Raw genomic sequence first — 135,651 nt, 5'->3', positions numbered from 1 at the left:
TCCTGGCTTTCATCGTTTCATTGTCCAGCTTTCATCGTTTCCATAAATTTAGGAGTCGTGTTTCAAGTTCCTAGTACACTTTCTGGGATGTTGAGGGAAAAGTGAAAATGAAAGTCACTCAGTCCTATTCGACTGTTTGTGACCCCATGGACTGTAGTCTGCCAGGGTTCTCTGTCCATGGGATTTTCCAGACAAGAATACTGGAGTAGGTTGCCCTTCCCTTCTTCAGGGGATTTTCCCAACCCAGAGATCGAACCTGAGTCTCCCACCTTGGAGGCAGATTCTCTGAGCCACCAGGATGTTGACTGAAAATAAATGAATGTATGGGTTCATTCACAATCCTGAACCACACAGGGTCTCACTCCATGGGGAGCCAGGACAAGCTAGCCTGGCGAAGCCACCCCCTCTTCAGAAGCTTCCAGAATCCTATTCCCACTCCCTGGGAGAACACCCTGTCACATGCACATGGGCACACACAGCACACACACATACACCCAGACATACACATACACACGGCATGCGCACACAGAGACACACACACACAGAGAGACACACATAGAGACACACACACACACAGTGCTGGGGTGTGGGCCGCTAGGGCCCTCACATGCTCTGCCTACTATAGGTGCTCAATCCCTGCAGACCTGATCAGAAGTCCCTGCAGGGCTGATGCCACATGAAGGGTGTGGTCAGTGCCCTGCAATGAGCTCTGGGCAAGTGCCCAGCAGAGCTGAATGAGTCAAAGGTCAACCTTGCTCTGCACCTGGACCAGGTGACATGGAGAGGGGGTGACCTCAGCAAAACGGTGTTTTTGTAACACACGCTGATCTACCCAACTGGACTCTGGGAGGGAGCGTGTGTGTTGACAAGTAAAAGGAAAGCAAAATAGCAGCAGGTTGAAGTCCAGAGGTCAGGTGGGAGGGCAGCTGGTGTCTTCCAGCAGCGAGGGCATGGCCCCTGAGAAAGGTGTGTGGGGTCCCTTGAGCCTACGTCAGGCCCACCAAACCACCCTCTGCTCTCAATCTCTCATATTTTGTCTACTTGCCAGGGGAACACCCCAGAGAGCCTGTCTCGCCAGCCTGCCCACCGTGCCAGCCTCCCCAGCCTAACCTCTGTGCTTTTCACAACACTATATATCCCTATGTCCTAAAAATTAGTTCTTCCCTGGTAGCTCAGCTGGTAAAGAATCCGCCTGCAATGCAGGAGACCCCCGTTTGATTCCTGGGTTGGGAAGATCCCCTGGAGAAGGGATGGGCTCCCCATATTCTTGGGCTCCTCTGGTGGCTCAGATGGTAAAGAATCTGCCTGCAGTGCGAGAGACCTGGGTTTGATCCCTGGGTCTAGAAGATCCCCTGGAGGAGGGCATGGCAACCCACTTCAGTATTCTTGTCTGGAGAATCCCATGGATGCAAGAGCCTGGTGGATTACAGTCCATGGGGTCACAAAGAGTCAGACACGACAGAGCGACTAACACTTTCACTTTTCACACACCCCTGTGTCCTAGAAATTATTTGACACTGACTCATTTTTTAAACAGTAGTATCTGTTTTAGCTTCACCTTAAATGCCCATTTGTAGTCACTAGATGTGCTATTTATAGGAATGTTCTCACGGATACTGAAATGACCAGAAGACTATGAAAGCAGGAAGTGTCACAGACTCTCTACCACCACTTGAGTCCTCCTGGGGGAGTGTGGCCTGTGCACTGGGACCCCTGGCCATCTTCTGTCATGTTGTCCAAGGCTGCTGAAGCTGTGGGCTCCCAGACGGTCCCTGGTTAGGACTTCTTGCCGCTCTTCCTGCTGCCCCCAAACCTCCAGTCTTCCCTGAGCCTTCCCCAGGCCATGGCGGGGCTCTGCCCTCACACACACGAGCCTCTTAGTCTAATTACATGCTCTCCCTGAAGATCTCCTCACAGGGAAAGGCTCTGGAGGGTTCCAGAATCTGGACAAGGAAATGCCAGGGTCCCTTCCCACCAGTCTCTGCCCTCAAACTCAAGTGGGCCTAGCTCCTCATTGTCAGACAATACAGCCTAAGAGCTGGGAAGAACTCCAGGTTACGGCTGATCCTTGAAACCATAGACCAGTCTCAACTAAACCAAATCTGTACGATGGAGACACAGACATTTCCACCCTATAGAGTGCAGAAGGGCTGTCTGCAAAGAGCTGTACTGGGGATGGAGGAGCTGGACTGAGGGTGGAGGGGCTGGTCTGGGCTGGAGGAGCTGGACTGGGGATGGGAGGAGCTCCCCATATCCTCAGGCACCTTTGCCGCCCTTATCAGTCTGGGGTTCCACTGTTGTCTTAGTTTTAAATATAGGTATATTTTATGTAATATTTACCACATATTTACATTTCAAAGTGATTCATTATCTGAAATTCAGATGGGTTTTTAAGTTTGGCATTTCCACCCCTCTTCCTGAGTCTCTCCTCTTATATCTGATGCTACAAAGGACAGAAAAATGGGAGAGAAAGAGGCCAGGGCACAACAGGGGAAGAGAGGGGTGAGAAGGCAGAGGTTTGGGGGTGGTACAGAAAGATTGCATGCATGGGGCAAGACCTGGAGGGGGCCTGAGGCTTCTGGAGTTGGGAAAAGTGAGGCAACAATTCATCCTTCTCTCAGATCACTGTCACAGCTGCTGGTCTCTACATATATTAAGCTGGGGCACACAGCTGGGATTTGTGCTGTCACTGGGGACCTGATCGCATTTGGGAGTCAGTGGAACACCTTGGAAAGTGCATGTCATTGCCAGCACTTTGTCCTGCCACAGGACCTTGAGGAAACTGAGGCAGCAGGTATGTGGACTCGAGGTTTATCAGCTGACCAGGCGGAAGGGATTCTCGGTCAGCAGGGATCTCCATTTCTGTAGCAACTAGGAGAACCTGGACAAGGTTTCCCACGCAAAGGCTCAATGGTAACTTGTATGTACCTGGATAGTTACATGGGAAGGTGAGCACCCTGCTGTCCAGGCAGGCCTTTCACCAATAGTGTGGAGGGAGGCGACCAACCACCTTCAGAAGACAGCTGAAACAGAGCCCCAACCCTGGCTCAGAGGGAAGAGATGCCCCAGTCCGGGGAGCCTTTGCTGTGTCCTCTCCCTGCTGCTATGGCCAGGATGGAGGGTCCCTGCTGCTGCTGCTATTGCTAAGTCACTTCAGTCGTGACCGACTCTGTGCGACCCTGTAGACCTGGGCCCACCAGGCTCCCCCGTGCCTGGGATTCTCCAAGCAAGAACACTGGACTGGGTTGCCATTTCCTTCTCCAATGCATGAAAGTGAAAAGTGAAAGTGAAGTCTCTCAGTCATGTCCGAATCTGTGCGACCCCGTGGACTGCAGCCCACCAGCCTCCTCCATCCATGGGATTTTCCAGGCAAGATTACTGGAGTGGGTTGCCATTGCCTTCTCTGGAGGGATCCCTACTGGGCAGTCATAAGTTCCTCCAGGCCTGGGGGCTGAGTCTCTAAACCGTTGTGGCTCACACTGGCCATCAGTACCTACCATCCCATCAGCTGGGCTACTTCTCACTCTCTTTCACAAGGCACTTCCTCTGAGAACCCTCCCCCTTCTTGCACCTGCTGCTTGCAACCTCCAGGGGCGGGTGGGGGCCTGTTCCTCCCCATCACCTTCACTATTTAGTCCCAGGGGATGAGGGCCTCCCAGGGGCTCTGGCTCCCTAGGCACTGGGAATGGAAATTGGCTTTCGAATTGCAGATCTTTCACCAGTAGGGGGTGGTGAATTGAATTTAGAGATTGCGGCTACAGCTTAACCAAAAATGAATGGAGAGCATAGAAAGAGGCAGTGGACTGCCCCCTCCAGGTTTCTTTCTCTTTTAATGAGTTTTTGTGAGTGGTTGGGCTGAGTGTGCACGTGTGCCCCTTAGGAGTGCACACAAGTGCGTATGTGCATGAAAGTGAGTGTGTGTGCACAAGTATGAGAGTTGCAGTGCTGGCCTGGACGTGAAAGTGTTTCACGCCAGACATGGTCCAGGGCAGCAGGAATTTGTGTGTATGGGTGGACATCCGGGAGCTGGAGATGCCAACTCTCTGCCCTTCCACACAGGGGCAGAGTGAAGTCTGGAGCTGCTCCGCAGAGACACAGTTCCCTACCAGGTTGGGAAGCCTTTGTCCTTTTCCCTCATTTAGCCTAGGTGCAGAGCTCAGAGCGCGGAGCCTGGGCGCTCAGTGCTCCATCTCCATCAACCCAGCCCATATTTGAGGGCGATCCTACACCAGAAGCCCCGGCCACCTCCCCTCCATTCTCACCTCCGACCAGGTAACTGGCTCCTCCACGCCTGTAGCTGCAGCCTGTCTGTGCGCAGATCTGAGCGGCTGTATTAAACCCCAATGATGATTCCAGGGTGGAGCCAGGAAAGGAAGAGGCGGGAAGGATTCAGAATACGTGCACCTGAGGTCTGATACTCAGGTCCTGTATTCAGGAAGGAAACCTCAAGTTATGGGAAGTCACTCGAGTTTCCCGTAAATGCAGAGACATTACTTTGCCAAGAAAGGTCCGCCTAGTCAAGGCTATGGTTTTTCCAGTAGTCATGTATGGATGTGAGAGTTGGACTATAAAGAAAGCTGAGTGCAAAAGAATTGATGCTTTTGAACTGTGGTGTTGGAGAAGACTCTTGAAAGTCCCTTGGACTGCAAGGAGATCCAACCAGTCCATCCTAAAGGAGATCAATCCTGGGTGTTCATCGGAGGGACTGATGTGGAAGCTGAAACTCCAATACTTTGGCCACCTGATGTGGAGAGCTGACTCCTTTAAAAGACCTTGATGCTGGGAATGATTGAGGGCAGGAGGAGAAGGGGACGACAGAGGATGAGATGCTTGGATGGCATCACCGACACAGTGAACATGGGTTTGGGTGGACTCCTGGACTTGGTGATGGACAGGTAGGCCTGGCGTACTGTGGTTCAGGGGGTCACAAAGAGTCGGACACGGCTGAGCAACTGAACTGAACTGAACTGAACTTGAGTTTCAGGAACTGCCCTGAGTTTAGGGGAAAAGATGATTTTCTTGATAGTGAATTCCTTATTCTATTTTTATTAGACACAGGGCATTCGATGATCATTCTAAAGAAAACGGCAGGTGGCAGTTTTTCAGGAGAGCCAGTTCCTGGAGTTCTCCACTTTCAAGCTTCATCTGAACGGATCAGATTGTTCAGGATTGAACAACCGGATTGAATTGTGTGATCTCAATTCGTCAACTAACGATTGGACCCAGGCCACAGCAGTGAAAGTGCAAAATCCATACCATTAGAATACCAGGGAATGACTGTGCTTTAGAGATTTTTAAGTTTCAAAATGTAAGACTAAAATTCTTGACCCATTAATATTTCTCTTTCTGATGGAGGCACCGGAAGCATGATGTTTGGTTTCTGAAATGGCTGCATTGATCCAATATCCGGTTATTTTGTCCCAAGCTGCCCCAGCCTTCAGTACTCTTCAGAATTGTCTTCACACTTTATTTTTTGAAAGAATCACATTTTCAGTATTAATCCTTCCTCAACCAACACCCAGATATGCCTTTCCCTTCATTTGAATATTCTTTTATTTTCTTCAAAATAGTATAACATTTTACTTATGGAAGTGCTTATTTACTGGGGTGCTTGTTGCTGCTTCAGGGAAGGTGAGGTAGGTCTGGCTCTGGCCCTGCCCCCGACGTGCATTGAGTAACTGGGTCCTCAGGGTGTAACTCCTGAAGTGGCCCCTCAGAGTCAGGGAGGAGGCGGGCTCCACCAGTCTGGCTGAGCCACATGGCCACCACAGCTCCCTGCAGGGTCCCTGATGCTTCTGGGCTGCCCAGACCCTGGTGCCCAGGCCACCGCTGATTGGACGCTCTCCTCTCCTCTCTGGGGAGGAGCCCTGTCAGTGTACCTTGAGGTCACCTTGCTGATGGGGCAACAGGAATGGAGATTCAGTGGCCACAGTAGCCAGGGGGAGGCAGCTCTGCCTGGAAGGGGAAGGGCTCACTAGGTGATTTAAACATGAGAACACTGTTTCCCCCTGATCATGACAACGTGCTCATTGCCTAGCATTTACAAAAGCTGTTGTGGTTGGGTTGTTAAGTTGTGTCTGACTCTGTGACCCCATGGAAAGCAGCATACCAGGCTCCCCATCCTTCACTGTCTCCCAGAGTTTGCTCAGATTTGTGTCCATTGAGTCAGTGATGCTGTCCAACCAGCACATCCTCTGCTGCCTCCTGCTTTTGACTTCCATCTTTCCCAGCATCAGGGTCTTTTCCAGTGAGTCAGCTCTTCGCATCCAGGGGCCGATGTATTGGAGCTTCAGCTCAGCATTAGTCCTTCCAGTAAATATTCAGGGTTGATTTCCTTTAGGATTGGCTGGTGGATCTCCTTGCTGTCCAAGGGACCCTCAAGAGTCGTCTCCAGCACCACCATTCAAAAGCACTCAGCCTTTTTATGGTCCAACTCTCATATCTGTCCATGACTACTGAAAACACCATAGCTTTAACTATATGGAACTTTGTCAGCAAAGTGATATCTCTGCTTTTTAACATGCTGTCTAGGTTGGGCATAGCTTTCCTTCCTTCCAAAAGAATCAAATGTCTTTTAATTTCATGACTGCAGTCACCATGCACAGTGATTCTGGAGTCCAAGATCAGAAAATCTGCCTCTGCTTCCATTTTTCCCCTTTCTTTGCCATGAAGAGATGGGTTCAGCTGCTATGATCTTAGTTTTATGGAGTTTTAAGCCAGCTTTTCCACTCTCCTCTTTCAGCCTCATCAGGAGGCCCTTTAGTTCCTCTTCACTTTCTGCCATTTAGAGTGGTATCACCTGCATCTATGAGGTTGTTGGTATTTCTCCCAGTGGTCTTGATTCCAGCTTGTGCTTCATCCAGCCCTGCAATTCGCATAATGTACTCTGCATAGAAGTGAAGTGAGAGGTAAACGGAAAGTAAGTCTCCTGATATGATGTCCCTAGAGGGATCCCCTGGTGTGCTCACAAGCGCTGCAGCTTACATACAGGTTGTACAGTGCAGCGAGGGGGTTGGGGACCCCATCCCTCCATGGCCCTGAGTGAGCCACCGCCTGCCCGCTTTCCTCAGTTAAACACCATCCTGCTACTGTCTCCCTGCCCCCGCACAGGCTTACCACCTGCGCTTCCCGCTGGTCCCCAAACAGCAAGTTCCCCCTTGTTCTAGTGCCTCTGAGCTGAGAGTGGCTGTCCTGCCCCCGGTGGGGCCCAGTCGGGTGTTCACCTTGGAAGGCAAGTCCTGTGCAAGCGTGACGAGCTCCCCGGCATCTGCTGGGGCGTGGCAGGCAAGTCACCGGTGGGGCTGCAGGCGCAGGAGCTGGGGATTCCAGACGTGAGTCCTGAGTCAACTCAGACCTTCCTGGGGGACTGGCCTAGCTACTCTGGGCCCAGAGGGAGCACCCTCGGAAACTGCCAGGGTGGCAGATGACTTGGGGTGTTCAAACTGCTCCCCACAGAATCCTCACCTGGAAGGTGAGAGGCATCCCTGGCACGGGAACTTTGCTGGGCAGGATAAGCCCATTCTTCTGTTGATTGGTTGATTTTGTGTTGTTCTTTATTAATTTGTTTAAAGTACTCTGTTCTAACAATGTGAATTCTTTCCCAAATCAACTCTTGTTTACTCAACAAATGTTTGTGCAGGGCTGAGTGGGAACCAGTGCCAGGAAGGGTGAGGCTTATGCCCCAATCCCAGGAAATCCCTGGACCAGCAGGCCCAGGAGGGACAAGCAGTTACAAAAACATAGGCAAAAGTTAGAGCCCTTCAAAGAGGCTTCCCTTCATCCCACTGAGCCTGAGAGTGGCCCACATGTCCCGGCTTCTGGATCTCTCTTGCCCCAGTCACCCCGCATGACCCCCAGAGAAGGTGGTGGAGGAACCTTCACACACAGAGTCTGCTCTCTCCTTTTGCCCCAATCCTGAGAAATCCCTGGACCAGCAGGCCCAGGAGGGACATGCAGTTATGAAACATACATAAAAGTTAGAGCCCTTCAAAGGGGCTTCCCTTCATCCCACTGAGCGTGAAAGTGGCCCAGATGTCCTGGCTTCTGGATCTCTCTTGCCCCAGTCACCCTGTGTGACCCCCAGAGAAGGTGAAGGAGGAACCTTCACACAGAGTCTGCTCTCTCCTTTCAACTTTCTGCCTCCATTCCAGGAATTCCCCAAGAATCAGGACCCTTCTCTGGGAACACTCTAACCCCAGACCAATGAGAGGACAGGCCAGGGGCCGGGTTGCGGCTCCTTCTGATCCCGGGAGACGCCCTCCCTCCGCGGGAGTTTCCGAGAGGCATCTCAGAAAGAGCGCTGCGGACAGAGGGAGACTCCTCAGCTGTTCCTGGGGGAGGCAGGAGCTGGGAAAGCCCTTCTTCAGGGGCTGCTTGAAATGGTCGTCGAGGGGGAGGGCCCCTGGGGTCTGTCATGTGGCAGAGAGGGGCCCTGCTCCTGGAAGTGCCGCTGAGCTGGAGGAGCCAGTGCTCCTGGGACCACGTGAGGGTCTGCGGGGAAGCAGAGGATCTGGTTGGGGCCCTCCTGTGACAGTAGCTGCATCAGTCACAGGCTCCATACACAGCTCCTGTGTGTGGACGTGTCTGGTGTGGACTGAGGGGCTGTGGTGAAGCCTGGCACGTCTGAGAGTACTGTCGGGGCATCAGCAGAACCAGGCAGCCTAAACCCCCAACTGTGCAGACAGCATCCTCGCAGTTTCCCTTTGAATGCACACCTGTCTGCATGCTAAGGTGTTTCAGTGGCATCTGACTCTTTGGGACCCACTGGAGTGCAGCCCACCAGGCTCCTCTGTCCATGGGATTTCCCAGGCAAGAATTCTGAAGTGGGTTGCCATGCGATCCTCCAGGAGATCTTCCCAATTTGGGGATTAAGCCTGCGTGTGCTTATAGCTCCTGAATTGGCAGGCAGGTTCTAGTGCCACCTGGGAAGCCCCTTCCTTTTGAATCCATAGAAACATATACTTCCAGAAAAGCTAGACGAACATAAAATGTCATCAGGAAGTAAGTCTGAGTCTGGGAACTACAGGTTTTTACAGTTTCTTCAACTTTTTTTCCTCCAGAATTTCTACAACGATCCTGTGCTCAAGTAATCAGAGAATACTGTGTTCTTTAAGGAAAAACAATTTTTATTAGGTTAGAGAGAGCGGGGTTGAGGGAGGAGGACAGTAGGATGACCCCCCTTGACTATCTCAGGCTTCCCCAAGGCCCCAGGGCCGTGGGTGGAAGGGCTGGGGCCAGGCTGAAATGCCCACGGGCTCTAAGTGCAAAACCATGGGTCCTTTGAAGGCCATAACCTCCCTCTTCTGACCCATCCCTGGCTTTTCTCAGGGGAGGGGCTGTGGGACCCTGGCACCACTATGGTGCCTTTCCTGGGTGGAAGGTCAACCCAAGACCATCTGGAGAAGAGAGGGAGCTCCCAGGGGCTCCTGGATGGTCACCAAGGCCGAGGGGCCATCCATGAGTGACTCAGCTGAGGGTTGCAGCCTGCTGGGCTTGACCCTGCACACAAAGAGCAGCAAAGAGTGTCTTGCTCACTCTGCAAAGGTTGATCCTCTGTAGTCGTTGACCCACAGTGCACTTCTGTGCTCAGACAGGAATTAGCGATGTTAACGGACTCTGTGTATCTGGACAAGCAGCCCCTCAGATGATTAGATGCGTGACTCAGGAAGAATTTCAGTGACCCCAGCTGCTTGCGTTTTCCCAAAGAAAAGCATCTTCACCCTTAACTTGAGATATATCTGTTCTTAGTGGCAAGCAGTAGAGCCACCTTTTCCCAGATGTATCTTCACCATCTGTGCATGTGTGCCAAGTCATTTCAGTCGTGTCCGACTCTGCAACCCTATGGCCTGTAGCCATGGGATTCCCCAGGCAAGAATACTGGGGTGGGTTGCCATGCCCTCCTCCAGAGGATCTTGCTAACCCAGAGGTGGAACCCAGGTCTCTTGCGGCTCCTGCACTGGGGGGCGGGTCTCTACCTCTAGGGCCACCAGGACAGTCCACCTGTACTCCTGGCCAGAAGCCCCACGAACTGGCCTCTCCCCTCTCTTGGGACTGATTCTCTCACTCCATCATAGCTCTCTCACTGTGTGGTTTTCTTTTAGTCAACTGCATCCCCCCAAAACACTCCCCCAATGCCACCCTGTTCAGAGGCTCCCTCAGCCTTGAGTAGCTGTCAGAAGGTTCAAGGATCTTCCCACCCTCCTGGCCTGAGAAGATTGGCCCTCAGCTTCAGGACACTAGAGGAGCAAAGATGCCCCTCCTGTCCTCCCACTCCTCACCCCAACCCTGGACAGTTCTTTCTTCCTCTGCATGTTCATTTGAACTCTGACCTCCCCTTCTGGCCCAGCATCCTGAACCAGGGCTAGAATATACGGGCCAGAGGCCACCAGGTCTGAGAGTGACTGAGGGTCAAAGTTTAAAATTGAGTGTTTTCCGTGGGAGGTTGAGGTCAGGTGCCCTGGGGACAGGTCCAGGTGCCCAGGCCTCAGCTGGTCAGCACACACCTGAGGGCTCAGGTCCCCACCTTCCGGAATGTGCCAGAGTCAGCCTGAGGGGGAGGTCCACAGGCTGAGAGCAGAGCCCAGCCAGCTGCTCAGGCTTCATGGGAACCCCAGGGGACTGTCCACACTGAGGCTGGGCCTCCTGGGGTAAGGGTGAGGGAGGGAGAGAGTGAGCAGTTCCCTTCTTCGAGGGATCAGCAAACAAGGGTGTTTTGTTCTGCGAGGTCCCTGCTTTCCAGTGGGGTGAAAGCCAGCCATTCCGAACACAGTGGGTTCTCCGTGAAGGCTACTCAACAGCGATGGGTGTTCCTGGGATGGAGGAATACGTGTTTACAGAGCCGGCCCCCCAGGCCCTCCCCACTTTGGAGGTGGCTGCTGCAGTTTTATTTGCTGAGTTGTAGCCAACTCTTTTCCCATCCCATGGACTATAGCGCATCAGGCTCCTCTGTCCCCGAGATTTCCCAGGCAAGAATACTGGAGTGTGTTGCCATTCCCTTCTCCAGGGGTCTTCCCCACCCAGGGACCAAACTTGCCTCTCCTGCTGGGTAGACAGATTCTTTACCTCTGAGTTACCTGGGAAGCTTTTGGAGGCAGACTGCTTAATAAAGGAGGTGACTATGGTTTTTGGAGAACTCATTTTATTGCTTCATAAAATATGCAAACTGTTCACAAAACTTAGTTTGTTGCCATTTGGCACAAAATCTTGGGACCTGACTGGTGGCATGTGAATGGAGGCCCCACACTCCTTCACTCCATCGTTTTTGCACATGGAGTATCGGCCACCCATTTTCCATTTTGCTGTTGGATTTTCACTGGCTCAGCTAATAAAGGGTTCCAAAAAGGATTCAGAGGCTAAAAGAATGTAGGGATTGTTTACTACTAAAGGAACAGATGGGATTCCCTGGTAGTTCAGATGGTAAAGAATCTGCCTGCAATGTAGGAGACTCAGTTTCCATCCCTGGGTTGGGAAGAACCCCTGGAAGAAGGAAAGGCAACCCACTCCAGTATTCTTGCCTGGAGAACTCCATGTGCAGAGAAGCCTGGAGGGTGACAGTCCATGGGGTCACTAAGAATTGACCATGACTGAGCGACTCACACACACACTAACGGCACATGGACCTGGAACCAATGAAGCGGCCTTGGGCCTGGAATACTCATCAATCCTGCTCAACTCTGGCTTGCATTCTGCTGGGCGGAGGGGAGGTGGGTGGGGAAGGCACTTGTCAGGAGTGGGAGGTCATCCTGTCTCAGAAACCAGACTAGGGACTAGGCAGAGGCCTTGACAGAACGGCCAGCCCGCGGAGCAGCCCAGCCTCCTGCCTCCGTGTGCCCGTGAGGGCTATCCTGCCAGAAAGCTGGGATGATGGGAGGCAGGTGAGGAGGCCTGGCAGGGTGGGTGGTGCTGAGTTGAGCTCCTCCCTCACTGTTCACAACGGGTCCAGGTTTCCTGGTAGAGCCGAGCCTCTGCAGCGTCTGCACAGAACAGCTGAGTCAGCCAGACAGCCTCTCCCTGCCGACCCCTGGGCTCACAATGCTGCCCTGACCTATGCCCACTGTTCCGGGAACTGGTGCTGGTCTGACAGGCTGTCCATGGCCTCGCCCCTAAAATCAGAAGAATCTGGAAATGTGGGCACCTGCTCGAGGACGCAGGTGCTGGGTGTTCAGGCTGTGAGCCCAGACGGGGACCAGGCTCACTGCAGGAGGCCTCTGCCACCCAGACAGGCCTTCTCAGGATCCGTTCAGTCACTCAGCCATGTCTAACTCTTTGGGAGCCCATGGACTGCAGCATTCCAGGCTTCCCTGTCCATCACCAAATCCCAGACCTTGTTCAAATTCATCTCCATCGAGTCAGTGATGCCATCCAACTGTCTCATCCTCTATTATCCCTTTCTCCTCTTGCCTTCAATCTTTCCCAGCATCAGAGTCTTTTGCAAAGAACTGACTCTTCGCTCAAGGGGCCAAAGTGTTGGAGCTTCAACTTCAGCATCAGTCCTTCCAATGAATATTCAGGACTGATTTCCTTTAGGATGGACTGGTTGGACCTCCTTGCAGTTCAAGGGACTCTCAAGAGTCTTCTCCAACATCACAGCTCAAAAGCATCAATTCTTCAGTATTCAGCTTTCTTTATGATCCAACTCTCACATCCATACATGACTGCTAGAAAAACCATAGCTTTGACTAGATGGACCTTTGTTGCCAAGGTAATGTCTCTGCTTTTTCATATTCTGTCTAGGTTGGTCATAGCTTTTCTTTCAAGGAGCCACTATCTTTTTTTTTTTTTTTTTGAGCCACTATCTTTTAATTTCACGGCTGCAGACACCATCGATAGTGATTATACATCCCAAGAAAATAACGTCTGTCATTGTTTCCATTGTTTCCCCATCTATTTGCCATGAGTGATGGGACAAGTGACTGCAGCCTGGAAATTAAAAGATGTTTACTCCTTGGAAGAAAAGTTATGACTAACCTAGATAGCAAATTAAAAAGCAGAGATATTACTTGCCAACAAAGATCCATCTAGTCAAGGCTATGGTTTTTCCAGTAGTCATGTATAGATGTGAGAGTTGGACTATAAAGAAAGCTGAGCAGCAAGGAATTAATGCTTTTGAACTCTGGTGTTGGAGAAGACTCTTGAGAGTCCCTTGGACTGCAAGGAGATCCAACCAGTCCATCCTAAAGGAAACCAGTCCTGAATATTCGTTTGAAGGACTGACGTGGAAGCTGAAAGTCCAACACTTTGGCCACCTGATGCGAAGAGCTGACTCATTTGAATAACCCAGGTGCTGGGAAACATTGAAGGCAGGAGAAGGGGATGACAGACGATGAGATGGTTGGATGGCATCACAGACTCAAATGACATGAGTTTGAGTAAACTCCGGGAGTTGTTGATGGACAGGAAGTCCTGGAATGCTGCAGTCCATGGGGTTGCAAAGAGTCGGCCACGACTGAGTGACTGAACTGAACTGAACTGATGGGACCAGATGCCATGATCTTAGTCTTTTGAATGTCGTGTTTTAAGCCAGCTTTTTCACTCTCTCCTTTCACTTTCATCAAGAGGCTCTTTAGTTCCCGTTCCCTTTCTGCCATAAGGGTGGTGTCATCTGCATATGTGAGATTATTGATGTTAATCTTGGCAATCTTGATTCTGGCTTGTACTTCAACCAGCTCAGCATTTTGCACAATGTACTCTGCATATAAGTTATATAAGCAGGGTGACAACATACAGCCTTGATGTACATCTTTCCCAATAAGGAACCCGTCCGTTGTTTCCTGTCTGGCTCTAACTGGACAAGCCTTCTAGGCAGCTGCTGTCGGGCGGAAAGGGGGTGGAATCCGATTCTGAACAGGGCCCTTTGTTGGCAGGTCTGAGTCAGCATGCCTGGGGGCCTGGTCTGAGGGTCTGCTCAGGGTGAGGGAGCCTCGTGTGCTGGTGATCCCCTGTGCACACATGCACCTGCCCTGGTCTCCCCTTGGCTGCCCGTGCCCTCTGTTGGAAGAGTGGCCTCCTGGTGATGGTCTGCGGTGGGGGATCGGTGGATACAGGGCCTCCACCCACACCCTGGGAGCCTGTGCACGGGGCCTGTGCCACACGGTCATTCAGGGCTCCAGGCAGCCAGCGGCCCCTCCACCTGGTGACACCGTCGCCATCAGCCACTTGGGCCTGCCCTGGCTATGTGTGTCGCGGTCATGTTGCAGGGCAGGTCACGGAGGATAGGGAGCGCCCTGGGTCACTTTTGCCCCGTGTTTCCTTCCAACCCAGATCTACACCTTTTTCTCAAAACAGACTTCGACACAGCGTGCACGTATCTTTTTCTTTTTGCCTTTTGTTTAATCTTTACTTAGACAGCTTTGAGACTCTGCAGAGCGACTTGACCTTGGAGCTCAGTGTGGCTGGAGCCCCTCAAGCCACAGGAGTTGCCCCCAAGAACCCGGTGCGGTCCTGCTGGGCTCACCGTGCACTTCCGATAGCCCACCTGCCCCATGACGGACTTAACCACAGCCAGGTGCTCTCACAAACACGGGCTCACGTATGCTCACATGGTGCAAGCCATGGAGCCAACGGGGCTGGGAGCGATCTCTGCTGTCCTGGAGTCAGACAATGAATAAAGCTCCAAGACAGGTTCAGAGTTAAAACTGTCAGGAGAACTTTAGAGTTTAATTTTAGAATTAAGCATGCTGAAGAGGAGAGGGCAGTCCACCACTCATAAACACACAGGAGACCACATCAGATCTCAGGACCATGCTGGTGTAATTGACCCTGTCTCCTGCCTGTGTGTCTCTGGAGCACCTGGTCACATGTGGCTTTGGTTCCACAGGTCTGGCCAGCTGCAATGCTATTTGCTGCTCACCAGCCCTGGCTGATCCTGGACCACACGGGGGGAGGTGTCCAGAAACCATGCCACATGCTGGCCCACACCTCACAAACCTGGTGGCCACAGATTTGTCTCAGGTGGGTCAACCCCGCTCCACAGGCAGGCCCTGTGGCCAGCCCACCCAGGGGCAAAACCTTCCCCTGTGGCTGGAGCCCAGAGGGAGAGGGGCCCCAGCTTCAGGGGCTGATCATGGCCAGAGCTCTCTCTGTCCCCCTGCAGGACACGAGTCAGGGAGATCACGGCACAGCGCTGGGCGGATCAAGACCAGAGACGCCCAAAGGACTTGCGCTTTTCTTTCATTAGCGCTAAAGCCTCTGACATTCTGATTCCTGTTTCCTTTGAGAGGCTTCAGGTTAACCTGTCCTCATGGTGGAAAAGTGGGACTTGGGTTTCTATTTCAGTTCTGAGTCCCAGTGGTTGGAAGGATGGAAGATACTGGAGCCTCAGGACACACAAAAGGAAACCAGAGCTGAAGGAACGGGCCCCCACTTGCTGGCCAGGGAAAAGGGGTCGTCAGGGCCAAGGCCCCTTCATAAGGCCTCCTATGATTCCTCGGGCTGGCTGCTACCACCGTCCTGCCCTGGCCATCAGCCACAACCTTTCTTCATCTCTCTCTCCTCCTCCAACTCACACCCCTGCCCCAACATCTGATGCGCTTTCCCTGCCAGGCTTTATTTTGAGACATTCCTTTGCCTAGTTTCCTTAGGGGAGCCTGGAAAGCACACCTGTCCCCATGGGCGAGGGCATGACGGACCTGTAAGTCGCTTAGCCGCCCTGCAGAGGGCGACAACTGCGCAGGTGTGGTTTCCAGAGACAGGGAGGCTTTAGGATGAGGGTCTAAAAAAATCCACCGCGATCCACCGTGATACACTGGGATCATGATACATTGGAAAGTCAAGATCACAGGGAAGAAATGTGGAGCTTGGCAACCTATTGCAAAAGCAGCAAGTTCCTCCTCCTCCTTCAAACACAAGTGACCAGAATCAGGGCAGCAGCTAGCCGGGCCCCTTTTTACCATTTCCACCCTGTCTCTCCTGTTACCTCCAGCAGTGGCTTGGAAGCCAAGCCTGGGGGAAGGGGGGGCAGCAATGGCTTTAATCAGTGAATGATTCTATTACCTTCTGCATGACATTCCTGGCCCTCTCGGTTATGGTTTCCTAACAGCTGGGCAATGTGCTTCCTTGTCTGCATTCTTCATTTGCCTGCAGCTTAGATTGGAGACCATGTACATGGTTTAGTAGCTTCTTTCTTAGCGGTTTTCCTAATTATGAGACTGTTGCAAAAGGGGAAACATCTTCTAAGATCCACAAATCCTGTTTCCCCAAGCCATCGATATAAATGACTTTTAATCTTCGATTACTGAGAGACTGGCATTTAAATTGACAGAGAATTCCTACGTCGTCTGGGTCTGAGTATGTGAGTACATTTTAGCCCAAATGTCCTAAGAGTCCAACATCTAGAGTCTTGCTTTCCAAAAAGCAGCAGAATTTGCAGCTTTAACCAAAGGCAGTGCGTGGGGTGGCCGGCACAAGGCACGTTTCCTCCTTGCCAGGCAGGCCCCATCCCACCGCAGGGACAGCGTGTCACTCTGCCCCATTACTCGGCCTGTTCAAAAGGCTTGGATGTGAAGAGATTGTGTTTTAGGGTGTGACCTCCACACACCAGGCCCGATTCCCCAGCCCACTCCCAAGTCACTGCTATGGTGACCTCCTTTCTACTGCAGCATAGACGAGCCGGGGTACTGACGACTGTGCTTCTAGAAGCTGGAGTGTTCCGAGGACTTGCTCCTACAATTTCTCTTTCTGCAGAATCAGGAAGGAATGAAAAGGAATTGCCGCCAAATCCCAAGAAGCAAAGTCCACCCAAAGAGCACACACCAGCCACTGCCTCTACTGAGGTGTTTGAGAAACCACCTTTAAGAATCTCCAGCATCATGATTAGGGCACATACACCTTCTTAGCCCCTTCATGGATCACAGCCCTGTGGTGGTGAAGGGGCTTGCGTTACTCAGTGAAGCTGTGAGTCATGCCACAGGGAGCCACCCAAGAGAGACAGGACACAGCGAAGGGTCTGACAAAATTGGTCCAGAGGAGGAGGAAATGGTAACTCCTCCCAGTATTCTTGCCATGAGGACCCCATGAACGGTATGCAAAGGCAAAAAGATATGATAGTGATGAGTGCCCCTCCCCACCCCATCCCCATCAGAAGGTGTCCAATATGACATGGGCAAGAGCAGGACGAGCAGAGGGCAATTACTAAGAGCTCCAGAAGGAATGAAGACACTGGGCCAAAGTGGAAACGACGCTCAGTTGTGGATGTGTCTGGTGGCGGCCGGAAAGCTGGGGCAGAGAGTGTCATTTTCAGGGCAAGAGGCCCAGGGTGTGGACCGGTCAACGCCAGACCCTGAACAGGCTGCAGAGGTTTCTCCACAAGAGAGTGACCTTTGGCTTAGGATTCAGGGCCTTGGATTCTGACAGGGCACCTTCTGTTTCTCCAGGTCTCAGGGGGCCTGAGCCAGGCTAGAGTCCAGCTGAGGGGCCACACCAGCTGTGGGGGCCCTGAGCTCCACCAGTCTGGCATGAACTCGGCTGGTTTGAAGTTTCTCGGCACTGGCCTCGCACTGTTTTGGGGTTGGATGCCTTGTGGTAAGCATACACGTGTCATATGCGGCCTGGTGCAGGATGAAACCCAGACAAGCATGACTGTTCCTAGAGTCTTAGTACAAAGATGAGCTCCAGGACCCAAATTGGAAACCACCCCCCCTCCTACCGCGCCACATTATCACTTTTCCCGGCATTGCAGGGAGTGTTCGTGGGCACCAGTGCTGCCAGGACAGTCTGATGAGATTGCAGAGAATCTCAGTTGTCATAGAGAGAGGCAGAACAGTCCTCAAGGATGCTGCCGCATCACATCTGGCTGGGTGACCTCGGAGCCACCCCCTCCCCTCACCATTTTGCTGAAAGTTTTACTTTTGTTTTTGGTTCGAAGGATTCATTAACAAAAGAAACACTTGTCACACAATAAACAATTTCAATATTTACTAGATTATTTGGCTTAATTTCAATATTCAGCCATTAAAAGAAGAGAAATAGAAACAATAGAGAAAAGTAACAGCAGATACATCACTACATGGGGCCGACCAACATCCAGACTTAGACAGAGCTGGGAAGTCCCTCGACCACAGCCATATGGAGTCCCAACTGGGAAAAGGTCCACATCACGCAGGTGAGACTTCAAATTGCACTTTTGGAGGCTCCCGCTTATAATCCCAGGATGCCAGTGGATATCATCATCTGTGGGTATACAAAAATGCAGCTCTGGTTTTCTTTAACTTTTACAATGTTGTTTGTTTCACGTTGTGAGTCACGAGATTTTCTGGACCCCAGGGAGTTGGCCAGAACTCCAGGGGCTCAAGAAAATCCAAGCCCCATTCCCTTTCTTATCCAAAGTGCCGCTTGACTTGCTGGTAACAATTTGTGTGTTTGCAAGTAGGCACATAGTCCCGGCAAGAACAGAAGTCAGTCAGAGGCCTTCTCTCCAGCCGCTGAAACTTGAACAAGACTTCCTCCATTTTAATTTCCCAACACCGCCCCTTGCCCCTTGGCTGTCAAACCCAGCTCAGTGACATAACACCACCACCCCAACACCCCACTCACAGGCTTCTGCATGGCCTGAGTTTCCATCTGCAGGGGAAGGCTGGATGGGCCACCCCTTTGCCCTTCTTGATGCTTCTCTGTGTCTCTGCTTCACCCAGACTGTGGACATAGGCTACAGACCGGGTGAGAATGTTACCGCTGTGTGTTTATTATTTGCACAGTAGTTCATGTTCATTTTAGAAGCCTTGGAAAACGCAGATAAGCAGAAAATCCTTCCCCTAAATGGCCTTGGCCAACATCTGGTTCTCAGTCCTCTAGGTTTGTGGTTCCTGCCTTGGGGTCCAGCCCTCTGCACCTCAGGGTCCTGGGGTTATTAGTCAAGTCTCCTATTGACTTTAATTCAATAGACCTGCCCGAGGCAGGAGGGACCTAGGAACAAAGGTACCTGCTCCAAGGCCCTGCGAACAGACCCAACACAAGGGGCGCATGCAGGCACACTCAGACACTGCACACCCGCACTCACACACATGGCCAGCTCACACTCACAGCAGGTCTGTGGGGCTGGGGTGGCAGCAGAGCTGCACTGGGGATGGCTTCCACATGCCCCCAACCCCCCAGACAGGGCTCTGCCGGGAGAGAGCAAGGGACCCTGAGGGTGCAGCACCCTGACTCCGCAGACCAGAGAACAGAGGCCAGACAGCTCAGAGTCGGGAGTGCTGGGACGTTTTCAAGGACAGGCTCTTAGTTTCCGTTCTGATAAGAGCCAGGACGGCATGGGGCTGGGGCTCCTTTCTGGAGGCTGCGGTTTGGGGTGGGGACACACAGGCCATGCAGCCTGAAGTCACCACCAGGGGGCGCCATCGGGAAACAGTGAGTCAGCACCAGAGGAGCAGGCCTAGGAGCAGAAGCTGCCTTCCCAGGGCTGCGCCCCAGAGTCGTTGGGATCCCCAGGAACCTGAGGGGCCTGCACAGGCCAGTGGGGCAGGGCAAGGGCTCCTGGAAGCCCCCAGTTTCCATAATCCTTCACCACCCAAAGACTTATGGGTGTGATTCAGTCTTGTGTTCATGTGCTGGTTTTGTCTAGTTGTGGGTCTTTAAACAAAAGTGCAACGCACAGCAGGAACTGGGCAGCTGAGCAGGGTCCTCGCCATATCTATGCTCCTGCTTCCAGGCGAGGTCCTCATTCGGCTAGGGGTGGGCATATTCTTCCCACATGGAGCTGGGAGCTGAGGCATTAGGTAAGGCAGGGGGCGTGTCTATGCCTCTGTTGGGCAGTTTGTGTGCCTGTCAATGTCCCCTCAGGGCACAGCCCCCTGATATCCCCTCACAGAGTCCTCTCACGGTTCCCCTCAAGTTCCTCACATGGCTGTTCCCTTGATATTCTCCTCATGGCATCTCCTCAGGAGGTTCCCTCCTGGCTTTCCCGGATGACGTTTCTTTCCTTGCAGGGTCTCCTCCTTATTACCCCTCGTGGCGTCCCCTGAGCCTGTTCCCCTCGTAGTGTGCCCAGTGGTTTCCCCCATGGCGTCTCCTCACGAGGTTCCCTTCACGGCTGCCCTCATGGTGTCCTCTCGTGACATCCCCGGATGGCGATTCCCTCTTGGTGTCCCCTTGCGGCCTCCTCTCACGCTTCTCCCTTCGGAGTGTCTCCTCTTTGGGTCCCCTCATGATGGCCTTCGGGACGTGCCCTCATGGCGTCCCGCGCCGTGTGCAGCAGCGGGGTGGGTGGCGGTGACGAGAGCCGCCCTCGTGCGTCCCGCGGATCCTCCAGCGCAGGCGGGTCCGCAGCCCCCGGGCAGGGCCGTCACGGAGCGGAAGCGGAGCGCGTGCGACCTGCGCCTGCGGCCCGGGGCTGGCCCTCCCGGCTCATTCTCCGAACAAGCTTGGGTTTTCTCTGACCTCAAAACAAATAAACTAAACTGAAATAAATCTTAGAGATGGTTATTAACTGACAAATGTGTTATTCATCGAGCGCCTCAGCCAATCACTCAGATGAGAGACGGTGACGAGCCCGGTCTCCACGAGGGCAGGCGGCCAGGCACTGAGGCCGCATTGCTATGGTTTGCCCAGAACGTTTAATCCTCAGCATTTTGTCCTAGCCTCCTAGAAAGTGTGTTTTGAAGGAGATGCTATTTTTACAGAGTGGTGAGAGAAAAAAGAAAGTCTACCAGCAGCGTCCCAGGTTTGCGCCTGTGGTGTCTGGCGTGTTTGAGTGAAGGTCTGGGGCTGACGGGCTCCATGTCCGCGGGGCCGCCTCTCCATTTCACAGGTGGGGCCAGGGTGGGCGGCTTCTCCGAATCAGCATCACTCAGGCCTTTAGGATCAGAGACTTTCCTTAATCCGTGCACCCCAGAAGCGTAAATCCTAAGTCCCCTCGGTGGCCTGGTAGGCAGGGGTGGGTAGCTGGGCCCAGGTCACAGGGCTCAGGCCCCCTCTGTGCCTCACGGGAACCAGGGGAGCCCCAGCCTGGCTCACAGGGCAGCATCCGTCCCTGCAGGTGGGGGCAGGGGGACACGGGAGACCTGAAACCAGGGTGGAAAGTGCGCCTCCCCCAGCCCCTGCGCACTGGGGAGGCAGCAGGCACCAGTCAGAGGGAATCTGAGCAGAGGCGTGCTGCTGCCTTCCCTCCTTGGGAACCTTCCGGCAGGGGAGCCTGTGGCCCCAACTCCAAAGGCACCCCGACTTCCACATGTCTCTAGGCAGCAGGGCGGGGAGCGCTGACAGGGCCACGCCCAGGGGCACACTGGGCTGGTGGCAGAGTTAACGGCCTGTGCCGGGGTCCACCCCTGGGGGATCCAGGATGATTCGAAGGTGGGGACGGAGTCGGCGTCCTAGGAAAAAACTTTTTAAATATAGATATAGAAAGAGATCTAGAGACGGATACTTAGTAGGAAAATTAGTGGAGAAAAGGAGGCTGAATAACTTGGTTTACATGGAATACCAATCACCACCTACGTAGGCCACAGGCGTCTTTCCATTCTCCCGAAGGAGAGGAGGCACTGAGGCCTCCCAGGTCCCATCTAAGAAGTCCAGGCAAAATTAGCAGGCTTGGTGAGTACCCGCATTCCAGATGGAAATTCAGCCAGAAAATTGGGGAGCAAGAAAGAAGCAACATGGGGGAATCAGTCTTTCCAGAAACTGATCCCATTTTTTTATTTTTGGGTTTGCTTATATACCTTCTGTTACACATCGGGATGAATACCGAGTCACGCCGGGGTCAGCAGTCCTGACCTTTATCAAAATCAGGTGCTTCACATAAATGTATAAAAAAGGTCTTAGGGGTTTTACATCATCTTCTGGCCATGAGACCTGCTGACATTTTACGACCCTTTCTGATAACCAAAAAACTTATTTTTTCCAAGGGTGTTTTTTCTTAAACCAGGAGCCACCCTCCAAATAAAGTTGCCTTCCTATAGGGTGAGGGTGTAGTGAGTTACAATCAAGAAAAGAATTTATTTAACCCAAGGTTAACATGATTAATCTTAAAGGTTAATACTTATTTCTCCTATATGCTAGTTATATTCATTATAAGAGCAGGGAATATGGAGATTTAGCAGCAAACATCAACCCAACAAATGAAAATCCTTTCACCAATGTTCCCCTTAAGATCTATTTAGTCTTAAGATAGTGATAAAGTTACATTTTTACATAGCAAGGACACAGTGATTTATAACAAAGTACAGTGATCTATTACAAAAGAGAAAATTCATTAACTCAAAAAGTCTAGTATTGCTAACCTTAAAAACTACTATATTTCCTTTTCTATATTCCAAATACATTGATTAATAAATTCCCAGGTGCTTAAGGATATGGAGGCCTGGTGGCAATCATTGACTCAACAATGAGAAAAGCCCTGTGCTAATCAAGACTCTCAAAATACTCCAAACTCTGTGCTGTTTATTGTTGAGAGGTAGTAAACAATCATGTGTGTAGTGGCAGGAGTATGGATAATCCTGTCACACAAGCTAGTCTGTCAGCAGAGAGGTTTGACCTGAGACACCCTTGTCACACCCAGGGCAGGGAATTAGCAGCAATTATTGGCACAACAAATGAAAAAAACCCTTCACCAATATAACTCCTAACCAACCCACTATATGACAATTTCCAACTTCCCAAAGGAATTTGCTTTTAGTAAGTCTAAAACATCTCGTGCCTCTCATGGTTGGGAGGCTGTAAACAATCACATGTGGCTAGACGAATCTGTACAGGTGGGCTAGATAACCTTCAGAGGAGTCCATAAGTTGAAACACTCTTGTCACGCCCAGGAATTTTTATTGACTTGGAGGTGCACATTTACTTCTTCTCCGAGAGAACCGGTGGGAAACAGCCCCCCATAAAGTCAGAGGTGTAGGCAAGAGCATGAGACAGTAGACAGACTCTGGTTTTGGGGGTAGATGCTCGGGAACAGGGGGTTTCCTGAGGCTTGATCACGCCTTTGCGTATGCCAAGCCTCCTTCCTCATGACCTTTGCCATGGGCGGAGTTCATCACGATGGCTCCCGGCAGGCCTGACTTTTGCTGGAAGAGACAAGACTGAGCTTTCTGCCAGTGGTGGGAGCAGGGAGCCATCGATTGCAAACAACTCTCAGTGAGAGTGCTGACAGGCGCCCAGTCCCTTCGCCCCCTCACTAGCCACCCGCACCCAGCCTGCAGTGACCCTGCCTGCCTGAGGCACCCATGAGACAAGGGGCGCGAACCCACAGCCATTGTCTTCCTACATGGGAAGATGGGCACACTCACCATGAACTTGAGGGCAGGAGGTCTGAAACCAGAACCTTTGCAAGAATAGGTGGCTTTCAGCCATGATGGGGAGATGGACATTTTGATATATCTGTTTTCAGCTGCTAGCTGCCCACATAAACTTTATGAAAGAAAGTAAACAATATTACTACATTCCATGGAATTAAATACAGTAAACCCAGCTGGTTTGTGTGGCCATGGGATGTGGCTGGGAACCCCAAACACTGGAGGAGGATCAGCCAGATGCAAAGGCATTTTCGAGGGTCACTCTGTGGCTTCCCTGGAGGCTCAGATGGTAAAGAATCCACCCTCAATGCAGGAGACCCGGATTCGATCCCTGAGTTGGGAAGTTCCCCTGGAAATTGGAAAAGGGAATGGCTACCCACTCTAGTATTCTTGCCTGGAAAATCGCATGGACAGAAGAGCCTGGCAGGTTACAGTCATAAGGTTGCAAAGAGTCGGATAGGACAGAGCACACACACACACCTTTGCTTACATCTTTCCCACACAGGGTCACCCTAGCTTTCCTAACCATCACTAATCTAGAAGCTATAGATTCTTAGCCATCCTGGACAACTGTGCCTCATGAAGTAGGAGTTGCTAGGATTGATTTGTCCCTGAGAGGGACAAGACAAGGAGAAGCAACAAAGATTTTCTGCAGAAGAGCTCTGAACCACACCTTGTTGCAAACTTGATGACTTTATTTCCTTTAAACTGACACACAAAGAGACAGAAACTAAATAGCCAAACCATATAAAATAGCCAATCTTTGAAACAAGGTCTCTCACACTGCAGAGTCCTCAGTGCCGATAACCGGGTCCTGTGGAGCCCACTGAGTAAAGATAAGCACATATCCCTGTGGTCCCGACTCTACCACCGTGTTCCCAACTCTATCACCGTTTTCCCAGGAGTTACACTTCAGACATCCCTCCCCAGGGTAGGGCTGTTACATAGATCGATTGCCTGTTCCCTTCTTCACACATCACACAGCATCCTTTCACCCAGCACATCCCGAATAGCTCAGATTCCTAACTCCGTGACATCTGACAGAGAACTTCCCTCCCAGTTATAGGTATTTGTGTCCCTTTTTCCTGATGCTGCAGTGGGCCCCATTTCTCAGTCTCTGGCCCACTCACCATTGTTTCTTTCCAGGCCCAAGACCTCATTCATTGTTAATGGCTACTGGGGCTGTTGTAGAGAGGTCAGTCCTTCCCAGCTTCTGGTGTCCTAGGGAAGCCAGGACAATGGTGACCACATGGACCTCAGTCCCTCAGTTCTGGGACCCTGGGTTGAGGGGCTGGAAATGTGGCAGCTCTCCCAGGGCCAAGGCTCCCACAGCAGCCAGGTTCTCCCCAGGCATTCTGGGCCCACTGGTGCTGGAATCCCCTCCTTGGGTGGAGGACTGTGGCCTAGAGGCTGAGTCCCCCTCCGCTGCCTCCCTCATGGCCCAGGGTGAAAAAGAGAGGATGGTGAGTCCCCTCTTAAGCAGGACCGAGTCCGCAGGTAAAAGATCTACATTCTGCTCCAAAGACGAGGATTCCAGAATGCTTAGCTTCCAGTGGTGCAGGTCTTGCATCTGGGGTACATCTTGGAGTCTCACCACCCACCACTCATCAGGCTCCAGCAGCAGTTTCCAACACTGGCCTGGGGTCCTCCAGGCCCTTCTTGGCTTCATCTTCTGGAGGTAGATGACATCACAGCAGCTCACCAGGGAGAGGACCTGCAGGTCCAGTAACCAGGCCTTAGTCTCAGCAGGGTCCGTGTTTTGGGTGGTGCCCAGCTCCAGTACCATGGGCTCCCCCAGGGGCAGGTCCACTTTGAAAAACCCCCGCCATGGAGGAAGGGGGCTTGGCCAGTGGGAGCAGGTAGGGAGTCCCTCAAGTCTCCAGGGAAGGTCCTGGGTCCAGTCAGCATCTTCAGCACCCAGGCCCAAAGGTACCGCATCCTGAGGCTGCAGCTCGGTGGGCACAGTGTGATTGTGCAAGCCCACATCTTCTGACTCCACAGGGCCTGATGCCAGGGTGCCTGACCCCCAGCCCACAGCCCCGCCCTGTGCAGGCTGCCCTTGGCCCTGCCCCCAGCTTGGCCCCATCCCCGGGGATGACCCCTGCTCAGACCACACCTCGGAATCGTCCATCAGCTCAGAGTCCCAGTCTTCATCTTCCCAGTCTTCTGACTCCAGCATCCGTTTAAAGTCCAGAAAGGCAACCTTGAAACAAGCGAAGCAGAGCTTTATCTGGCTGCCATGTTGAAGCTGGTACAACCAGGACACATAGAGGTAGGACAGGCCCTCCGCCACATACCGCTTGCTGACTGGAGGGCACATGGCCAAGCGGCCTGCCTCCTGAGAGAGAGACAGCAGGAGCAGGGGTGGCTGTGATCTTAGGGGGTCTGGCCCACAGGTGGGGGCACAGTAAGGTGCAAGGGGCAGGGAGGAGGGGCAAGAGAACAGGGAGGAGAAAGATGAGGATCACCAGGAGAAGAATTTGGGATGGCGGTGGATGAACTGGGTCAAAATAGAGGTTGGAAGGGAAGAAACTCTGGAATTAACTTCAGCTGATGCAAGCGTTCTGTCCTCTGGGAGCTGCAAAGAAAAGCAGTGAGGTTAGGGGCCCCCTCTAACCTCAGGGGAGGTTAGGGCAGGCAGGTGGGAGCAGGTGCCCTGCAGGGAGGAGCAGGGCACAGGGGCCCTTGGGCTGACACCCAGCCCTTTTACCCTGTCTCTGCTCAGTTTAGCTGACCTGGGGCCTGTGGAACACACAGCCTCCTCTCACTGCGCCCCCCATCCCCCCATCTCAGGAATCCTGTTGCCCCAGCAGCCTCACCTGGGGGAAACTAAGGGAACCTGACAGAACCTGACTTACCCTGAGACAACCTGAGAGAATCTGTCAGAACCTGAAGGAACTTACCAGAATCTAACCAAATGGTTAACCTGACTTAACCAGATGGAGCGTAAAAGAACCACCGGCACCTGAGCTGGCCCGTCTGGCCCGGGGCCACACTGGAAGCTGGGGCTTTTCAGCCTCCAAGCCCCACACTCTGCCAGCCTGTAGGCCCCAGACACACTTCTTATTCCAAAGGGCTCTCACCCTCCCTGGTGGCTCCCTCCTGTGGGTAACCCTGAGGGGAAAGGAGGGATCAGAGCCAGCCTGAGCATTTAAAGGGCCATTCCCCATGGTGCTCTGGGCTCATTTGCCTATTTCCCATGAGCCTCAGCCCACCAGGAAATAAAACTGCTGAGTCATCCTCCCTCCCCACCCCCATCCCAGAAGTCTCCACAGCCTCCAGGGAGGGCAGTCTTATTCCCCTAACCCTGTCCCCAAGGTGATTGTGTCTGTGATGTTCTCTCCTAGAGGGTGAGAAGACTATCCCATCACTCTCAATCCACAGGTTTCTGAAATTGTGCAGGTGAGCGTCTCCCTCATGGTCACTGTCCCATCCCGGGTCCTGGGCGACCTGCTTGGTCAAGGGCCCTGTCCTTCAGTGGTGGAAATGGATTCCTCCTTGGTTAATTTTTTTTTTTAAATGAATATCAGAAACTGATTGCCAATAATTTACGTTTTAAGCACTGAGAAATGGAATATTTTCTGGCATATCAATAAACAAGAATGTCACTGCCATCAGTGGGTTGCAGCCCTCTGATATGAGCCAGTGAACCCTGAGGGAACTCAGGAAGGAGAATACCTGCCATCTAGACTGTAGCCAGCTCCCTACCAGTGAGCCCTGAGGAAAGAAAGCTCAGGGTGTGAAAACAGAGGAAACTGGCCCCACAGAGCTGAGGTGCATATCAAAGGAATGATTTCAGGGAGCCCATACGTTTGCATCTTCCCATATACAGAAACAGGCTAAATTCCTTAATTTGGGTTATCTGGTTTTCTTTAATTTACAAAAAAACTTTTGATATCCAGGCTCCCTGTCCTTTGTTGCAAAACTTCTACATAACCTGCTCCCCCACCTCTGCCTCCTTGGAACAAACAGTTCTCTCACACTTGTTTCAGATGCTACCTCCTGGGCTTAAGTCCTAAAAATTTCTGCTGAATGAAACATAACTTTCAACCTTCAGGTTGCATTCAATCGACGACAACGCATTTCTGTCTCTTTAGCTCTTCTCAAAGCTGAACACCAAAATAAAGTGTTCTTTAAACAAACACTTCTTTTGAAAATACATTTTAACCACGTTTTACACTTTGGTGGTTCATGGCTTCATTTTGTTCAAAGTCTTTAGTTATGATGAAATGTGTCCATCTGTTTTCAAGAAAATATTTTCTTGGTCTTTGTAAAGAACATCTTCAGTTCTCCAAGACCACAATGTTGGTTTTTTGTATCTTCATATTAATGCTTTCACATTTTTTAATTTCCTTTGCTTCTTAATTTTTAACTTAATTTAAATGTAAGTTGTTTTTTTAAGAAAAAAATTATAATACAAGAGAATACATACAGATATCCCCCACATTGCAAAAGTTCTCTTGATGCCACTTCTTTTTTATGAAAAGTGAAAGTGAAAATTGCTCAGTCGTGTCCAACTCTTTGCGACCCCATGGTCCAATCCCAAAGAAAGGCAATGCCAAAGAATGCTCAAACTACCACACAATTGCACTCATCTCACATGCTAGTAAAGTAATGCTCAAAAGTCTCCAAGCCAGGCTTCAGCAATACCTGAACCGTGAACTTCCAGATATTCAAGCTGGTTTTAGAAAAGGCAGAGGAACCAGAGATCAAATTGCCAACATCCGCTGGATCATGAAAAAAGGAAGAGAGTTCCAGAAAAACATCTATTTCTGCTTCACTGAGTATGCCAAAGCCTTTGACTGTTTGGATCACAATAAACTGTGGAAAATTCTGAAAGAGATGGGAATACCAGATCACCTGACCTGCCTCTTGAGAAACCTATATGCAGGTCAGGAAGCAACAGTTAGAACTGGACATGGAACAACAGACTGGTTCCAAATAGGAAAAGGAGCACATCAAGGCTGTATATTGTCATCCTGCTTATTTAACTTATACGCAGAGTACATCATGAGAAACGCTGGGCTGGAAGAAGCACAAGCTGGAATCAAGATTGCTGGGAGAAATATCAATAACCTCAGATATGCTGACACCACCCTTATGGCAGAAAGTGAAGAGGAACTAAAAAGCCTCTTGATGAAAGTGAAAGAGGAGAGTGAAAAAGTTGGCTTAAAGCTCAACATTCAGAAAACAAAGATCATGGCATCTGGTCCCATCACTTCATGGGAAATAAATGGGGAAACAGTGGAAACAATGTCAGACTTTATTTTTGGGGGCTCCAAAATCACTGCAGATGGTGATTGCAGCCATAAAATTAAAAGACACTTGCTCCTTGGAAGGAAATTATGATCAACCTAGACAGCATATTGAAAAGCAGAGACATTACTTTGCCAACAGAGGTCCATCTAGTCAAGGCTATGGTTTTTCCATTGGTCACATATGGATGTGAGAGTTGGACTGTGAAGAAAGCTGAGCGCTGAAGAATTGATGCTTTTGAACTGTGGTGTTGGAGAAGACTCTTGAGAGTCCCTTGGACTGCAAGGAGATCCAAGCAGTCCATTCTAAAGGAGATCAGTCCTGGGTGTTCTTTGGAGGGAATGACGCTGAAGCTGAAACTCCAGTACTTTGGCCACCTCATGCGGAGTTGACTCATTGGAAAAGACTCTAATGCTGGGAGGGATTGGGGGCAGGAGGAGAAGGGGACAACAGAGGATGAGATGGCTGGGTGGCATCACCAACTCGATGGACATGAGTTTGAGTGAACTCTGGGAGTTGGTGATGGACAGGGAGGCCTGGGGTGCTGCGATTCATGGGGTCGCAAAGAGTCGGACACGACTGAGCAACTGAACTGACTGAACTAGACTGTACAGTCCATGGCATTCTCCAGGCCAGAATACTGGAGTGGGACCCATTCCCTTCTCCAGGGGATCTTCCCAAGCCAGCGATCGAACCCAGGTCTCCCACATTGCAACCAGATTTTTTACCAGCTGAGCCACAAAGTCCTACGTTAAAATCCATTTCTGAAATCCCAGGTTGTTTCAGCTTATGAAAGGTTTCATAGGTAGGCTTTGCTTGAATAATGGGGGAAATCTGAGAATGGCTTTTAAAATAATTTGCTAAATTAATCACGTCATCTAGCCCTTCCTTCCAGACTTCCAACTGGTACATCCAGCTGCATCTGCATCATCTCCCCAAGGACGTCTGACGACTGTCCCCAAGTGAACGAGTTTTCATCTAGGCCCCTGGTCAAAACACCTGGGTCTGCCAGAAGACCCCCCCACCTCTGGAATTAGATGACAATAAAATTCCTTGGATCAGTTGTTTCCCAATTTTGCTGCATGTTAAAATTGTCTTGGGACCTTGAGAAATCCCACATCATAGCATGTGGCAGACACCCTGAGGTGACCCCCTATGGCAGTCATGACCTCCTCCTGACTGGAGGGGAAAATGTGAGTTGCTTCTAACCAAGGAAGTGGCAAGGTAATGGATGTCATCCACTTGATTACATTATTTTATAAATACATACATACTGCATATATTATATATGACATGTTATTTTCTATACATACGTATACTACCAGATATTTCTATCTTTATACATATACATATCACCTACATGTACACATGTGCAGACTCTTGCTTTGTCTCCCACGTACTTGAGGAAGGAAAGCTCCATGCTGTGAACTGTGGCTGGAGGCTGGAGGTCTGGGGCCCCTGACTCTCATCTGCTGGGCAGGGACCATGAGGTATAGGTGGCTACTTCAGGTGGTTTGGAAGAGCTGCGGACTTAGAGGCTGGGAACATTCTGTGACCTATGGGGACACCCCCTCTATGCCTGGGACACTCAGGGTGAGTTTTCACTTGTCTGCTGAGCCCACCGAGCCATCACTTCCCCAGCACTAGTCTGTCCTCTCTACACACCTTTATCTTTTCCTCCTTCTCAGCCACCCAGCAAAGAAGGCAATGGCGATCCACTCCAGTGTTTTTGCCTGGAGAATCACAGGGACGGGGGAGCCTGGTGGGCTGCTGTCTATGTGGTCGCACAGAGTTGGACACGACTGAAGCGACTTAGCAGCAGCAGCAGCAGCAGCCACCCGGAGTAGATGATTAACTTTAACTCAGGTCTCTGACATAGAGAAGAAACTCAGAACACAAAACTCAATCATCAGGGGAATCATTCTCCTATCCCCTTCTCAATGCCCTTGGTTGTCAGGCTTCAACTCCACATGGGACATCTTTATGGCAGAGTCTGTGCCCCCAACCCCTTACTTGATTCCACCTGCCCTTTCCAGCAGATGGACAGTGCTGAAGCCTGGGGGACTATGCCCCCACAGTAAGGAGGCCAAGGGCGGGCATCTGAACCCTGGCCTGTTGGAACTTCCTCTCGAGCACCCAGGCCCCTTCTGCCATCTGATGCTAGGGCTCACAATAGAGGGGTCTACCCTCACCCACGAGTTCTCATGGACTCCAGCATTCAAGGTGACAGCCTTGGCTCCTGGACCCTGGGTCTGAGCGGGGATGGCTACTTACCTGGCTTCCTGGCTGTGTGTGTGTGTCACACAGGGGAGAGCAAAGGCACTTAGACACTCAGTGGGCAGCACCCCCCCATCTTCCCATTCCCCTTCCCCTCCCAGCAACTCTAGATCAGAATAGAGGATTAGAGGACAGTCATCTCTCTTCCTGTGAATCTGGTGATTGGTTTTTCATTGATCTATTTACACATCTGTTCAACAGGCACTAACAACCCCTGACCCATGCCCAGTGCTCACCCCCCCAGGATGCCCAATTATCAGAAGAGGGGCCAGAACAAAGGGTCAGCATGGTGCCAGGACAACAGGAACAAGGCTCTGCAGCAGCTTCACACACTGGGGGCTGGCATGGCTTCTGGAGCAGTTCCCAAGCTGGGAGGGATGGCAACTCATTCTCAGTGTCATGGGGACGGGGGCACAAGCTTCCCAACATCTGCACACCCTTCAAAATGCTCAAGAGAGTCCACGGGAGGAATGATCTAGAATTTAGGACACCCTGGGGAGCCTCAAACCCAGGGATTCTCCTCTCAGGTCTCATCAGAAACCAAAGGCAGTGGCTGAGGGTGAAGACAATTATGAACACGAGAGACACAGAAGGAAATGATCCGGCATTACAGAAAGACCACAACTCATTTCCACAAAATGTCAACAAAGATACTGATGTTTACAGGAATAAGTTTAAAACTGCAAAACTGGATGTCCATTTTGGAACAATGTGAGGAGTGATAATCGGGAAACAAGATCAGTATCCATCGGTAGGAATGCTTGTGATGTGGCCACACCACAGAACATGAACAGCCACAGACAACAAGCTTCAAAGAAGATATGCTGTGAAGTGACAAGAAAAGATAGGTTGTAAATTATGTACATAGTATTGCTTTGATTTTTTAAAAGAAAAAATCTGTGGCTATCTGTACAAGTGTCAGATATGATGTGTGCAAGTGGATTCTTGCCTATCTACACATGTAAGTGTCACAAGCCTGGGAGACTCCGTGCCGTGGACACCCATGTTGAGTATCACATATCTTTGAGCATGTTCAGTTCAGTTCAGTCAGTCGTGTCTGACTCTCTGAGACCCCATGGATTGCAGCACGCCAGGCTCCCTGTCCATCTCCAACTCCCAGAGTTTACTCAAACTCATGTCCACTGAGTCAGTGATGCCATCCAACCATCTCATCCTCTGTCATTCCCTTCTCCTCCTGCCTTCGATCTTTCTCAGCATCAGGATCTTTTCAAATAAGTCAGTTCTTTGCATCAGGTGGCCAAAGTATTAGAGTGAATATTTCCAATGAATATTGGAATTACTCCAATGAATATTCCAATGAATATTCCAATGAATATTCAGGACTGATTTCCTTTAGGATGGACTGCTTGGATCTCCATGCAGTCCAAGGGACTCTCAAGAGTCTTCTCCAACACCACAGTTCAAAAGAATCAATTCTTCACCACTCAGCTTTCTTTATAGTCCAACTCTCGCATCCATACATGACTACTGGAAAAACCATAACCTTGACTACACAAAGTAATGTCTCTGCTTTTTAATATGCCATCTAGATTGGTCATAACTTTTCTTCCAAGGAGTAAGCATCTTTTAATTTCATGATGCAGTCACCATCTGCAGTGATTTTGGAACTCCAAGAAATAAAGTCTCTCACTGTTTCCCCATCTATTTGTATGAAGTGCTGGGACCAGATGCCATGATCTTATCTTTCTGAATATTGAGCGTTAAGCCAACTTTTTCACTCTCCTTTTTCACTTTCATCAAGAGGCTCTTTAGTTCTTCCCTTTCTGCCATAAGGGTGGTGTCATCTGCATATCTGAGGTTACTGATATTTCTCCTGGCAATCTTGATTCCAGCTTGTGCTTCCTCCAGCCCAGTGTTTCTCATGATGTACTCTGAATACAAGTTAAATAAGCAGGGTAACAATATACAGCGTTGATGTACTCCTTTCCTGATTTGGAACCAGTCTGTTGCTCCATGTCCACTTCTAACTGCTTCCTGATCTGCATACAGATTTCTCAAGAGGCAGGTCAGATGGTCTGGTATTCCCATCTTTTTCAGAATTTTCCACAGTTTATTGTGGTCCACACAGTCAAAGGCTTTGGCATAGTCAATAAACCAGAAGTAGATATTTTTCTGGAACTCTCTTGCTTTTTCGATGATCCAACCGATGTTGGCAATTTGATCTCTGGTTCCTCTGCCTTTTCTAAATCCTGCTTGAACATCTGGAAGTTCACAGTTTACATACTGTTGAAGCCTGGCTTGGAGAATTTTGAGCATTACTTTACTAGCATGTGAGATGAGTGCAATTGTGTGGTAGTTTGAGCATTCTTTGGCATTGCCTTTCTTTGGGATTGAAATGAAAACTGACCTTTTCCAGTCCTGTGGTGACTGCTGAGTTTTCCAAATTTTCTGGCATATTGATTGCAGCACTTTCACAGCATCATCTTTTAGGATTTGAAATAGCTCAACTGGAATTCTGTCACCTCCATTAGCTTTGTTCATAAGGCCCTAAGGCCCACTTGACTTCACATTCCAGAATGTCTGGCTTTAGGTGAGTGATCACACCATCGTGATTATCTGGGTTGTGAAGATATACCCATTCAAATGGGTATATCTTTCCTTTTCTCCTTTGCCTTTCACTTCTCTTCTGTTCACAGCTATTTGTAAGGCCTCCTCAGACAACCATTTTGCCTTTCTGCATTTCTTTTCTTTGGGGGTGGTCTTGATCCCTGCCTCCTGTATAATGTCACAGACCTCCAGCCATAGTTCTTCAGGCACTCTGTCTATCAGATCTAATCCCTTGAGCATGTAAAGAACGGAAACACCAATATCAGTGTGATTACCTCTGGGTGCGGTATTGTGAGTTATTGAATTTTCTTCATTGATTCCCATATTTGCCTAATTCTCTAGAATAAGTATGTGCTATGACTGTACCTCTGGAAGCCACTGAAAGCCCTTGGAAGTGTTTCAAGGGTGGTGGTAAGGTCTAGACCAGCCCCTTCTGGTTGGAGTCCTGAGCATGGCTCTTTTCACTGCCTGCCTCTCCCAGGCACCCTCCAGTGCCTGCCTGTCAGGCTGCCATGGACTGTGAACCCTCACACTTCCAGACTCCATTGAGGGATTGGCACTCGGTGAATGGACAAGACAGTAGGGTGAACACTGTCCCCAAAGGGCCATGACAGGGCTGGGTTCTCCTTCCCAGGGGCCTTTCATTGCCCAGAGCCCCTGAAGGTATGACTCTAGAGCCTCTGGAACCATCCTTAGGTTCTTTCATGTCAACCCTTGTGTCCGAAGTTCCACAGTAGCCACAGCCACCAAATCCATTCAGACTCTGTGCGGCTGTGTACACATCCATCAGCTATGCTGTTGACACAGTTACCTCCAGGCATCGGAGGCTCCAGTAGTTGCGGTCACCATAAGAGCCAGATTCAGGGTGAACATCCCCCCAGCAAGTGATCATCATGTCCTCCCCATGTTCCCACAAGCAGCGATCAGCCCAGCCCAGCCCTGGTCATGCACTGCTGGGAGGCACGTATCCCCTTGACACTGTCCTTGACACAGCTGTCTCCACTTCAGGGAGAGATTTGATAATGGGGCGTCTCGATGTCCCCTACTCCAGAGCCCCTCAGAACCATCCAGGGAGAAACACGTTCATCCTGTGAGTTTGCAGTGGCTACCAAATCATCACCACTCAGCAGCTTGAAACCACCTAATTTCTTCTCTTGAGTCTGTAAGTCTGGCATCTGCAATGGACCCAGGGCTGGCTCTTTCTGGAGGCTTGCAGGGAGAACCCCTCCCTCCCTGTTCCAGCTTCCAAAAGAGCCACATCCCTTGGCTTGCAGCCCCTTCCTCTGTCTCCAGGTCAGCAGTATAGCATCATCTCCTGTGATCTCTGCTTCCATCCTCACACCTTCACTCTCTGACTCTGCCTTCTGTCCCCCATCTTGTAAGGATGTTGGTGATGCCATTGGTCCCAGGTTATCCCTCCATACCATCTCAAGGCTCCTAACTTAATCAAACCTGCAAAGCCTCCAGTGTGTGTAGTGACATAGTCATAGGTCCTGGGATTAGTGGACATCTTTGGGGACATTGTCCAGCCATCTGCTGACCCATCCTATACTCTCACTGATTCCTGTCCAGCTCTGAAATTCTGGAAAGATCTTATCTCTCAGGACACATGGGAAGTGCCCTGACTTTCAGGAGCTGACTTCTTCCACAGGACCAAACTGGACACTCACATGTGTCCGAAGTGGGGGTTCAAGGCCACCCTCTGTTCCAAGTTCTGTGACAACTTGTCGCAAGCATCTTCCTAAGGGGCTGAGAAAAGCTAGGCTCTCGGAGCACACACCTCCTTTCCCTTTTGCTTTGGCCCTTCTCATGCCCCACACCTGACAGAACAATCTTGTTGTTCAGTCGCTAAGTCATGTCTGGCTCTTTGAGACCCCATGGACTGCATCACGCCAGGCTTCCCTGTCTCTCACTGTCTCTCAGAGTTTGCCTGGAAGATAGAAAAATCTGAAACGATGATAAAATCTCCCTTCAGTGTCAGATATGAAGAGGGTTCTACTGCCCAGAAGTTCCCCAAATGACATCTCTGCCCAAACCATCCATGTTTCTAAAGGGCATCCCGACAACCCTTGAGAAGAGAAGGAATTCATCCGATTATAGTCAGTTGGGGCCACAAGACCCAAAAGGCGCATTTGCTGTGAGAAGCAGTAGTAGAAAAGAAAATGAAGAATTAAACAGATTCCCTGCCTCTTCCTGGCCAGGGGCGCAAGTTGAGCCTCAAGTCTCCAACGCTCATTCCCCTCCTGCACACATCCTCTTCCTAGTTGGGATCTTGGGATCATAACGTCAACTCCTGTGGTGGCCCCACTGTGTCTGAGGCGCCCCTTTCCTGGAAACTCTGCAGCCCAAGTTCCTGCTATAAGACATGGCCTATTAGCATCATACAACAAAATCATTTACCTCATTCTGGTAAACCCTGGTGGCTCAGATGGTAAAGAATCCCCCTGCAGTGCAGGAGACTCAGGTTCGATCCCTGGGTGCTACCCACTCCAGAATTCTTGCCTGGAAAAGTTCATGGACAGAACCTGGTGGGCTACAGTCCATGGGGTCACAAAGAGTTGGACACGACTAAAGGACCAACACTTGCACTTTTTTCCAGGCCCATATCTGAGTCTGGCAGGTTTGTATGGAGGGCTGGGCATGTCTCTCCACACATGAAGGTCCAGCTGCAGTGACATAGTGCGACTGGATTCTAGAGCCCATTGGGACCCCTCCCACTGGGACTGACAGCCCACCTGCCCACCTGTGGGACAGTACATGCTGAGGTCCTGTCCTGGGCTGGGAAACTCAAGGGTTAAAAGGAAAGGACAGGTCATATGGATAGTTCCATGTTTAGTTTTGAAAGGAACCTCCATACGATTCTCCACAGTGACTTATCAGTTTACATTTCCACCAACAGTGCAAGAGGGTTCCCTTTTCTCCACACCCTCTCCAGCATTTACTATTTGTAGATTTTTTGATGACGGCCATTCTGACCAGGGTGAGGTGATACCTCATTGCAGTTTTGATTTGCTACTGAGGAACCTATTTCCAAGGCAGGAATAGAGACACGCACATAGACAGTACACATGAGGACACAGGGAGGGGAGGGAAGGGTGGGATGAACCGGGAGATTAGGGTTGACATCTACACACTATCGTGTATGAAATAGACAGCTAGGGGAACGTATAAAGCACAGAAGCTCAGCTCAGTGCTCTGTGATGATCTAGATTAGAGGGATGGGGAGAGGGGGAGGGGAGTCCAGAAGGGAGGGGAAGTATGTACGCAGATAACTGATTCACTTCATTGTACAGCAGAAACTAACACAACATTATAAAGCATATTCCAATTTTTAAATTTTTTTTAATGAAAACAAACAAAAGGGCTATTTCTCGCTCTGCATGCTCCATTTTAATGAGATATGCATGTGTGCTAAGTTTCTTCATTCATGTCCAACTCTTTGCAACCCCATGGACTGCAGCCCACCAGGCTTCTCTGTCCATGGGATTCTCCAGGCAAGAATACTGGAGTGGATTGACATTTCCTCCTTCAGGGGATCTTGCCGACCCAGGGATCAAACCCATATCTCTTTTGTCCCTGCATTGGCAGGCGTGTTCTTTACCACCAGTGCCACCTGTGAAGCTCTTTGGTGGAAGGGGCCAACAATTATCTCCTCAGCAGAGAAACACCTTAATTTCAGATAGTAAAAATCCAGGTCTATGTTAAGGAGAGTGTGACCACACACGGGGCGTGTCCCTGCAGTGTGTAGCACAAGAAGGGGCAAAATGTATAAGGAGGCACAATCTGCATTATATTAGCCCCCAGGAAGACCCTGAAGCTTGTGCTGCCCGGAGACCGAAAAAGGCACAAGGCCTACTTGAGGGGACGGTGTCCTTTGAGGTCAAACCTCTAATTGGAAGCAGCTACAGGCAGAAACGGAGAAGACAATGGCACCCCACTCCAGAACTCTTGCCTGGAAAATCCCATGGATGGAGGGCCTGGTGGGCTACAGTCCATGGGGTCGCTAAGAGTCGGACACGACTGAGCGACTTCACTTTTACTTTTCACTTTCATGCATTAGAGAAGGAAATGGCAACCCACTCCAGTGTTCTTGCCTGGAGAATCCCAGGGACGGGGGAACCTGGTGGGCTGCCGTCTATGAGGTCGCACAAAATCGGACACGACTGAAGCGACTTAGCAGCAGCAGCAGAGGCAGAAAGGATCATGGGGCCATGACTGTGTGTGAAACAGGCCAACAAAGACCAGTGAGGACAGAAGGGGGACAGACGCAGCTGAACTCTTTAATTACATTAACCTCTAATGGTAAGAGGGAAACAAATGAAAATGACTCTTATGCCTAGGTGCATACAATATGAAAATGAAAATCCAAGACTCTTGATATTTCTTCAGATTTGTCACAGCATTCAAAGTTCAATGTTCCTATAGAAGCATGTGCCTCTAAGGAAAATTGGAGCATGATCCTGGAGGCCCCCACTAGTGTGTGACCCCCATTTCACCCCAAGGGGTGCAGAGACAGAAACCAGTGGCTCTCTACATTACTTTTCAGTAAGCTCACGAACCTTATTCATTTTTATGGCTGACTTTGAGCCTTACTGGCCTAAGTTGGTCAGAGAATTGTTTGTTATGTGTCCTTGTCTTTGTGGCTTCCTGTTCCTTTTAGAAATACAACTCTAATTTTATCAGTAAAATCAGTTAAGAAAAAAAAAAAACAAAGAAAGAAAATCAACTGTCAGGCAAACTTTACAGAGCACATATATTCTCCACAGCAATGATGGTATCTCACATCCTCTGGGCCTCGCTGGGTGCCTGCTCCCTGTGGAAGCAGGGATCTTTCTTTTCATCAACAGGCAGCATCCCTCTGAAGACCTCTCTGTAGTGAACTTATGCAAGAAACTATTAAACCATTCATCTTCCTTATTCCCTGGGAGGAGGAATGAGAGGGGAAAGCCAATAAAAATCTAGTGAAATGCTTGGGGGAAATGATCCCTGGTTGGGCTTCCCTGGTGGCTCAGATGGTGAAGAATCTGCCTGCAATGCAGGAGGCCAAGGTTCCATCCCTGGGTCTGGAAGATGCCCTAGAGAACCGAACGGCAACCCCCTCCAGTATTCTTGCCTGGAGAATTCCATGGGCAGAGGAGTCTGACAGGCTACAGTTCATGGGGTCGCAAAGAGTCAGACACGACTAACACTTGCTGCAAATATGGAGACGGGAGGTGAGGGCTGGACTCTGCCTTATAATACAAGAGCAACGATGTAAATGTTTAAGATTCAAGTACTTGGACTTCACTGGAATAGGCAGTGATCCCTTCCTCGGCTTGATTATTACAATACTTTTCAAGAAGGTTCTATTTGGTGAGTCATTTGATTGTCTAAACACACTTTTCTTTCTTGTCAGGGCTTGATTCCAGCTGGGTCACTTGCCCACAGATCCAAGCCCACAGGATTTTGACGGCTTCGTGGGTTGGGTGGTTTCTCTGGGCATGACTGGCCGTCTTGAGATCAGATTCCCGGACACGCTGGCGGAGGCTTTGTCTGGGAAAGGCACTGGCCCACACTGGCTCTGAACCGGTCTGAGGAGACAGGGGCCATGCCCGGGAATACATCGGGTCAGGAACAGTGTGAAAACTGGCTATCCTGAGGATGGAGGTCACCAAGCCAGAGAAGGAGTAGGAATGTGTCCACCCCACAAACATCTCTGGAATGTTCTGAGCCTCAGGAACTGTGGAAGGCTGAATGGGTGAAACCAGTAACTTCTGCTGCAGCACGAAGGTGCAGGTGATCCGGCCACACATGGTGGGGCTTCAGCCTTCTTCCTTCCGAGGGTCTCAGCCAGTGTTTGTGCTCAGCTCCCCGGGCCATGGGGCCCTGAGCTGGACCAGGGCAGTCATCTTGGTGCCTTTCTGGCCTGTCAGCCCAGCTGACCCTCATCTTCTCTCTCACCCTTCTCCATTATGAGAACTCCTGTGTCTGGCGCTCCTGGGGCTGGTCTTTCAGCCATGGGCAGGGCCTGGGTGCCAGGTTCTGGGCCCTGCTGGCTTCTGGACCATGACCTGGCTGCATGAAGGCCACATGAGTCAGGAACTTGAGAGAGGCCCAATTACTCAGTTTGTGGCAGGTCACAGTGGGTTATCCGAGTCACGAGGGGACCATTGGTCATCTATGGGCCACGGCTACTGTGGGTCCTGTGGAGACTGGCTTGGGTATTGATTAAAATCAGACCTGGTTTACTAGCAAGAGAGGAGGGATCAAAGGACCCAGTATATGGGAAAAGTTCTAATATCACCCAGTGGTCTAGGTACTGGTTCTTTAACAGGACAGTATTTTGGAAGCACATGCAGAGATTGAAAAGATATCAATGCCTGTGTCCCATGTAAGAATTCTGATGTCACTGGTAAGGGGTGAATGTAAATTTTCTTTTGCTTTGTAGCAAATTACCAAACTTGGTGATTTACCAAATAGAAGACATTTTCTAAGTTTCCATGGGTTAGGAGTTGGGACATGCTCTGGCTGGCCCCCTGCCCAAAGTCTCAACCAAGGTGTTGGCCGTGCTGCGCTCTCTGCTGGCAGAATTCACTTCCTTGTGGTTTTAGGGCTGATGGCTTCAGCTTCCCTGGCCGTCAGCTGGTCCCAGAGGCAACCCACAGTTCACAGACAGCACGGCTCTTCTCCCTCTTCAAGGCCTCCAGGAGAGAGCAAGAGCTGGGTAAGAGTCTTACTTAATCTTAGAGTAACATCATTGCAGGAGGGACATTTTGCCCCATAATGTAACTTCATCAAGGCAGAGACACCCACCACCTTTACCACTGCTCTTGGTTGGAAGCAAATCACAAGCTCCACCACTAATCTCAGGGAGGGTGTAACTGACTGTAACTGAGGGTGTAACACACCTCGGGTGTGTCTGCCACATGCTATGACGTGGCCGCTGGGACTCTTCAAAGCTCCCAAGAAAATTTTAACCTGGAGCAAAATCTGGGAGCCACTGGGAGCTGAAGAACCTTTAAGTTGCCTGATTCTAGAGGTGGTCTTTTCTCCTTCCTGCAGGCATTGCCCAATTCAGGCTCAGCTGCCAACTACAGAGTCCTTCATCCTGGGATGCTCCAAAACATCTCGGGGGAGACATTGTTGGTGTGCTTGAATATATTTGTTGAAGTTTGGAAGAAGGGTTGATTTACACAATTAAATTGGCAAATCATTGTAAAAAGCTGTCTATCTACATTCTTAACATTGTTAAGGAAAGCAACTTCCATTTAAATTGCATTTTGTATACAAATGAAAGAGAAGTACTGTAGACTGAATTGGTCCCTTCAAAATTCATGTTGAAGCCCTAATCCTCACTATGACTACATTCGGAATAAGATCTTTAGCAGATAATAGGTGGCAGTGGTTCAGCTGCGAAATCGTGTCTGACTCTTTGCAACCCCATGGACTGTAGCCTGCCGGGTTCCTCTGTCCATGGGATTTTCCAGGCAAGAACACTGGACTGGGTTGTCATTTCCTTTTCCAGGGCATCTTCCTGACCCAGAGATTGATCCCGGGTCTCCTGCATTGGCAGGTGGATTCTTTACCACTAAGCAATCTGGGAAGCAGGAGATAATTAGGGTTAAATAAAGTCATCAGTTCAGTTCAGTCGCTCAGTCATGTCCGACTCTTTTCGACCCCATGAATCGCAGCACCCCAGGCCTCCCTGTCTATCACCAACTCCCGGAGTTCACTCAAACTCATGTCCATCAAGTCAGTGATGCCATCCAGCCATCTCATCCTCTGTTGTCCCCTTCTCCTCCTGCCCCCAATCCCTCCCAGCATTAGAGTCTTTTCCAATGAGTCAACTCCGCATGAGGTGGCCAAAGTACTGGAGTTTCAGCTTCAGCGTCATTCCCTCCAAAGAACACCCAGGACTGATCTCCTTTAGAATGGACTGCTTGGATCTCCTTGCAGTCCAAGGGACTCTCAAGAGTTTTCTCCAACACCACAGTTCAAAAGCATCAATTCTTCGGCACTCAGCTTTCTTCACAGTCCAACTCTCACATCCATACATGACCACTGGAAAAACCATAGCCTTGACTAGACAGACCTTTGTTGGCAAAGTAATGTCTCTGCTTTTTAATATGCTATCTAGGTTGGTCATAACTTTCCTTCCAAGGAGTAAGCATCTTTTAATTTCATGGCTTCAGTCACCATCTGCAGTGATTTTGGAGCCCAATAAAATAAAGTCATAAGAGTAGGGCCCTAATCAGATGGGATTGTGGCCTTATAAGGAGAGAGCTAGATATCCCTATCTCTATTATGTGATGACACAGCAAGAAGGTAGCAATCTGCATTGTCAGGAAGAGGGCTCTCACCAGAACCCAACCATCCTGCACCCTGATCTAGGATTTACAGTCTCCAGAACTGTGAGAAACGTTTTTACTATTTAAGCTACTCACTCTGGTATTTTCTTATGGCAGCCCTAACTGACTAATACAAGAAGCAAACTAACAAAAGTATTCCAGAATAAGAATTAGATGAAGGAAAGTAACATCATGGCTTTGGAATTGTGGGATATACTTAAAAGAAACACTTAACATTGGATTATCAGACTCTAAACAAGTCTGTGTTTTAAAGTGTCTGTTGCCTACATAAATATAGTCCACTGATCTTTGACAAAGAGGCAAAGGCAATACAGTAGAGAAAAGACAGTCTATTTAACAAATAGTGCTGGAAATAGTGGACATCCACATTCAAGAATATGAATCTATTCACAGATCTTGCACAAAAAAACTAACACAAAGTAGATCATAGGCCTAAATATAAAGTGCAAACTGTGAAACTCCTAGTAGATAATAGGATAAAATCTAAATGACTTTGAATACAGCAATGACTCTTTAGATGTAGCACCAAAGTCTCAATTTATCAAAGAGATCATTCATCAGCTGGATTTAACTAAAAATAAAAACTTCTGCTCTGCAAAAGACAGTCATGAGAATGAGAAGACAAACCACAGACTGGGAAAAAATATTTGCAAAAGACATGCATGTGTGCTAAATCGCTTCAGTTGCATCCTACTCTTTTTGACCCTATGGACTATAGCCTGCCAGGCTCCTCTGTCCATGGGATTCTCCAGGAATGAATATTGGAGTGGGTTGCCATGCCCTCATCCAGGGGATCTTCCCCACCCAAGGATCGAACCCACATCTCTTACATCTCCTGCATTGGCAGGCGGGTTCTTTACCATAGCGCCACATGGGAAGCCCTTGCAAAAGACACATCTGATAAAGAACTGTTATCCAAAATATACAAAGAACTCTTAAAACTTACCAATAAGAAAATAAACAACCCGATTTAAAACTAGGCAAACAACCTAAATAGAAACCTCACCAAAGAAGGTATATAGATGGCAGATAGCAGATGAAAAGATGCTCCCCATTATATGTCATTATGGAATTACAAATTGAAACAATATAAGATACCATTACATACCTATCAGAATGGCCAAAACCCAGAATACAGACAACACCAAATGCTGGCCAGGATGTAGAGCAACAGAACTCTCAATCACTGCTGGTGGGAATGCAAAATAGTGCAGCCATTTTGGAAGACTGGGGATTTCTTACAAAATTAAACATAACCTTATCAAGTGATCCAGAAATCCCACTCCTTTGGATTTGCCTAATGAGTTCAAAACTTTTGTCACACAAAAACTTGTGTGTGATTTTTTTTCACATGATGTTTATAGCAGCTTCGTTCATAATTGCCAAAACTTGGAAGCAGGCAAGAAGTCCTTCAGTAAGTGAACAGATAAATAAACTATGGTCCATCCAATCAATGGAATATTCAGTGCTGAAAAGAAGTGAGTTATCAAGCCATAAAAAGACATGGAGAAAACTTAACGGCATATTATAAAGTGAAGGAAGTCGATCTGAAAAGGCTATATGTTGTTTGATTCCAGCTATCCAGCATTCAGGAAAAGGCAAAACTACGGAGACAAAAAAATATCAGTGATTGCCAGGGGTGGGGATAGGTAGAGTTAAATGGGGAGAACAGGGACAGTAAAACTACCACATATGTATGTCATTAAACTTTTGTCTAAATCCATAGATTGGACAGCACTGAAAGTAAACCCTAACACAAACTGTTCACAATGAGTGATAACAGTGTATCACTATAGGTTGTTGATGGTTACAAATGTACCATGTGGTGTAGAGTTTGACAGTGAGGCTGTGCTGTGTGGGGCAGGGGTAGTATAAGAATTCTCTGTAACTTCTCCTCAGTTTTGCTATGAAGTCAAAACTGGTCTAAAAACAGTGGCTAATTTTTTAAGTGTTCATTTAAAGAGTCTTTATTTTAAAATTTGATTGAAGTATTAGTTGATTTACAATGTGTTCATCTCTGCTGTACAGCAAAGTGATCCAGTTTTATAAATAAATAAATAAATAAATATATATATATATATATATATATATATATATATATATATATATATAGGCTTCCCTGGTGGCTCAGATAGTAAAGAGTCTGCCTGCAATGCAGGAGACCCCAGTTTGACTCCTGGGTCAGGAAGATCCCCTGGAGAAGGGATAGGCTATGCACTCCAGTATTCTTGGGCTTCCCTGGTGACTCACATGGTAAAGAATTTGCTCACAATATGGGAGACCTGGGTTCGATCCCTGGGTTGGAAGATCCCCTGGAGGAGGGCATGGCAACCCATGCCAGCATTCTTGCCTGGAGAATCCCCATGGACAGAGGGGACTGATGGGCTACAGTCCATGGGGGTCACAAAGAGTCAGACACAACTGAGTGATTAAGCACACACACATACATATATATACACTCTTTTTCATACTCTTTTCCATTATGGCTTATCACTGGATACTGAATATAGTTCTCTGTGCTATACAGTGGGCTTCCCTGGTGGTTCAGATGGTAAAGAATCCGCCTGCAATGCAGGAGACGACGATTTGATCTCTGCATCAGGAAGATCCCCTGGAGAAGAAAATGGCAACCCACTCCAGTATTCTTACCTGGGAAATCCCATGGACAGAAGAGCCTGGCAGGCTACAGTCCATGGGGTTGCACAGTTGGACACAGCTGAGAGGCTTTCACTTTCACTTTCTATGCTATACAGTAGGACCTTGTTTACCCATTCTCCAAATAATAGTTTGCATCTGTTAATCCCAAACACCCAGTCCTTCTCCCCTACATCCCCCATCCCTCTTGGCAACCACAAGTCTGTTTCCTATGTCTGTGAGAGTGTTTCTGTTTGTGTTGTATTTCAGAGCCCACATATAGATCATATGGTATTTGTCTCTCTCTTTCTGACTTCCCTTAGTATGATACACTTTAGGTCCATCTATGTCGCTGTAAATGGCAATGTTTCATTCTTTTTTATGACCAAATAATAATCCATTGTATATATATATGGATTATTATATATATATGCTAAGTTGCTTCAGTCATGTCTGACTCCTTACAACCCCATGGACTGTAGCCCACAAGGCTCATCCATCCATAGGATTCTCCAGGCAAAGATCCTGGAGTGGGTTGCCATTTCCTACTCCAGAGGATCTTCCCTACCCAGGGATTGAAACTGTATCTCTTGTACCTCCCGCATTGCCAGGCAGATTCTTTACCACGAGTGCCACCTGGGATACATCTTTATCCATTTGCCTGTCGATGGGCATTTAGGTCGTTTCCATGTCTTAGCTATTGTGAATAGTGCTGCTATGAACATTGGGGTGCATGTTTCTTTTCATATTACAGTCTTCTCTGGATACATGTCTAGGAGTGGGATTGCTGGATCATATGACAACTCTATTTTTAGTTTTTTTGAGAAAACTTCATACTGTTCTCCATACTTGCAGTACCAATCTACATTCCCACTAACAATGTAGGATGTTTTTCTTTTTTTCACACCCTCTCCAGCAACTATTTATCATTTATAGGTGAAGAGCCTGTATTTTAAAAGTGAAAAGTCAGAGGGACAGAAATATGCCTAAATTGTAAATAACTGGCAATTGATCAGTTTCTGGAATTCATAAAGAAACTTTCATCAAGAGATACAAGAAAGAATCTATTTTAACCACAGAAAGACAGGCTCTGTGATCAAGCAGGTCACCCAAGGGACCCACAAAGGGGCAATAACCATAAGAGAGAGGATCACCCACACAATTTCAGAAACCTGCAGAATGAAGAGAACAATGGGAACAGTCTTCTCAGCCTGCAGAGGAGCAAATATCACAGGAACAATCACCCTGGTGACAGGGTTAGAGGAACAAGACTGCCCTCTCTGGGGGCTACACAGGCTCTCCTGGGATAGGGGAAGTGAGGATGACTCAGCAGTTTCATTTCCTGGTGGGCTGAGGCTCATGGGAAATATGGAGCCCAGAGCACCATGGGAAATGGCTCTTTATATACTCAGGCAGGATCCCTTCCCTCCTTTCCCCACGTGTAACCACAGGAGGGTGGTACCAAGCTGGGTGAGAACTCCTTGAAGTGAAAGAGTGGGGCCTACAGACTAACAGTGTGGGGCTTGGAGCCTGCAGTACCAATGTGGTCCAGCTTGGCCTCAGGCCAGACAGGCTAGCTCAGGTGGGGGTGGTTCAGTCAGGTTCCTTCAGGTTTTATAAGGTTCAGGTTCTGACAGATATCTCAGGTTCTGTCAGTTTCCATCAGGTTCTGACACATTGTGTCAGGTTCCCTCAGGTTCTGACAGCTCTATCAGATTCCAAGAGGTTCTAACAAGTTCTGTCAGGTTCTGTTAGATTTGGTCAGGTTCTGACCAGCTCCCTCGGATTCTGATATTCTCTCAGGTTCCAATAGGTCCCTTCAGGTTTTTTCAGGCTCTATCTGGTTCTGTTAGTTTCCCTCAGGTTTTCTCATTCTCTGGCAGGTTCTACTGGATTTGGTGAGATCTGACAGGACCCTCAGGTTCTGACCGATTCTCTGGTTGTGTCAGATTCTGACAGGTTCCATCAGGTCTGTCAGATTTAGTCAGGTTCCATCAGATAGGACAGATTTGGTCAGGTCTGACAGGATCCCTCAGGTTCTGACTGATCCTCTCAGATTCTGTTAGGTTCAGTCAGGTTTTGTCAGATTTGTTCAAGTTCTGACAGATTCCCTCAGGTGCTCACAGATTCTCACAGGTTCTAACAGGTATTATCAGATTTGGTCAGGTTCTGACCAGCTCCCTCAGGTTCTGATATTCTCTCAGGTTCCAACACTTTCCTTCAGGTTTTCTCATTCTCTGGCAGGTTCTACTGGATTTGGTAAGATCTGACAGGACCCTCAGGTTCTGACCGATTCTCTGGTTCTGTCAGGTTCCCTCAGGTTCTGTCAGATTCAGTCAGATTTGGTCAGGTCTGACAGGATCCCTCAGGTTCTGACTGATCCTCTCAGATTCTGTCAGGTTTTGTCAGATTTGTTCAAGTTCTGATAGATTCCCTCAGGTGCTCACAGATTCTCACAGGTTCTAACCAGTATTATCAGATTTGGTCATCTTCTGACCAGTTCCCTCAGGTTCTGACTTTCTCTCAGGTTCCAACACTTTCCTTCAGGTTTTGTCAGTCTCTGGCAGGTTCTATCAGATTTGGTAAGATCTGACAGGACCCTCAGGTTCTGACCGATTCTCTGGTTCTGTCAGGTTCCCTCAGGCTCTGTCAGATTCAGTTAGATTTGGTCAGGTCTGACAGGATCCTTCAGGTTCGGACCAATTCTCTCTGTCGGGTTCTGACAGATTTCCTTAGGTTCTGATAGATTCCCTCGGGTCTGACCAATTCTTTCAGATTCTGTCAGTTTCAATCAGGTTTTGTCAGATTTGGTCAGGATCTGACAGTTTCCCTCAGGTTTTCACAGATTCTCACAGGTCCCAACAGGTTTTGTCAAACTTGGTCAGGTTCTGTCACATTCGGTCAGATTTGTTCAGGTGCTCACAGTTTCCCTGTTTCTGACAGATTTTAACAGATTCTGTCAGTGTCTGATCAATTCTATTTCTGTCAGGTCCTGACAGTTTCCTTTGGTTCTGACAGATTCTCTGAGGTTCTGACATGTTCTCTCAGGTTTTGTCAGATTTGGTGCAACTCTGACAGGACCCTAAGGTTTTGATTGATTCTCTCTGATTCAGGTTCTGATCGGTTTCCTTAGGGTCTAATAGACTCTCTCAGGTTCTGAAAGTCTCCCTCAGGTTTTGTCAGATTCGGTCAGATTTGGTCAGATTCTGACCGATTCTCTCAGGTTCTGTCAGATTTAGTCAGATTCTGACAGGACCTTCGGATTCTGAGTGATTCTTTCTGGTTCTGTCAGGTCCTGGGAGGTTCCCTCAGGTTTTGTCAGCTTTGGTCAGGTTCTCCTCCCTGTGTGACTTGCTCCCACCTGCCTGCTGGGGGCGCCCTAACCTCACTGCTTTTCTTTGCAGCTCCCAGAGGACCGAGCCCTGGCATCAGCAGAAGTTAATTCCAGAGTTTCTTCCCTCCCAACCTCTACAGGTCCCTGTTGGATCGGGACCCAGTTCATTCATCGCCACCCCAAATTCTTCTCCTGGTGATCCTCATCTTTCTCCTCTCTGTTCTCTTGCCCCTGCTCCCTGACCCTTGCTCTTCACTGCGCCCCCTTCTGTGGACCAGATTCTGCTGCCTGTCTTTCAGGAGTCAGGTAGCTTGGCCATGTGCCCTCCAGTCAGCAAGCGGTATGGGGCAGAGGGCATGTCCTATCTCCATGCATCCTGGATGTATCAGCTTCAACATGGCAGCCAGCTAAGGATCTGCTTTGCTTGTTACAAGGCTGCCTTTCTGGACCTTAAGCAGCAGCTGGAGTCAGAAGACTGGGAAGACGGAGATTGGGACCCTGAGCTTATGGATAACTCAGAGACAGGGTCTGAGCAAGGGTCATCCCCAGTGATGGAGCCAAACTGGGCGCAGGGTCCATGGCAGCCTGCACAGGGCGAGTCTGTGGGCTGGGGATTGGACACCCTGGCGTCAAGCCCTGTGGAGTCAGAAGACATGGACCTAGATGATCACTTTGTGCCCACTGAGCTGCAGCCTCAGGATGCGGCACCCCTGGGCCTGGATGCTGAAGATGCTGACTGGACCCAGGGCCTTCCCTGGAGATTTGGGGGAATCCCTACCTGTTCCCACTGGCCAAGCCCCTCTGTTCCATGGGAGGGGTTTTTCAAAGTGGACTTGCCTCCTGGAGAGCCCATGGTATTGGAGCTGGGCACCACCCAGGACATGGACCCTCTTGAGGCTGAAGCCTATTTACTGGACCTGCAGGTCCTCTCCCTAGTGGGCTGCTATGATGCTGTCTACCTCCAGAAGATGAAGCCAAGAAGGGTCCAAATGACCCCAGGCCAGTGTTGGAAACTGCTGCTGGAGCCTGATGAGGTGTGGGTGGTGAGACTCCAAGATGCACCCCAGAAGCAAGAACTGCACCACTGGAAGCTAAGCATTCTGGAATCTTCCCATCCAGGGCAGATTGAAGAGCTGGTCCCTGCGGATTCAGCCCTGCTTAAGAGGGGATTCACCATCCTTTCTTATTCACCCTGGGCCAAGAGGAAGTCTGAGGAGGGAGACTCTAGGCCACAGTCCTCCACCCAAGGAGAGGATGCCGGCACCAGTGGGCCCAGAGAGCCTGGGGAGAACCTGGCTGCTGTGGGAGCCTCGACCCTGGGAGAGCTGCCACATTTCCAGCCCCTCAACCCAGGGTCCCAGAACTGAGGGACTGAGGTCCATGTGGTCACCATTGTCCTGGCTTCCCCAGAACATCAGAGGCTGGGAAGGACTGACCACAGAAGCCAGCGTAGCCATTAGCAATGGATGGGGACTTGGGCCTGGGGAGGAAGAATGATGAGCAGCCAGAAGTTAAGAAATGGGACCTACCGTAGCCTAACAAGGAAGCAACACAAATTTCAGTATTGAGGAGAGAAGCCACCTATCATGGAGTTAGGAGCATGAAGCCGACGAGGATGTGCTGGTATGAACAACTGCTGTAGAATGTGGCATGAAGAGCAGGGTGCAGAGCTGTGCCCGCAACTTGTAGAGAAATGCCGTGGGTGGGATACATACTCTCAGTCTTGGGTGACAGGGTCACCGGATGGTCTCTGGGTCTCCACAGGACTGCTCCGGAATGTCACAGCAGCACTGGATATTCTGGTCTGTAGTGAGAGAAGGCTCAGTTTTAAATGTTGGCCTTTTAATGCAGTTTAGTGGTTTTTTTAATTTAATAAAGTATTAAGAGTTGTGCATCAAAGCCCTGTCTTGACTCATCCTCAGCTAATCCTTATTGTCTCAGTGTCCTGGTCAAGTCACCTTTACAGATTTAAGTCCCCTGGGAGCAGGGGACAGAGAGGGGAGCAGCACAGGCCAGATGAGGATTATGGTCCGTTTTTTGGCTCATCGTGCTTACAGGTGTTTATCACATTATTTATAAACAACAAATACATACACACATGCTTAAAATAACAAAGGGCCATACTTTGAACAATGAGACTGTGTCAGCAAATGCAGATTTTAGTCAATCTAAATTTGTGCCCCTGATATTTAAAAACAAGCAAAAGCTAGAGGTAGAACCATGAACAAAAACTGCTAATAATGTTCATGACACAGGGGAGGGAAATGGGGGACCGTGTGCGTCAGCCTTTCCATGCTTTGCACAGACTTACAGGAGAAGGAAGCTTTGGAGGTCTTGTCAGCAGAGTGCTATGGGCCAGGAAGAAGCTCTTAACTGGCAACTTCTCTTCCTTATAAACAACCAATCTAGAGGGTTTCACAATCCTCCGCTGGGAGTCTTTGGTTGGCAGAGCCTCCAGTGATTCACAGATGAGCTGACATTCATCATTGAATGAGGGACATTCAAAGATGTCCCTTTCAGTGAAAGATGCCAGTCTAAGGGTCCACTCTAGGGGTGGGAGTTGGGGAGTTGCTGTTATGTTAGGTATTAACATAGCAGTAAGGTCCTTTCATTGACATCTGGGAACAGTCTTTTTCTCTCATATATTTCAGATGTGAATCTCCAGGCAGGTCTTGAAGACATCTGATGCTAATTAGATGGAGGGAAGGCATTGACACAGCAGCCACTCAAAACACTTCAACACGATCTCATAACTCTGTAGGCATTTATTGACTTGGAGTCTGTATTTGAACATACATCTGGCTCTTCTTCCAAGTAAAGAGCGTGGTCTTGCCTTCATCCCCTCCTTTCTCTGTCCCTCCAGGTTAAACAGTCCATTTATTATTCATGGATCCAGAAAACCCTTGCTTGAGGCAGGCTATTTTTCTTAAATGACCCAGCTGCGGTGATGCTGAGGTCAGGAGGAGGCAGCCCTGAAATATTGCCCAAGCAAGAGCCCTAGCTCTTTGCCAAGAGGCTACAGCTAGTTGCTCAGCTCTTCTCATCTGAAAATGGGAAAAACATCAATTCACAAGGTAATGGTGAGGATGAAATAAGATCAGGTGTATCCTAAAAAAAAAATTAAACATATAATTTCCATATGACCCAACAATTCTACTCCTAGGTATATACCCAAATAACTTAAAAACATATCCCGCATGCTTCTAGCAGCATTATTCATAATAGCCAAAAGGTGGAAACAACCCAAAGTTCATCAACTGACAAATGGATAAACAAATTGTGATCTAGCCATACAGTGGGGTGTTACTACTGAGTCATAAAAAGAACGAGGCTTCCCTGTTGGCTCAGTGGTAAAGAATCCACGTGCCAATGCAGGAGATGCAGATTCTATCCCTGGGTTGGGAAGATCCCCTAGAGAAGGAAATGGCTACTCACTCCAGTATGCTTGCCTGGGAAATCCCATGGACAGAAGAACCTGGCGAGCTACAGTCCACCGGGTTGCAAAAGAGTAGGACAGGACTGAAGTGACTAAAGCAAAAATGAAAAGGAGTGAAGTTCTGATGCTGCAACATGGATAAATCTTGAAGACTGTGATAAGTGAATGGAGTTGTCACAAAAGAGTTTGCATTGTCTAATTTCATTTCTGTGAAATATTCAGAATAGGCAAATCCATGGAGACAATAGCAGAGAGTGAGGGAAAAGGGGAGGAGGAAATAATTGCTTAGTGGGTATAGGGTCTCCTTCGGAGGTGACGGAAATATTCTGGAACTAGATGGAGGTGATAGTTACACAATATTGTGAATGTACTACAAGCCACTGAATAGTTAACTACGTTATGTGAATTTCACTGCAATTTAAAAAAATCAAATGTAAAACATGTAGAACATTGGCCCAGCGTTCGTTCTCTTTTCAGAGGACCTGTGAAGAACAGTGCCAACAACACTCCCCTACCCCAGCCCCGCCATGCTGCTCCAATGTGAATTAATCCACTCTTTCCATTAAAACAGCTACAGTCAGCTTTGGCCTTCAGTGGAAACTCTGGTCTTCCTACCGTATACAATTACAGGGTGATTTTCTCTCAAATCCAGAGCAGGAGCACAAATAATTATGCTTATTGCATTCACAGCCTGGGCGCCTATGGAGGGATATTCCTGTCAGGTGTCCCAAATAGCATTAAAAGTAATTTGTCATTGATCAGCAATTCAAATGTAACTGGATTCTGTATTTTATCAGTTGATGATGCGCTGGCCCCAGAAGGTCAGACCTGGTGTGTGTCTCTGTGAGGAACTAGGCTGAGAGCACTGGAAAGAGCATAGAACAGAGAGGCTGGGTCCAAAGGGAGGGGAGATGGCACAGGGCACATGGCATCCCACCGTCTGTGGTGCAGGCCCCTTCCAGAAACATCTACTGCAGAGCTGGCAGCATTCCCGGCCCTGGGAAGGGCCACAGAGAGGGTTGGACAACGTACGCCATGGTTTTTCCAAACCACCCTGAGAGCAGCTGCCCAGCAGGTGAGGTAGGGGTGGGGACCTATGACCCCAGAGCTTCTGGTATTTCTGAGGGAAGCAGGAGGACAGGACTGGCCAGATCTCCTTCTATTCTGCGCAGGGAAGGAGCTTGATGGACACGATCAAGATGTGTGTCCATGTTGCTGACCACAACCTGGCCTGGGGCCCCTCCCGCCTCTGAGGACCTGCTCTGGTCCAAGCCAACCCCTGCCCCTGGGGCCTGGGGCATCTTTGTGTCGCAGGAGCCTCTGTTTCTGGGGTGGTCCGTGGTCTCCAGTGCCCAGACCCTGGGCCCTTCGTGGAAACACTGCAGGAAGGACAAAGAGTCTCCCCAGATTGTCCTGCCACAGCAACGATTTCTGTGTTGGGGGCAACATGGGTGAAGCGTGTGCTTTCAGGAAAGGGGTCCCCGCCCCAACCCACAGACAGAAATCTGCTAATGTTTCTGGGGCTTCTTTAGAAGTTTCTGTGCTAGGCAGGGAAGACAACTAGGGACTGAGACTTCCCTATCCCAACCTCAGGCACCCCCACACCAGTTGAGGGCTGGGCTAGTCACTGTTAGCACCTGAGGAGGTGATGTAGGGTCCAGATGTTCCCGTGGGGGCCCTAGCATGGTGTGAAGGAGGCATGCACCCTCTCCCCTGCAGTCTGACCCTCTGAAGACCCAGGCCTCGGGGCCTCTGGGCCTTGTGCTGTGGCTGCTGATGGGCCACACCCTGACCTGCACAGGCCACGGTAGCACAGGGCAGATGTCCAGGCACCCAGGACCTCACTGCCCCAGGGGCCGGTTGACCATTCCTTGGCTTGAGCTGAGACTCTGGCCTGTTCCAGCTTTAATCTCTGTCTTCTGGGGGCTTCAGCCTTGTGCCTGGCAGGTCATACCACACGGACCCCTATGATTTAGGAGAATCACTTCCTCCTGCCACATCCTAGCAGTCTCACAGCACAGAGGCCCCTCCTCCAGGACCCCCTCCTGGACCAGCCCCCCTCTGTGGTTAGAGAGGATGTCCTTGTCTTCCCCTCACTCAGCCAGGAGTCAAACACAGCCCAGATGCAGCTGCCCTTCTGTCTTGGGCAGCCACATGAAAGGTGATCGTGGCTCCTCTCCTCACTAGACTGAACATTTCTTAAAGGCAGGGACTGTGGCATCACCTTCATCTTCATCGCCATCATTGTCTTGACCACCAGTGGTTACTGAGAGCCACCAGCACTTATAAGCATGCTGCTGCTGCTGCTGCTGCTAAGTCACTTCAGTCGTGTCCGACTCTGTGTGACCCCATAGACGGCAGCCCACCAGGCTCCCCTGTCCCTGGGATTCTCCAGGCAAGAACACTGGAGTGGGTTGCCATTTCCTTCTCCAATGCATGAAAGTGAAAAGTGAAAGTGAAGTAGCTCAGTCATGTCCGACCCTCAGTGACCCCATGGACTGCAGCCTTCCAGGCTCCTCCGCCCATGGGATTTTCCAGGCAAGAGTACTGGAGTGGGGTGCCATTAAACTCCTTTAAATCTCTCGATACTCAGATGAGATAAGGTCTACTTTTAGTCGCATTTTACAGATGAGGAAACTGAGGCACAGAGAGATGGTAGTTCCCCTGAGGCCATGCAGCTGCCCAGGGAAGGCACCCAGATCCACACCAAGGCAGCTGGAGTCCAGACGTCCTTGGCCAACTCTGTATCTGGTCGAGGGCTCTCTGCTGACTCTGGTCAACATCTGGCCCTAGGAAAGGCCAGATTAGTTGGGGTGTGTGGCGTGGAGCACCACAGAGCCTTTCAGAGGGTAAGTGAGCTCATATCGATCAGGTTAAGAGAAAAAATAAAAGTGCAAAAAGATAGGTACAGTATGTTCCATTTGCAAAAAATGTTAAAGCACATTATGAATTGCACATGGCAAAGACATGATCAAAAACAAAGTCTGGGAGTCACCAGGACAAAGTCAGGACAGCAGTGCCTCTAGGGAGAGAGGAGAATGAGAACTTGGAGGGCTGGGGATGCATTCTTTCCTTAAACAACCATTGGAAGCAAATATGGAAAAATACCATCACTTGAGCTAGACGGAGGCACCCAGGTGTGTGTTATGTACGGAGTGAAGGTTAAAATACTGCTGATAGCGGAGCTGCTGCTGCTGATGGTAGTGATGGAGGTGGTGGTAAAGTTGATGGTGATGATGCTCCTGGAGATTTCTAAACCTAAAGTCTACCTGAGTGTGCACTTAAATACTCCAGGAGAGACCTGTAGGAACAGGGACCCCCTATCTTGGATTCTACCTGCAGGAGAGGTGCCTCCATTAGTTTGGAGGCCCAGGCCCCCCACCTCACTGCTGTTTTCAGGGATGGGGCCCTGACCTTCTGGTTTCCCAAGGAGGCAGGAAGGAGTGTGATGGCCATGCTGAGGGGAGCGGTGCCTCTGTACCCTGCTACCTGGACAGAATCAGGAGTTAGAGCCCACGGAGAATGTGAGGATGTGGCCTTGGCTGTTTCAGGACAGAACTGGAGGCCCTGGGGTTTCTATCCCATCTCCTGCACCAACTCCCATTTTGCCATCCCCAGGAGGGCTCTTGGGACCTCTGCATCCAGCCTTTTCACTCAGCATACACAGTCTCATGGATTCTGAATTGGGGCCCTTTTCCACAGGCTACCTGGCCTGAGTGGCCCCCTGGGACCTGGGAGGCAGCAGCGCTGGACCTGCAGCGCCTCTCCTCTAGGCAAGAGGGCCACAGGGCTCCCCTAGGGGCCCCAGTGTCAACAGTGAGAGAGACAGTGTTGTGTGTACTTGACATTTCTCCCTCTCCCTGCATCCAGCTTTCCCGAACCTGAATATTTACAGTCGGGACCTCTCTGAACTTGCATGCACTTCAGTCACCTGGATTGCTCAAATGCCGGAGGCTCTCTGCTAGTCTACAGGGGCCCGCCTCCAGCTGGAGACCTGGACAGGTTTTAATTGGTTTGATTGCAATCCTCATCCCTCCAGCTGGGTCTCAGATCTTGAGCATTTGAGACAAGGATTGGGGAAATTGTTTCTGAAATTGAAATCAAGTAACAACATTAGCAGCGGCATCAAGGGAAGAATCTCCTAGAAAATACAGTTAGCTACTGACTGCAGAAGGGCCCTGGGCTGGGGGAGGGGCAGCCAAGCAGGTGTGTTCCTTCTGGGACCTCCTTCTGGGGCAGGGGCACTGGGCCCCAGACAGTCTCTGTCAGTGACTGGTGAGGATATGTGGGCCATTTCTGCCCAACTCTGGACTCCTTCCCCTCTTTGCTCTCCTGCAAGGGGCTGGCCTAGACTCTTACAGGTGCATTGAGGCCTGTTTTCCCTCCACCCCCAGTCCTACTCCCTCTTCTTTCTCTTTCCAAGGCATTTTTTTAGGGGCTGGGGGGACAGGACAGTGACAAGATGTGCCTCTGACAAGTCTGTGGTCAGGCTGGGTGGGGACCTGTGAAGAGACCCCATGAAGCCAGATTCAGCCTATGGCATCTCATTTTCCACCTAATATAGTAATCCAGTTGGAAAAGAGTTCTTGCAGAAAAATGATCATTTCAAAATATAAGGAACCCATTATATGAAGAGCAAAGCTTTAAAGTCACATTTGTGGAAAGTGGGAGCTTTATGATTATGATTTAATGGTCCATAAAGTGAATCAGAGACAGGCAGAGTTTAGTTTGCAAAGAACACAGTAGATCTCAGGGACGTGGTCCACTAAGCCGAGGACAGCAGCCCCAGCTCCCTGCAGGATCCTGACCCTTTATCCTCAAGTCCCAAGCCCCAAGCCCCAACCGCTGGAGCCATTCTGCTCCTCTCAGGTCCAGGCTAAGGACACAGTGCAACAGAGGAAGAGCTTCAGATAATCTCCCTGAAGATGTCCCTTGAGAGGACATATCAGCCACCAGCACCTTCAGGTCTCACAATATTTCCCTCTCCTTCCATTGGCTCCTGTCACTCACACTCAGGACAGCCCAGCCCCTCCCCTACCGTCCATGGGGTCTGTCTAACATGCATGCTGGATGGGTGTCTGTCCTTCCCTCATGGTGCAAACAGAGAGGAGGCCGTGGGCTGTGTGGCCTGTGGCTCTGCAGGACATCATGACCAGGAGATGGGCCCAAGGCTGATCTGAGATGGGCAGGGAGCTGACCAACACCTAAACAGATGCTGTCCTTGATCATCCATATTTCCCAGCCTGCAGCCATGAGGGCTTATGTCAAGCCAGGCTGCTCATGACCCCAGCAGCTAACCCTGGCGGTGTTCCTGGAAGCTTCTCTCTGTGACCTGGGCATGCCCTTGGTCACAGGGTGTTTGGACCAAAGACAGCAGATGAGCCTGAACACCATGAGGCTGACCAGCCTGAATCACCTGCCCACAGGACAGGAGGATGAGAGGAAGACCTGCCTATGAGTCAACCTGTCCGAGAGTAGTAGTGGGTTGACTCAGGCACACCCCCATGACAGGGGCCTCCAGGCTCAGGGTCAATGAGGAGTGGAGAGCAGTGCTCGGAGGGCCCCAGGGCCCCTGAAAATGGAGTCATCTGGAAAAGATCTGACAACTAGAGACAGGATTTTTCAAAGAAATAAAGGAAGGACCATGATGCATAAAAGGAACAGAAAATTATAAATCAAAATATTCATAGCAGCGCTAGTCACCATCACCAAAAGAATCCATCAGGGATGAAGGGAAAAACAAAGTGGTTTACCTTCAATCAGAAGATACTCTCCAGTCTTCCAAATACTTCACTCTTCAGTCTTCACAGAATACTCTTCAGTCTTGAAAAGGATGGAAGCTCTGACCCTTGCTACATGAAGGAAGCTCGAAGACATCATAGTAAGTGAAAGAAGCCAGACACTAAGGGGCAAATGGATGGTCCCACTCACAGGGAGTCCTTAGATTACTGGAATCCATGGAGGCCAAAGGAGAATGGTGGTTGTCAGGGGCAGGGGGAATGGGATGTGGAGTTGTCTAATGGGGACCATAAAAGGTTTGTGTTGATAAAAGGTTTTGGAAATAGTGACGAGTGCACATTATGAATGTCTTTAATGACACTGGGTCCTGGCCTCGCATGGGTCTCTCAGAACCACCCTCCACTCACTGCGCCCCCCCCCACCCCCCGCCGCCCCGCCAGGTGCAGAGGAGGGTCCACGGCTTGACTGACAACCTGAATCCGAGTCTGAGGCTCAGTGCCTAGGAAACTGAGGGGTGGTGGAGTACACAGGGCGAAGGGAAGCAGAGACACTCTGCGGTGGGGCCAGCCAGGCTGGACTGAGCTTCACCCCACGGATGCGTCTGGAGTCCCAGCTGCTCAGTGATCTGCCCGCTCGCTTTGCCACCCTCCGCTCCCGCCCCTGCTGCCCTCCCCTCCCCGGGCCTCCGCGGCTCCCCCCACCGCAGCGCATCCTCGCCCCCTCTCCAGCCGCCCCCCTCCCCCGGGTTATTAATATCCGGGCCGGGCGTAGGGCCGCCGCGCATTCCCAGCTGGCAGCTGGGCAGGTGGCGCCGGCGACAGGGGCCTGGGCGCAGAGCGCGGCTCCGCGGGTGAGAGCAGCGGGCGGGCTCCCCTCCACCACGCGCCCCTGGGAGCCCCCACGTCCTCTGCGCGCCCCTACCGGGTAGAGCCCTCGGAAAGGTTCCCGTGCAGCGCCGAGTGTTTGGAGACGCTTTGCGACTAAGCGCCCGTCCAGAGCACGACCCCAGGGGGCTCGGCGCCCGCACCTGACGGCCCGGTGACGGAGGTGGGCGCAGGCACAGCGAGGGTGCGGGGCGGGAGAAGGGGCCGGGACCCTCCCGGGGGCGGGGCGCCCTCCCCGCTGGCCCGCACAATCCTCGGCAGGATCGCTCGGCCACGAGGCCCTCCCAGCGGACCCCCGGGAGATGCGCGGCGCTTCGGAGGGTGGAGAGGGTGAGGTGTGCGCGGTGGGCTCGGCGGCTGTTTCGCGTCCCTCCTGGGAGGTCCTCCGCCGGGTTCGCGGCAGCCCCTGCGGGAGGGCTCTGGAACCCGGACCCACTGGGGGCTGCGGCCGCGGAGGGCGCCTCGGGCCGGTAGGAAGGATCCCAGCTCCCCTCGTCAGACCCGAGGCTGAGCCAAGTCCCACGGGCAGGGGGCCTAGGACAGCGTCTCTGCACCCAGCTTGCCCTTCTGCACCGAGGGCTCAGTTGGACGCCCCGAGTTTATCCATGTTAGTGCGAACGCTGTACCTGTAGAGGGAAAAAACCGGGAACCAGCTTTATCCGGCCACATTATCCCTGGATGTGGGGAGACTGAGCAATAAAGGGGCCTCTCCTCTCATTCAGGTATTCAAGTTTTAGGTCTTTTTTTTTTCTCATGAGGGTAGTTTTCATACAGTAAGCACGGGTCATGAGTGTGCAACTCCAGGAGTTTTTACATGTCCGTAGTCGCTAAGTCGTGACTGACTCTTTGGGACCCCATGGAATGCATAGCCCGCCAGACTCCTCTGTTCATGGGGAGAATACTGGAGTGAGTTGCCATGCCCTCCTTCAGGGGATTTTCCCAACCCAGGGATCAAGCCCAGGCCTCCCGCATTGCAGGCGGATTCTTTCCCATCTGAGCCACCAGAACACCTGTGTAACTAGCGCCACATGAGGACGTAGCAAAAGTCCATTCCCCGGAGTGCTCTCGAGCGCCCCCTACCAGTTGACACCCTCTTCAACCACTCATAGAGGTTTTGCCTCTTCCCCAGCTTCATTCAGGTAAAGGGAATTACAGTGTGTACTTTTTGGGTGCGGTTTCTGTTTCAGGCCCCCCACCCCCACCCCACTCAACAGAGCATATTTGAGTTTCATCAAGTTGTTCAATAATTTCATTTTCTTCATCGCCTTGGAGCATTTTTATTGGGGGGGGGGGCGGTCACAGTTTCTTTATCCATACTACTGTTCATGGACGTTTGGGTGGTTTCCAGCTTCTGACTGCTATGAACGTTCTCACTCTTGCTTTTTGCGGCCATTTGCCGTCTATGGGGTCGCACAGAGTCGGACACGACTGAAGTGACTTAGTAGTGGTAGTAGCACTAATTTTTCTTGGCATAAATCTAGGAGTAGAATTGCTGGATGAGAGGACAGACGTGTGTCCAACTTTACTAAGGGTGCCAGATTGTTCGCCACAAGCGGCTGCACTGTTCTTGTCCTCTGCTAGCAGTTCAGGAGTTCCTTTCCTTCATGTCTTCCCAGCAGTTTTACGAATTTCCTGTTGAAATTGTGTCGTTGTTTTTTTTTTTCTTCTTTCAGTTGAGTCATTGGTCTTCATTGATTTGTAGTTCTTTCACATATTTTGATTACTAGTTCTTTGTCTGATATGTGTCTTCTGATCATCTTTTCCCAGTCCATGGTTTACATCTTTTACTCTTTCAGTGAAGTTTTTAATTTTCATGAAATCCAATTGGTGGGTCTTTTACTGCAAGTATTTTTTGCCCTTTTTTTTTTTTTTTTGAGAAATCTTTGTTTACCCACAGTCGTGCAGATATTCTCCTATATTTCTTCCAAAGCTTGATTAATTAATTGATTTAATCTATTACATACAGGTACACAGTCCACCTTGAATTGTTTTCTTGTGTGGTAGGAGATAGGAATCAGGTTTATTTCCCCCATGTGAATAAAGGAAGATTATGAGGGCTTTCCCCTCTTTATCTAACATATTTTCCTATTTGAACTTTAAAGTTGGCAGATATTACTTTTGCAATCTGAACAAAATGTATTTTTTAAAAACATACAGGAGATCTATATGGGGAGGAAGACACAGGGGTCAGCCTGGCTTCCCTGCCCTTCACGGATGAGGAAGTGAGAAGGCCTAGTGAGAACTCCTGGTTCATCCAGGAGTGAACCATCCTGGTTCATGCCTGCTGTGCTCTGATTTTCAGGAAAGGCCATCTAGCTGAGAGGCCTTTGAACTTGCACCGTGGCCCATGGTGGGAATGCTACTGGGGCATGCATGGGGAGCAACTGGTCTAGGTGGTTCTCTGGTCCCCCTGGATAGCTGGGGAACTGAGGCAGGGTGTTAGAGTTCTGCACGGACAGTCCCCAAGGGGGCGTCACAGTTGGTGAGCACTGTCCCCGTGCAGGCCTCCCCAGCCTGGTGGGAACTGTGGCTTCTTATGGCCTCCTGGGAGTGGGAAGGGAAGGGGTGCCTGACCTACATCTTTAATGAGCATCCTCTCCCGCAGGACAAGCTTGTTGCCCACAGATGCCCCCTCTCTACCTGAAGGAGCAGCAGGCCCCAGCCCGAAGCCCAGTGTGAAGTGGCAGAGATGGCGCTGAGCCCAGAGCCATCAAGCAGGTTCCCGGTGCCAGCTACAATGGGCAGCGCCATGCCCGAGCTGCCTGGTGCCCTCAATGCGTCCCTCAACAGCTCATTGGCTAGCCCGACGGAGCCCAACTCCCTGGAGGACCTGGTGGCCACGAGCACTATCGGAGTGGTGCTCTCGGCCATGGGCGTGGTGGGCATGGCAGGCAACGTGTACACGCTGACGGTCATGTGCCGCTTCCTGCACACCTCTGCCTCCATGTACGTCTATGTCATCAACTTGGCGCTGGCGGATCTCCTCTACCTGCTCAGCATCCCCTTCATAGTAGCTACCTACATCACCAAGAGGTGGCACTTCGGCGACGTGGGCTGCCGCGTCCTCTTCAGCCTGGACTTCCTGACCATGCACGCTAGCATCTTCACCCTGACCCTCATGAGCAGGGAGCGCTACGCCGCCGTGGTGAGGCCCCTGGACACAGTGCAGCGTTCCAAGGGCTACCGCAAGGTCCTGGCACTGGGCACGTGGCTGCTGGCACTGCTGCTGGCACTGCCCATGATGCTGGCCATCCGGCTGGTCCGCAGGGGCCACAAGAGCCTCTGCCTGCCAGCCTGGGGCCAGCGCACCCACCGTGCCTACCTGACGCTGCTCTTCGGGACCAGCATCGTGGGGCCTGGCGTGATCATTGGACTGCTCTACGTCCGCCTGGCCCGGGCCTACTGGTTGTCACAGCGGGCCTCCTTCACGCAGACGCGACGGCTGCCCAACCCCAGGGTGCTCTATCTCATCCTGGGGATTGTGCTGCTCTTCTGGGCCTGCTTCCTACCCTTCTGGCTGTGGCAGCTCCTTGCCCAGTACCGCGGGGGCCCACCGCTCGCTCCCCGCTCCGCCCGCATTGTCAACTACCTGACCACCTGCCTCACCTATGGCAACAGCTGTGTGAACCCCTTCCTCTACACGCTGCTCACCAAGAACTACCGTGACTACCGCCAACGCTCGCTCCACGGCAGGGGCACCGGCGGGCCTGTGGGTGTCCGCAGCTTCCCGCAGGGCCACACCCACTGCCAGCGTGGCTCGGGTCGCTCCGTGTCCTCCAGCAGCCAGCAGGCCACTGAGACCATCGCACTGTCCCAGGCGATCCCCAGGAGTCTCTGCGTCTGAGAGTCCCCAGCCTCCCTGTGGGCCCTGGGGGTAGGCTGTGGGGAGTGGCCCCTGGAGCCCAGGTCCCTCCTGGACCACCCTCCCCACTGTCTGCCGCCCTTCCCCAGTCCTCTTCCAGAAAGCTCCTTGCTATCCCTCACCCCTCACTCCAGCTCCATCAGAGCAGCTACTTTCCTCATAATGCCCAGAAGTGCTCCCTACCCTGTCCATCTGTGAGGGTCTGCAGGAGGCTCGGGCCCAGGGCCAGCTCCTAAAGACCGTGGTGAGTGGAGTCTTCACCGGCCCCCTGCAGACTTGAGTGCATACCTGACCGTGTCGCCGCACAAGCTGCCTGCGTGGGACCCTCCTCCTGGCACAAGCGCGGCCCCGGTGGCACCCATTTCTCCCAACTGCCATGTGGTTCCATCCCTCACAGCTTCAGCACCTGGAACAATAAACGCTGAGCTCCCTGAGCCTTGTCTGCCACAGCAGTGTGGGTGAGGTATCAAGGGAGGCAGGACCCCCAGGACGTTCTCCTTGGAGGAACCCATCTGCCTGACCAGGGAGGGGACACGTCTGGCCATTCAGCCTTCCTGACATGATGAGTGGGTGCCATCCAGCCTGAGCTAGGCCCTGGGTGTGGGGCCTGAGACCCTGGGGCGAGTGAGGCAGGGAGCCCCCAGCCTCAACCTGCTCAGGGAGGATGGGTGGCTGGGACATCAGTCTAGGGCAGGAACTTGGAGCTCAAACTAAAACCATGAGCCAGAATTACTCTCCCATTTGCAGCTCACCTGCCTTTCCCTCCCCAGACCTTGGGGGGATGGGGGGGAGTGGATCATATACAATGCATGTAGGGGATTATCTCATGCCTCCTGTGTACAGCATCCCAGTTGGACCTCCTATGGACACCAAGACCATCAAGCCCTGCCCACAGAGAGCCCACTCACAGGGAAAGGTTTTGGACCTACCCCAACCCCTATCCCACACTCCCGCGACCAGTTCACTCCACACTGGGCCCCTAATTCACATCCCACATCTGGGCCCCAGCCACGGCTGCACACACCTCAGACTCAAGGCCTTGACTGGATCCTAATGTGTGGGCAGGTGGAGATCTGGCCCCTAATTATGGAGTGTGAGGCTACTGGCCCCACTTGGGACCCCCAATGTTTTGGGAAGAAAACAGCCCAAAGTTTGTACCTTGATCAAGGCCCCATGTCTCTGTTTCCTGAATCCTGATTCCAGGATGTACCCAGAAGGCCCCAGACTTGGAAAACAGAAACCCTCCCCTACCCTGAGTGTCCCTGCAATCCCCACTCATCTGCACATGTGAAGGTGTTCTTTGCACTATTTCTTGGCATGATACTGAAGAACTTACATTTTTGGCCCCAAATTTAAGACCTGAGTGCCCTCGTTAATGCTCCCAGCTGATCTTCTACTGCCAGGCCTGAGACAGCTGCGGGGGCTGTCTTCCCACTTCCCACTTAGAAGTGCCCCCACCATCCTGCCAGCCTCTGGGGAGCCTCATGATAACACCCTGAGTGTTTCAGAGTGCTTAAAAATGTCCAGCAGGCTCTCATGCCTATGTACTCACGCACACAGCCACGTGGAGACTCCTACTGGCCTACTATGGCTTGGCCAACCTCCCTGGACCCACTGCTCACAGCCCCTCCCTCTCCCCTCACCACAGGCCCCCAGGACTCACCAGTCAGGGACCGGTGATTTATGGAGGCCTAGTCTGGCTCAAGACCCACAGTCATCAGCCCATCGGGCACGGTGCCTGGCCCTTGGCAAGCCGGAGAGCAGAGAGCCCTGGGGTGAGGGGCCAACTGGGGTGAGCTTGTGTGTGGCTAGAATAGGGCTCTAGAAGCAGGTTAGGGCTCCTGTTCAAATGCTACAGCTTTATAGGGGGAGTTTTACACCATAAAACTCATCCACTGAAAGTACAAGTAATGATTTTCACTGAAAGGACAGAGTCATGTAACCAACATCCCAGTTCAGTCTCGGGGCATCTGTCAGGCCGGGTGTGCGTGCTCAGCCATGACTGACTGTTTGTGACCCCATTGGACTGTAGAGCCCGCCAGGCTCCTCTGTCCTGTCAGGCAGGGAGCTCCAAAGAAATCAACCAATAGGGCAGACGTATAAATATTAAAAGGTTCTTTAAAGGAATTGGCATAGTGATTAAGGGACTGGCATGTCTGGGATCCATTGGCGGGTGGGGCAGCAGGCTGGCAGGCTGGAAACTCAGGGAGAAGATACTGCAGCCTTGGGGCAGAATTCCTTCTTTCCCAGAAACCTCCGTTTTTGCTGGAAGACCTTTAAGCGCCTGGAGGAGCCCCACCCACCATGTTCCGGGAACAGACGCCCTTCTGTAGTGTGGGCAGAGCTGAATGTGCCCCCGTGGATGAACACGTGTTGGTTGTGGGCATTTGAGGTGCTTCCACCTTTTCCCTAAATGAACAGGGCCACCATGACCACCCGTGGGGCCACGTGTCTGCCACCCCTCCAGCCGCCCTGCGTGAGGGTTCCTGGTCTCCTGGCTTCTCCATCCTGCCCACCCTGCCCTCACTCTGGGCAGGCACCGTTTTATGACAAAAGAGCAGCTGTTCTGGGTAAACTCGGATTCGAAACAGGTGGCTCTGTGATGGCGACCGTCTCTCAGAGTCACGTGTCTGCAGGGCTGGGGCCCTAGGCCTCGCTCAATGGGTGGTGGCAGGCTAGTGGGGGCAGGGGCACCCCCCCTTCCCATCCGCATCACCTTGGCTTCCAACAGGAGTGAGTCCAGGCTTCCCTACCTCCAGCTCTGTCCCAGGAACCTGGGGCATCCCCACCTGGTAACGTGTACCGAGGGAGGGGCAGCCGGCAGGGCCCCTCAGGAGAAGGGGACATCATCATGGCCACCTTCACTGTGGGCTGTCCTGGTTCTACGGGTCATCTGAACCCTTATGACCAGTTTCCCATGTCCCCAGAAAGGCACTGGATAGGTCACCACCCTATCCCCACGACCTGGGGAAGGCCCTGACCAGGTCTCCTGTCCCCTGTCCCCAGGAAGACACTGACAGGCACACCCACAGGCCTCATATCCTGCTGGGAGGATGGGGCTTCTCCAAGTGCCGAGTATTTTCCAATAGTTCAAAGGCAGTGAGGAGGGCTTCGAACCCGGGGTTTGCTGTGCAAATTGCCTTGTGTTATCTGGAGCTTAAGACCATAGGGCTTTGCTGGAGATCTGCTGGTGTGGACACCATGGGAAGCAGTGCAGATGCCATGGGACCAGGTCATAGGGAACACAGCCAGGGAAGCCCCAAAGTGATGTTCACCTCTGGGTGCTGGCACCCTCTGACCTTAACCCCCACACACCCCAACCACAGTTGAGGCCTGTGGTGAGGGGCCTTGTCCTGGGGTGGGCTGCTCCCTGCCTGCCTCCTGTCCCTTCCCTGCCTGCCCCAGAATCTCAGTGGCACCCCCACAGGTGCCACTGGGCCTGGGCCTCTGCTCAGGCATCCTTCCCCCATTGTCAGGGTCCCCAGTGACCCAACAGTCTGCACTGGACATCCTGGATGACAGCCTCTGCTCCTCCTGAGCAGGGGACCACCAGGCTGTGCACGGAGCTGCTTTATACATGCAACTGGGGAGAGAGGGAGCGGGACACGGGCCACCACTCCAGAAAATGGTGACAGTGTCCCTCTCACTCTACAAGCATCAGCTCAGCAAACTGAGCTCCTGAAACCAGGTGGAGGTCTCCCCTGGGGCCTCCGCCCTGCTGGGCAGAGGGGCCAGTAGGGGGTGTGGAAAAGGCGGGAGGGAGAGAGGGAGGAGCAAAGGGGAGGGGTGAGGGAAGAGAGGAGGAGGGGATGGAGGAGAGAGGAGTGGGAGGGGGTGGGGAGTGAGTAGGCAGGATGGGAGGTGCAGCGGGAGCTCCTCTCCCACAGCACAGGATGTCAGGAGCTAAGAGGAGCTGCTGTCTGAGTCCAGCCCGGGCCTCCAGGGCAGCGGTGGTTAGCAGTGGGGATGAGCAGGCTGTCGACTGTCTGATGGATGAGCATTCAGGCTGAAGGTCACTCAGGGTGATGGATGAGGTCTCAGCATTTAAATGCCAGCCACCCAACCTCCAGACTTGCAGATGAGGAGGCCAGGCCAAGGCCAGGCTCAGCCCACGGTGCTCCTGACAAGGCACCACTGCACTGACTTGGGTCCCTGACCACTGCCCAGGGCCACCCCCAGCCCCCACCCTGCATCAGGGGAACGAATTTCTTTTCAGAGAAGATTGCTGGGATCCCTCTGTGAAACACTAACTGTGCTCCAATGGAATGTTTTGTGAATATGGATTTTGTTCCAGCAGGGTTCCCATGAATCTGGGTTAATAGGGTGCAGGCTGGATGGGGAGGTCTTTGCTGGGGTTGGTGCATGAAGCTCGTTTAGAAGACCTTGGGCACAGAGCCATGGGGACTGGGTGCCCAACTGCATGAGGGCCAGGCCTATGGGCATGTCTCCCCATCCCGTCTTCACCCCCTGCACCCTCTACCCTGAGTTTTCCCACCCCACTCCCCTCAGTTCCTATAGCAAAAACAAGGAGTGGGGACAGTGATCAGGCAGGCTGTGGGGCCTGCGACTAGGACAGTGGTGGCCGGCACCCACTGGGGAATGAATGAGTATATGAATGGACAAACTGTGTCCCTCTACTAGGGACCTGCTGCCCTCTCATATTCTGTCGTCTGTCTTCCCGGAGATGGTGGAAGGGGGAAGGAACCAGGGGCGGATGAGTGCACAGCCGAGTTCACAGCCAAGCTCACAGGAGGCAGAGGCATCCAGGAGCCTGGTGGTGGAGCCCCAGGGTGATGGATTTACCAGGTGCAGGCACATTCCTGCCCCGCAGGCCGGACAGTTTCCAAGAGGCTCAGCCTTGGCAGGGATTTGGTTGCTGACCCGCGGTCTTTTTCAGACCCAGGAGAGTGGCCTGTCCCAGTCCACAAACTTGTGCCCTGAGTCCCTCCCTCCAATCTCCCGTGGGTCCCCGGGGTAGGAGGTGGAGAGAGCCCAGTTCTTGCACCAGCACACAGAGCGCTCAAGTCACTGGGCTGCACGCCCAAGACTGCCGCACTTGGTGTAAATTTCTCATCAACAAAGAAACGCACACAGTGCAAAGTTTCCGCTACTCCTAATTTTTTCAGGAACTCATTCTTTGGGAATCGGATTGCACCTACAACCAGTAGACACCGCTGTTTACCTGCCCAGGGAGCTCTCTCTGCTTTTGTAGACCATCCTTATCAAATGGAGTTCGGGGGGTGGGCAGTACCAGCGACAGTAGCCCTGCCTGGTAGGGTAGCCCAGCCAATTTGTAGAGACCTGAACTCTGACCTGATTCCACGCCTGAACACACCCACCTGAAGGGCCAGGCTTGGGGGGCAGGATGCTGGGGCTCCTTTCCATCCTGGAGAAAGCCCTCGGCTCACAGGCACCTCCACTTACATACCCACCAGGCAAGAGAGAGGAGGGAGCTCAGCCAGCAGAAGGTGGGAGCCCCTACCCCAGGCAGGGGGTGGGGATGGCCAGAGTCTAGCCTGGGCCCTATACACCCACAGACCACCAAACTGGGAATCGGAGAGCCTCAGGGCCACCTGCAGGAGCAGGTTTTTCCATTGGAATTCCAGACAGATGACGCTCTGAGCAGGAAGACCGAGAGGCTGCCAACAGCCAGCAGCCAAGAGCACCAGACTCCTGCCTCTCCCAGGCTGGCCAAGGGCCCAACCCCACGCAGGGGGTGGGGTGGGGGGTTCTCCTGGGCCCAAGCGAGGAGAGCCCCATCCCCTGAGCTGCCCAGGGCGGGCCCCCAGGCAGGACAGCTCTGTCCTGCCACCTTTCCCCTCCTGGAGCTGTGGAGACGGAGGCATGGTGGGCCTGAGTGCTGAGTGGGATCAGAGCCAGGAGGCAGCTGGGTGTTCGGCGGCCCAGGAACTCCAGTCCACCCCCTCTGCCCTTCCTCCATGCGCAAATTCCCTGGTCCCCCAGGAGGGCCCCTCAGCGAGCTCACCATTGGGTCATTTTTTTTTTACAAAATTCTCTTTATTCCCACTTCAGCTGAGGAACCAGGCCACGCGGGATCCACAAGGAGCCAGGAGCACCCATCCTCGGCTCGGTGGGTCTATTCCCCTTTGCCCTTCATGGCCTGAGGCACCCCACAGTGTGATTGAAAGCCCAGAGCCTGATCTCAACCCAAAACTGTGTGTCAGTGTGAAATACCGAGGCTGCCTGGGCATCAGAGTTGGCTGCCCTGTGCCAAGATTCTTCCCCAGGGCCGCGACAAGTCGAGGCCAGGCCTGGGGCCTGATGGGGGATGGGGAACCTCCATTTCTGCCCTTGGTCTCCCAATGTTCCCCACTCCTCCCCCCATCCTGCATCCTCCCCAAGCCGCAGCAGCTGGGCAGAGCTAGGATGGACCATGTGTGCCCCACGATACGCCCCGCTGGGCAGTGGGCAGCTGAAGCCCGGGAGACGTGGCCAGGAGGTAGTCCTGGTGCGTGAATGATTACAGGGACGAGGGAGGTGCTGAAGGAGTAACATGAGCCCGCGTGCCCACCTGTGATGGGCATGGGGGGGCTGCCTGAGCTGACAGTGAAGTTGGGGTGCCAGCTGGGGTCTCCTGGGCAGGACCTGAACCTGGCTGAGGGGTCCGGATCCCCCTCTGAGGGGTCTGTGCCTGAAGCCCATCCCCAGGGGGCAAGACCCAGGCACCCTGGATGCAAGGCCTCAGCGAGGGTTCCGAGGAGCTGGTGGGCATGGAGGGTGGGGGGTCCCCAGGAAACAGCGACCCCACCCCCACCCTGCACTGTCCTCAGAGACACAGGCACAGGAGAACACGTGATAGGGCCCACACGGGGTCTCACTGATGAGACGGCTCATTATGTCAACCTCGCAAACAAAGAATAAATCACAGTGATCCGTGAGACTGACCAAATTGCCCAAACGGCGTCCTGTTATCTCACTGGCACCTATCTTCTCAAAGCTGCGAGATCACCAGATTCCAGACCTCCAGCTAGGTGACCATCCCTTCAGACAATTTTTCACTGGTGGGGTATAAGAAGGACTCTGTCAGAAAGAGAGAACACTGGTTCTCCTAAAGAGCCAGTCACCCTCTCTTTTCTCTCTAATAAATTTCCTTTTCTTGCCTGACTACCCCGCTCACTCTTTTTCTCTGCACTCACCTTACAACACCCACGGCTCGGCCCCTACTCCCTGCCACATCCCCCTCACCCCACAAACCTTGCTAGTGCCTCGGAGTCCCTACAGGGCAGAGAGAGGGGCAGGTTTGGCTACATGGGGTGGGCAGCGAGGGTGTTGAGGGGCCAGGGACTCTGGGAGCGGGCAGCAGGTATAAGCACATGGCCCGCTTTTCCTGGGAAGGAGGTCTTGGTCCAGGACCCACCTTGGGTGTGCAGAGATCCTGGACAGCATCTACCCACCTCCCCTTCCTCTCCTCTCCCTCCTCCTCCTCCTCCCTGTTCACCAGAATTTTTCAGGAATGAGGTCCTTCCTGAGTGCCCTGCAGCTGTCTGTTCTTTATCAAGGGGAATGAGAGGAGATGAGTAGGTGCCCCCCATGTCTAGGAAACCCAGGGACAGTTGGCAGGGGCAAGGGGCTCAAGCTGGGCACCTGGCCAGGTGTGTGGCCACAGCAAGATTCCAAGCCCCTGCCTTCTGGGATCACTGGGATGGAGGGTAGTAGCCATGACTCCCAAGCTGCAGGTGGAAGTGGTGTCCCTGATGGCCTCAGGAAGGGGGGCTGACCTGCACCCCCAGCTCCACTGGGATCTGCTTGGCCTCAAAGGTGCTGAGACGGAAGGAACATCAAGGTGGGGCCACAGATCTGCAGGAGACAGAACACAGCCATCCACCCTCATCTAGACTCTTCCCATTACTCTGCAGGGCACGGTGTGCTGGCCAGCACTGGGGGTTCAGGTCCCCAGGGGTGAACAATTACAGAGGGATAACTAGGGGGCGGGGGGCACTGGGATGGTAGACGCCTGGAGGGTCTCTTCCGGAGAGGAATGGGGGCACTACACTTCTCCTGAAACTCAAGATCAAGATAAGAAACTGGTATTTACATGTCAGTGCATCCAAGGAGACCCCGAGATGGGTTGGATGTGGACTGAGGATGTCTCCCTCTTCCCCGGGGCCACCAGGAGTCTCCAGCCTGGAGTTTCACTGAGGTCTGGTTCACTGGTATTCTCCCCTGCTTGGCCTCAATCTGCTATTCCATCTCATCTGCTTTACTGCTTTGTAATTTGTCAATGTGTCTCAGACTGTACACATGCTAGAGGATAAAATCTTGCTGCCCCCACCTGCTGCCCCTCCCCTTCCACCCCAGCCCCTCCTTTCCAGGCTGAGCACTGCCAGGGCCCAGAGTTTGGTGTGACTGGCTTGGTTTCTGGAAGATGCTGCGTCACTGGGGACTCACATCACTAGAGTCTTAGGTCCTTGGTCTCCTAGTCTCAGGGATGAGCAGAAGTGTCCCCACACCCCTCCTCCCTGTGAAAACCTCTAGAAGGTGTGGGAGGCCCTGAGATGCTGTGACTTCAGATGGCAAATGAGCCAGTACCCAGTGGGCAGGGCAGAGATGCCACCAATTAGGGGGCTGGCAGTGGGGACCACTTCCCTAGACAGCATGAGCAAACCCTCAGCACAGCCCATAAGGCCCACCCAAGGCCCCACAGTGCAAGCCCACAAGGTGCCTGGGAGTTGGTGCTGCCTGGGGGCTGAGGGCTGGTGGGGACTGGGGCGGCTTGGTCCCATTCTCATGTGAACACTGTGTTGGAGAGGAGAAAAGGGAAATGAAGTGGCTCCAGGATTAGAAGATCCAGACTGAGAACCAGCATGGATCCCAAGACCCTTCAAGGCGCTTCCAGTTGTAATTCGAAAGGGAACAGACAGACTGGTGTTTTGCTCTGGATCAGCCCTGAGATGGGGTGGACAGCTGTGGAGATTTCTGTAAATCCTCCATCCCTCCAGTAACAGCCCTGTGGCCCCTGCAACAACCCCCTGAAGCCACCGTCCCCTGCTCTGCAGCCCCTGCCCATGGGCCTCACACAAATCATGGGGATGGTACAGCCACGTCCTTCCTGCCTGCTCATGCTGATGCCTGGTCCTGCCATCTGTTGCTGCTGAGCACCTTCCAAGCCTTCCCAAATCCCAAGACCCTCCTCCTCCCAAGCTGCCCTGAGGCCTGGGCACCACTGCGCTGGACAAGGCATCAGCTGCACCTGCCCACCTGGTAAGAAGGCGGAGGTGCCAGGCTGTGAGCGGCAAAGCCAGCCTCAAGGTGGACACAAGTGACCCCACCCTCCCTGCTCTGGCTGAGCCCAACTCTCGCACAGTTGGTGGGGCCACACCTGCTCTGCTCCCTGGCACACTGCGGCCACTTCTGCAATTTCTTGCCCTTTTCTCCTGTGCAGGGCAGGAAAGGTAACTTGCAGCCTGAGGGAGGAAGGCCAGCTCAGGTACCATCCCACTGGGTCAGCTCCTGACCTGATGTCTTGGCTTCAACTCTCAGTGGGGCTCAGCCGTGTTCAGGCCTGGCCCTGGTGGCTGGCTTGCCAGCAGAGCTGGAGCGGCAAGCCCTTCTTTCCAGCAGTGAGACCAACGCTCACTTTCTTTGATTCAGACACTAAACACTTTTTAATAGGAAATAAGTCACTCAGCAGAGGGTATATCAGGACCCTCACTTCTCCCTGGAACAGACCACGTCCACCCTTGGTCAGGACCTCCCTGCAGGACTGAGGAGTTCACGAGGCCCCAGGTGAGCACTGCTGGGGGCCACCCAGCACGTGCACATACATCTCCAGGGCTTACACACTTTTTATTTAAATGAAGGACATTCTTGTTTTCGCCCAAATCTTTATTTCTTTGTCCAAGAACCTCTGTGATGAGTATGAAGAGGATAAGTAGCAAAGACTGTCAATGAAAACCAGTATCTTAGTTATTTCTAAAACACTTCAACCACAACTAAACCATCAGACCCACATCCGCCCCACCACCACCGCCCTGAGATGTGTGGGCCATGGAACACCCAGGGATGTCTGCCCATCCTCAGATTGAGGGTACAGCGTCACTCAGATAACTCAAAAGTTATAGAACAAAGAGAGGCCCGCACTGGGCTTTCCTATCAGAGGTCACAGCATCCCATTCTGAGACCAGAGCAACCAACCTCTGAAAAGCCAAAATGGGAGAAATCAGAGGACAACCCAGACGGGAGGAGATAGCTTTTCCTGTACAGAATGAGGCCGCTGGTCCAACCTAGAGACAGTGTGTCCAAGCATTGTGATCCTAAGGTCACCCCGGTCTGCCACCCAGAGCCTGGGCTTCATCCTTCCCAGACCTGCCCAAAGTCCTTTAGAAACAGGAACCACGATCCAGGCTTCTGTGGTGATGGAGGACCCACCACCCCATAACCTGTCGTCATGATCCAGAGGGGAGCACACGTCTTCGTCTGCACGTGAAAGCTAGGCCCCACGGCGCTGAGACATACACATCATCGCCCGCCGGCAGGAGGGACTCCCGGCAGACCAAGGTGCAGACCCAAGGGTCCCAGCTTCCAGACCCTCACTGAAGCCTTACGGGCCTCACAAGGGCTCATCCCAGGGTCCAGAAACTCTGCCCCTCCCTGTAGAAGCCCGATGGCTGCAGAGCTTGGGGAACCCGTGGGGCTGTGGTGGCCAAGGGTGCAGCCTTCTCTAACAGGGGGCAAGGGTCCACACTGGGTGGGCGGAGGAGAAGGTGCTGTGGTTCCTCCCGGGTCAGGGTGGCCAGGACAGTCCTGCCCCCACAGCCATTTCTGGGGCTCTCTCAAGGAGGGTGGAGCAGCAGGTACCCAAACCCCAGGCCGGATGCTTTGTGGGGCAGCCCTGAAACCTTGCCCAACCCTGGCAGAAGCCAACTGATGAACACGACCCTCCCCCTGGGCTGTGCTGCCTAGGCCTCCCCCACAGCTGGTCTATTTACCATTCCTGGCTCCCCTGACCGTTACTTTTCCGTAAAAGGCATGGATGGCTCTGAGACAAGGAGGGGGTTGTAAAGACCTGAACTTGTACAGACAGACCCTCAGCTGGACAGGAGGTCCCAGGTGAGCTGGGGATGGCCACATTGGGAACACACTCCAGGCTTGTGTCAGGGACCCTGGCCGGTGATGGAGCAGAGCCCAGCCTGGCATGAACACAGTCTCAGGGTGACTCTCAGGGACCGGCAGCATTGGGGTGCTCTGCACAGAGCTACCAGAATATCAGATGCTCACCTCCACCCAGAATCCAGCACCGTCAGCCCTCCCAGCCCCACTATTGCTGCCCGTGGAGCCACCTGCCCCCCAGAACCTTCTCCAAGGTGTCATGATCATTGATTCTGCTTCCCTGAGCGGAGGCTGCTGGCCCTACTTGGCTTCGTCTGCACTTAAGTCCGTCTCCAGTGGCCAGGGAATGACCCTCTGTCTGCTGACAAATGGGGACTCCACCCCGGGCACAGGACTCCTTCCTGAGAAAGGAGGGAGTGGCTGCCCTGCCAGCTCCCAGGCCCCACGTCAGCACAGCACAGTCAACACTGATCCTTGTGAAGGGAAGCTGGTCCCCTCCATTTACTCACAGTTGAAAAATGATCAAACATTAGCAAATCAAAATTTGGGATGATTCATAAGGCACCTTGTTCAGTGGAAATGGTAGAAATGAGTTGAGCGGGAGGGAAGGGTGCATGTCCAGCATGGCTGCTTCCGGGCAGGGCTGCTGGGCAGGCCGCCTGGGCCTATGTGAGCGTTGGGTCTGAGATGCCGTGGTCGGGGTTGCAGGTGAAGGCAATGGTGATGGCATAGCGGGTGCCCCAGTGGACCTTCTCCACCCGATGCAGGTTCTCAGACCCGGAGGTGAAGAAGGATACCCGACCTGGAAGAGGGGAGAACAAAGCATGACCTTGAGGTCATACACATAGCTGGGCCCCAGAGGACCTGCATTCAGGCCAACTCAGGGACACAAGGAACCTGTGGGCTGGAGAAACCACTGACGTAGGAAGGCGGAGCTTGGAGTCAAACCTGCGGGATGAAGGATGCCCCAGTCCTGGGCACAGCCTCTCTGTGGGTCAGCCTAGAATTGCAGTGAGGCCCTGCCACCCACCCCAGGCGCCCCTACCAGCCATGTGACCTCCCCAGGCTCACCTGAGGATCTTATTTCTAATCACACATGGAACAAAACCAAACGCTGGAGGGTGATGACAATGTTTTAACAGAGAATTAGAAAAAAACAGGTCAAGGCCAACACCCAGCACCTATAGCTCCCTCCCAGGGCAGCTAAAGACAGGACACAGGAGGCGGCTTCTGAAGGTCCTGGAGTGGGCAGGTCCTCCAGCCATCTGTTCAGAGAACCCAGTGTCTATGTGCTCCAATACTTACCTGGCCTCGCATACACCACTGTAGATTTCTTTTTAGGACAAATGGAGTTGACCCTAATGGAGTCATTAGGGAGGAGCCTGGATCCCACAGATGCCATGTTCCTACCACATGGCCCAGCACCAAATGTCCCATGACAGGGGCTTCCCTGGTGATCCAGTGGTTAGAAATCCACCCTGCAATGCAGGGGACATGGGTTCAATCCCTGGTGAGGGAACTAAGATCCCACCTAAAACTAAGCCTGCAGGCCGCAATGAAACATCCCACATGCCACCACTAGGACCAGATGCAGCCAAATAAACAAACAAATTAATTAGTTAAAAAAAAATTTTCCATGACAACTTCATTTCCCTTCAAAGGTCACCGCCAGGAACTTGACTGCTAAATCTCTGAAAAGAGGAGAAAAGTCTACCCCAGAGTCCACTGTTTTCTGGTTGTAAACAAAAGAACTGTGCTCTGCCTGAAAAGAGCAGAACAAAAGAAAACATGTAACACACAGAAACCTCTGCGTGGGGCCTGGGGACACCCGGAGCTCAGACCCTCCTCTGGACCAGCCAGGCTGCCCCTGACCTAAAGGAAACACTCTTTCCCAGAGCAATCTGGAGTCACACCACTTCCTGAGGCCCAAGTTGTTAAAGGGCATTTTGTCCTTGGTTTCTCTAGTTTCAATCACACCTGAGACATCAGACAAGCAGCCAGGCCAGTCTGCACAGTGGGCTCAATGGCCTCCTTGCCCATCCACGCCATTTGTGCACCTCTAACCCTACACACATGGTTATCAAATATCACTGGCTTGCAGCAAGAGTGGGGGGTCTCTAGGGGCCCCCAGTGTTTCTTTCTTGCACACTTTGCAAACAGAGGCACCAAAGAACAGAGAAGAAAAGACTGAAGAAAAGTCAATATCCTCACGGCCTGTGGGACAACAGGAAACCATCCACCCCTCAGGCTGGACCTTTGGAGGGAAGAGAAGCTCATATTGGTGCAGGAAGAGGTGATTTGAAGAAATAATGACCAACACTTTCCCTACTGTGATGAGAACTTTGACTTTTAACCCAATAAGCTTGTCAGGATAAATACTTCAAGTGGGATAAATACAAATTCACACTGAGGAACATCATAGTCAAACTGATGAAGCCAGAGACTAGAGAGCAGCTTGCAGGTGCGGAGAGCAAAGAGGCAGCTACTACAGGGAAGGGACAGTGGTGAGGGCAACAAGGGAGCCAGAGGAAAAGGAAGATGGTTTTTTCAAAAAGGAAAAAACCCACCAATCCAGGATTTCACCTCCAGTGAAAATATCCTTTAGAAAAAAGCTGAAATAAGAATATTTTCAGAAAATCATCACCAGAAGGCCAGCACACCATGAAACGCTGAGGCAGAAGAGGAATGTACCTGTTGGAACCTGGATGCACAGGAGGGAATGGAGGAGGCTGGAAAGTGAAGAGGTGGGAAAACACTTGGCATATTTCCCTGTTAGTTTTCACAGGAAATAATCAACTGTAAACTCCGCATCCCAGGAAAGGCCACAGTCAAGCACCCCAGAGTCCACCTGTGAGTCCTACCTGCTCTCGGCTCCACCGTCTTGTTGGCCCCCTCCTCCATGAACACAAACCGCCCCCCACCAAAGTCGTCCAGGTAGTCGGAAAGGTATAGCAGCGACGTGTAGTCAAAGGAACCATAGGTCACCTGTGGGCAAAGCATGACGGTACGTCACCATCTGCTTGTGGGAGGGCTTGGTTCTCAGGGAAGGCCAGAACCCAGGCCTCACACTGCCCTTCCAATGGCAGAAAACCCTCTGCTGAGCACCAGCCTGCCAAGGTGACCAAGGCCTTGTCACCTTCTGGTGAATTCAGTTCCACACTGTCTGCAGAGCTGGATTTTCTACACAGACCTGGGCTCCCTCCACGTTCCCCACCGAGACCCCACGTGGGGCTCCTTATCTGGTATCAGGGCACCAAACAAATATCAGAGTGACTTAAACCTGAGAACAGCTCAGGGCAGTGCCCTTGAGTTGCTTCAGCAGTGAACCTCACATCCACTGAGCTGCACAGAACCTAAAAGAGACCGGGATGAGGGGTGTCCAGTAGCCTCACCCTCTCCTACCCACTCAGCTCAGATACTGCAAAGGAACCACCCCAAACTCATGTGAGCACAGTGGCCTGGGGAGGAGGCAGGTTCCGGCAGGTGGCAGGGATGGCAGAGGCTGGTGGGGCCTGAGCTGTCCTGAGTCGGAGGCTGGAGAGCTTCACAGCCAGGAGCAGATGCTTAACCCCTGGAGTCCCCTCATGGGAGGACATCTTTTTGCCAAATCCATGCATGAGTGACCCCTTGGCTATGACAACCACCCGGGTCCTATAGACCCTGTCACAAGACCTCCTAGCTCTAACACGTCTGAGGCCACTGTGCTCATCACTATTGACTTGCTTTCTCTGCCTGAATATCTTCCTTATCTTTCTTCCTTCAAAGGGGATCAAGGAACCAGGCTACCTTCAGTGTTGTCTCTCCTAAACCCACCCTTCCCACTATGCGGAGGGTTGCTCTTTCTTCACGCAGGGAAATTCTCCCAGACTCCATCCCAAACTCCCTTCCCCATTTGCTGCATAAACCTGTCTGTCCTCCGCACATGCTGTCTTTGCCCTCAACCCCGTAGAACCTTGTTTTCCCCTCTGCAATGTCTACGATGATCTTACACTGAAGGTCTCAGCCCTGGTTCCCTAATGAAATAATGCATCTACAGAATGATTATTCAGTGAGGCAATGGCTGCTAAACCTGTGAGGTGAGAGTGATCAGGAAGCTTGATCATGAATGGATGAGTTTGAACCCAGTGATCAATCATAAGCCCATGGGAGCACCTGGGGTGATGCCCAAACTTTCAGCCTGAGTCCCCTCGAACCCCCTGAGCTACACTGGCTCAGATGAGCCACTGGCCACATACAGCTGCTTCACTTTTTAAGTGAAGCAGCTTAATTAAATACTGGGTTCCTCAGTCTCACTAACCACAGGGAAGTGCTCCCTCCGTCAAGCTCGGACAGTCGAGATTAAATAAACACACCAATGTCTGACTGAATTTCAGGCAGAAGCCCAATCTGCGAGCTTCTGCCCAAACCCTCAGCTTATTTTTCACTTCCTTTGTTCCAGCATCAAGCAATGCAGAGATTATCTGGGTCACCTGAGCGCACTCACAGCTGGGGTGACCGCCAACAGCCCTCAGATGTTTCTGTGGCCAACTCTCCCCTGGCGCCATGCTGGGCGTACTGGCCAAGCAGGTCAGGGTGGGGCTGAGGGGCAGGCGGGAGGGGGCTTCAGTTGTGGCTGGTGAAGACCATTGATAGATTAGGTGTCACTGTGTCTAGGGAACAACAGGAGGTCAAAGAAGAGGAATCCACAGAATCCAGAGTGGTCAGGAGATCTTCCCCCTACAAAAAGGGGGAAAAGGGGGCCTCCTGGGCAGGGGAGGACGCATGTCCAAGGGGAGACCACCCAACAGAGAGGCTGAATCAAGGCCAGGTGAGGTGACATTTGATGAGGCTCACGGCTCAGGCAAAGACAGCTCTGCATCTGGGAACAAGTAGCAGAGGATGGGCCCCACCAGGCCCTCCCTGTTCCGAACACGCGTTTCATCAGCTTCTCTCACCTCACCACACGGGAAACAAGTCTTATTTCCTTGACAGCATCACCAGAGGGGAAACATCTGAAACCCCAACTACGTGAACAGACAGCACTTCAGTGGACAAGCCCCGGCTGCGCTCACCTTGTCCACGTGTGCGTGCCAGTATTCGTCGTGAGCCGTCCGGGCCTCCGTGCTGTTGATCCGGGAAAAGAAGGTGGGCTTTGTCAGGTGCAGTGAAGACGCACTGATGCCAAACGCCTGGGCGATCGCCAGCTGGACCTTCTGCCGCACGTCCCTGCCGAGAGGACACACGTGTCACTCAGAGCAGCTGGAAGAGGATTCTCCACAGGTCCATGGGACCCATATCAAACTATACCACAAAAAGATGTGAACTGGAGAAGGAGGAAAGGTGAGCAGATACACACGTGGGTTCACACACATGTGACAGGGTATCATGTGCAAAACCAGAAACCCGAGTGCCAGTTCTGTGCAGGACTCACCCCAGCACTCCCATCCCCCCACTACCTTCCCCACCTCTGAGCCAGGCACTCCTTCCCTCACCGGTACAACTGGAAGTCCTCTTCTGAGAAGATAGTTTGTATTTTATCCCCAAAGTATCTGTGAAAAGAATAATGAGTATTAACAAATAAGACATTTTATTACTGTTTCCTTATTTCCTTTGGGTCTTCCCCGGTGGCTCAGATGGTAAAGAATCTGCCTGCCAAGCAGGAGACTCAGGTTCAATCCCTGGGTTGGGAAGATCCCCTGGAGAAGAGAATGGCTACCCACTCCGGTATTCTTGGCCTGGAGAATTCAATGGACAGGGGAGCCTGGTTACGGTCCATGGGGTTGCAAAGAGTCAGACATGACTGAGTGACTAACACATTTCCTTTAAATTCAGTCTTTCCTCCAGTTAACCAGCAAGTCCTTGAGAATCAGCTGGTCCTTCTTATCTTGCAGCTGCTCTTTCTACAATAACCATGTGAGAAAAGGGAGGAGAGTGGGAGGGCGGTACCTGGCAGGTGAAACTTAGTTTCTCAGTTATGTCCAGCGCTTAGTGACCCCATGGACTGTAGCCCATCAGGCTCCTCTGTCCATGAGATTCTCCAGGCAAGAATACTGGAGTGAGGAGCCATTCCTTTCTCCAGGGGATCTTCCCAACCCAGGGATCGAACCCAGGTCTCCTGCATTCCAGGCAGATTCTTTACCATCTGAGCCACCAGGTGCAGTGACATTTATTAAGGTTGGGAGATCTCTTGCTTCTCCTGGCCCTCAGGAGGCAGCTCTTAGGAGCATAGCCTGCTGCTCACCTCTCCCTCCAACCCTATTCCTCAGCCCCTTCCAGACTAGACTGTTTCCTAAAGCAAGGTGAGTGAGTACCCAGCCCCTTGGAAGAGCTTAATCTCCCAGTCCTCACTTGGCCACAGCCTGATGGCAAATGTTGAGGTTTTCCCCAAGACTTGAAGCCCTTCTGATCCACACACACAAGCCTCACTCAGGTGTCCCCGGATAAAAAACGGGCAGACCCTCTCACCCTAGGTTCTCACCTGTACAGGTTCACAAAGTGCTTCCCAACAGACAAGGCCCCTGAGTGCAGGTCCAGGATGGACGCCTGGAAAAGATGTTGGCAGAGTAGCGTGAGGGCAGCCAGCAACGTTAAACACAAATTCCCGAGACGTATCCTTGCACACACAGGTCAGGGCGACAATGCACACAGGCTGGGTTTCAAGACATTTGGACAAAGGTGTGTGAGGTGCTGGTTAGTTTCTAGAACAGAGGCCCGGGAGTCATGCAGGTACACTTGCTTTCAGCCTGGCTCCTTTCACTGAGTATCACCTCCCTGTGACTAACTCACCTGGAGACGGACATGCGGGCTACTCCCAGTTCAGGGCTGTTGCAAATAAGGCAGCTCTGACACTGGCGGACAATGTTTTTGTCATGGGAGATGCTCTCGTTCTCCTGGGTAAATGCCCAGGAGCAGAATTGCTGGGTCATCACTCTTTGATGAACCACCAGTGTTTCCGACCCTTGCCCATCCTACCTCCAGAAGGCCTTCTCCGTGTCTTAAAAGAGGGGAGGGGGCATGAGCATGGACCTTTTCTCACTGATGCAATGACCATCCCAGGGGGTTTGTCTGAACACAATCTGGGCTTAAAAAATGTTAACTGCCCTTAAAGATATCAAACCTGGATGATTCACTGCAAGACAACTTTTCACGTAAATGCTGAGCAGAGAGTAAAAGATGAGTTCACACACAAATAGGTTTTAATAAATATTCCCCTTGAACTGAATAAAAATAAAAGGAGAAGCTTAATTTTCAGAACTCAAAAGGAAAGAGTCTACAGAACAAGAGTCATACAGATAATGACTGAACTATCCAGAGGAGAGCAGATATTCCCCCAGGACCCACACACTGGGTGAAAAGATCCCCACTGGGACCACATGAGAACTCCAACGTAGGGTGCTCACACACATGGACTCTCAAGGCTACCCAGGAAGCGGATGAGTTACAGAGCTGCACTGGCCTGTCTGAGTTCCCTGTGGTTGCTGTAAATGGCAGGCTTAAAACAGCAGGAATTCATTGTCTCAAGGTCTGGAGACCAGAAGGCTGAGATCAAGGTGTCAGCAGGGTCCCACTCCTTCCGAAGGCACCAGGGGAGAATCCTTCCTTGAATCTTTGGGCTTCCGGTGGCACCAGGGGTTGCTTGGTTTGGGGCAAATCACTCCACTCTGTTACATCTTCACATGGCCTCTTCTTCAGTCTCAAACCTCCCTCTGCCTTCCTCTTACAAGGACTCTTGTCATTGGATCTAGGGCTACCTTGATAATCCAGGATGATCTCATCTTGAGACCCTTAACTTAATGACATCTGCAAAATACCCTTTTCCCAGATAAGGTCCCATCACAGTTCTGGGTGGGTGCATTTTTCAGGGGCCACTGCTGGACCCCCTGCAGTCTCACTCAGTGGACAACAGTCCATACACTGCATCTGTGGGGGCCTGAACATCCTATACCCTCATTTCCCCTCAGAGGGAGAGCAGAGCCAAAGGGGTAAGACGAAAACTGAAGCAGGGACGACAGATAACTCACCCCTCCGTCGGATCCTCCCAGGGACAACCCCTTCTCGGCTATGCTGTAGGGGAAGATCTTAAGTCAGAATTCAGTTAACAGCACCATCTATGATACCTCTAGACACATACCAATCACAGCTAACACAATGTTGATGGATTGCTTAATGTTTATGACAGAATCACATGTTTAGACCAAAGGACTCGACTCTCAAGTTGAGTAAATGTGAGTATTTTGTCACCATCTCATTAACATCCTATGACACAGTTTGGGGACAAGTGGCCTTATTTTCCATCTTTAGTTCAGAGACCTGGTGCTGAGTTGAATGGGTTGCTCTGGGCTGGAAAGTCTCTCTCCTGTCATCACAGGCTGGAAGGCAGACTTTGTGATCACCAGCTCAGGAGGCAGAGGACATGTGGTACCCTGGGCTGGACCTCACAGGGCCACCCATATCAGTGAAGACGCAGGGGCTTCTGGTGCCTCTGACAGATGCTTCATGGCCACCCCGGAAACTGATTAGGGGCTGGATCCAGCCCTCACACCAGTGACCAGCCCCCCTACCCAACTGGCCCCTACAAGGTTATCTAGAAACAGGAGGAGAGTCTCCCCTTGGGACTCAGCTCAACACACAGACCAGACACTGCTCCATTAGGCACATGCCTGTGTCTAACTCCATGTTGGAAAACTCAAGAAGCATCAAGATCTGCTTCTAAAAGACAAAGAAGAATCCAATGCCAACTACTTATAAGTAAGACCTCCTGCCCGGTCATGAGTTATGGAGAGCTGGTGGGAGGGCTAATCCCAATCAGTTTGGGAGAGGAGACTGAAATATTGTCTAGCAACTGCCTGGGGCCACTGGGTAAACCCACTGTCTCTACACAAGTGTCCATTGGGCCCCTCAACGGCTGATGGGAGAGCATCCCCCCCACCTCCCCAACAGACCAAAACAGAGCATCCCCCACCCACCTCCCCTGCTGCCCCTGGAGAGGGCCTGGGCCTCCAGAAGGTTCCATCAGCAACCACATCACTGAGGGCAACAGCCTTTCCTCCTGGAAATCAGAAAACCCCATCTTGGCTTGGGAAGTATGCAAGGGAATTCTTAGGGAATTCTAAATGAATCTCTTGAAATCATCCTTTTAGTAGTAATTCTCTGCTCCCCACCCCAGCCTCACCCTCCCACTTGTTCAGGACAGAAGCTCAGAGATGCGTGTACCTACGAATCCTTCGGGCTTCGTCCCTGGTGATGACGGCATCGCTGATGCCCCGGCCACATTTCCTCGGGGAGCAGCCTAGAAAGAGTCAAGTCAGGATGACACACAGCCCCCACTGAACCCCGACAACAGAGTGGCATGCTGTTGTCAAGGACTCACATGTGGGCCCCCCTTCTCAGGGACAATGGAATTTTGTGGGATGGGGCCTTGCCTTTCACAGGATTAGGGGGCCAGGTTTGGAAATTACAGGCCACATGGTCAGAGTGAATTTCAGATAAGCAACGGTGACTTTCCAGTACATGCACGTCCCCTATGCCAAACTTCACTGTGAAATTTCTCATACAAATTTCACTGGGTTCCTGGCAGCCCCATGCCAAGCAGGCCACTCTGGAAGCACCAGGCACTCTGCCCAGAGGAGGCATCCACGACATTCTTGAACTTGACCACAAATCACCGACCTGACCACAGATCCAGACCTGTTGGCAAGTCCCTCCTGGATGACCAAAGCTGTGCCTGCAATTGTAGCTGCCATCCTTTTGCAGAGCTGCTCCAAGGTGCTCCCCACCCACTTCCCCCTGCCTCCCTCTGTCCTGCAGCCAGGACTGAGCTGCCTAGAGGGAGAAGGGTACAGGAGCTTAGATGGGGATGGGGCCAGAGTTGGGGTGAAAATAGTCAGGGTTGGGTGGGTGGGGCCATGGTTGGGGTGAAAGAGGCAAAGTGGGATCAGGGCCAGGGTGGACAGGATCAGGGCCAGGGGGGACACAGCCAGGGTCAGCACGACAGCCCCAGAGATAAAGTGGCCAGGGTCAGGGTGGCCAGGGCCAGGGTCAGATGGATGGGCCCAGGATGAGGCAGAGCACCAGAGATGGACGAGCTCAGCAAGCGCCTTGTGTCTTGGCGCAAAGGGCAGGCTGGCTGTCTCGAGCTGGGTGGACCACAGGATATGTGGCCTACGGAACACTCTCAGGACACGCTGGGCTGGCTGACCTTTAGCTTTCATCCTCCTTCCCCTCTTCCTGCCTGGAACGTGCCTGGAGGTGTCCTGGGACCACATAAACCGCACGCTGAGTGGGAGAGCTGGGGGCTCAGCGCAAAGGGCTCACAGGGAGCCAGGCTGACCTGGGGTGACTTTCTCTGGGTGGGTAAATGTCTACTTGGGGGTCATTAGGGGAGGGGTGCCTCAGTTCCATGGAGCTAAATATAACCCTACTGATACAAGATCTGTGTTCTATTAAAACACAAAAATGCTTTTTGTAAGGGTTACTTCCTAAAGGTCGACGATAGAGGCAACAACGACGATCACCAAACAGCAGCCTAGGGAGTGATATCATATAAACAAATACATTTATAGACAAAAGAATGATGAGAGGGGAAGAGACTGATAATAGGAACGATTCACCAGAAGATGCAGGGGCAACAGAAGCACCAAGTGACATCCGCTCAAACACGTGAGGCAGCCACCAGACCCACCATTGAGGTGGAGACCCCGCCTCGCAGCTCCCGATAGCTGAACAAGACAAGATGTCCGAGAAGACAGTTTGCCCAGAGGAGTGTAGACTAAGGAGCCACTCAGAGCTTCACAACAACCATTCAAAGACAGACATTTTTTCAGGTATACATGCAACATTAACAAAAACATATTAGCCCAACAGGAAAGTCGGTTCTATACCATACAGGTTATGGTCTCCAGCTACCGGGCAATTAGAGAGAACTCAAACCCCATCAATCTCGAAATCTTAAAATCCAGCAGGACACAACACGCTGAATATGAATGAGCGTTAAGAGTATCCTTTGGGCGAGAAAGTGAGTTGCGAGTGGTCGGTGATGTCCGTGCATGTACACAAGTGCACAGGACACAAGCTCGCAGGTGTGCCTCCCAGACACACAAGTCCGGGGCAGGCAGATCCCCTGTCAGCTAAGGGAGGAGAGAAGGGTGAGACAGGGGCAGTCCAGGGACTCTGATGCTGTGTTTCTGGTAAAATATATATAAAACCCCAAAGTTACCATTTTAGCCAGTTCACGGGCCTTAACTACATTCACATTGTTGTGTGACCATCAGCACCATCATCTCCCGAACTTTCTCACCTTCCCAACTGAAATCCCATCTCCATCTACACCAACTCCTCTTCTGTCTCATTCCAACTGTTTTTAATGTTGATAAATTATTAAAGGGGTAGGAAAAATAATGGCTCCGTGGTAAAGAATCCGCCTGCAATGCAGGAGCTGCAGGAGACACAGGTTTGATTCCCGGGTAGGAAAGATCCCCTGGAGGAAGGTATGGCAACCCACTCCAGTATTCTTGCCTGGAGAATCCCATGGACAGAGGAGCCTGCTGGGCCTACAGTCCACAGGGTCACAAACAGTCGGACACAGCTGAAGCGACTTAGCACAGGAAAAATAAACTTTGTCAAAACCTGGGACTTTATAGGGGAAGAGCTCACCAAGACAGAGAGAGCATGCCTACAACAGAACCTGTCCACTCTTGACCCCCAAGGGGAAAGGGAACCTCGGTTCCTCGGCATGTCCATTTCTGCCAAGGAGCCCACACACCTCCCTTCACTTTAACCCAACTTGTGCATATCACAACAGTGCCCCTTGGTGGAAGGACTCAGTAATCTTTTTCTTGGTTCAAGTTCAAAGCATTGCTCTGAATAGAAAAATAAATTAAATTTTGTCTCTAAGACCCAGTCACTCTGGCTAGGCTTTTAAAACTGCTGCCCTCCACAGAGCTGGCAGGTGCCAGGATGAGACAAACGCCATGGGGGAATGGACTCTGGTATCACGTTTCCTGTTGCAACATTTTCTGATGTAACAATCCCCTAAGACTGAAAGAAAATGCCTTTTCTCTGTTCAACTTGCTCATTGATATCTTCCCAATTCTTTACATCCTTCCAGGCAAACCACCTCTTCCACCAGATGGAATCCACCCTGAGGTGGGGGGCACCTCAGTAAAACAATGGCCACAGCCTGGGCAGTGAAGCCTGGGCCTGCCCCTGCACAGGTGGGGCCTGAAAGACACACACTCTCCAGAACAGGTGTGAGCTAACCAACGTGGGGGCGGTGGGAAGGAAAGCCACCTGCCCCCCCCACCCCACACTACTTTCAAACCGATTCCCACCAATTCATCAAAGTAAAAACAGACACATTTTGAACACACTGAATTCCATGTTAATATGCTGCTCTTTCCTGAATCACCTTGGCACTGCGTACCTTCAAATCTTCGGTGACTGTCATAATCCTCAGAGCAGGGCACCTCGATGAACCTGCCTGGCAGGATCTCACTGCGGTGAGCCAGGACCTCAGTGATGCCATCATCACCCCCTAGGCTGCCCCAGAACAGGCAGGCGGCGAGCACAGTGCAGGACCCCAGGACAGCGGCTCTCAACCACTTCTTGCGCACATCCCGAGGCACCCGGATACTCTTGGTGCTGAGAACAGAAAACAGCTGTGGTCACCTGAAGGCAGCTGCGTGTGCTGAAAACGCAGACCACAATGACCAGAGACCCACCCACACTTAGTTACAGCCTCAATCGGTTCCCACACTGGTCATCATCAGAGCTACTCTCCATCAATCCAGAGGCACTTGCCAGCATACAAGAACATGGTGGGGAATATGCCCCTCTCCCCATATGACCAGACAGGGCTGACTATGCCCCTGGGGACAAGACGAACTGCCAGTCGCAGTCCCTCCCAGCCTGGCCATGTCCATGGAGAACCATCTGGGAGATCCTGACAGAGCCTGTGACATCAGTCACATTGCCTGCATCCAAAAATGACTGACACAACCCCATGCATTGGCCCTAGGGTACACACTCACACACAAAGTGAACTAAGGTAGTGAAAGTCGCTCAGTCGTGTCCATCTCTTTCGACCCCATGGACTATACAGCCCATGGAATTCTCCAGGCCACAATACTGGAGTGAGTAGCCTTTCCCTTCTCCAGGGGGTTTTCCCAACACAGGGATCGAATGCAAGTCTCCCACATTGCAGGCGGATTCTTTACCAGCTGAGCTACCAGGGTGAACTAAGGTAAACATGAACCAAACTCATTTCACTGAAACCACCAGCCAGCCAGGAAGGGAATGCAAGCACAACGGAAATGATTCAACACTAAGACACTTTCTGTACCACTGGGATTCACACTGCCTATGCAGAATTTGCAGGCGTGTGTGTGTGTGTGTGTGTGTGTGCATGCACACGTGTATCTATGTGTCTGGATGGTGTATACCCACTCAAATGTGTGTCTGTGTACATGTGTATGTGTTTTCTCATATGTGTAACTGAGCAGTCGTGTACTCTTGAGAAAAATGTGTAGGGCTTGAAGGACTGGCAGAAATAAGAAAAGCGATCCAGACATTCTCCCAGGAGGTGCACCTCATGTCTTCAAGTCTATGATTAATTCCTGAAAAGCAGGGAGTTTGCCTTCTATTTTCATATGTCCCTCCACATTTCAAATTGCTATATATATAAAATCACACAGGCTTCCCTGCTGGCTCAGAGGGTAAAGAATCCGCCTGCAATGGAGGAGACCAGGGTTTGATCCCTGGGTTGGGAAGATCCCCTGGAGAAGGGATGGCTACCCACTCCAGTGTTCTTGCCTGGTGAATTCCATGGACAGAAAAGCTTGGAGGGTACAGTACACGGGGTTGCAAAGAGTCGGAGATGACTGAGCGACTAACACTTTCACACTTTTACTTTCTAACACACAAATTCCGATTAACTAAGTCTCAAAGTGGGCACAGCTGAGTCAGACCATATTGGGTGGATACATGCTCATTTTAAACAGGGAGCATAGATACCCAGGTCACAAAGACCCCCATCCTCACCCTTAGAACTGCTGTCTAGCCTCTAGCCCACCTGGTCTCCTCTAACTAGACAGGGTGGGCCCCTAACTCCAGTGGGGCCAAAATTTCTCTTCCCCAGTAGGGCAGGGAGACTGCCAGCCCATCTCAGCAGCAGGGGCTGAAATCCTACTGTGGGCACAAAGCTGTTGACACCTTCGCCTCGGACACCCCGGGTGCTGAGACAGAAAGGGACAGAGAGGGAGGTAGAGACAAGAGGGGAAAAAACACCCTCCTGGGCCAGATTTGGAAGCAATACTTCCCTGAGGTATCCTCAAAATAAGCACCCCTGTTCAGGGTAAGCTGGCCCAAATGCACACTGAGAATCTTGCCAAAACAGAAGTGGATTTGAAGCAAGGTCCATGGCCCATGGGGCAAGCACGACGAGAAAGTTATTTATCCTGAAGTGAATACACTCCGGCTCTGAAAGCTTTAGGCAGAATCCCCTCGAAGGCTACCTGATGAGATCATTTATTCATTCATCGGGTCCCCCAACGGAGAACCATATCGTGCACAGCCCTGAGAAAAGCACGCGGAGACCAGACGATGGGGACCTCTGAGTCCCAGTCCCCGTGCGTGGTCTCGGCACAAAGCTCTCGGTACAAAGCCCTCGGTACACACTGCGGCGGAGGTCAAGGGTTTCCCGACCGGCAGCTCCGCCCGACCCCGCCCAACCCCTTCCTGCGCGGTCCGGGAGGGATTCTGCAGGCTACGCCCTCCAGACGACCACGCCCCTCTAGGCGCCCGATTCGCCCAACCACAAACCAGGCCCCTCGCGGCCAGGCCACACCCACACTGCAGTGCCTTTCCGGGAAAGGCCCTGCCTGCACCAGATCCACCTTTTTCTGACCGGGCCATGCCCACAGCCACACCACGCCACGCCCCTGTTAGGCCCCGCCCCTCGGCCAGGCCCCGCCCATACCACCGTTCGCGCGCTCCCGGCGCTATCTGGTACCTGCTCTGGCGCCGGCGCTCCGCCGCCCCGCTGCCCTCCGGGGCCTTGGGAGCACCCCTCCGCTGAGGTGCCATTAGCCACGCTGCCGCGAAGCTAGGCCGAATGCGGGAGCCGCCACAAGCCCGGGACGAGCGCTGCGAGAGGTAGCGCGAGGCCGGCGCAGCCGGGCACGCGAAGCGACACCCTCAGCCTTCAACCTCCGGGCTGGTGACCAGGCCTGAGCAATCGGAGGTCGAGCGCCGAGCCGGGCAGGGCGGGGACCCGAGCGCGGACCTGGCTTGCTCCCCGCGGCGCACCTGCCTTGGCCGTACCCCGCCTCCCCTGACCTCCGCGGAACCTGACAAGCCTCCGAACCTTCTACTGAAGCGTGTCCTTGCCCCGCCGTGCGTGCTCTACCGGGGTCTCCAACTCCTCCTAGAGTCTGGAAGCCTTCTCCCCGCGGTGTCCAAGCCCTCCTCCCAGGGTCTCCGCACCCTCTCCTGTGGGATTTCCAACGCTCCTCTTCCTGGGCCCATGCCACACCTGAGGGCACTGGGTCCTGTTGGTGCTTTGTATCTGTGAGGCCTGCTGTTTAGTTTACAACATTCAATTTCCCGTCCAGTGGGCAAGAAGTAAGATCTTAACCAGTCCTGTCAAGATACCTAAGATTCTGAATGAGGGGAATTAGTGAGATTCATTCATAAGGATTAAGTCTGATGAAGGTGAGTAATTCATTGATACAGGGTTGGGGGGGGGGGTGGATCTGGACTCATTGAATAAGAAAAGTGATCTGCCCAACAGTCCCCAAACTGGGGAAATCAGATGCCATCGCCTGGCAACTTACCTAGAAGCCCAAGAGACTGGGACAATTGCAGATCTACCTACCAGGTTGTCTGATAACAATAGTGACAATTGGCCCAAGTCTGAAATAATCATATATATATAGACCTCGTGCAGGAGGGAATCAAAGAACTACACACTTGAAAGAGGGAATACTGACTTCTCTGTATCCTTTCCATTTAGATTTTGCAGCAACTTACTTTGGTAAACAACTCTGAATGTGTCTGAAACAGGTAAGATGTCGGTGTTCATTCCTGCTGTAGGGCTATAGAAAAGTAAGATTTCTCTCTAAACACAAGGAAGCACACCCAGGACTAATACAGACTTCTCAGCTCAAAAATTTTTCTTTTAACTCTATTCTCTGGAAAATACATTTGGGTTATAGTGGGGGAGGGGGTTGTTAGAGTTTTCTTTTTTATTATTTTTTCAAAATGTAAAGCAACTCAGCTTTGAAACATTTCAGTTTTTCAAAATGCTTTGTCTTAACTCATCCGCTTCTCAGATAGCAATTTAGGTAATTGCCTTAAGAACTTTGTCATTGAGATTGTTTTGAATATAATTTATTTTTTTCAATCAAACTGATTGATTTCTATGTGCATTATATTATTTTCTCTGCTATATTATAAAGTCCCTAAGGTCAGGGATTTATGAATCCTTGCACAGAATGAGTAGTTTGAATTGTGGAGCTGAATATATGACCAATATACAGAGATTTTCTTTCCTTTTCCTGTCTAATTCTATGTGTTTTATGCTTCATCCAGATACCTCCTCTAGTTTAACATAAACTAGTCAGCACTGATAAACTTGTGACTTACTTGTTTTTAAATTATCAATGGCCTATTTTAAATCCTAGACAGTTTTCTCTGACCTAGGATAAATTTTTACAGTTTCTCCCTCCCTGCAACCAAGCTGACTCAAACTCTAAAAATGCGAATTATTTTAAATACTGTTTAAAGTAGAATAAAATTGAGGATCAGTTTTCTACAGAAGCATCATATTGTGGGGCCTGAAAAATGTTTAAGAAATATTTGCCTGTTTTCACTGGCATAGTATATATAGGATAAGACAGTCTTTAAAACAGGCAATTATTTTGCAGTCATTTGTATTATTGTAGATTATAGCCATCTTATAAGGAAACCAGTGCTGTATGACAAGGGTCCTTGTATTTGAACGTGGATACAGACATCTTGATACATTTCATGTTGGTGAAATGAGTTTCCTCCTAGTTCATATCAGAATTGAAACAGACATTGGAAGGACATAACCATTAATTTCTTCACTAGGAAGAAGTGCCCAGAAAAGAGATTTTTTAGTTATATGACCTCAAAAAATAGTGAGATGTCAGGTTCCTCACCATTTAAGATGCGACTGGTTCATCTGGACCTGAAAGGAGCCCCGCCAAAGGTCTGCTACCTCTCGGAGGTAAGAGCTCCCTTTCTTCTTTAGAGAATCACTTTGCCTTGGGTTTGGTTATGAAGTTGTGAACAGTGTTCTGTAGACACATTCTTGGAACACAACCATGGGTTCTGAGTTGAGGCGTGATGGCAGCAGCATAGATCTTGAATTTCCCCCATATCCCCTCACAAAGCAGATAGCAACCAGGATAGCAAAAAGAAAAACAGAAAAGACAAAACCCCACAACCTCTGTTGTGAACCAAATCTTGTCTCCTAAAAAGATATATTTAAATCCTAACCAAGCAGACCTGTTAATGTGACCTGTGATTTAAAGATAGGGTCTTTGCAGATGTCTCTGACATTAGATGAAGTCATATGGGAACAGGGTGAGCTCTAATCCAATAAGTGGTATTTGTATAAGGAGAGGGGACAATAGACACAGAGGGAAGATGACATGAGGACAGAGGCAGAGACTAGAATCAATGCATCTGCATGCCCAGGAGGGTTAAGGATGCCAGAAACTCGCAGAATCCGGAAGAGACAGGGAGGCTGCCCCTTACAGCCTGGGAGGGAGCACGGCCCTGCTGACACCTAGATTTTACGCTTCATCCTCCCAAGCTGTGAGAGAATACATTCTTACTATTTCAAGCCCCCCAGTTTGTGATGACTTGTTATGGCAGCCACGAAAAGCATGTACTCTAAAACAAATGTAAGTTATCAGGGTTTCCCTGTGAATGCCAAAATCAAGGGGTGGGGCCAAACCACGGACAGACAGCTCAACACTCCTGTGGGGTTAGCAACTAAGACCTAGTGCAGCCAGATAAATAAAAATAAATATTAAAAAAAAAAAATTCTGATGACTTCAAGACCAGGGAACCCACAAAATAGCCCAACAAATAAAGGTAAGTCAGAAACTGGATGAGATGTCACTGGCTCCAGATTGAGGATGAGTGCTCAAACCTCAAGGCATTCCAAAATACTTTCCAGAAACTTCTTCCAGAAGGACAGAACCCCACACTCAGAATGCAATGTTGGGAAAAGACTCCATCTGGAACTGGGGAGTAACATCGAGGTAAAGAAGAGAGATGTTTCAAATACTGGAGGAACAGGATCCAGAGGGAGTGAAGACTGAGTGCTATGGAAGTAGCTGCACAAAGTCCATAACTGCTAATCCTTTATGTAACAGCTGCAGAGGGAGCCCGGGGCTGGCCCAGCTCCATCCCAAATATAAGAACCTGCTCTCCAAAATACAGGAAAACACATCTCACTGTAAAATGAGCAATAGGAAAGGAGTGTGGTGGTGCCATAGAGAAACATTGCCAGAAAATAGAGGACGATGATCTGAGTAACAGTGAAGGCGCACCAGCACCATGTGACCACAAAGCAGATGACACAGTTCTGTAATGTTTCAAAACAAGATCAGAGATACTAAGAAAGTGATAGAAGCTGTGGAAGAACAGCATGAGTTAGAAACGCCCAGGCCCACATGCTGCAACTAATGACCCCGCGTGCTGCAGTGAGCATCGACGATCCCCCGTACTGCTCTTAGAACCCACAGTAGCCAAATAAATATTTTAAAAAGCACAGAAAGCGACAGCCAGACAAAAGTAGATTGTGAAAAGATTGCCTCCAGACTCAGGAATGAATTATAAGAAAAAAAAAAAAAACAGACTAAACTAGAAAAAGGACAAAAGTGAATAGACACCATGGGAACCAGTATTGAGAAAGCAATGGCAGAAAAAAAAAGGCAAACGTAAAGAGATAAAAGTACGGTGACAAATGGATAGTTGTGAAAGACAGGCAAAGAAGACCCAGTTTATGTGTAGCTGGAGCCCCCTGCTGCTGATAATGGACAGAGTCAGGATCAGGCAACAATTTCTTATTCCTCCTGTTTCCAAGGATTTGCTGGGTGGCTCCCTCAGGCTGAGCTTAGCGGCCTGTCAGCCACCCAGAGCACCGAGGATCCCTACCAGCCCCAGTAGAAATGCCAAAGAGGCCACCCAGTGGTCAGATGGCTAAAGGCTGCAAGGGAAATCAGGAGCAAAAACGCTGTGGAAAATATGGAAATGCTATAACCATTATGTTTCATTTGTGCAAGTGACTGACCTGGGTTAGACTCCTTTCCACAATCAGCCTCCTCTTAAAATTTGCAGTCAATTGTCAATGACCCACTTTATAAATGATCCTAGCTAATTCCTGGTCTGAAGCTGATTTCCTTCTTCTATCCAGCATGCTTAAGAATGTTCCCATATTCCTGGGGAAAGAAAACTTTGACAGCAACATCAGCGAGAGTGCTACAAATTGTATAAAACCTGTAGTGGCCCTTGTCTGGAAGTGGGTTTATATTCTAAATACGTGCAGGAGCCCCCACCCCTGCCTGTGATGCCAGGCTAGAAGAAGATCTCAGGGTGTGTACAGTAGATACAGCCCTAAAAGTCCTGGAGGATGGGAGTCCATGTTCTTGAAATAAAGGTGGACAAAGAAGTGGGAGAGAACCAGGGCAGGGACCCCGTAAGCACAGAGGGACAACCTCTTTCCTCCATCTCCCTCTAGGCTTCTTCCAGGTGCTCACCACTAACCCTTCAGAGCCCTGTAGGCTCCCATTGCCCCAGCCTGCCCCTTCCCTGTGTTCTAGGAGGCCCCCATGCTACAGGTCTCATCCAGATGAGGTGCTGTCTGACCCTGCTTGCCCAGCCCTCCCTCCCCAGCTAAGCCACCAGGCAGCTGCTGTTCCATAGCAAGCAGAAACCCTGCCCCTTGTGTCAAATGAACACGTCACTACATTTGTGTTTAGTTGGCATAACACAGAGTACACATTTCAGGTGGAAAGTTTCCAGGAGAATTATCTGTCCAAAGATCAGCTATACTCCGTGTCCATCAGCTGAAAGAATGAGCCTGTGACCTGCATGTGTGTCGTTTTCCATTCAAATAGTCATTTTTTCATGACGTTTCTGTCTCCTCCCCAGATTTTCCCTTTGTTCCGTGCCCTGGGTGCAAATGGCGTCCTCATTGAGTATGAAGACATGTTTCCCTACGAGGGCCACCTGAGGCTGCTAAGGGCCAAGCATGCGTACAGGTACCTGAGCTGCCAAGCAGGGTGATGCCTCTGTAGAGAAAGTGGGATGTGCAGGGCAGCAACCTGGAGGGGAGGGGAGGGGAGGTAAGAATTGTTAAATGCATGTTTTTAATCATAAAAATAAAGCACGTTCACTGAAGAGAATTTGGAAACATTTAAAAGAAAGTAAGCATCCATATATTCAAAGCTATGGATGTTTCAGTAGTCATGTACAGATGTGAGAGTTGGACCATGAGGAAAGCTGCATGCCAAAGAATTGATGCTTTTGAACTGTGGTGTTGGAGAAGACTCTTGAGAGTCCCTTGGACTGCAAAGAGATCAAACCAGTCAATCGTAAAGGAAATCAACTCTGAATATTCATTGGAAGGACTGAAGCTAAAGCTCCAATACTTTTGCCACCTGATGTGAAGAGCTGATACATTGGAAAAGGCCCTGATGCTGGGAAAGATTGAGGACAGGAGGAGAAGTGGGCAACAGAGGATGAGGTGGTTGGAAGACATCACTGACTCAATGGACAAGAGTTTGAGCAAGCTCTAGGAGATAGTGATGGTCAGGGAAGCCTAGCGTGCTGCAGTCCATGGAGTCGCAAAGAATCAGACATGACTTAGCGACTGAGCAACAACAGCCACAAATGATCCCCCAGGAGGAAGCGCTGTGATATGTTTCAGCCTTGTCTGTGGAGATGAAATGCATGGAGGACACTTTGACAGGTGTCCAGGCAGGAGGAGGAGGGAGGGTCTTTAAGGCCCCAAGTGGGATCTTCACCAGAAAAGTGAGGATTAAAGGGGAAAGGATCAGTATCAGGAAAGTCAGATAGCTTGGTCATGGACGTACCCCATTTGGCTTTAAAATTATGGGTATCCGTGTAAACCAATAACAAATAGCCCAAAAGAAAACTGGACAAAGAACATTTTGATTCCCCCCAAAAGAAAGAAGTATATGATAATAATAAAACAATGAAATGCCATTTTGGCTACCAAATTGGAGAAGCTTTTAAAACAAAGTGATAGTGCTCTGTGTCCACGAGGGTGAGCAAAAACTAGCCTCCTGCTGGTGGGCTGTAGAGCAGCCTAACCATTCTGGAGGGTGGCTTGGCTCCGTGTGACAGGACTCCCAACAAGTGCCTGTGAGTGGGAAACAGGAAAGGCGTGATCCAGAGCATTAATGTGGTGTGATGACAGAGGTGTTCGTGTTTCTTCGTACAACGAACGTGTTCTGTTCCTTTGTTTTTAAAAGTGAAAAAGGTACCCGGGTTCCAGTGAAGCTTGAAAAAGGCATATTTAAAGATAGAACCTTATATAATCAGTTCATTTATAAAACTGATTAACTTTAGAGATGGTTCAAACACAGAAATTGAGATGAATTCGTAAATGACACCTCAGAGTAGAGTGGTCGGGGGCCCTTCCAGGATGGCATCCTCAGTAATCTCAGTGGCAGGATGTTGACCTGGACGAATACTCAGGGGTGCTGACAGTGACTTCCTTCCAAGGGTTTTATCCATTTGTAGATGGATAAACAAATACATGCGTACTCAGTCATGCCTGACTCCTTGCAATCCCATGGACTATAATCTGCTAGGCTCCTCTGTCCATGGAGGTTTTCCAGGCAAGAATACTGGAGTGGGTTGCAATTTCCTACTCCAGGGGATCTTCCCAACCTGGGGACCGAACCCACGTCTCTTGCATCTCCTGCATTGGTAGGCAGATTCTTTACCACTGAGCTACCTGGAAAGCCCCAGTAGATGGGATTACTAACCCCCTCAGATGAGTCACTCCACCTAGTCTTGGTACTCTATTAAAGGGGTCACCAGCCTTTTCTGTAAAGGGCCAGACAGTAGATATTTCTGTCTGTGCAGCCCGTCTCATCTCTGTTACAACTATTTGTGGGGCAAAAGCAGCCACAGGTGATGATAATGAGTGGGCATGGCTACGACCCAATAAAACCCTATTTGTGGACACTGAAGGATGAATTCCATACAATTGTTGTTCTTTTGTCACTCAGTTGTGTCCGACTCTTTGCCACCCATGGACTGTAGCCCGCCAGGCTCTCCAGTCCATGGGGTTTCCCAGGCAAGAACACTGGAGTGGGTTGCCATTTCCAGGAGATCTTCCCAACCCAGGGATCAAACTCATGTCTCCTGCCCTGGCAGGTGGATTCTTTACTGCTAAGCCATCAGGGAAGCCCTCCCATACAGCTTTTACAGGTCGCAAAATGTTATTCTTCTCTTGATTGTTCTCAACAATTTTTAAATGTTGAAACCATTCTTAGGTCATGGGCTGTACAGAAACAAGCAGTGAATCTACCCTCAGGCCCTATCTTCCCACCATCGTTCTAGACTATGATTCCTTGTGTGGCCCAGTTTCTGGTAAAATGACTTTAGCTTCGTGTAGAGTTTGGATCAGAATAGCTGGTAAGAAGTAAACTGTTACTTGATGACATAACAGAGCATCATTTTCCTGAACCGTGGCATGGAAGTCTTCTCTGAAAACTTACACCTGTTGGGCTTTTCAGAGTTAGTGACCCTACTAGTTTCCTCAGTAGCATCCCCCAGGAACCTGATAAGCGGGGACTGGGAGCCTAAATGGAAGCCAGCCTGCACCTCTTAGGGTGGTCTTTGTCTCCCTGCTGCTACTGCTGCTGCTAAGTCGCTTCAGTCGTGCCCGATTCTGTTCAACCCCATAGACGGCAGCCCACTAGGCTCCTCTGTCCCTGGGATTCTGCAGGCAAGAACACTGGAGTGGGTTGCCATTTCCTTCTCCAATGCGTGAAAGTGAAGTTGCTCAGTCGTGCCTAACTCTTTGTGACCCCATGGACTGCAGCCTACCAGCCTCCTCCGTCCATGGGATTTTCCAGGCAAGAGTACTGGAGTGGGTTGCCATTGCCTTCTCCTTGTCTCTCTAGCCCTTCGGAAATCAAAGAGATCCTGCACCTGGCCACGCTGAATGAGCTCGAGGTCATTCCGTTGGTGCAGACATTTGGGCACATGGAGGTAAGTGGGAGGAAGGGAAGTTACCTTGCACCCAGGTGTGGGGTTCAGGGGTGCACAGGCAGGGCTAGCGACCTGCAGGGAACAGCTCAGTGCTGCACAGAGAGGCTCTGAACAGCTGAGGAGCTGTTGTCTGATAAATCTAGCATCTAGGCCCTCTCAACATCAGTTTCCATAGACTTGTTTTTCCTTTGAGTGTCCATCCCACTTTCCAATTATTTGCATGTCTCAATTTTGGGTTGACAACTGGACATTTCAGATCATGTGTTATAGTGAATCTGACTTCTTCCCCCATGGGTAGTTGTAAATTGCCTGGATTTAATCTGTCTCCCCAGATGTGTGTGGCCACAAATGCCTCTGTTGGGTTTTTATTCTTGCTTTTATTTTTTGTTCTTAGGGGGTCACTCTTCTGTCTTGAAAGCTGGTGATTCCACGTAGTTTGGGCAGTAGTTGTGCCCAAGCCCGTAAGGCTCCACGTTGTGCCCCAGGGGCTGGGGTGCCACACCTAAGAGCTCAGCCACTGCTCAGTCTGACGTGGCTTCTGCTTTCCACCCAGACCTCTCAGGCCCCTGCGTGTGTGTGTGCGTGTGTGTGTGTGTGGCCCCAGCCAGCTGGTGTGAAGGAGAATGTGTGTCATCTCTGTGGTCCTGTGAGGACCACAGAATTCATAACAGTTTGCCACTCTTACTGACAGGTCTCCAAGAACTGGGTTTACCCACATCCAGCCACTGGTGGGCACAGGGGGTGGGGCCCTGGGCAGAAGCTGCAGAATCTCTGTTTTTACCTAAAGTTGTGGCAGTCTTTCATGAACAAACATTTCCCAGTTTGTTGTTCACCTTTGGTTGGTTTCCGGAGGCCTGAAATTGTTTTTGACAAATGGTTCCACTTTGTACTTGTTTTGTGTGTGTGTTGGGCAGGGCGGTGGGGAGTGGGTAGTTTGCCAGCCTCTTCACTTGAGCACGAAGTCCACCCACATGTAATTCTTCTGTGAAGGGGGACTGTCTTGTCTGCTTTCTCACTCAGCCTAGTTAGAGGTGGAAGAGAGGGGCTGTTGACCAAGCAGCCAGGTTGCTCAAAGCCCTGTCTCCTGTGCCCAGGGCAGCCCCGCTGGCCCCCCTGGGAACTCTAACAGACACGAGGCTGACAGGGTGCAGGGACAGGAGCCCAACTGCAGGGAGCTCGGGCACAGGCTTCTCCCCAGGGTCGCCAGCTTTCCTATTGTCTCCCTGCAGTTCGTGCTGAAGCACGAGGCTCTCGCTCACCTCCGGGAAGTGGCACGTTTCCCTAACACCCTGAACCCCCACAAAGAGGAGTCCCTGGCATTGGTCAGAGCCATGATCGACCAGGTGATGGAGCTGCACCCGGGCGCCCGGTGGCTCCACATTGGCTGTGACGAGGTGGGTGCCTCCCCTTGCCAGCAGGCGACTCCCCTAAGTCTGCAGCAGCCCCTTGTCTTCACCTCAAGGTCATCTGCTCCCACCTCGTGGGGTCTTCTCTTAAATAGAAAAGCAGCTCCAGGAGTAAAGAAAGGCTGTCTGAGGAGATGTGCCCCAATAAGGGCCGTGGTCCTAGCTGACAAGTGATCTCCCGTGGGCAAACCTGCTGAGCCAAGCAGGGTGCAGTGGGGTGCAGGCACCCACGGGACAGCAGAGCAGCCCCCAGTTACTGCATGTTCATGTCCTTGGGGCCAAGGTGGCCATGAGATTGAGCCGGTTACTTTTCTCCATCTGAAGCAGTGCAGTTTTAGACAGCGGGAGAAGGGAAACACCACTTTAGGGTCATGGAGCACTTTAGGGTCATGGAGCACCGGCTAGAAAGGCAGTTCCCAGGGGTGCCCCCCCTTGTCCTCAAGAAACACAGGATCTTAGGAAGATTATGAGCCACTGAGCAGTGACCCAAAGACCTCTGCTTGTCTGAGATCAGGCATCTGAGCAAGGACAGTGGTTTGTGGACATTTTATTCCAGAGTTTGATCCTCTTCAAAAAAACCTTTTTAAAAAAAAAAAAAAACGTGTAATATAGAATTTACCACTGAAAGCAATTGAAAGTGAACAATCCAGTAACTTTTTAGTCATTCTCAGTGTCGTGCAGCCCTCATCCCTGCCTAGGGCAGGGCCTCTCATCTCCCCACCCGCCCCCCCACCCTCTACCCCTGCCTCCATATCTCCTTTCCATCTCTGCATTATTCCCCTGCCCCAGCACCCCATAAATGAAATGCTGCTCCATCCATGGGCTTCTCTCCCTGGGCACCTTCTCCAGCTTCATTCATCTGCATGGCAGCTGAGTGATATTCCAGCGTGTGGACAGGCCACGCTCTGTTTATCCATCTTGTGTTGCTGGACGTCTGGTCATTTTACCTTCTGGCTCCTGTGATGCTCCTGTGCCCAGACTCAAGCGAGTCTTTGAGCTGAGTTTGGGTGTTGGTGCAGAAGGCAGGGGCGCCCTTCACTGCCCCCTCCCCATGGGCAGCTTCCCCGAGATTTCTCCCAGGCCACAGCATGAACCCGTGGGTGAGGCTGAGTGGTCCTGAGGCCAACCCACCCGTGTCTCCCAGGTCTACTACCTTGGAGAGGGTGAGACCTCAAGACAGTGGTTGCAGCAGGAGCCCAACACCAAAGCAGAGCTGTGTCTGTCCCACATGGAGGCGGTGGCCAGCCACGTGCGGGCCCGGTACCCCACCACAACGCCCCTGATGTGGGATGACATGCTGCGGGACATCCCCGAGGACCAGCTCTCAGGTCAGCGAGGAGCGGCCCTGGCGGGCGGTTGCGGGGGTCGGGGTGGGTAGTGGTGGTGGTGCAGGGCACGCTCAGCAGTGGGGCTTCCTGGTGCCACGAGGGGTGGAAGCCAAGTGCTCCAAGCCCCCAGCTGCTCAGGAGAGACCTAGACCCTGTTGTAGAGCTGCACTGAAGCTTCTAGTTCCAGACCATCCCTTTATTAGGACCACTTTCACGTGTTCTTATATGACAGAGCCATTTTCCTAAAAGGTCTTGCAGGAGTGTGGTTGTGAGAGACCTGACCTGGAGGGTAGCATGAGGCCCCAGGTGTGGGGCTCCGACCGTCAGGAGCAGGGGGTGGGTTGCGGAGCAGGGGCCCCCAGCAGACCATGAGCACGCCCAGTGCTTCTAGGGCCCTTGGCCTCACACGCCTGCATTGCCAGCCCTGTAGGGGGCTCCACTGAGGTTCACACTGGCTGGTTGAGGGAAGCAGAGGCCCCCCAAGCCCAAGCCCAGCAAGGCCTAGCTTGAGGCTTTGGGATGAGACGGGGAGATTGCCACACATGCTTCTGCAAGGTCCAGGTGTCCTGGCTGCAGCCATTACCACGTGTGGCCACTTAGGTTTTAACTCATTATAAATAAGTCCATTTAGCAGTGCATTCCTGCTGCACCTGGGCCTGCCCCGCGTGCAGACACGGTGCCGCTCCCTCCCTTAAGGGAGCACTGGAGCCGCTGGCCTGGGGCATGGCCCTAGCAACTCCAGCAGTGTCCAGTCACTTCCAGAGCCGACTGGCCTGGCGGCTGCAGCGTTTATAAGCACTTAGTGCAGTACTGAGTCTGTACTTAAATCCATTTTAATGCAAGAAAGGAGGGCTGAAGGGACCCGCCCTCATGGCCTCTCTCCACTCCCAGGGTCTAGGGTACCGCAGCTGGTGGAGCCTGTGCTTTGGGACTATGGGGCCGACCTGGACCTCCACGGAAAAGGTCAGTACCAGAACGGAGCCTGGCGGTCATGGGCTCCTCTTGGTTTTCCCCCCAGACAAGCATGTGTTTCGGGCTTCACAGCTACACCTCGTCAGGGCCTGCCACTCACACCTCTTACTTGCTCATCCAGTGCTCCTTGTGGAGAAGTACCGGAAGAGTGGCTTCTCCTGGCTCTGGGCCGCCAGCGCCTTCAAGGGGGCCACAGGAGTGAACCAGAGCCTGACCCCTATCGAGCACCACCTCAGAAACCACCTGCAGTGGCTGCAGGTGGCGGGCAGTGTGCCAGCGGACACGCTGCGGGGCATCATCCTGACTGGCTGGCAGAGGTGAGGCCACATGGGGCCCGGGGATGCCCTCGGGAGGGTCGAGCGGCTCCTGTCACTCAGGACACATGGCCCTCCCCAGCCCATCCAGTCTGGGCCTCAGTTCTTCTCGCCTTCTGTCAAGGGGAAGCAGTCAGCACTCTGAGGAGGGGGTGGGAGAACCAGCCACACAAAACAAGCCACTTGGGGTCAAGCCCCTCACACCACACTGCTGAGGGGATGAGGCTCAGGGTGTCAGCACCCCGGGGCACTGGCCCTCCTGGTGCACGCTCTGTCTGCACCATGCGTGTCTCTGCATGTTCACACCACCCCAGCCGCTTGGGAGAAGCGTGAAGACAGACCTCAGCTCATTCAGAATTTCACACCATCTGAAAAGTAGAGTGACAGGTTAACGCCTGGTCCCAGGCAAGTCCTGGCCTCAGGTCCCATCCTGAGGGGGAGGCCAGGTGGCCCCAACACCAAGGGCAGGAGGCCCTGACCCCACGGGAGGCAACTGGAGGCGGGGCTGGTGGCTGACCCTCAGCCCTCACTTACAGAGCTGAGTCAGAGATGAACTGCCAAGAATTTCAAGGTGGCAACTGCAGAGCATTAAGCCCAGGCAGGTCCCTCTGGGTGGGATCTGAGTGTGACTGCCAGCTGCATACCCACAAAACCAAGGAAGCTTCTGGAAGCAGCAGAAGCTTCTCGATCCCTGTCCTGTCTCACGGTGGCTCATGCCCGAGCATCCGCTGAGTCCCTCTCCCGCGGACTTAGGTACGACCACTTCTCTGTGCTGTGTGAGCTGCTGCCCGTGGGAATCCCGTCCCTGGCCGTCTGCCTGCAGGTGCTGCTGCACGGTATGGCCCCCTGCTCCTCCCAGGAAGCCAAGTGCCGGGGCCCCTAACTGCTGCCACCTCCACCTGGCTGGACTGTGGTCTTACAGCCTGGGTCTCAAGCCTAAACCCAAGACAGAGGCCAGGAAGGTAGGGGGACAGGCCCCTCAGGCAGAGTGAACCCACAAGAAAGTTCATCCTGGATAGGGTGCAAGAAAGGGCCCGTCTTCACTGGTTAAGTATCCTGAGTGCCCAGTGCCAGTAGGTGTGGCCCCAAGCGAGGGCAGCTCCCTCACTTCTGGTTCTTGTGGGAGCAGCCAGGTGCAGGCAGAGATGCTTAGAGATAGACGAAACCCGCAGGCATGCTTGATGGTGAAGCCATGGTTACATAAACTCCCATTTGAGACCAGGTGGGAATTTAATTGATGATATATGTGGTTTTGGAGCAGAAAGATGTCAAGGTGGTTGAGGAAAGTGAGGACTGAATAATGAACACGTTTAGGATTGTGCTGAGCCACAGGGATGTGGAAGGACAGTTACTGGGACTCTACCCTTTTCTAACCTTCCCACCAGGCTGCTGTGGCCTTGGGCTCATCCATCCCTGAGGTCAGCATGTGTGCAGCTGGACCTGGCCAGCGGTCCTTCTTGATGGTTTTGCCCACCACCCATGCCCAAAGGTCGGGAGGTCCAGCCAGCACAGGGTCCAGGCCACCTCCTGCAGAGGCCTCTCTGACCTCCGTCTATGGTTGGTTTCAGGAGACTTTGCTGAAAATGTCAAAGCAAGAGTGGAGAACTTTCTTGGGATTTCGAGCCTAGAGGAAATGAGTTTTAGGAGGTAACACCCTCACCCCCTGCCCTGCCTCTCCCCTCACATTTGGGCCCTTCCTCAGCACGGCGGCTCCCTGTGCAGTGAGGGCGCCGGCTCCTTCCCTGGCAGCAACATCCTGGCCCTCGTCACACAAGTCAGCCTCCACCTGTGCAGCTCCGTGGATGCGCTGCTGGAGAGGGACAGGTGAGCAGGCAGGGGAGCGACCCCCATCACTTCCTGGCAGGGCAAGGGCCAGCTAATACTGCAAGGAAGCTTCCTAGGTGGAAAACAACTTTTAAAAATCTACCAGATTTTCAAAGGTCTTATTTTACAACCACCAAGGCTGCCTTATGAGCCACAGTGCACCCACCCCACTGCAGGTATGTGACTGGCTGGTTCAGCCCCTACCATCGCAGGAGGAAGCTCATCCACCCCGTCATGATCGAGCACATCCAGCCCCAGGCACTCAGGTAGCCCACGGCTTGCCCCGCTGTGTCCATCCCCAGCACTGCCCACCCTCCACTGTGTACTGGTAGCCTTCTGGACGAGCTGACTAGGTATCACAGCCACAGACTCCTGGGTGACCCAACTGAATCAGCTGTGCCCTTAGGTGTTAAGAGAAGCTGCCTGAGAGGGTTGAGGGTCACCAGACGCCCTGAGCTGGGTCTAGGGCTCCTGGTAGGACCAGACTGCCTAGGGCTGTGGCTGCACATGTCACCAAGGGGACAGGGTCCCAGCTGGCCCTCCCCCCAGCTCTGTGAGCAGAGGCCAACACAGACTGTCCCCACTGAGTATAAGATGCCTTCAACTGTCACGGCAGGTTCACGCAGGAAGAAAAACCCTGCCAGCTAGTTGTGAAGTGCCTGCTAGTTTCAGAGGTCAAACTGACAGTCGCTCATTGATTCCCAACAACCTTATGAGGCTGGTACGAAGGGCCCAGTTCCACGGATGAGTAAACTGAAGCCCAGGATGTCCTGACCTGTGGGTTTCTGGAGGCTATGAGCTAGGCCCCAGGGCCCTCACTGGGCAGGCTAACTGTCCCGCTGGTCCTCAGTCTCCTGGCCAGGTGGAGCGCCCTCGCAGGGGAGCTAGAGGCTGCCCTGCAGCGCGTCTTCTACCCGGACACGGTGGAGGAGTGGCTGGAGGAGAACGTGCACCCCAGCCTGCGGCGGCTGCAGGCTCTGCTGCAGGACCTGGGTGAGGCGGCCCGCCCCAGGCAGGACTCAGGCCAGGACTCCTGAGCGGGGAGGCCAAGCACAGGCCTTCAGCAGCCCCACACCCTTGTCTAGCTGCACCCAGCCCCACGCGCTGCTCCTGAGTCCTGGACAGCCGTGCCAGCAGGCAGCACTCACAGAGTAAATATGGAAGGAAAAGGCCTTCTGGGCCTATGCAGTGATCAGCATTACAACTTTCTTTTGAAATAAAAAGGAGAGTGGAATGCAGAAATCATGTTACTAGAAATTTGAAAGGCTTCATTACTAACCTGGCCCGGGCTGCTTACAGTGGGGCCCACACAATTCTCCGGAGACCCTTCTTGCCCAACCCAGCTCCTAGGGAGCAGAGTCAGCCAAACACTCTCCCTCTGGTCCTGGAGCCTCCTCCAGCCCTGGGACGAACACACCAGAAACCAGTGTACGGCATGTCACACCTTTTAAGAGAAAGCACTCCAGATTTAACCATTTGGAAACCTAACTTTGGCATGTTTAAGTGACTGTCCCCATCGGTCTGGTTGGCAGCCATTACTTGGAAAGGAGAGGATCTCATTTCTCTGGAGTCCCCTGAAGTTGCTCTCACCCAGGCAGCCTCAGAACCCTGGGTCCATGGGTCTACCAGGCCATTCCCAGTGTGGAAGCCTTGTGGGTTTCCCCAGAGATGCTCTTGGCATGTGCTGTACCTTGGAGGGACCCAGGTTCAGAGAAAGCAGAAGAAAACCAACAGTGCAGGTGAGGGTCAGTGTGGCTGGCACCCAGATTCCATGGGGGTGGCTGTAGCCAGCTGCCTAGGCCCTGCTGAGGGGCAGTCATAAGCCTGGCCCATTCTGGCCACATACAAACAGGCTCAACTGCCAGGGTTTGAGAGAAGCTGGGAATATGGGTTCCAAGGGATGGGTGCAAGTTTTTAAATGCTGCTAGAAGAGAAAACCTCTGCCTACACTGAGAGCAGGGGCAGGAGGTTATCCTCCCTGTAAGAGCCCAGCTGCAATCCTGATTGTGATCTGGGCGAGGCAGCAGTGAGCGGTGGTATGAAGTGAGATCTTAATTCCCTACCCAGGAACTGAACCTGGATATCCTGGATGAGAACCAGCAGTCCTGGCCATCAGACCGGCAAGGGCTAGAAGGCTAGAAGTTGGTTTTCTGTGGATCTTTGCCCTGATGGAAAATGCATTTAACAAGGAGGCAAAAACTGTTAATGCAGGTACAAAGTTTATTGAGACTTAGCACAAGTGGAAGAGCACACCGAGAACTGGTTTGAGAAGCAAGGCAGAGACGCACACCCAGAGAGAAAGGGTGTGGGCGTCCCTCTTAGTGAGGAGGAGTGCTGGAAAGAGGCGGTTAAGTCATTTATATAGGTCAATTCTTCCAAGTCTTTACCTTCAGCCAGTTATCTGGTTTCTTTTCCACACCTGACCTACCCTGAGACGCTCCCTTGGGTGTGCATGCACCTCTCAGCCAAGATGGATCTCCAACTGAAGGCTTCTGGGAGGAGCAAGACTCATTATGGCCTGGCATTATCCCCTGACTTTTGACATCCAAGGAACCTTTCTGCGTATGTGCAGTGTCTCCCTTGTCCCAAAAGGAGGAGTGGACATCCCTTAATCCTTTACTCAGAACAGGGTTTTGCCTCTTTGTCCTTGCATGACTATTACCTTAAGGTGTTTAAAAGAGACAGACACTGGCTATTTACCCTGTTTCTGTTGTTACTTCCATTCTGGAGCGCAAACAGGAGGCTAGTTGTAGGTATACATCCTGAAGCCCACTTCTTCCTGCCCCACGAAATGCAATAGGAGGCCAGTTGTGAATGTCTACCTGGAGCCCAGCATCTGTCTCCTGCCTCAGCTGGACTCAAGATGAGCCATCTGGGGTTCTAGAGGCCTCACTATGGCAACAGCACACCAATCAAATGGGCCCCTTGGCATCCACCCTGAGCACCAGGAGCTCACAGGTGAGCAGCTCACTTCTGACTACTGAGGACGTCTGGCTAGTGGAAGGGATGAACATGGGGAGCAGGAAGAGAGCTGGGATCCATAGAACAACAGGCAGAGACAGCATCCTCAGAGGCTGACCCAGCCAGGCCCCACACCTGCCTGCCAAAACCTTGTTGCAACCCGCAGGACTGAGTCCTGGCAAAGACCCTGACCCAGAGAGCTCAGTCCTATGCTTCGTGCCCTGGGACCCCGGGCGTGCTTCCCATTTCAGAGGCCTTGAGCCCCACATGGCTAGCAGGTCTGGCCTGTCCACACCAGGCTATTGCCCCAGCAGGCTGATTCCAGGAAGAGGCAGATCAGCCCGCAGAGAAGGTCCCACTGTGGTTTTGCTTGGAGGACAGAAGCAAGCAGCAGGAATGGCTGAGGGTCCTGCCCTGGGGCTGCCAGGGACACAGGCAAGAGCCGAGAAGGAAGACTCCCAGGGGGCCCATCAGTCCTGCCGGGGCCCCATCAGAACCCTGCTGAGGGGCGCCATGGAGGTCAGCTCTGGTCTCCGGGGCCGTCGGCCTCACTGTCGCTGCTCTGAGACAGCTCCACAGGACTCTCCAGGCGGTGCAGCTCCAGGAAAGCAGTGATAAGCTTGGCAACAGCTTCCACATCGCTGGTCCAGGCCGGCACCAGAAGGGAGGACGGGTCACCGTGGCAAAGATCCTGGCCTCCCAGCAGGAGCCAGAAGACCATGCCAGCCTCCTCACAGGCATCGCCCTCCAGGGTTCCCGCCAGGACCCCACACCTTACCCGGTCCCCACCCTCACCTGACCTTAGCCCAGGCCTCTCTGCCACTGGGGACCCCTGATGTGCCCCTCCCCTCTGTCCCTGCAAGGACCCCTGATACCACCTAGCAGGTGACCCCCAAAGCCCCACCTCCTCCATGTTCCTGAAGCCTCTCTGCCCTGCCACAGTCCCTTATGAGGGCCACTTGCCTGGGGGCAAGGGCATAGTGGGCAGCCCTGGCCCATCATCTCCCATCCTCAGCTTACCTGCGGTGGCCCATGACAGCACTCTGGGTGAGGGGGTGGGAGAAGCCTGTGGCGAACCGAAGCACCACTACATAGCCCTTCCCGAAGTACCGGACCTTCTCCTCCTCCACATTCACGTCCCGGATGTCACTGAGCAGGACCACCACTGTGGGCGGGGCCGGGTCAGTGGCCATGTCCCCCGCCCACCCTGCCCCTCTCGCCCTGCCCCTCTCGCCTGGATGCTGGCACAGTGCAGAGGATCAGAGCCTGCTTGTCATGAAGGAATTCGTGTCACTCCAGGTCGGAGGCCCAGAAGATGCCGGGACCCAGCATTAGATGTCATAGGAAGTGACCACAGCACAGCGTCCTGTGACTGCCGATTAACACCCAATCTGAGTGAGAGGGAACATCTGGCAGGCCTACTGCCTTGAAAGGCCCACCTGTCTAACACGTCAGGGGCTGGCTAAGCATGGTACTGCCCAGCTTTCTGCTTCATTTTCCTCAACTGCTAGAAAATGCCTTGCTGGTCTCTAGTGGCCAGTCACTGAGCTGGGGGTTGCCAGGCAGTTTTCTTTGGGCCAAGGCACATCTGAGGACACAAAGCATCCATGAGGCAGGACACAACTCTGGTCACCGAGCAGCCAGTTTCCCCTTTCCAGGTCAGGCAGACGCTCACTGCCTTCTGTCCACCCCAGAGTAACCCATGTCCTGTTCATGCCCCACGCCTTACCTTGGTCATGGCCTGCTCTGCAGAGAGTCAGCAGCTTTCTATACAAGCTGAATGTCTTCAGCACTACCTTCCCGGTGCTCTTGTTGAAGACGGCTTCCTAGAATGCCAGCCACAAGGTGGTCACCTGGCTGCTGGCCTGTGGGCCAGTCCAATACACGCTAACTTGCCAACTGTATCCCCACCCTCCCCAGAGCAGACACAAGGAGGCAGCCCTCTTCCTTCCCATCCCAGTCAGAACCCCAGACCCCTGCAGCCAGACCCCTCCAGGGTCTCGGGTGTGAAAAGAAGCAGGTACTTCTCTCCACAGTTGAGAGAGGTGAGCACTGAGGATAAGGTCATCAAATGAGGGAACAGGGCAGAGAACAATACTGGGGCCAGGCAACCCAAAGGACACATGAGGAAGGACAAAAGGGAGGAGAGGGAGGTGGCCTCGCCCTTCTAGGAGAGCAGCTTCAGAAGATTCTGTGGCCCACAAATGGTCACAAATAGGCAATGTCCAGGGGCCAAGTCAAGCTGGCCAGAAACCACTGGGCTCACATTTCAGGATCGGGGTGGAGGGCATTAGGACCCTGGAGTCTTTCTTCCTTTGACGAGCCCTGCAGGGGAACCCAGGAGCCCCAAAGCCTGGGCACCCTTCCTGCATCAGCCTCACCTCCCAGTCCTCCAGGTTCTGCACGGCCACAAACAGACAGCCCGTGACGTAGAAGAGCTTCCAGCCCAGACTATCTGGGGAGCAAACACAGGAGACAGCCATGGGCAGGTAGCAGGGGGGCAAAAGTCAACATGCCTACAGGGGGTGCCTCCTCCCAAAACAGCTGCTTCCCAGACTCTGGGCAGGAGTGGCCCCTGAGGGCCCAGCTGACTGCCCATGCCTCCAAGGACATCCCACCCCTGCCAAGGCCATCCAGCACTGTGGGCCCTGTCACACAGGGCAGGATGTGGTCCACCAGCTCTGCCTTCAGCTCTCCACGTGGGTGACTCCTCGAGATTACGATCATGGCACCGTGTGTGAGAGCAGAGATGGGGGACTACTTCCAGGGAGCTGCTGAAAGCATAGACTATTCCTGCCACAAGACCTGAGGCAGACATGAGAGTGCCTTTCTGCATATTTTATGACATGAAAATGCTGATGTAAATGAATGCAAGCTGTGGGGGGCACACAAGCGCATGAAGGTGAGACCACGCCTGCAAACCATTTAGAGGAAGAAAGTCCAACTCCTTATGACCCCATGGACTGTAACCTGCCAGCCTCCTCTGTCCATGGGATTTCCTAGGCAGAAGTGGGTAGCCATTCCCTTCTCCAGGGGCTATTCCCAACCCAGGGATAGAAACCAGGTCTCCCACACTGCAGGCAGATTCTTTACCATCTGAGCAACCAGGGAAGCCCCATTTAGAGGCAGGGACAATCCCCCAAATCATGCCTATCAGATTACAAATGACAGGGTTTCCTTTTTTCTCTTATTTTCCAATCAGCTAAGGAAGCTCCTAGGGATGGGGCGGGGCAGGGCAGATGCCGTTCCTCACCTCCACTGTAGTAGGCAGCAGCCAGGCCGATCGACAAGATTCCTGTGGGGAGAAAACCAGTCCCTTTCCATTGGGCCACCACTAGCCCAGAGACCACCTCCTCCCATGACCCGCAGACCCAGGTAAGCAGCCCCCCCTGCTGCCAGGGATGGCTAAGAGCAGGGAGCAGGGGGGGCAAGAAAACCGCCAGGCTCAGAAATTGTGGAAACAACCAGGAAGTCTGTTTACAAGAATGTTCTACCTCAGTCACAGTATTCACTGGTCACATGTCTACGTTGAGGTTCCAGAGCTGACAGGGGAACCAGAAAGAGGAACCTGATGTGGGTCTCATCCACTGACAGCACATGGTGTGGAATGAAGACAAGACTGCAGGTGAAGAATCACGACCCCGCACGAGACGAAACAGGAAGAGTCCCGGGAAAGAAGGCCCAGAGCCAGGCTGCCGAAGGTGCAGCAGCACCTCCCCTCACACCTCAGTTCCAATCAACATGTGCAGCTGCCCAGGGAGTGCAGGGCAATGGGGATTGACAGGGTACAGGACCAGGGGCCTCCCCACCCTTACTCCTTACTGTCTCCATCACACAGGCCCTAACCTTATGAAAGCAAACAAAAAAGGAAATACAGGGACCTCATAGGAGCATGGAGACTATTAACCAAAGGATGTTAAATGGTGAAAAAACACAAGACTGACCCTCTGTAAAAGCACTCGAAAAGGATAAAAGCTGGAAAGACATAATAGTTGCTATTTCCTGGGGTAGTAGAACCAAGGAAAATTTTAGTTTAATCTTCATCCTTTTGTAAAGTTGGATTTTTAACTTGAGAAATATGAACATCCTTACCAACCAGCAGGGACCAGGATCTGATGCCTGGAGCCCTCTTCAGATGGAGGCGGGAGCTGGTGCGTGTCTCCACCTGCATATACATCCCTGGAACGTGCTGCCACCACCTTCAACAAGAGACCAGGGCGCCTAGGGAAGGACACAAAGAGACAGCTGGAGCCCTTGGGCCGCTGCTAACAGACAAGAACCCAGCTCCTCTCCAGGACAGGATGCCCAGCTGCCCACTGACAAGGTCCACACAGGTTCAGAAACCACTCAGCTTGTGCTGACTGCTGTCCTGTGGTCAGGCAAGTCAACCCCCTAGGGACCCATGTCCTCTGTAAGGAAGGTTCTTTGCACAGATATAGTGGTTGCACTGGGGCTATGTCCCCTGCTCTGGCTCACAAAGCTTCAACATTTGATCATCACCTGTCCACTTCTTACCTGGAAACCTCAGTCTCTTGGAAACCGTTAGCCCCCAGCAGCCTCCAAACTTCTGGCACCCTATCAGAACGTACCAGAACACCCTCATTTCCCTGTACAGGCCTATGAAAAAGAGAACTGAAAGTCTCGTCATGGTTTGATGAGAGGCACTGATCGAAAAGTCAGTTCCTGCAGCTGCGGAGACAACAGTCCGCACCCAGCGGAGGGTTTGGACGGCCAGGAGCACCAGCTTAATGAACGAGTCAGCAAAGGGGACTGATCTTCCACAAGTGGAGAATTCTGCCCTGCAATACGTTCAAAATGCTGGCTCCAGGGGCCCCGTTTTGGGTAGCTTTTCAGGTGTTCTCTGTAAAGTTGTCAAATTTCTGACAACAAAGAGTGGATTCAGTTCACACAAACGAAGCCAAGATCCTGCGATATCCCCGGCTCCCTCCCTTTGACACGCTTCGCCTGTTTCCACACGCGACTCGGCCGCCCGCGGGGCGAGATCACTCCTGTCACCTGCACGAGCCGCTTAGGACACTCTCCACTGACCCTTGCGGCCACACTGTGCACCCTTCTAGCCTCGAGCGCTGCCAGGCCCCCGGGGCATCGACCCGGGCCGGGTCACAAGACCGCGCTCCCGGAAGGACCTCGGCTGCGGGAGCCGCCCCTCAGCACACCCCGCGCCCCCCAACCCGCAACCGTGGCACAGCCCGGGCGCTCACCGCAGACACAAACCTGCAGGCGCGGAGGCGGGACGGGCGGGACCGGCAGGACTTCAAAACGCGCCGGCCTCCAACTTCCGGAGCTGGGGGCGGGACCAACTGACTTCCGGACCCGCGGGGGCGGATGGGACAGTAGACTTCCAGACTCGGGGGCGGGGCGAGGCGCGCGGGTCCTGACTTCCGGGGCTTCCATTTAGCCCTCGAGAGAAGAGGGCTGGCGGGGCTCTAGAATGAGGTTGACTACCAATCAGTAGAGATTGCGGAGGCTGTCATGGGTTTTGCGCACCCCGGCACTCAGCACAGAGCGCCTGGGGTTGCAGTCTTTAGAAGATCAGCGGAGGCAGGTGAAGTTGTAAGCACGGGACAGCCATTTAAGATGGTAAGGAAACGTGAAGTATATATTTAAGCTCACAACAGATACATACAAACATTATGGTAGGTTCTGTAAAAACTTTAATGGGAAGCATTAAAATAGAACTAAAATAGTTGTTCGTGGTTTGGAAAATTATAGTACAAATGTGAATTCTCCCAACTTGCTCTGTAGATTGAATTGCGAACCTAGTAAGAGTATCAACAGGTTGAAAAATCTGCACAGCGCTGCAAGGCACTGTGGAGGAGGGTAGGAGAGAACTAGAGATCCTTGACCCCCCCAAAAAAACTCAGTGTAGCTGGGAAATTCACATTTTCGTGAGGGCAGTTTTTCTGCTCCTCCTAAACTTGCCCCATTGTAGGGGAAGGAGGACTGTAGTAAGAGATCATATTCTCCAGGAATACCTTGAAATGGCCGCTTAGGTGGCCTCCCTGCTCCACTCTCCAGCAAAACACTCATAATGTACCGCCAGGGCCCCCAGATGAGGCCCCAAGTAGGACCCTGATTTGCCTATTTCCCACTAGAGGATTACCTGAAACAGGAGAGCCTCTACCGCACAGCCACTGCATCAGTGGCCTCCAAACTGGGACGGTCAAGATGATCTATAGAGTGCTGGAAGAACATACTAGAGCTTGTATTCCTACTTATCTTTTTATGTCTATTCTCATGTGTCCTATAATTTACATAAGACTTATACACAGTGTATAAAGAAATATACACACATGGGTATGCATAACCCTAGATGTTTTACCAATATAGGCACAATGTCAAAAATTGGGGGATGACTTTTCTATTTCACCAGTCTCTATGTACTCTGCCTGTGGTTCAGAATCACCTGGTGGGGCTACTGAAACACAGACCACTGGACCTGTTCCAGCAATGGATGGGGCTTGAAATGTACTCATGCTGGTGCCTGCTGCTCTGAGAACCACACCCAGAGAACTTAAGCTCAGAGCTGTAACAAAAGTAGGTTCTGCAAGAATGTGGCAGGTTCCCTGACCTGATGCCTCAGCCCACATTCTATTTCCTTGAAATGCCTTCTGTGGTAAGATTACCGCCATCTTGAAGGTCTATTTGAATTGCTTAGCACCTCCTTTAAGTCCTCTCTGCTTGTGATCTTAATTCCTTAGAATTTAGGGAGAACTGAATTGATACCCAGAAAATTCCACTTTGCATTACAGTCCTTGACATAATTTAACCTTTTATACCAGAGTACAAGCCATTTAAAAATGAAGCCTACACTGGCTTTCTATTAATGTTAAATGAGAGAACAAATGATGGCTGATTTGATTAAAATCCTGCTGAATATAGGTAAGAGCAAAAGACTGGAAATAAATACAAAATACACAAATAGGGGACTGAGTGAATAAAATCTGTACATTTTTTTCCAGTTATCAATACATTACATCTTTGTTTTAAATTCAGACTGCATTGCCCGTTCTATGAAAATGCATCTGAGCCCTTTTTTGTGTGTGTGCTCTCTGGCATGATGTTAAGCTTTGTCAATAGAAGGTGCTGGAGACACTTCAAGGGAGGAGTTTCTCTTCTCGGTCTGGTTCTGTTGTCCTTAATCCACAGTGCACAAGGTTTCTCTAGCGTTCAGCTCTTAAAGTACACACTGGCCAGCTGTACCCAGTATCCTCCACCTTCCCCAGCAACCCATTAGGTGGTTTTGTAGCAGAGTGCCTCCAGTGAGACTAAGAAATGTACAAGGAAATGTATCAAAAAGGAAAGAGACTATTAGTGTTGTGAGAAGAATTCAACAGAATAACCAAATAGTGGATAAGAGAAATTTCTCATTATGGAAGCAGTCCTGCTAATAAATGAAGAAATGATAGGATTAAAACATCAACCTAATCAAACTAGGCCATCTCATCAATGGTTGCAAATTAGCATCACAAAAGGACAGGCACTACAACTGCCTGATGGGATTTCACAACACCACCTAGGAAGTAGTCTTCCCTGGAATTTCCCTGGCAGTCCAATGGTTGAGACTGTGCTCCCGATAAAGGGGATACAAGTTTGATCCTGGTCCAGGAACTAAGATCCTGCTATGCTTTACTGAAAATTCAGAACAAGGGTATGCTAAAGAACACATGGATGCAGTCAGCAATTGCTGAAAACCCTGCAGTCAAACAATCTGAGAAGTGAAATTACTTAGCAGTGTAGACTCTTTGCGATCCTATGGACTGTAACCTACGGGACTCCTCCGTCCATGGAGCAACCTGATTTTTTAACAATGACATGCAAGGAGACATAGGGGTATGTGAATGGAAACTGCAGATTTAACAAACAAACCCCCAAAACTTTAGAACTGGGAACTCCCTATACAGTATTTAACAAAGTGAGACTAATTTTATTTCTAGAAACAAAATTTTTGTAAGAGAAACACACAAACCAATTGTAATACAGACTAATGAAACATTGAACCTTATTTAGATCCAGATTGAAACTAAAATTTAGAGACCTTTGGGGAAACCTGGACACTACACACAGCCCACCAGGCTTCTCTGTTCATGGAATGCTCCAGGCAAGAATACTGAAATGGATAGCCACTCCCTTTTCCAAGGCCTTCCCTGATAGCTCAGTTGGTAAAGAGTCTGCCTGCAATGTAGGAGACCCCAGTTCGATTCCTGGGTCAGGAAGATCTACTGGCGAAGAGATAGGTTACCCACTCCAGCATTCTTGGGCTTCCCTTGTAGCTGGTAAAGATTCCCCCAGCAATATGGGAGACCTGGGTTCAATCCCTGAGTTGGGAAGATCCCCTGGAGAAGGGAAAGGCTACCCACTCCAGTAATCTGGCCTGGAGACTTCCATGGATTGTGTGTAATCCATGGTGTCACTAAGAGTCGGACACGACTAAGCAACTTTCACTTTCATCCCCTTCTCCAGGGGATCCTCCCAACCTAGTGATAGAACCCAGGGGTCTCCTGCATTGCAGGTGGATGCTTTACCATCTGAGCCACCTGGGAAACCCCTTGATGAAATTAAATAATTGTAACTTGCCTTTTCCATACATGATGATATTGCATCATAGTTTTAAAACATTAACAAAATATAAATGACAACCTAAATTCTTTTAAGCTAATAACTGAAAATGTTTTCTAATTAATTAATTAAATTGGCTGTCTTGGGTCTTAGTTGTAGCATCCAGGATCTTTCCTTGAGTCACACAGACTCCCCAGTTGCGGTGCATGGCCTTCAGTAGTGGGGGCATTTGGGCTTAGTTCCTTGATCAAGGACGGAGCCAGCACCCACTGCACTACAAGACAGATTCTTAACCACCCAAACCACCATGGAAGTCCCTTGAAAATGTTTTCCAAGAGGAGGTGCTGACATAGATTTGAATAATACAATATATTAATATGGCAGCCAGATAAGTGAAGTGAGTGAAGTCACTCAGTTGCGTCCGACTCTGTGACCCCATGGACTGTAGCCTTCCAGGCTCCTCTGTCCATGGGATTTTTCCAGGCAATATACTGCAGTGGATTGCCATTTCCCTCTCCAGGGGATTTTCCCAACCCAGGGATTGAACCCGGGTCTCTCGTACTGTAGACATTTTACCATCTGAGCCACCAGGGAAGTTTTAACTGACAACAGGTTGTAAAAGAGCGGTAAGCACCAAAAACTATAATTTTTAAAAAAAAGTTTTAAAGGGGAATATTTTAAGGTTTTGAGACTTGGAATACCCTCGAATGTTTTGCTGACCTGTGACGCCCCCACACACCCCCAGGTGAGGAGGGAGAAATGTCCATTCCTGAGATTCCCGTGATAGAGACACCTATTTCCCAGGCGCAGTTCTCATTTCCGATGGTGCTGGGATGACCATGCACTAACTCATAAAATGTTGCCAGGGGACAAAGTTCAACGTCATCATTTGGTCCCGTATCCACCTTGATTTGCTAGAAGCAGCGGAAGGACGCAGGTTCGGCGACCTACGCTTCACACGTTCCTCGCGCTCCCGACTGCGCCACCGGCTCCCGACGGCGCCACGTGCTCCCAGCCCGACGCGCGTGCGCACTGCCTCCGCGCCGGACATACGTGACGCGCCTCGGGGCGGAAATGGCGGCGGACCGGGGCGGCGCCGTCTCTACCAGTCTAAACCTGGAAGGTGGCGTGGGTCTGACGCTGAGCTGACGCACCAGAACGTCCTGGTAATGATCTCGGCCCTCCCCCTGGGGTCCGTCAGCTAGGCCACTCAAAGCCGCAGCCAGACTCAGGCGCCGCGGAAACCCAAGGGAGAATCGGCTACGGCCTCCGCAAGGTCCCGACGGGGCGGGCCAAGCTCCGCCCCTGCGCGCTCCGACTGGCTCTAGGTCCTGATTTGCCCCTTTCCCGCGTTCTAATTGGCCTAAGCAGAGCCCAGTAGCGTGGAGCCGCACCGCTCTCTCCGCGCTCCTATTGGTTCAGGGTTGTAGCGCATCCGCTCCCAGAGCTTTCATTGGTCGAACAGAGCCACTAGGGGTAGGGCAGCACCGGAGCGACGACAACAAAGGGCGGCAGGCGGCTGTGACCGCGTCTCCCGGTGCTCTCCTCAGGCTGCGCACCCGGACCTGCCCGCCTGGCTCCAGATGAAGTGTGAGCACTGCACGCGGAAGGTAGGCTCCACGCTTTTGGTCCGGGGCCGGGTTGGGGGCAGGACCCGGGGCGCGGGGGAGCCTGAGCTCGCGGAGCCCGGAGCCTCGGGGGTATCGGGAGCTTGGCAGCTCCAAGCGCCTCTGCCTCCCTGTCAGAACCTCTGGGCGCTGGCCCGCTGCTCGAGTTTTCCGGGGGTGGAGGCGGCTGAGGGTGGGCTACCAACGCGTCCGGTTCCTGTTCCCGTTTCCCGGAGGCGGCGGTGATGTCGGAGCGCAGAAACAGCCTTTCAAAGTACCTTAGAAGCCAAAAGCGGCGAGAAAAGCCTACCAACATCAGCGACCAGTCCGCAGTCGTTGCAGACACCGTCCTTGGTGTGAATGAGGGACACGGTGATTTTAGGGGATTTTATGCCACCTAAAAACTTTAGTGTTTGACAGCAACGAAAACGATACAGAAGTGCAGGAAGGAAACGGGCTGGGCCTCCTGCCACCTGAGTAACCATAGTAACTGTGATAGCCTTATCCACTTGTTTCTACGCTGTAATGCCCAGGGGGTTGTCTGTTGGGTTTTTTTCAAAATTCGATCCTGTCATATTGTTCCATCACTTGCTTTTTCTTTTACTTAATGTTATACAAGAGATACATTTTCTGAGCAACATACACAGTCCTCGTTTGTTGTATTCTAAATATACACGCGTCCAGGTGGTCGGGCACCAATTTACCTGTCATGAGAGACCACATTGCTTCTAGCTTTCATTTCCTGCAAACAGTGCAGATACAGAGATGTGTATGGGTGTGTTTGTGTGTCCACAATTATAAGTGCTTCTATTTCTGTAGAAAAGATTTCTAGATATAAAATGAATTCATCAGCTAGTATATACAGTTTTCTTAATTAGATTAAAAGTTGTTCTTTTATATGTGCCTTTGCCTTTTCAAGGAATGTAGTAAAAAAACAAAGACCGATGACCAGGAGAATGCATCAGTCGATGTACCAAGTCCAGCCCAGGAGAATGGAGAGGCAAGTAGTTTTTCAGTTTTTGTGTCAACCTGGAGTAAACAGCTGCTGCTGTTTTTCTCCTCCTTGGGGGCTCATGTAACCAGGAACATCTTTGCTTCAAGAAAAAAAAAATAAGAAATGAAGGGGCTAAAAAACCCCTGCCAGGGGCCAAACATGCAGGTTAGTCAGTTGGAGGCATACGATCTTCAAGGTAAGAACATTTTCTTCTCAGAATGCACCAAGCCAAAGCATACCATGTTAGGAACAAGGCAAAATGTCATCCTTGGCTGTTTTTTTAGAAATAGTTTTGTAACATTTAAACCTCTGGGTTTTTTTTTTGGGGGGGGGGTTTGTCTGAAAAGTTAAGATAGGGCTTTAGGTAGGAATTTATAAAATAATTTGGATTTCATGAGTCTGTAAGTTTTATTTTTCTAATGGTTTCTTCTCTCAGTTCTCGAGTTTTTTAAGTTTTTCTTAGCTAGTAGTGACGGTTAACATTTATTAGATACATACCCTGAGCTAGGCAGTCGAGAAAGTGGTTTATACATGTGATCTCATGCCGTGCCTAGAATGAGCATTTCAGGTAAGCCCTACGGTTGTCTCCATTTTACAGAGGAGGACGCAGTGCTGGGAGGTTAAGGTTCCTTCTTCCCTTAAAAAGTTCTGGTCCACTTTTAGAAAGGGAAAATTGGCAACATTGGAGAAGCAAGCAGCAGGTGTCCTCTTTAGTCTAGTGGTCCTAATACAACATTGAGTCAGACAGGCGTTGGTCTGGTCCTCTCGAGTACCAGCTCTGCTCTGTGCTCTGGTGACTGTAGGGCTTAGTGAGCAGCAGGGGATAAGACAAGCACCCAGGACACTGAGGCAGAAGAGAGGCAGGGAGCACCGAGGGCTCTGCAGCCTCAGAGCAGCTGGCCCAAGGCCTCCCACGCCTGCGCTCTGTCCACACTACCTTGGACAGACATCTCACCCTGGGAGCCCCAGTTTCCTTATCAGTGACATGGGGAGTTGGGTTACTTCTCTCCGAGGGCCACGGTGGCCAGGAGTTAATGTGTGTACATAGCTTAAGTGGGCATCCCTCCAGCACAGTGGGCGGACTCCCTGACAGGATGAACAGGTCAGGAAGGTGACTACTGGAGTGGGCCCTGAGGGGTGGTGAGACCTGAAGGTGCTGGGTGTGGGAATGGGGTGAAGGCTCCCCACGCACAGGGAAGGTGTGAAAGGTAAGGAGACAGATCAGATGCATGTCTTAGGGCTGGTGGCTTAAGCTGGCTAGAGTAGGGGAAGAATAGGAAGGAAGCTACTTGGGAGGCCGAGGGTGGTGGGCCTGGATGGGCCAGCAGAGTGGCGGAAGCAGGAAGGGGGTGCAGCACAGGGAGCAGGGTGCAGTTTGAGCTGCATGGACACAGCTTTGCAGGATATCAGCCTGGATATTGGGAGGGAGAGAATTCCCTAGAGGCAGAGATTGGAGGGGATGAGTAGGGGCCTGATAACTGCTCAGAGTCACACTCTGAGAAGTGTGGCTAATTGGAGGGAAGGAGAGATGGACAGGCTTTTGCAGAAAATGCCCACGATTAGGACGGAACAAGAGAAAGGAAGGACTATGGCAGGCGGGAAGGAACCAGACCTGGCCCATGAGGGCTTCTAAGAGGATGAGCATGGCTAGCAGGCCGAGAGGAAGCCCTGCTTCCCCTGGCAGCTCGTGGTGTTGTCCTGGCACCTCTACAGGGGCAGTGGAGGCAGAACTCTCAGTGCAGCTCAACAGCGTCTGTTAGACGCCAGCTGTGTGCCAGGCCACATGCTTCAGACCCTTGGAGCAGCTGCTCTGGCCCCACCTCAGGGCTTGCTGGAAGGGCAGACTCTTGCCTCCCATCCGCACCTCATGAATTAGCATCTGCAGCATAACAAGGTCCCAGAATGAGCACTGCACAGTGACAGGCACCTGGGGAGGAGGGAGGTGACAGCGTGCATTCCTGTTCGGTGCTGCTGTAGACAGGAGGGCCAGCCTACCCCCCGAGTCCTCGCTTACCAAATCATTTTTGAAAGACCAATGTACAACCAACCATCAGGAGATTTCATTACGATTTCATTAAGTTGTGATGGCTCTAACAGGCTTCAGAATATTCGTATGCTCATCCACCACATATTTATTGAGCTCCTTCTGTATACAGGGGATGTCAGAGAACAGAAGGGCATGAGACAAGGTTCCTCCCTCAGAGCTTGCGTTTCTGGGAAAAGAGCCACCACATAGGTGCCAGGGGGTGCTCAGAGCTGTTCTGGTAGGTGTCCATGAGGGTTTGAGGGGTGAACCAGGCTCTCCAGGGAGCGTTTCCCTCAGGGAGCCTCAGGGCAAGGAGGGCCAGGGTGACTGGAAGTTAGAGTGGGGAGAGTGATGGGGAAGGGGACCTCCAGCAGCAGAGGTGTGGCTTGTCTTCTAGTGGACCTCAGCCTAGGGGAGTGCGCTGCAGGGACCGAGTGGGCGCAGGTGCAGCCAGGAGAAGACGAAGTAGCCGAGGGTTGTCATTTTGGTGTCCAGGGGAACAGAGTCACTGAGATGTGAGTTTGAATGTCCCAACTAAGACTTGGATGGCGTGACAACCCCAATGCCCACAGGTTAGCACTGAGCTATGCCAGTTCTAAGCCTGTCAGGGAGGCTTCTGAGGAGAGTCCAAGGACTAAGCGAGCTCATCGGGGAGTACAGAGCAGGCCCACACAGGAGCCCCCAGAGGCAGCAGGGAGGGATATGGGGGCAGGAGAAGCTGCATTTGATGGTGCCAGTCCACTCCCCACACATTGCCATCTATGGGAGCCTCCGAGAATTTGTGGCAGTTTTCTGTATTATACGTGTGCTGTTACTTTTCCTAAAGAAGCTAGTATTAAAGAGTTCTGTTGAAGACTCAGGCCATAACATCATCTTTTCTTTCACAGAAGGGAGAATTCCATAAATTGGCTGATGCCAAGATATTTCTGAGTGACTGCCTGGCCTGTGACAGCTGTGTATCTGCTGAGGAAGGAATCCAGGTTTCCCAGCAGAACGCTAAGGACTTCTTCCAAGTTCTGAACCTTAACAAGGTATGGCATCCTAGGCTCTCACTGGCACCAGAGGTGGCTGGAGGTCAAGGTGAGGCATGAAGCCTCTGCTGGGACTTAGGGAGCACATCTTGGCCCTGGCTTGTGTGCCCTGTGATAGCTGATTCTCTAACCCCACCCACAGTCACACTCCCTCACTGATGTGGGCAGCAACTGTGGCTGGCACCACCAGCCAGGCTCCCCTGGCTCGGGGGAGGCCTCCACATGCTTGGTCATGGGGTGGCGTGGCAGCCGAGCTGCTGCTGCTCTGCCTCTGGGGCTTTCTCAGAGGTTAGGGCCACAGTCCTTCAGCTCATTCCTACAGACCCCTATACAGATGGAACTATCCGAAGTCACCCAGGAAGACAGGTGAGAGGGAAAGACAGGAGAGACAGAGGCAGATGAGGCTGAAAAGCATGTCTTAGTTTGCCCTCAGTCTGACCTGGTGAGCAACCCTCACAGCTGCTTTCCAGGAAGTGTTTGTACGGGCTCTGAACACAGCACTGGGAGCTCTGGCCCACGGGGCAGTGCAGGTACCACGTGAGGCCCAGGTTGCTTGCTGGGTGTGCTGACTGCAAATAACAACTTTCATTCTTTCCAAACTGTATACATTTTATCTTTTCTGATGGTATGGTCTAGGACCTTTAAATCAACCTGAAATTACGTTGGTGGTAAAAATTATAGTACCAATTTTTTGTTTCTGATTTCGGTGGGAATGCTGGTGAAGTTTTACTATTAAGTAGATTTTTGCAGAATCTTTTACTATTAAAGAGACATAGATACTCACACCAGTCAGCATATCAGCTATAGAAAATGGATACCCAAGTCAAACTAGCCTAAAAAGGAAATGCTTAGTTATTTCATGAAACTGAAAGCTTAGGGATGGAAGAGGTTCTGAGTTTGGCTGAGTCAGTCACTCAGGACAGCCACAGGAAAAAGCAGTTCCTATTTCTCTGCTGGCCCAGGGGCTCTGAGGTTCCTGAGCTCTGGGGCTCAGGCTGATTTCCTCTTGGTCACAGATCAGCTCCCTCAGAGGATGTGAAATTTAAATGAGAATGAAGTGAGGGGTGAGCCCTTGAAATTCCCTGGGCAGGGTGTCAGAGGGACTGGAATTGCCGAGTCTGACTGCTCAAGCTGGGGACAGACCACCCTCTGTCCTTCCCCCTTCATTAGCATTTGAAATTTGTTCTCTCTTGTTCCTGCTTCCAAATTTACATTAGGATGCTCTTGGTCACAAACCGCAGAAACCATGCCTGGCTGACTTGGGCATCATAGGAGCTTGTCAGGGAGCCGGAGGTCAGTGTGTGCCAGGTTGGTGCCCTGATGGCCCTGTAGGTGTGGGCTTCCCAGGAATCACGTGAAGGTGGGATCCTATCCAGAGGGGACAGGCAGCCTCAGCATTGTCTCACCTGAGCTGCTAGGCAGGGGCAGGCGGACAGGACCAGACTGTCCTGTCTGTGGCCAGTCCATAGGTAGACTGCAGTGGATGGTAGCCACTGAACACTGCTGTCCAAGTTTCCACTTTTCCTGATGTGCAGGTGGTGTCTGACCTGAACACCCTCTGTCGTGATAATCCTGCATCTTCTCTCTGACCCCAGGTCAGAGGATCCCACTGCTGACTTTCTAATGCCCGGCATGCTCGCTCACACTGCTCCCCAAGGTTGCATCCTGCATGTCCGTAATGAGTCAGCACACCTCTGGACTCAATTTGTTCATATTTTTCTAGGGATTTCTTGAACTGCCAACATCTGGTTTTGGTTTCAGGGTGTTGATAGGCTGGTTTCACATTTGTTTGTTTGGTATTAGAAGAGTTCATAGAAGATGAAAATTATCTATGACTTAAAATTTTGCTAAAATTTACCACTAGGTGACCTGGGTTTTAGACCTCTTGGGGACAGACCTCCGGGCCCCATTTTCATGTAACTTCATTGTTATGGATTGTTTCAGTTATTTATAGGTACATAACTTTTATTTTTCCTTTTAAATGTATTTATTTTATCAAGATACTTGCATTTATATGTAATATTGATGTATATATTCAGTATTTCTGATTTAACATTGTGCTTAAAATTGACAAAATCTCTTGGGATGTCTCATTTTTCATTCTAAATTTTTTTCTCCTTTTTCCTTAATTATGCTTGCCAGTATCCTGTGTATTTTATTAGTCTTTCCATTGGGCATCTGTTACACTCTGTTTGTTCTAGACTTTTCATAAAAGTGTCTTACTTTCACTGCCTTTGTAATCACCGCATACACAGTGTTCTTCTGTTTCTCCTAGAAATGTGATACCTCAAAGCACAGGGTGCTGGCAGTGTCAGTGTGTCCTCAGTCTTTGCCTTATTTTGCTGCTAAATTCAGCCTCAGTGTGACTGATGCATCCAGAAGGCTCTGTGGTTTCCTCAAAAGTCTTGGTGAGCTGCCTTTTGATATTATTTATAGCAAATAAATTTGGTATAATTCGAATTTATAACTTGAGTTTTTATCTGCCCTTTTTATCTCTAGAGTTCAATTTTCAAGGGCACAGGATAGATAAGAACTTCCTTGAGAGTCTGGTGGAACGTAAGAGGACCATGCCTCTGATCCACGCATGGTAGGCAGGTGTCACTTACCCCCTTGCCATGCAGATGGGTGTTGTCTTACGGCCGGCGCTGGCCCCTCTGGGGACAGCAAATGACCATCTTAGGGCACGTAGCTGGGGACACCTGGGACCCACATTTGCCCAGCAGTGTCGAGTTGCTCGACTCACAGGGGTTACAGTTATCTGATGGAGGATCACATCTGCAGTGACTGGCGTCTGATTTCCCAGGAAGGTCTCTGAAGAGCAGAGGAGGAAAGGAATGGACTGTGTCCTTTGTGTGAAGAGTGAAAGCTAGTCATTTCAGTACCTGAGGACTCAAATGTGAATGAGTGCTAGAGCAATACCGCCTCATAAAGAGCGGTAAGAATGCTGCTGTCCAGTCTGTCGGGTCACACTGTAACTTCCCCCCAAATTAAAGCTTCCTGCAGGTAGGCTCTGAAGAGGAAAACTTGAGCTGTTCGCCAAGTGAGAGTTTTTGTTGTTCCTCAATGGCTTTTTAAAGATGTAAGTACCTTGGGCTTAGCGATAAAGCGACACGTAGACTAAATGTCCTCGCACCAGCCTGCCTGCCTCGCTGCTGCATGTTGCTGTCTGTGCAGAGCTGTTTCTTGGTGCACAGCATGCCACAACCAAAATTAAAGCCGCAGCTGCAAGCGAGGACTCCTTAAGTCATCCTTCATGCTTTTAATCTTAAAAAGCCTGAGCTTATCTGAATTTTACCAAAGATCAAAGTTTTAAAATGCTCTGCCTTCTCATAGTGAAAGGCCCTACTTTGGGGGGGGGGTATTTTTTAAAAATAGTTGGATGTTATATGTTAATAAAATACATCCACAGTGAAACTGATTTTTTTAAGGTAACTCTTTAACTTGATATAATATTTCTTTTTAAGAATAACTGGCTGCTCTTAAGGTTTAGACTGGTTGCAGATATTAAAATTGTTCGCTGTATTGACTGTAATTATTTAAAGCATATTTTTTTGTCTTGGGCTTATTTTCCAATATTAAGGACTTACTTGGAGCAACATAAATGGACTTGGTGGGTATGATAGCACCATATGAAATAAGTCAGACAGAGAAAGACAAGTACTGTATGATATCTGTTACAAGTAGAATCTGAGGAAAAATACAGCAAGCTCGTGAGTATAACAAAACAGACAAAGACAGATGTAGAGTACAAACTAGTGGTTACCAGTAGGCAGCGTGGAGGGGCGTGATAGAGGTGGTAGATTAAGAGGTACAAGCTTTTAGGTATAAAATAAGCTACGGGGATATATTGTACACCACAGAGAACCTAGCAAAAAAAAAAATTGGCGGGGGGGTGGGGGTTGCCACGCCATGAGACCTGCAGAATCTTATTCCCTGACAAGGGATTAAAGCTGGGCAACAGCAGTGAAAGCGCCAAGCCCTAACCGCTGGACAACCAGGGAACGCCCTATAGCAAATATTTTATAATAACTATAAATGCAGCGTAACTTTAAAAAATTGTGAACCACTGCTTTGCCCCTCTGTACCTTATACTGTATATCAACTGTAGTTTAAAAACAAAGACGCATACATTTATTAAGAAAAAGACAAGTTAGGGATTTCCCTGGTGGTCCAGTGGTTACGAATCCGCCTTGCAGTGCAGGGGACTCAGGAGCGATCCCTGGTCAGGGAACTGAGACCACATGTGCCTCAGAGTAATTAAGCCCGTGTGTGCAACTGCTGAAGCGCATGTGCCCTGGAGCCCTCGATTAGCAACTACTGAGCTGGTGCAGCACAACTGTCGAAAAAGAGGAAGACAGGTTAGAACTCAACATAGTAATTAATCAAGACCGTTGTAAAGCTGTGCTCAGCCAGTGTACTCATTTATTTATTTTAGAGCTATCAAAGACTATAACAGAGTGGAGTTTAATTTAGCCAGTGAATTGGAAGAATGATACCCTGTAAAATTACATTAATTTATGTATGGAATATGGCAAGGCGTCTGTGTAAAGATAGATGTAAAGGGAAAAGAAGCAGGAGAATATATGCTTTATGGTGAAAAGTGATACGTGCTGTTGTTTGAGAGAGCAAAGGGCACAATCCTATACTTGGGCATCTGGCGATGTCTGCGGAGTCTGCCCTTTCAGTTTGTCTTCGAGGCGAACTGAGGGTCAATCTCACATTCTGTGATGTGGAGCCCAACACCTCTCTCTTCCCCACAGGGGTGCATTATGTCTTTGATACAACGATCGCTGCAGATTTCAGCATCCTGGAGAGTCAGAAAGAGTTTGTGCGTCGATTCCGCCAGCACAATGAGGAAGAGCCTGCATTACCCATGCTGACCTCTGCCTGTCCTGGTGAGCATGGGGCTGCTGCTGGGTCTGCAGGGGCCCGATGCGCCTTTTCTCGTCAGTCTGCATCTGAGGGCAGGCCTGGGCAGTGGGCGAGGTCAGGGGCAGTGGGTCTTGGAGAGGAGTTTGGGCCTTGAGTAGTTTTATGTTGACCAACATATTTATTAATTCTGGGTGATTTAGTGGGGAAACCTGGCAGCTGAGTATTAATTGCTTATCTTCATTTATACATATTTCTGAAGTTTGAGACAAACATCATATGTTAAAAGAGAATAAATCTCTTTTCAAAGTATGATGTGTTTCATACATCCAAACAATTATAGATAATATGGTGAACATCCATGGATCCTTTACCAGCTTAAATAGAAATTACATAATAAAAAATATTACTTTACATTAATACTAGATTCCGTCTTAGAACACTTTTTAAACAAATCTTTAATTATTATATAGAGCCTGATATCTGAGGTACAGAAATTTTATCACAGGTTTTTTAATTCTGAAAAAATAGAAGGTTTTGGAATAAGAAAATTCTAAAGATGATAAGGGAAGGAAGGCTGTGCTATACTGGTAAGTGACGTTTAGTGAAAAATTATTTCTGAATCAATCAGGTCTATGAGAGTTGTGATCTACTTAATCTTGGGGTTTTGTTCACATTTCTATTCTCAGTTTATTCCTCCTGGTTCCAAATTTTTCTAGCATTTTATGTGTCACTCATCAGTCATTGGGATTATGAGTTAATAAGATGGAATGTTGATGTATGGTGACTTAGAATTTGGAAATACTTTCCATCCACTTGTAAAACCATGAGAGGAAACTTGCCATCTGTCTAAGAAGCACATGGATCGACTCATTAACTGGGCATGTTTTTCAGTGGCCCACAGGCTGGCAGGAGGTGCTCAGCATCAGGTGGGGCTTATCCTTCTGGAAAGATAAGCCCCAGGGGGATGCTCCCAGTTCTCCAGGCATGTCAGGCAGTGACTGTAACAGGGTCTGCGCATAAACTGACTAAATGCACTCTTTGCTGAGCCATGGTTTATGTCCTTGTAGGTGTTTGCACAGCTGCTGAGGAGTAGGTTTGCACAGTGAAGGCCTCGGGGAACCACCCAGCTCCCTAGAGGCCTTGCAGTGGTACCCCTGCCTCTGGGGTCCCAGTACCGGCTCCTTGCAGGGCTCTCACTCAGTGGCACACACAGCTGGTCACTGTGGCTCAGTCCCGCCCACCCAAGAAAGAGGCAGCATAAAATGACCTAGCCTGTGCCTCCGGAGCAGTGGTTCCAGAGTTCCCATCCACCTTCCAGTCAGCAGGATCACAGGGATTCCTGTGCTGTCCTGACACCATCCCAGCAAATAGTGATGGATCCCTTATGTGGGCAGCCCTGTTGGATGGAGCCTAAACGGCAGCCTTCACTCCTGGCAGGAACTAGCACCGCTGATGTGGGTAGTAGACAGGTGGTGGATTCTTGCAGAAAGCACATGCTGCTCTGTCCAAGGAGTGAGGGCAGCGCTGGTGGAGACCTGGGCCAGCTGCTGCTGCTGCGCACCAGCTGTCCCTCCTCCACCAGCCTGGCATTCGCTGCTTTCAGTGGCCTCCTTGAGCTCTTCAGGGCTCTCAGATGAGAAGGCTTTCTCCTCCTGGAACTCTTTGTAGCTAAGCCAGTCAAAGCTGTTCAGGTTTACACCCCCTCTCAAATTCCGGGAGATGAGGTGAGATCTGCTTTGAAACTAACTCTTTTCTAGGATTTGGCCCTGACGTTTTGCTTTCCTACGACAGCTTAGAGAAATTAAAGTAGCATCAGGGTCGGATGATGTGACCTGGTGCAGAACCGGGCTGTGGATGGCCCTGGACTGACTCACTGGCTTTCGCACGCAGGGTCCCTGTGCTTCCTCAGACTGCTTGGAGGGCAGCGTACCCTGGCTGGGGCAGGGACATCTGGGTGGGCCCTTGCTGTCCACAAGCCGATGGAGTGCCACCTCGCCAGCGCACCTTTGCCTGGTGGGGGTGGGTGGGTGAGGGCGTATTGAGCTGCTCAGCTGTGGATGTGCTCAAGGGCTTTGGGCTTTGTGAGAACCCACCAGGAGCACTGATTGAACTGGAGGGTGGGAAGTAATCTCTCCAACCCAGCAGGGAGAATAGAGAGTGGGCACCTTGTGCCAGGCACTTCTTGGAGCAGGTTTCTTCTCTGCCTTCAGAGAGGGTCCCTGAGAAGAGGTGGGTGATCTGACAGAGCAGGACATGGGTGCCCTGTCCCTGCTACGCTGCCACTAAGCTGGACGGCCAGCAGGGCTGACCAGGCCCCAGGCTGGTGCCAGTAGCAAGTTCTGATCAGGGGTACCAGAGTGCTTGCCACTCTGGTCTCGTGCCGGGTGCTGTGGATCCTGTCACCTGGTTCTTCCTCCTCATCCCTGTTTGGTCCTCTTTACTTGCAAGCCAGGAGGTCCCCCAGGACCCTTGCCTTTACCAGCCTGTGTTTTGCCTGATCTTGTGCCAGGCCTTCACGGCACACAGCCTGTACCTGGGGTCTGCCTGAGAGTCGAGTGTGCAGGTGCGGGCACTGGCACCAAGGCCAGGGTGCACAGGGGCCTTACAAAGCCAGACCTGTGGTGGGAATGGCCGTGGACCCCCAAATGCTCCATGGCCTTGGATGGTTTTCTTTTTCCTTTTATTTATTTATTTTGGCCATCCCATGCAGTTCCCTGTCGAGGGATTGAGCCCAGGGCCCTGGCAGTCCGAGCAGTGAGCTCTAACCACTGGACAGCTGGGGAGTTCCCTAGTTTTCTGTTTTACCATGGGCCATTCCATGCACGTGTGCAGAGGCTGGGAACGAGGGGAGCCATGCTCCAGCAGCATCTCTCTGTGGGGCTTCTGCTGGTGACAGTGGACATTCCCCGCGTGTGCTCAGGCCGGCGAGCAGGTGATGGCTGTGGTTTGAGCTCAGACAAGATTGGCTGGCTGGTGCCTGCTGCTCCTCCCTACAGGAGTGGGCCTGGGGAGGTGGGCTGTCCTGGGGATCTGGTGGGCAGCATGCCTCCAGGTTTGCTCACCATCCCACCCCTCTCATGATGCTGTGGTGTACATGCCAATCTGTCACGAGACACTCTCATTACCGTACCCAGCAGAAGAAGGGGGCGAGCTGTAGCCCCTGCAGGTTGAGCTGCTGGCTCTGTGGTCCACTGACCTCTCCAGCCTGCGTCCCCTCTGGGAACCATGGCAGCAGTGGTGCACTCAGGGCATGGTGGGAGTCAGCGGCTCAGGGGAAACGCTCAGCACCATGCTGGGCATGCCGTGGGCACACTGCAGGTCGTGCTGTTCATTGTGTTGCTTGAGAGGGTGTGGGTTTCTCGTATTTCATTGTCCTAAAAGTGGGAAGTTACTGGGCGGTTCAATTCCAATAGGTGAGTGAAGCTTTGTGGGCCTGGTGGCTGTTGGCCCCTGTCTGAGCTGTGGCCATCCGTCCCTGCTGGGAGAGCAGCTCAGCAGCTGGCAGGGCAGATCTGGAGCCAAGCTGCCCAGGACGGTGCCTCGTAGCTGCTCCTCCAAGCTTGTTCTCAATTTTGGGGAGCCTGCTATCTGCTCCTGCCTTTCTCCTGCTCTGTCCTCTCTGATCTGGGGCCGAGGGAGGCACCCATCCCTGGCACCCTCCAGCCTTGTGACACGTGCCCCTGGGGTTCCCATGGCCAAGCCTCTGAAGAGAGGTGGCTTGGTGGAGGGAGCCCATCATGCACGCCTGGGGCGGCCGGAAGATGAGGTGTCCTGGCTGTACTCTGGTGGGGCAGCTGTGAGGAGCTGACATGGACCTCTTCCCTCCTCAGGCTGGGTCCGCTATGCTGAGCGGGTGCTGGGTCACCCCGTCACCCCCCACCTCTGCACTGCCAAGTCTCCCCAGCAGATCATGGGATCCCTGGTGAAGGACTACTTTGCCAGAAGGCAGGTAAGCTGGCCTTTTCCCCAAGGGCAGCATTCAGGTCAGGCGACAAGCTTCCGTGTGAGGACAGGTGCTGATGGAACTGAGGGAGAGCAAGGGAGGGTGGAGGAGGTTCCCCCTGGTGTGTGCATGGTGGTCTTGGGCCCAGGTCCTGATGAGTGAGGGGGTTGCCCAGACACCCCCCTCCAAGACGGTCACTCAGCTGCTGGCTCCTGGTGGTGCCAGTGATTCTGGCTCAGCCAGGACATGGAGAGGGGCAGCCTGGTTGCATGGGAAGTGTCTGGAAAGTGTGGGGAAGTGGCCAAGCATTCATTTACAGCCCAGCAGCAGCTTGTGGTCACCATGTTTGTTTGATCATCGTGCGCTTGGTTCAGGGGAACAGGTGGCAGGCCTCTCCCTGTGAGTGTCCGGGCAGTGGGCCTGCAGCAAGGTGACACTGGGTGGACTTGGGGGCATCGCGGCTCAGGAACTTGGTCTGTGGGGGATGGGACTTGGACCCAGGAAAGCACCAGGCCCGTTCCGTTCTGGCTGCCTTCTCCCTTCTGCACGGCCCCCATCGTGGGTGTGCTCTTTCTACACAGAACCTGTCCCCAGACAAGATTTTCCATGTCATCGTGGCACCGTGCTACGACAAGAAGCTGGAGGCTCTTCAGGAAGACGTCCTCACAGCCTCTCGGGGTTCCCGGGGCACTGACTGCGTGCTGACCTCAGGTGAGAGCGGGGCCTTGGGAAAGGCCGCTGGGAGGCAGGCCGGCGTGTATCCAGGATGAGGGCCTGACAGCCACACCCACACTGGAGACACGTGGAGCTTCGTCCTTCAGAGCAAAGCAGAAAGCGCACGTGTCTCCAGGGACATTGCTGGCGTCTTAATGTCCCTTCTTTGCTTGTAGGTGAAATAGCTCAGATGATGGAGCAGAGTGACGTCTCAGTGAGAGAGGCCGCCCTGGACACGCTGTAGGTGCCTCTGCAGGGAGGGGCACTCTTGCACCCTGGGGGCTTCTAGCATGACCTTGTGGCCTCTGCCAGGTTATCCCAGGACCTTCCTCCTCCATAATGAGGCCACCTGCTCTCCTGAGGCATGGGTGTGGTATGGCCCCTGGTGTGGCAGGCTACCTTGTCGCCCCTCCACAACCCTTGGCTCTGAAGAGAGCATGGCCAGTACCATGCTGAGTGGACGCCATTCAGCCTGTGGTCTGGTGTGGATACCAACACCCTCCTCCCTGACATCACACCTGGGCCCCCCGGGGGATGGAGGCGGCACCCCCATACAGGGACTCCCTCAGGTCCCTTTGCCCAAGAGCAGCAGCGTGGGTTTCTGCCATCAGTGGTCGCCTCAACCACCAGCCACACTCCTGTATCCTGTGCCCCAGGGCACGGACTGCATGGCAGGTCCTCCAGGCAGTGATGTCAGGACCACTCGTGGCCCTGGTGTGGAAGGCAGACTGAGGTCCTTAGAACATAAGCAGCTGGCGTCCTTACAGCCAGAGCCCATGCTTGGGCCGAAGCGGACCCAGAGGTCTCCCCCTGGCTGGCCATAGATGGCAGCATGCTCTCTTGTGTGCCCCTCAGATGCCCAGTTCTCATGCCCCAAGTTCTGAGGTTCTCAGGGTCGAGCCTTGATGCCTGTGTGTTCAGAGGAGTCACTTGAGCAGCGGTGGACACACTTGCAGGCTTCCTGTTGGCCAGTGAACTCCAGCACAGAGGACGTTTTTGCCCAAAGTCTAAGTACTTGTAAAGGGTTTTGCGACCTTGGATCATAAGACTTAGAGAGTCAGATTTAACTTTTGCCCTCGCTTTTCCTGCCTGGTGAGGTTTGGCAACGTGAAGGAGGAGGAGCTGAGGCGCCATGATGGAGCCAGCTCTGACGGGTACCTGGCACACATCTTCAGACATGCGGCCAAGGAGCTGTTCAACGAGGATGTGGGGGAGGTCACCTACCGGGCCCTGAGGTGCGTGGGGCTGGGGCGGCCTCTGTCCGTCTGCCTGTGTGGTCAGCACTGCCTGTCAGGTATAAACTCTATAATAGGACCCCACCCCCCGCAGCCAGCTGCAGGTCTGAGAGGGGAGATCCTATTTATAGAGTTCACACCAGTCAAGATCGAAAGGCCTCTGATGTGTTACTCACAGACTTAAATTTTGCTAACATCCCTAACCTAGATTGGAATAGTCCTCCGACCGCAGTGGAAGGACCCTGTGGGTCATAGTTTGTATTGTTGATTTCATAGGAACAAAGACTTCCAGGAGGTCACCCTTGAGAAGAGCGGAGAGGTCCTCTTGCGCTTTGCTGTAGCTTATGGCTTTCGAAACATCCAGAACGTAGTCCTAAAGCTGAAGAAGGGCAAGTTCCCATACCACTTTGTGGAGGTTCTTGCCTGTGCTGGCGGTAAGACTCAAGAGGCCAGGCTGAGCTTGGCCCCTCTGAGCCCTGCAGGAAATGAGGAGTGAGATATGAGGGCCAAAGGGTAGCCATTGGGTGCGGCCAAGGGGTCAGGGGAGGGAGGTTGGGAAATTTGCTGCAGGTTCTTTTAAATGAATTTTTACCTTAGAAATCACATTATCTACACGTTTGAGAATAAGTAGCACAGGTGGCGCTAGTGGTAAAGAACCCACCTGCCAGTGCAGGAGACGTGAGAGACGCAGGTTCAATCCCTGGGTCCGGAACATCCCCTGGAGGAGGGCATGGCACCCCACTCCAGTGTTCTTGCCTAGAGAATCCCATGGACAGAGGAACCCGGCGGGCTGCAGTCCATAGTGTCACAGAGAATTAGACACGACTGAAGCGACTTAGCACGCATGTGCACATGTATAGCACTAGTATGTAGAAGGCATGTTCTTCATGCAGTCCAACGTGTTTGGGTTTGGGCTCCCGTGTGGTTCATGGGTCCCAGGCCCCCATCTCTCCCTGATGCAGCCCACATGTGGACTCACACTAAGGCTTTATGCAGATACCGGTGATTTAGCTGTTCATTAATACTTTCTGTGCTCTCCTGGTTCTGATGAATTCCAAGAGAAACTGGAAATCCAGATGGGCGTGCATAGCCATCCAGTTCTAAAAGGTTGCCAAGTGATTTCAGCTTTAAGTAAAAACATTTCCTGGGTAGTATAAAGAGAGAATAGGAAGCACCTGGGGTTGTGAGCCTGTGCCCGGGGTCTTGGGGCCCAGGCTTTAGCCACAAGACACTGCACACTGCCATCATTGCTCTGCTCTTCCAGAATTGTCTCCCCTTTAAGATGAAAGCAAGGGAAGAGTAAGCTCCCTGTGTTTTTCAGGATGCCTTAATGGCAGAGGCCAAGCCCAGACCGCGGACGGACGCACAGACAAGGCCCTGCTACAGAAGATGAAAGGCATCTACGCTGACATCCCCGTGCAGCTCCCAGAGGCAAGCACTCACGTGCAGGAGTTGTACCAGGAGTGGCTGGATGGCACCGACTCCCCCCGTGTCCAGGAAGCCCTGCATACTGCGTACCAGGGCCCAGGGCGGCCCGCTGACAGCCGAGACATCAAGTGGTGAAGATCGAGGAGACTGGGAGGCAGGCCTGTCAGCTGAGGACGGAGGAGCTACCCTGTGTGGGTATCAGAGACACTTGAAGAAAACAGCTCAGCTTTCCTTTTACCACTTTGGTTTTTCAGAATCCTCTGCTACCCTCATTTGTCAGCAGCCCCCTCCCTCAGTTTGATGTGGTGCTATCTTCGTAATATGTGTGTAATTGGAATATTTTAACAGGAGAGAAGGGTTTCCAATCTGAGTTTCCTTTAAGACTTAAAAATTCCAAAGAAAAAGAATGGAGACAGATTACTGTCTTTTAGGCTTAAAAAAAAAAAAATCCAAAAAGTGTCCTGTGAAAAGTTAAGACCCCAGAAGTTGTGATTCACATACCTCAGAGATTTGCTGTGGAAATGACAGGAAGCAGGCAGGCTGCAGGGGCTGTGGGCCATGGTCTGTGGTCTTCCCAGTTGGCTCTGGTTTTCACAAACCACGTTTTTCTATTCCTGAGAATGGTTTTGCCAGAATGTGAATAAACTGCGTCCTTTTGGAATTGGGGGGCTCATATGAATCTGGATTTTCAGTTTCTCTAGAGAAAAAGTTCCAGCAACAGTGGGCCATGTTTCTCACTGCCTCAGTGGCAGCCGCCTCCTGGGACCAGCCCCTCTAACTGTGGGCCTGGCAGGCTCTGGCAGCTTATACCCCACACTCATGCTTTCACATTCAGGCTTTAGGTGAACTCACCTCGAGGCAGAGGGAGGCCTGCGAAGGGTGACAGGCATTACACACGGAAGGACGGGAAAGGCAGCTGACCTGCTTAGGCCAAACTGTGGTCAGGAGTCCGCCTGCTCCATTCTTCTCTGGGTGGGATCGGATAGGTGACAGCCATTCTGTCCCCAACCTCAGATGAGGCAGCTTCTCGATGGTCTTGCCTCTCCCCGACACCGCCCCGCCGCCCCCCCCCCATCGCCATCACCCTCACGTACTGGGGGCCTGGCTCATCCACGTGGCTCCTGACAGGATCCCCCCCGACCTGGCATGTAGTGCTCATGTGAGCTTGCCTTAAAGATAAATGGAAGAGAACAGTTTTCCCATGAACAGAAAGGGCTAGCAAAGAATCGGAAATTACAGAATCACAAAACCATATCAGGGCTCATCCTGTGAAACGAAGACGTCTGTGGATAGGCGTCCAGTTGGTTCTTCAAAGCACTTGAATTCTGTTAACATGGATGGTAGCAACGTTCTTGGATTCTTCAGTGCTTATGAAGCCTGAGCTGTTAGATTTCCTTCACTGACTCTATGTTGTATTGTACCTGTATACCTATTGGGGTTGAAAACTGGATATATTGTGTGAAATTGTATATTTTTTGCTTTCAACCTATGTACAATTAATTGGGTTTCTCTCCTCTGCAGTAACTGATTCTGGAATAAACGCTTGAGGAGTGTCTGAGTTTGGAGAGTGTGTGAACCAGACACTGACTCCCCAGTCAGGGGCCTGTGAGTGCCCTCCCTCACCAGCACCCCCAGGCGGCCTCCCTCGTGCTTGCAGAGCCAGCACAGCCCCAGAGGGCCATCTTTGCCTGAAACCTTCTGTGGGCCGGGGATGCCAGGAGTTGGGGTGGGTTCTTCTTGCCTCAAAAGCCACCTCTTCTGGCTAAAACGAAGGCACTCCTTGGCCAGGGGACCTGGTATTCTCACATGTGGTATCAGGTCCTACCTGCAGCTGACCTTTGGTTATGGCCGCGTGAGAGGAAAGTAGGACGAGGGTTTGTTTTCCTTCGTTATAACTCAAATTGTACGAGCAGTCAGAGGCAGCCCCACAGTCGGGCTAGGGTGGGGTGCAGGGGCTGTCTGCTAGTGAGCAATGCTGTCCTGGCATGAGGAGGGGGGTAGACTAGGTCCAGATTTGCACCACACCCAGCAGCTGCCCTCCAGGAGTACTGTTGCCTGGGTTCTGGTGTCGTGGGTACCTCCTGTGGGCTCTGATCATGTCTGTCGTGTGTGTGTTGGCCATACTGGAAAGTAGCTGCTCTCCTGTGCCCTGGACCAGTTTTCTCAGAGTCCAGATTTCTCAGCTCCATTTCTGCCTGGCCTCAGCTTGGGCCAGTACAACTGGGCAGCCAGTGTACATGCTGGTCCTTCACAGCCCTGCTGGAGTGAGGATTGGAGTTCCTGCGCTGCTCACACATCACTTTGCTGCTGGCCTTGGGTGTGGAGCAAGGGCGCTGCCTGTCTAGAGGCTCTTAAGCTCTGCCACTGACTTAAAGGTGTTCTGTGGCCTCACCTGCTGGCCCAAAGCTGAGCAACAGAAGCCTCTGGACACACCGCCTACAGTGAGACCTCAGGTCTTCACTCACAGTCTAGTCAGATGCATTAGGCTAGGGGACTGCAGCTCAGGCAGGCAACTCACATGCTTGAGGCCACTTGGCCACCAAATGTGGGCACCCACCTTGGGCCCAACTTTGGCACTTACATGCCACCTCCTTCCACACAGGCACTGGCCTTGCTCCTGATCAGTAAAGCAAGCAGTCTGTCTAAAGCAAGTGAACCCTCAACTCATGTTCATGGAAGTAGAGGACATGGCATCAAATTTGGGCAGAGGCCCCCAGACTTTCTGAATAAACATAAATCATGTGTTTTGGGATTTTTCTCTTTTTTTTTTTTGTCTTCGGTGTTTTTGAGTCATAGGTGTACTGTATTGGATAAAGAACCAGGCACTCATTGAAGGCTACTACTTATGAAGCTATGAAAAGCCTGCCTTTTTCATTGAGAAAAATAGTATCTTCTTTTCCATGTCCCTGTAAGAAGTGTTCCACATTAGTTTTATGTGGACGTTTCCAAAACCTTGATGAAAGAACTTGTAAGCACAGTTCTAAGGGTAAAGGGTAGTTACTATTAGTGAGTTATGCAAGTAGTGAATTGTATGAGACATACAGTACTAGTATTTCTAAAGCTACACTGAAGCTGCAAAAAAACCTGGGTTTATTCAAGGAAAAACTCTTCCTGCCTCCTTGTAAAGACTTGCTTTTAAATCCGATCTATATAGACGTTTCTTACACGCTGCATGAAAAATTTCAGGCATGATGTTCTTCCCTATGACAGTAGCCACCCAGGTGCCCAGTGGGCAGTACCTGAAAGGACCTTTTTCTGTGTTTGAACGAAGAGTAAACAGCCTGCACTGAAGGCTCATCAGTGGAAAAGGTTAAATAATTGTCCTGACGTGGGATTCTAGAGGTTAGAGTGCATGATGAACCATCTCAGGACAAGAGTATTAGCTCCTTTGGTCTCTTTTTTTACTTTACTTTTTATTTTTTTGGCCACATGGCACAACCTGTGGGATCCTAGTTCCCTAACCAGGGAATCGAACCTGGGCCCTTGGCAGTGAAAATGCAGAGTCCCAGCAGCTGGACTGCTGGGGAATTCCCCTGGTCTCTCTCTCTTTTTTTTTTTTTTTAAAGCCAAACTGGTTAGGGAGGACCTTAAAAAGAACAAAGACATCCCTAATGTGGCTTCTGGGGGAAGGAGAGCACTGGTGATCAGATGGACCAGGGTGTCAAGAGTTGCTGCCTGTCCTGTGCCAGATCATGTCCCCATGTCCCACTGCCTGGGACACAAGAGGGGAAGACAAAAATGGCCACAGGCAAAACAGGTTCTACCGAGATTTGAACTCAGATCGCTGGATTCAAAGTCCAGAGTGCTAACCATTACACCATAGAACCATATGCTATTATGTCCCCTTGCAGGTCACTCTTGACCTAAGTGCCCCTGGAACAGGACAAGAGGGGTACACAGGTCCCACTAAGATTTTGACGTATCTCTGGATTCAGAGTCCAGAGCGCTAATGGTGACGCCACAGAACTAGCTGCCACCCCTGGACACCAGGGTCCACAGCCCAACCTTGTCCCACAGCTGGGGACCCAAAAGCCATATAGCAGGCAAAAATGTGAGCTCATAGCAGAGGATGGTTTCGATCCATCGACCTCTGGGTTATGGGCCCAGCACGCTCCCGCTGCGCCACTCTGCTGTAACATATTCCTTTCCTGAGTCTATCTCTGACTACCTCAAGCTTCCCTGGGCACAGACCAGCAGACGAAACCGGGCTCAGGGAAGGACCATCTTGCCAGTGCCCATTTATGAATAAAGTGGATTTTTGCTCTCCCTCTCTCAACTGCTTACCCAGAGAAATTTCTGTCCTTTTCTGCTGTTTAGTAAAAGTCAAGCAGCACAATCTTTACCGAGTGTCCTTGGACAATAGTAGCAGGATCTGTATTGCAGTGATGCTGGCTGGATTTCAGAAAAGAGCAAAAGCAGCATTTCTCTCCATCATTTGAAAGATTCCCAATCTGTCCAATTGTCAGTAACTTTCGTTTAATCCAGTTTCTTCTCTTGACCTACTTCTTCCCCCATAGCCAAGGAAGCTGT

General features: G+C 51.4%; 7 protein-coding genes, 1 long non-coding RNA gene and 2 other non-coding genes across 18 annotated transcripts; 5 read left to right on the top strand and 5 right to left on the bottom strand.

Moving 5' to 3' along the window:
- Positions 1-23,890: 23,890 nt before the first annotated feature.
- On the bottom strand, positions 23,891-25,608 carry LOC138414761 (testis-expressed protein 19.2-like). Its single transcript, XM_069542542.1, has 2 exons — positions 25,330-25,608; positions 23,891-24,927 (listed from the first exon to the last, which is right to left on the bottom strand). The coding sequence occupies exons 1-2, from the start codon at positions 25,531-25,533 to the stop codon at positions 24,478-24,480; spliced, it is 654 nt and encodes a 217-aa protein (XP_069398643.1). The 5' UTR covers positions 25,534-25,608; the 3' UTR covers positions 23,891-24,477.
- A 20,116-nt stretch (positions 25,609-45,724) lies between these two features.
- On the top strand, positions 45,725-49,529 carry LOC138414760 (testis-expressed protein 19.2-like). The gene is made up of 2 exons (XM_069542540.1): positions 45,725-45,766; positions 47,701-49,529. The coding sequence occupies exon 2, from the start codon at positions 47,948-47,950 to the stop codon at positions 48,995-48,997; it is 1,050 nt and encodes a 349-aa protein (XP_069398641.1). The 5' UTR covers positions 45,725-45,766; positions 47,701-47,947; the 3' UTR covers positions 48,998-49,529.
- An 8,053-nt stretch (positions 49,530-57,582) lies between these two features.
- Positions 57,583-63,678, top strand: UTS2R (urotensin 2 receptor). Its single transcript, XM_069543732.1, has 2 exons — positions 57,583-57,852; positions 60,295-63,678. Exon 2 carries the CDS (start codon positions 60,379-60,381, stop codon positions 61,531-61,533), a length of 1,155 nt encoding a protein of 384 aa, XP_069399833.1. The 5' UTR covers positions 57,583-57,852; positions 60,295-60,378; the 3' UTR covers positions 61,534-63,678.
- Positions 63,679-73,092: 9,414 nt separating this feature from the next.
- Positions 73,093-87,841, bottom strand: OGFOD3 (2-oxoglutarate and iron dependent oxygenase domain containing 3). Its single transcript, XM_069541867.1, has 9 exons — positions 87,608-87,841; positions 85,022-85,239; positions 81,814-81,889; positions 80,622-80,664; positions 79,079-79,143; positions 78,093-78,149; positions 77,673-77,826; positions 75,483-75,606; positions 73,093-73,423 (listed from the first exon to the last, which is right to left on the bottom strand). Exons 1-9 carry the CDS (start codon positions 87,679-87,681, stop codon positions 73,287-73,289), a joined length of 948 nt encoding a protein of 315 aa, XP_069397968.1. The 5' UTR covers positions 87,682-87,841; the 3' UTR covers positions 73,093-73,286.
- HEXD (hexosaminidase D) lies at positions 87,450-104,429 on the top strand. Of its 5 annotated transcripts, none has more exons than XM_069541849.1 (14): positions 87,450-88,308; positions 88,610-88,659; positions 89,710-89,848; positions 92,788-92,897; positions 95,799-95,886; positions 97,116-97,280; positions 98,437-98,620; positions 99,512-99,583; positions 99,714-99,909; positions 100,660-100,742; positions 101,475-101,553; positions 101,629-101,730; positions 101,907-101,996; positions 102,581-102,972. In XM_069541849.1, exons 3-14 carry the CDS (start codon positions 89,744-89,746, stop codon positions 102,765-102,767), a joined length of 1,461 nt encoding a protein of 486 aa, XP_069397950.1. In that variant the 5' UTR covers positions 87,450-88,308; positions 88,610-88,659; positions 89,710-89,743; the 3' UTR covers positions 102,768-102,972. The 5 variants fall into 5 exon arrangements, with proteins under 5 accessions (XP_069397950.1, XP_069397954.1, XP_069397955.1 ...); XM_069541853.1 differs by lacking the exon at positions 102,581-102,972 and adding an exon at positions 103,798-104,429 and having other exon boundaries at positions 87,452-88,308; XM_069541854.1 differs by lacking the exons at positions 101,629-101,730; positions 102,581-102,972 and adding an exon at positions 103,798-104,429 and having other exon boundaries at positions 87,452-88,308.
- CYBC1 (cytochrome b-245 chaperone 1) lies at positions 103,931-112,849 on the bottom strand. Of its 5 annotated transcripts, none has more exons than XM_069541877.1 (8): positions 109,927-110,010; positions 109,207-109,266; positions 108,784-108,912; positions 107,945-107,986; positions 107,073-107,146; positions 106,421-106,517; positions 105,712-105,856; positions 103,931-105,332 (listed from the first exon to the last, which is right to left on the bottom strand). In XM_069541877.1, the coding sequence occupies exons 3-8, from the start codon at positions 108,866-108,868 to the stop codon at positions 105,212-105,214; spliced, it is 564 nt and encodes a 187-aa protein (XP_069397978.1). In that variant the 5' UTR covers positions 108,869-108,912; positions 109,207-109,266; positions 109,927-110,010; the 3' UTR covers positions 103,931-105,211. The 5 variants fall into 5 exon arrangements, with proteins under 5 accessions (XP_069397978.1, XP_069397979.1, XP_069397977.1 ...); XM_069541878.1 differs by having other exon boundaries at positions 109,914-109,985; XM_069541876.1 differs by having other exon boundaries at positions 109,207-109,308; positions 109,914-109,957.
- LOC138414439 (uncharacterized) lies at positions 106,244-108,680 on the top strand. The gene is made up of 2 exons (XR_011246834.1): positions 106,244-108,066; positions 108,225-108,680. It is a non-coding gene; the product is annotated as an uncharacterized lncRNA (long non-coding RNA).
- Positions 112,850-114,311: 1,462 nt separating the features above from the next.
- NARF (nuclear prelamin A recognition factor) lies at positions 114,312-132,679 on the top strand. The gene is made up of 11 exons (XM_069541855.1): positions 114,312-114,881; positions 115,798-115,878; positions 118,786-118,929; positions 121,205-121,337; positions 123,690-123,824; positions 127,632-127,750; positions 128,326-128,455; positions 128,635-128,698; positions 129,556-129,693; positions 129,970-130,127; positions 131,015-132,679. Exons 1-11 carry the CDS (start codon positions 114,855-114,857, stop codon positions 131,254-131,256), a joined length of 1,371 nt encoding a protein of 456 aa, XP_069397956.1. The 5' UTR covers positions 114,312-114,854; the 3' UTR covers positions 131,257-132,679.
- Positions 132,680-134,876: 2,197 nt separating this feature from the next.
- TRNAQ-UUG (transfer RNA glutamine (anticodon UUG)) lies at positions 134,877-134,948 on the bottom strand. The gene has a single exon. It is a non-coding gene; the product is annotated as a tRNA-Gln (tRNA).
- A 233-nt stretch (positions 134,949-135,181) lies between these two features.
- TRNAM-CAU (transfer RNA methionine (anticodon CAU)) lies at positions 135,182-135,253 on the bottom strand. Its single transcript has one exon. It is a non-coding gene; the product is annotated as a tRNA-Met (tRNA).
- Positions 135,254-135,651: the final 398 nt, after the last annotated feature.

Source organism: Ovis canadensis, chromosome 11 (assembly GCF_042477335.2).
Source record: "Ovis canadensis isolate MfBH-ARS-UI-01 breed Bighorn chromosome 11, ARS-UI_OviCan_v2, whole genome shotgun sequence".
NCBI lineage: Eukaryota > Metazoa > Chordata > Mammalia > Artiodactyla > Bovidae > Ovis > Ovis canadensis.
This window is presented reverse-complemented; position numbering and strand designations above follow the sequence as displayed.

Bases quoted from the DNA above. Each gene is read 5' to 3' on its own strand.
- LOC138414761 (XM_069542542.1), bottom strand. From the start codon at position 25,533: ATGTGCCCTCCAGTCAGCAAGCGGTATGTGGCGGAGGGCCTGTCCTAC. The intron at 24,928-25,329 runs GTGTGGTCTGAG...CTGGACCTGCAG, and splicing joins AGCTGATGGACGATTCCGAG to GTCCTCTCCCTGGTGAGCTG.
- CYBC1 (XM_069541874.1), bottom strand. From the start codon at position 108,868: ATGTATATGCAGGTGGAGACACGCACCAGCTCCCGCCTCCATCTGAAG. The intron at 107,987-108,783 runs GTAAGGATGTTC...TTCTCCCCACAG, and splicing joins ATCCTGGTCCCTGCTGGTTG to GAATCTTGTCGATCGGCCTG. The intron at 107,147-107,944 runs GTGAGGAACGGC...TTTGCTCCCCAG, and splicing joins TGCTGCCTACTACAGTGGAG to ATAGTCTGGGCTGGAAGCTC.
- HEXD (XM_069541849.1), top strand. From the start codon at position 89,744: ATGACCTCAAAAAATAGTGAGATGTCAGGTTCCTCACCATTTAAGATG. The intron at 98,621-99,511 runs GTCAGCGAGGAG...CTCCACTCCCAG, and splicing joins CCCCGAGGACCAGCTCTCAG to GGTCTAGGGTACCGCAGCTG. The intron at 99,584-99,713 runs GTCAGTACCAGA...TTGCTCATCCAG, and splicing joins CCTGGACCTCCACGGAAAAG to TGCTCCTTGTGGAGAAGTAC.
- LOC138414760 (XM_069542540.1), top strand. From the start codon at position 47,948: ATGTGCCCTCCAGTCAGCAAGCGGTATGGGGCAGAGGGCATGTCCTAT.
- NARF (XM_069541855.1), top strand. From the start codon at position 114,855: ATGAAGTGTGAGCACTGCACGCGGAAG. The intron at 121,338-123,689 runs GTGAGCTGCCTT...TCTTCCCCACAG, and splicing joins TGGTTTCCTCAAAAGTCTTG to GGGTGCATTATGTCTTTGAT. The intron at 128,456-128,634 runs GTGAGAGCGGGG...CTTTGCTTGTAG, and splicing joins TGACTGCGTGCTGACCTCAG to GTGAAATAGCTCAGATGATG.
- OGFOD3 (XM_069541867.1), bottom strand. From the start codon at position 87,681: ATGGCACCTCAGCGGAGGGGTGCTCCCAAGGCCCCGGAGGGCAGCGGG. The intron at 79,144-80,621 runs GTGAGTTATCTG...CATCTTTTCCAG, and splicing joins TGGGAGGATCCGACGGAGGG to GCGTCCATCCTGGACCTGCA. The intron at 78,150-79,078 runs GTGAGAACCTAG...TTCTTTTCACAG, and splicing joins CACTTTGTGAACCTGTACAG to ATACTTTGGGGATAAAATAC.
- UTS2R (XM_069543732.1), top strand. From the start codon at position 60,379: ATGGCGCTGAGCCCAGAGCCATCAAGCAGGTTCCCGGTGCCAGCTACA.